The sequence below is a fragment of the Mustela putorius genome, unplaced genomic scaffold (genome assembly GCF_011764305.1).
Source record: "Mustela putorius furo isolate JIRA1106 unplaced genomic scaffold, ASM1176430v1.1 tig00001118_pilon_pilon_pilon, whole genome shotgun sequence".
NCBI classification, from domain to species: Eukaryota; Metazoa; Chordata; class Mammalia; order Carnivora; family Mustelidae; genus Mustela; species Mustela putorius.
The window spans coordinates 39,109-161,139 of record NW_025421577.1 but is presented as its reverse complement, the minus strand read 5'-3'; the positions used below and the strand labels follow the sequence as shown (position 1 = coordinate 161,139).

General features: G+C 41.5%; 1 pseudogene; it reads left to right on the top strand.

Annotated features, from left to right (window-relative positions):
- The first annotated feature begins 20,508 nt into the window (after nucleotides 1-20,508).
- Nucleotides 20,509-118,705, top strand: LOC123393981 (annotated as a pseudogene).
- Nucleotides 118,706-122,031: the final 3,326 nt, after the last annotated feature.

Genomic DNA, 122,031 nt, shown 5'->3' with positions numbered 1-122,031 from the left:
CGCCCGAAGCCGGGAACCAGCTTTTCCAGCACAGGCGTGGGCTGAGATGCCTGCCCATCTATTTAAGCAGTCTCCTCATCTTAAGGCAGGGTCTGCCATTGCCTGATGCCACACGCGAATAACTTCGATCTGGATGGGTTTTTTTGTTTGTTTGTTTTGTTTTTTTTTTTTTTGGTCATTGGTTATTACATGACCTCCAGGGTAGGTGCTCCACAAAGGGAGTGAAAAGAGGACGCCTGATATATACGCATAAGGCCATTCTAGAAAAATAGCTTGGGGTTCTCTCGGAAACGCGGAATTGGTCCTTAAAAGAAAAGCAGCACTAGCAGTTTAATTGAAAAGGGATTATGCACCAAGTTACTTAAGTGAGCATAGGTTGGAATCGTTTACCGAGAATATATATTTAAAATAGTTATATTTTAACTAAATCTATCATCAATCATAAATCTATTACATGAAGGTTACAGGCAATTTAAATGCAATAGCACTCTCTTCAGGGTTTTAAATAATCCGTGTCTGTCTTGGTACATGAGAATGCAAAGATAGGAAGTGGTTTGTAAAAGATCATATAATAGCTTTTACTATACGGTATCAGCAATTTATCATAAAGGAGTGGCCTCCAGCTAAAAACTCAGCTTTGAAAAATGCAGAAAAGCAGCAAACGTCTACATACCCTCTTGGTGACCAGAGGCTTGCTTTGTGCCCCTCTTCATCTCTTTCGTGGTTCTGAGGCCCATGGCGCTCTGTAGTTTAGTGTCTTATTCTTTGGACTAGGCCATTGAAGAAATACCAAGCCCAGAAAAGAAGGTCCTGCTGGGTGTCTGTAGAAAGTACAACCTTTTAGATGAAGCTTCTGGAGAATTTGTTAGTGGGAGGTTAAACTTCCCTTTGGTCTGCTTCTGATAGGAAGGGAAATTTTTTTAAAGAGTATTTTCTCTTTGAATCTATTTTGAGGTTTGGTTTGTGGTTCTTTCTGACTTCACATAAAGATGGAATTATTTCTGAAGTTGGTTGTCAGGAACTGCATATCAAATCGAGCTATCTTGTTAGCAAAAAAAGCTCAAGTGTTGGTATAAAGCTGTTTTGCTTTTCAAAACCCCGAACTATAATTCATGTATCGTGGTCATTCTTTATCATATCAAACAGGAGAGATGTGGGAGAAATGCACTTTCAGGTTAATTTTTTTACAAGGAAGATTGACTTATGGACCTACTTTGTTATTTCCTTTCATTCAATTTCCCTGTACCTCCTTTTCTATGAATTGTAACCGTAACCCATCATTATCTTTATTGTTGCCACGTGCTTTGTGAACTATAAAGTGTATGCTATAAATGGGAGTGCTTTTTTTTTTTTTTTCAGTTTACAAAAAACTAATTTAAAAACATTCATCCACCAGAGTACCCAAAGGGCTCCCATATAAACTATCTGTTGTTACATTATGTCATTCTGCTTTCGTTTCTATTGCTGTCCAGTGTTTTAAAATGCTCTTTAAAATGGGCATTTTTATAAGATTTTTAAAGAAGATTTTATTTATTCATTTGTCAGAGAGATAGCACAAGCAGAGGGAGAGGCAGGCAGAGTGGGAAGCAGGCTCCTGGTAAGCAAGAAGCTTGATCGGGGACTCGATCCCAGGATGCTGGGATCATGAGTTGAGCTGAAGGTAGACAATTAACCAACTGAGCCATCCATGTGTCCCTGAAATGGGCATTTTTGACATTTCCTGATAGCACCTACACACTCATGAATCTCAGACTCATGATATATGGGGCTAGTGGACCTGACAATCATGGAGTCAAGCATGCTGGATTTGACTCATGGGCCTGTCACTGTGAATTTGGGTGGCTTACTAAACTTGCTACATATAAACCCAAGCGTGTAAGAATTGGCAAGATTGTGACAGTTCAGTGGTATAATGTATACATAAAAATACCTAAACCGGTGTCTCTCACAAAGTAGGTACAAATATACCAGCTCCCTTCCTGCCTTCATTCTGTCCTTGGAATTCCGTCCCTTGGGAGAAGTTCCTACTGCCTTTGTTACAAGGAATGAACGATATTTACTACACTGTTGGTGCATAGCATGGATCAATACATTGAGTGATAGTATTAACATACTTCTTGAACTGCCCATTGCCCCCCAAGCACCAAATAAAATGTCATGCTCTGGGGAAACCAAAGTCAGAGGTCCCCAACTTTCAAGAGTTATGGACAGGAGAGAGAGGCAAATACTGTGTCAGTGTAGAACCAGGGTAACTAATGTTTAAACCAGGAAGAGAAGGTGTGTGGAAGAAAGGCACTGATGATGTATAAAGCCATTTGGCTGGGTGGTGACTACCCTCAGACTGACAATTTGCCATGAAAGCTTCCAGGCAAATTTGAGATCTTTATTAGTGACAATATGGCTATAGCCTTAAGGGGAAGAAAAAAGCCAAAAACCAAAAACCAAAACACACATACACACAAACTGTTGGTCTTGTGCCTTTTCACAAATAATGACAGTTATCAGAAATTTTATGTTTAAATGGGGAAAACAGCAACTGAAAATGTATTTCATTTGATTCATCACAGAATATGGTGTTTTTGTTCATTTCACACCATTTTTGTTAAGTTTTATTTAAATTAATGCAATCTGAGATAAAATGTTAATATTCCTGAGGGTATGGACATTGTATACAAATGAACCCAGCTAAGCAGGCTTCTGGTCAGGGTCTGATCTATTTATAAAAGTAGCTGGAGCTAAGTGGTTTGGTCCAGAACAAGACAATGCCTTCCCTCAGTTGCATTTGCTTGCTACAGCTTAAGTGGTTGTTAATACATTTGCTTGTCTCCTTAACTTTTGTCCAGAGTGTGTTAAAGCAGTCATAGGGGACCTGGGTGGTTTTGCCATCTGCCTTCTCATAACAATGCCCCAGTTTTCTCCAGGAGAAACAACGTTCCCGCTTTCAGTCCATGCAGTTAGGCGGCGGCAACTTCACCCTGGCTCCTGACTCTAGCAGTTGGCATGTCACCCACTAATGGCCTTTGAGAACGTCACTGAGTGAGCCGTGAGTTTAGGAGACGCATGAGACGTTTGCTGGGTCAGTGGGGAGGCGGGTCTCTGAATAACTAGCCTGAGATCACTTGTGTGTGGAACAAATAAGCAGAGTAATGTGTTGGCCAGGGTGCCCATCACAGAGAGCCCTGAATGCCAGACAAAAGCATTTGAGACTATTTTTTTTCAGGCAACAGGAAGCCAGGAAGCTAGTTTTGAAAAGCAGCACACGAAAATTGGTGTTTTTGGAGGATTAGTCAGGCAGCTGTGTGTAGGATAGGGTGGTGGGAGGAGATAACGCAATCCCTGAGTGCTTTTAATCTTTATGATGCACTGTAATTTATTATGAAGTTGAATTTGCATCCTTATCCAAACGTGAGGGAAACGCCTGTCTGAAAACTGTAAATGTTTTTTGGTTGCCTTTTTTTTTTTTAAGATTTTATTTGTTTATTTGACACAGTTCAGTTTGGAGGAGAGAGAAAGCTCAACAAATGGAACCCCAACAGCTTTCTTATAGACCAGCAATAACCAAGGGGGGAGGGGAAACAATCCCATTTACAGTAGCAAATAAAGGTGCTCCTGGGTGGCTCAGTGGGTTAGGCCTCTGTCTTCACCTCAGGTCATGGTCTCAGAGTCATGGTCTCAGGATCCTGGGATTGAGCCCTACATCAGGCTCTCTGCTCAGAGGGGAGCCTGCTTGTCCCTCTCCTTCTCTCTCTGCCTACTTGTGATTTCTCCATTAAATAAATTTTCCATTAAATAAATAAATAAGATTTATTTAAAAAATTTATACAGTAGCAAATAAAGCTATAAATTAACTGGAGATAAATTCAGTAACACTGTTTAAAAATTACAAGAACTGAGATGCCTGGGTGGTGCAATTGGTAAGCACCCGACTCTTGGTTTTTGCACCAGTTGCGATCTTGGGGTCATGAGATTGACCCCCACAAGGGGCTCTGTGCTCAGCATGGAGTCTGCTTGGGACTCTTTCTCCCTCTACCTCTGCCTTTAAAATAATAAGTAAATCTTAAAATAAAAAAATTGCAAGAACTACAGAGCTTTCCTGAAAGCCATAAAAAGGAAATCTGACTAAAGAGAAAGCTATACCAGGTTAATAGGCAAGAAGCATCAATATTGGGGCCCCGGGGTGGCTCAGTATATTAAGCATCTGCTTTTGGCTCAGGTCACGATCCCAGTGCCCTGGGATCTAGCCCGGGATCAGGCACCTGGTTCAGTCTGCTTCTCCCTCTCCCTCTTACCCCAACCCCTAGCTCATGGTCTCTCTCTCTCTCTCAAACAAATAAATAAAAATCTAAAAAGAGAGAGAGAGAGAGAGAAAGAGAGAGAGAGGCGTCAATATTATAAAGACACTCATGATTCCCTAATGAATCTATCAAGTTAATAAAGCCCAATCAAGCTAATAAGATTTTCTAAGAACATGAAACTGGTTACAAATGTATATGAGAGGGCAAATAAGAGAATTTTGATAAAGAATAACAAAAAGGGGGGATTTGCCCTACAAGATAGCAAGATATTATAAAGCAACAGTAATTAAAACAGTTGGTGTAAAAAAAAGATTAATGGGAGCAGAAAAAATTTCAAGCACAGACTCTTGTATCTTTTGGGAATTTGCTGTATGACAGATATTTAAATGGTGAGGGGCACCTGGGTGGTTCAGCTGGTTAAGGGACCAACTCTTGGTTTCTCCTCAGGTTATGACCTCATGGGTCTGTGTGGTAAGTCCCACCTCAGGCTCTGTGCTCAGCAAGGATTCTGCCTGGGTTTCTCTCTTTCTGCTCCTTGTCCCACTCACATGCATGCAGGTGCATGCTCTCTCTCTTTCAAATAAATAAATCTTTAAAAATAAAAGTGGTGAGAAGATGGATAGTCCAAAAATAGTATTGGAATATTTGGATTGAGATGAGCAATGCAAATTATATCCCTACCTCACCTTATACACAAAAGTAAGTTTCAAACAGATTAAATATCTAGGTGTAAAGCATTTAATTTTAAAATTACTAAGAAAGACTAAAATTACTAAGGAGGAGGGAATGTCTTAATAACTTCAGTAGCAGGAAGGCTTTCTTTTAAAATTATTTATTTATTTATTTATTTGAGAGAAAGAGAAAGAAGGGTGGGTGGGGAGAGGGAAAGAGAATCTTAACCAGACTCTGTACTGAGTGTTGAGCCCAACATGGGGCTGGATCTCTTTTTTTTTTTTTTTTAAGATTTTATTTATTTATTTGACAGAGAGAAATCCAAGTAGATGGAGAGGCAGGCAGAGAGAGAGAGAGAGGGAAGCAGGCTCTCTGCTCAGCAGACAGCCCGATGCGGGACTCGATCCCAGGACCCTGAGATCATGACCTGAGCCGAAGGCAGCGGCTTAACCCACTGAGCCACCCATGCGCCCCGGGGGCTGGATCTCTTGATCCTGAGACAAAATCAAGAGTCAGTTGATTAACTGACTGAGCCACCCTGGTGCCCCAGAATGGCTTTCTTAAGGCCAAAAAATAAGCAGACATAAAGTCCAACTGAATATAAATTCAAATTATGCACCAGAAAACAATAAAATATTATAAAATGGGGACGTTTCTAGGAAAAAGTTTCTATGGCTGGGGTTGAAGAGGTTGCTGCCTGTTTTCTCTTCAAGGATTTTGATGGATTCCTGTCTCACACTGAGGTCTTTCATCCATTAACTGAGGGGTTTCTGGGGAGCTGGGAGGGGAGAGATAGGGTGGCTGGGTTATGGATACTGGGTAGGGTATGTGCTCTGGTGAGTGATGTGAATCATATAAGACTAATGATTCACAGACCTGTACCCCTGAAACAAATAATACGTTACATGTTAATGAAAACAAAAACAAAAACAAAAAATTAAAAAAAATTTATACAATAAGGGCAAACTTAGAGAAATTAACTATATAATATTCTATTTTATAACTAAGTAAAATATAAAATAAAATTTAAATATAAAATATATTTCTTTTCGAAAAATTTTTAAAAAGATTTTATTTATTTATTTGACACAGAGAGAGAGAGAGTTTGCAAGCAGGCAGACAGGCAAGCAGAGAGAGAGAGAGGGGGAAGCAGGCTCCCTGCTGAGCAGAGAGCCCAATGCGGGGCTGGATCCCAGGAACCTGAGATCATGACCTGGGCCAAAGGCAGAGGCTTAACCCACTGAGCCACCCAGGTGCCCCTAAAATATTTATATTTCTAATTATGAAATAGAATAGTATATAATATATATTTATGCATATAAAATAAAAGGCGAGGATCAAAAGTTTTCAGCATTCATTTAAACAAATTAAAGTATGTTAAAAAATAATATAAGGTTAGATAAAAACTAAGTAGAAAATTCCTAGGAGAAACCAAAATGACCAATAAAAATATGATAAGGTGCTCAACCTTGTAAAAATAAGAGAAATATTGGGGCGCCTGGGTGGCTCAGTGGGTTAAAACCTCTGCCTTTGGCTCAGGTCATGTTCCCAGGGTCCTGGAATTGAGCCCCACATCGGGCTCTCTGCTCAGCGGGGAGCCTGGTTCCCTTCCTCTCTCTCTGCCTGCCTCTCTGCCTACTTGTGATCTCTGTCAAATAAATAAATAAAATCTTAAAAAAATAAGAGAAATACAAATTAAAGTATTAGTGAGCTAGCAGATTGGCAAAACCTTAAAAGCTTGCTGATATCAAATATGGTCAAAATTGCAAAGAAACAGGTCTTCCTACAGTGTGGGAATGTAAAGTGATAATGGTCACATTGGAGAGCATTTAGCCTAAAATTGCTAAATTTGCTAAAATTGACCTAAGGTATCCGTTACATGTGATACAAGGAGGCACGCATAAGAATGTTGTTTGCAACATTGTTTGTAATAGCAAATATTAGAAACAACATAAATGGCAACCAATAGGAGGATGAATAAATATATAATATAATCATGCAATATAATATTTTATAGAAGTTACCAAAAATAAGCTAAACATTTTTTTAGTGAAAAAAAAAAAAGTTGCTCAGTGATATGAGGGGTAGACACAAGCCAATCTATGTTTTCTATAACTGCATGTACGATTTTTAAAAAAATGGATATATGTCAACTTTGCCTTATGACCAAGGTAGAGTAACAGGAAGCAGATTTACCCTTTTACCTGAAATAAGAACAAAAACCCCAAGTAAAATATATGAAACAAGAGTTTTTAAGGCATTACACAACAGATAAAAAATGTCAGTGATTTCTAAGAGCCAGGATATAAGCAAGATGATTCTTTTTTTTTTTTAAATTTTATTTATTTATTTGACAGAGAGAGATTGCAAGTAGACAGAGAGGCAGGCAGAGAGAGAGAGAGAGAGAGAAGCAGACTCCCTGCTGAGCAGAGAGCCCGATGCGGGACTCGATCCCAGGACCCTGAGATCATGACCTGAGCCGAAGGCAGTGGCTTAATCCACCAAGCCACCCAGGCGCCCCAGCAAGATGATTCTTATAATTGTCCCGGGTTACTGTCTTTTTTTTTTTTTTTTTTCCGGCTTACTGTCTTAAGGGAATTTCCCAGTTGCAGTGCAGAGAACAGTAACGCAGACAAATCCCTATGACTCCCTAATGTGAAGAGATGTAGCTAGAAGTCACAGGACAGAATGCTGTAGGGACTTCACAGAAGGTTTCTCAGAGATCCATGGAATGTCCCTCTTGACTATTCAGCATAACATTTACTGATGGAGGCATTCATGTTGGAAATGACCCAGAGTTGGAGAAAGGATGATTAGAGGGACAATGTCAGAGAGTTAGAGGGGACAATGAGTGGTGCTCACTCAGAGCCATGAATAGTGCTTAGTCCTACCAATGGGACTAGAAAAACCTTCTGTTTCATAGGAATTTGGCAGAGTATACACAAGAGTCTTGCCTCAGTAGTGGAGAAGAATTAGGAGAATAATTATCCCTGGACTGATCGAGCGCTGCCCCATTTCCACCTAACAAATCTTAAAAGCAAGACCCAAAAGGATCAAACTCTTTTCAAGTAACTTAGCTGCATCCTGAAAAGCTCAATAAACAAAATATAAAATATAGAAATACAAAAATATCCAATACATGCACAGACTATGACATAAACATAAACGGAATAATTGATTTTTTATCCATTTTACACAATTAAGTGGTGGTTAGCATATTTGAAATGATTTGAGCCTTTCCTATCTGAGATTATATACCAACCATTCCTTTGTGTCACACTGTTTTGATCTCTTTCAAAAGGCAAATAGTTTCATGCTATTGTCAATTATTTTTATCCAATCAGGTTTTCTTTGGGGGAACTGGGGAGCATTAGGAAGAGAGGAAATAAAGAAGAGGAACAAGGAAGTGCACCGAGAGGGAAGGTAGAGGGCACCAAAGGCAAACACAAGTACAGAGGACATGTGCATGAGCCATCTCAAACCAACATCTGTTCCAGCAGTTTCAGGGGAAGAAACGTGTACTTTTTTTTTTTTAATTGAAAAGCCAATTTTATTTCTATGATAGACAAAACATTATACATAACAGGATAGTATAAGGCAAAGCTGCCTTTTGAGAGTTCTGGTGACATTTATGTGTCTGAAACGTGTACTTTTTTATCACTAAGTTACAGTTGACACAATTAGCATGGAGAAAAATTTAATTCAGTTGAAACAGAAGGGGAAGCTTAAGTTGCACATTGTAGAATATAATTTCTCATAGATTAACAGAATTTAATTGACCTTCCTTTTGTGATTATTAAGAACTTGCATTTTAGAAATGCATATCACCAGCATTTCCATACAAACTTTCTCAGTTTCAGGACTCCTTACTTCTTCCTCTTCTTCTTCTTCTTCTTTTTTTTTTTTTTAAAGATTTTATTTATTTATTTGACAGACAGAACACAATTAGGCAGAGAGACAAGCAGAAGGAGAGAGAGAAACAGGCTCACCGCTGAGCAGAGAGTCTGACTTGCAGCTCAATCCCAGGACCCTGGGATCATGGCCTGATCCGAAGGCAGCGGCTTAACAGACTGAGCCGCCCAGGAGCCCCAAGGACTCCTTACTATTCAGTTGAGAGAATGGGGTGTCACTTAACTTGTTTCAACAGGCAACTCCTTATGATACTCAGACATTTTCCACTTCAGTCAGTGCAAAGACTTGGAAGTGTTGAAAGAGGACTACTAATCCTCATGTGTCTCCTCCCCTAACCTCCTTTCCCAACCAAAAGATCCAATCAGTCATGAATATTATAGTCATTTTCTTAATCGATTTTGGGATTAGGGGTTTATAGATGTGACCTTGGATATAAAAAGAAAATAATCCAAAGAAGAATAATTTCAAGTGCATGAAGATAATCATTTCAGCTGAAGTATAACTAAGAAATGAAGAGTAGATGCACCTTCGTGTTCAATAATAGAGTGGCTGAATTATGATACCTTAATGATGATCACAAAAGTATACTGATACAACAATAAAATCATTATTTTGCTTTCAAATACTTAAAGCTTTATAATGGCCAGCATGGAGGCTGAAAGTCATCCACACTCCTCCCTGACAACAAGTAAAAAGCTCAACAAACCGGAAAGTCAACAGCCCTCCTTAGATCCATCAGGGAAGTGGGGTCACAGGGCAAAGCACTGCCTTCAAACATTGGAGAAATCAACAGGCCCGTATAGAAGATTACAATCTACCAGAACAGAAAGTCACACACAGAAACCTTCACTAGAATTCGTAGGAAGGCAGGAAAACCTGGACTGTAATTGTTCAATTGCTGAAGGCTCAGTGTGGATTTCTGAGAAATAAAAACTCCAGGGGGCGGGGGGATGGGGAACCACACATTTTTAGGAATTTTACCTCATGAGTTTAACCAGGTTCTCACAGTGACTATCAGTAGCAAGAAGTGAATTCGAATCATTTTGAAATACTCAGAGCATTCTGTTATTAAAAACGCTTCCCTCTCAGAGGAACTATTCTACCAGAGTCTAAACTACTGGTGTTTTATCACAGCCTAACCAACCCAGAGGAAGGAAATGTCCAACCTCAGCTGGCTCTCACCTTCCACATGGAGGAAAAGAAAGACTCAAGTCCAACCTACTCTAGCAATTTTGTCTCATCTCGGGGCAAAAGTGGACTGAGAAGCATTTGTGAGGTTCACAGTCCAGAGACACAGACTCACCAGAAGACTGAAACCAAATAATAGGACTACAGAATGCTTCCTCACCCCAACACTCACCACCACATTACTAAAGGCTGGCGTATGAGAGGCCTATGTGCCACAGTTCCTTTTACCTGGTACATCATGTCTGGCTACCAAGAAAAAGTTACAAGGCATACTAAAAAGGCAACACAATTTGAAGAAACAGCAATGGCAAGGTTGTTGGAATTGTCAACCAGAGAACTGAAAACTCTGATCAATATGGTATGGGTTCTAATGGATACAGTAGACATCAGGCAAGAGTGGATTGACAACTTAAGTAGGAAGAAGTAAATTCTCAAAAGAAAAATTTTTTAAATGCTAGGGGAAAAAAAATCACTGTAGCAGAAATAAAGAATGCCTCTGATGGGCTCATCAGCATATGGGATATGGATGAGGAGAAAAATTCAGAGCTTCAGGATAACACAGTAGAAAATTCCAAAATGGAAGAAAAAAGGTAAAGAAGATAGAAAAAAGAAACTAGAACAAAATATTCTGGAAGTGAGATGTAGCTACAAAAGTTTTAACATACATGTAATGGGAATATCAGAAGAAGAGGGAAAGAAACAAAAGAAATATTTGAAGTGATAATGATTGAGAATTTTCCTAAATTAGTATCAGAGACCAAACCACAGATCCAGGACTCTCAGAGAACACCAAGCAGGATAAATGACAAAAACCAAAACCAAGCAAGACAAACAAAACTATACTAAAGCATAATATATTCAAACTTCAGAAAAGCAATGATAAAGGAACAATAAGCCAGAGAATAAAAACACCTTACTATAGAGGAATAAAGGTAAGAATTACATCCAACTTCTGCTCAAGAACCAGGCAAACGAGAAGACAGTGAAGTGAAATATTTAGTGTTGAGAGGGGAAAAAAATGCCAACGTAGAATTCTGCACCCTGAAAACTTAACCTCCGAAAGTGAAAGAAAAGTAAATATTTTCTCAATTTAACAAAAATTGAGGGAATTAATTGCCAGTGGACCTGCCTTACAAGAAATGTTAAAAGAAGTTCTTTAGAAGGAAAAAATAGAGGTCAAAAACTCAGACCTCCATAAAGAAAGGAAGACCATCAGGGAAGCAATACATCAAGGTAAAATAAAAGCTTTTATTTTTCTTACTTTTAGTTGATCTAACAATAATTTGTTCAAAATAATAATAGCAACAATGTACTTAATTATGTGTGTTTATATACATATATATGTATAGTATGCTTATTGTATAAGTGAAATGAGCAATGATACAAGGGATATACGGGCAGAATTAGGATTACTTATGTTATTATAAGGTACTTGCACTACTTGCACTATTTGAAAATGGCTTTTATTATTATATTGCACAAGTCTAGGACAGCCACTAAAAAAAAGTTTTTTTAAAAGTAATATAACTGATATGCTACAAAAGAAAATAAAATGGAATCCCATAAAATGCTCAATTGAAACTACAAAAGGTAAAAATAAAAAATAAAAGAATAACACTACAAAAGGTGGGGCACCTGGGTGGCTCAGTTGGTTAAGCATCTGCCTTTGGCTCAGGTCATGATCCCAGGGTCCTGGGATCAAGACCCACATCAGGCTCCTTGCTGAGCAGGGAACCTGCTTCTCCCTTTGCCTGCTCTGCTTGCTGCTGCTCCCCCTGCTTGTGCTCTCTCTCTGACAAATAAATAAATAAAATATTTTTTTTAAAAACTACAAAAGGGAGAGGAAGATAAAAACAGGAACAAAGAACAAAGGCACTAAATGGAAAATAGTAACAACTATGGTAGGTATCAATCCAAAAATATCAATAATCACTTTAAATGTTAATTGTCTAAATACACCAACTAAAAGAGATTATTAGAGTGGATCAAAATACAAGATCTAACTATATTTTATCTATAAGAAACTTTTTTTAGGGGTGCCTAGGTAGCTCAGTCAGTTAAGCATCTGCCTTCAGTTCAGGTCATGATCTTGGGGTAATGGAATTGAGCCCTGCATCAGGCTCCCTGCTCAGTGGGTGGTCTGCTTTTCCTTTTCCCTCAGCTCCTCCCCCCATTCATCTCTCTCTCAAATAAATAAAATCTTAAAAAAAGAAACTTAATTTAAATATAAAGACATATAGAAATTAAAAGTAAAGGGATGGAGAGATATATACCATGTTAATACTAATGAAAAGAAAGCAGGAATAGCTATATTAATTTCTGACAGAGCAGACTCCAGAGCAAAGAAAGTTTTCAGAGATAAAGAGGGGCATTACATAATAATAAAGCAGTCAATTTTCCAAGAAGACTTAACAACTCTTAATATATATGTGTCTAACAACAGATGTCAAAATGCCTGAGGCAAAAACTACTAGAACTACAGGGAGAAATAGATGAATTCATTATTACAGCTGAAGAATTCAATACCCTCTGTCAGAAATGGGCGGATCTGGGTGCCTGGGTGGTTCAGTTGGTTAAGCAACTGTCTTCGGCTCAGGGCATGATCCTGGAGTCCCAGGATCAAGTCCCAGGATGGAGTCCCACATGGGGCTCCCTGCTCAGTAGGGAGTCTGCTTCTCCCTCTGACTTCTCCCTTCTCATTCTTTCTCTCAAATAAATAAATATAAATAAAATCAGAAAAAAAAAAAAGAAATGGGCAGAACCAGTTGAAAACCAGTAAGGACATAGTTGAACACTATTAGTCAAGTGGACCTAGTCAACATTTATCAACTATTTCCATTCAACCACAACAGAATACACATTCTTGATAAAGAACATATACAAAAAAAAATCCCCCATAACTAACATTACACTTAATGGTGAGAAACTATAAGTTTTCTTGCTAGATTAGGAACAAGACAAGAGTGTCCCCTCTCAACACCATATTGGAGGTCTTAGGTAATGCAGTAAGACAAAAAAAAAGGAAATAAAAATTATACTTATTGGGAAGAATGAAATAAAACTGTCTTTGTGAGTGACATGATCATTTATGTAGGGAACAAAACTGTCAAAAAATTCCTGGAAATAATAAGCAATTATTGCAAGGTTCCAGTATACAAGGTTAATATACAAAAGTCAATCACTCTCCTGTATACTAGCAATGAAAAAATGGAATTTGAAATTGAAAACACAATATCATTTACATTAGCACCCCCTAAAATGAAATACTTAGTTATAAATCTAACAAAACATTTATAACATCCATATGAGGAAAATTATAAAACCCAAAGGTAAGATATCAAAACAACTAAATAAATGAAGAGATGTTCCATGTTCATGGATAGGAAGACTCAATATTGTCACAATGTCAGTTATTCTCACCTTGATCTATAGACTCAACAGAATCCCAATAAAAGTTCCAAAAAGTTATTTTGTGGATATCAACAAACTGATTCTATATTTCATGTGGAGATGTCAAAGACTCAGAATAACCAACACAATACTGAAGAAGAGCAAAGTCTTACTGATAAAAATTAACTTCAAGACTTACTACAAAGCTACAGCAATCAAGACAGTATGATGGGCAAAAAATAGATAAGTAGACCAATGAAACAGAATAAATAGCCCATAAATATACCTACATAAATATAGTCATATGGTCAACTGATCTTTGACAAAGAAGCAAAAATATTCTTTTCAACAAATGGTGCTGGAACAACTGGATATCCACATATATTAAAAAAAAAAAAATCTAGGGGCACCTTGGTGGCTCAGTGGGTTAAGCCTCTGCCTTCAGCTCAGGTCATGATCTCAAGGTCCTGGGATCGAGCCCTGCATCAGGCTCTCTGCTTGGCAGGGAGCCTGCTTCCCCCTCTCTCTCTGCCAGCCTCTGCCTACTTGTGATCTCTCTGTCAAATGAATAAATAAATAAAATCTTAAAAAAAATAATCTAGACAGAGCCCTTACGCCCTTCAACATTAACTCAAAATGGATCATAGACCTAAATGTAAATCCAATTATAAAACAGATGACAACATTGGAGAAAACCTAAATGACCTTGGATATGGCAATGATTTTTTTTTAGATATACACCAAAGGCACGCTCCATGAAAGAAAATATCAATAAGCTGGGCTTCCTTAAAACTGAAGGCTTCTGCTTCACAAAAGACATTGTCAAGAAAATAAAAAAATAAGCCACACACTGGGAGAAAAAATATTTGCAAAAGACATATCTGATAGAGGACTGTTATTAAAAATATATGAGATACTAAAACTCAAACATAAGAAAATGAACAACCTGATTGAAAAATTGGCAAAGGGCTGGAACAGACACCTCTCTGAAGAAGATATAGAGATGTCAATAAGGATATGAAGAGATGCTGTGATGATCCACAGCATGTATAACTAAGGAATTGTAAATTGAAACAACGATGATATTATCACTACGCATCTATTAGAATGGCTAAAATCCAAAATAATGACAACATAAAATGCTTTTGATGATGAGGAATAAGAGAAACTCTCATTCATTCTGGTGAGAACACCAAAATGATGTTACCACTTTGGAAGACAGTTGGGCAGTTTCTTACAAAACATATTCTTACCATATGATCCAGCAATCGTGATCCTTGGTACTCACCCAAAAGAGCTGAAAACTTTGTGTACACAAAAACCTGCATACAGATGTTTATAACAACTTTATCCATAACTGCCAAAAGTTGGAAGTAACCAAGATGTCCTTCAGGAGAAGAATGGATAGATAAACTGTGGTCCATTGAGACAATGGGATATGATTCAGCGATAAAGAGAAATGGCTATCAAGCAATGAAAAGACATGGAACAAACTTAAAATTCATCGTAATATGTGAAAGAAGTCAATTTGAAAAAGCTTCATGTTGCAAGGTTCCAACTATATGACCTTCTAGAAAAGGCAGAACTATGCAAATGGTATAACGGTCAGCGGTTTGTAGCAGTTAGGAGAGGAGGAGGATGAATAGCACAGAGCACAGAGGATTTTTAGGGCAGTGAAACTGTTCTTTATGATATGTATGATATTTTATATATATATCGCTACACAGTTGTCAAAATGCATAAGGTACTATACCAAGAGTGAACTCTATGAGAAAAGTTTTTTTTTTTTTTTAAAGATTTCATTTATTTATTTGACAGACAGAGATCACAAGCAGGCAGAGAGGTAGGCGGAGAAAGCAGGGGTTGGGGGGAAAGCAGGCTCCCTGCCAAGCAGAAAGTCTGATCTGAGGCTCGATCCCAGGACCATGAGAGCATGACCTGAGCCAAAGGCAGAGGCCTTAACCCACTGAGCTACCCAGGTGCCCCACCGAGAGTGAACTCTAATGTAAACTCTGGACTTTGGGGTGATAATGATGTTTCAGTGTAGGGTCAGTGAAGGTGACAAATTATCACCGTGGTACAGGATGTTGATAATGGGGAAGGCTGTGTGTATGTGGGAAAAGGGAATTTTACTTTGATCCCCAAACTACTCTAAAAAATGCAGTCTGTTAAAAAAAACTTTATAATGCAATACAATACAAAACAAGAATGCATATCAAGAGGGAAATAATGTTTAAAGGGAATGAAGAGGGCACCTGGGTGGCTCAGTTGGTTAAGCAACTGCCTTTGGATCAGGTCATGATCCTGCAGTCCCAGGATCAAGTCCCACATCAGGCCCTCTGCTCATCAGGGAGCCGGCTTCTCCCTTTGCCCCTTGCCCCTTTCATGCTCTCTCTCTCTCAAATAAATAAAATCTTTAAAAAAAAATAAAATAAAGGGAACAAAGAACTTGAGTAATATGTACCTAGGGATTTTGGTTGCACATTTGTAGGAAGTTCACATTATCGTTAGCAATTGTTTATCTGTGAAGTAGAAGTAACATAAATAGTGATGAAAACTCAAAAACACAATGTTAAAAAAATGCCATCTATGGGCTCTTAAAAAATGGAACAAAATTATTTCCCATCCAATACTTCTTGGCTTTATAAGGGTTGTGGGGAATGAAGGGACAGAATTTAAATTCAGCTTTATTATTTTTAAAAGATTGGATAATATGTTTCTATAAAGAAGGCTCCGCTGAGTAATAAAGAAATGAACTCGGTAGCAGAAAGTGGAAAAAAGGCTAAATCTCTTGTCAGCTCATGTTCTCTGAAGCCCTGTCACATAGTGGAGACAGTAACTATTCGATGAATAGCAAATGGTAGTCTTTCAGATTCCCGAGATTTTCACTAAGGATCATGAATGGATTAAAAAAAAATATGTAAAGAATGTCTACAGTGCAAGTACATGCAAATAACTGACATTTTGGAGAGAATATTTTAATCAGCAGAGAAGGTCAAATGACAAAGTTTCAGGATCGGAATAAACATATGGGATTAAAAAAAAAGATTTTTTTAAAAGGACTTTTTAAAAAAAGGACTTTATAAAAAGTCCTTTTAAGAGACAGTTGGCTGTTTAAACCAAAAGCATAACTCACTGAGAGAATCACCGCATTATTTATTTGGGTAGAAAGGACCTGGGGGCCCATTCTGCAGAGGAAGAAATAGAATCACTAACAGGCCTCATGCTTTGCACAGCCAGTGGCTAGAATCCCTGCCTTGTGAGACCCTGTGCTAGAACGCCGCTAGAAACATCTAGATCTATGTTAGTCTTTCCTGGAAGCCAACAAGTGTTTGACCAGTTAAGAGCACAGTAACAATAAGTCACGTTAAGTTATAATGATTATCAATATCTTTAAAAGCTTTGTATAGTTCCTTTTTGAGTAACCCTGATGCCACCCTTAGAGAAATTTATCTGTGATTCACCTCTTTGAAATACCTCATTGTTGTTAAACATTTACCATAGCCAAAAAAAAAAAAAAAAAAAAAAAAGCATTTTATTAACAAAGTGTTCAGAAGGGGGCGCCACTGAAAACAATGAGAGTTTTTGCTGCGGGACAATTTTGTTGCAGAAACAGCTGAAAGCAATCAGGTCAGACAGCGCCAAGGGCTGGAGGGATTTTTAAAATTACAAAAACCAAACCAAATAAAACCAAAACAAAAATCAAAACCAATGGCCAAGATTTCAAGTTTGCTACTAAAGCTATGACATGCTCCTAAGACATGTGAGTGACTTGATCGATATATTTATATATTTATATTTGAAGAAGAAGGAACTATTTGATGAAGCAAATTCACGCTGATTAAAAATTACTAGGTAGGAAATACATCCAGGGTACGGGAAGGAAAATGCTTTCACCTGATCTGACTAGGAAGTGGTTGAAGCCTGAATTAAAGTGATATAAAAAGAGTAAAGACCTAGGAAATATATGGGGAAAAAAATCCCTAGAAAAACAGCAATAATAACCGGCTGCTATTTATTGATCCAGACCCTGCGGTATGCAAAGAAGAGCTGGTTTTAGTCAGAGGATGATCTCCGTTTGTCTTCATGATCAGTGATTTCCTGCAAGCTAGGCATGGGGCTCTGCACTAGAGCTGCAAATGCTGGGGGGCCCTCACTGTCCCTTTTCTCTTCTCAGGGGGACAACGGGCATGTCCGTGGTGCAGTGTGACAATATTTACCAGAGGGAGATAAAAGACTGCCAAGGGTAGGTTGGAGCTGGGAAAAGCCACTTAGGAACAGATTTTCAGGGGAGGCGATACACAAAGGCAAAGCAGAAGAATGAGGATGAATGTGTCAAGTTTCAAAGTGCCAGGAGGCAGCACAGTGCATTTGGGAAACTACAGCAAGTTCATGACAAGCGACAACTGATCTGGCAGCATCACCTGGGGATGGAAACTGAGCCCCGGGGTTAACATTGAGGGTGAGATGGTTTGTATACTATGCAGAGGAGGTGAGATACTACACTGTGGGGGCACAGGGAGCCACCGGAGGATTTAAAATAGCAGAATCATAACCATAATGGAGTATTTAATTGCATCCTAGCTTTCATCAAGGGTAAGGTGCTCTATAGTTTATGTTTGACTAAGAAAGAGAAATGCGCCAGTTAAACTAGGATATGTCATCAAGTGCAAGGTGAGTGCCACCTTAAGTGATATTACAATTGGGGGGGAGGACAAATCTTAGAACAAGTAAATTGTGGTAGTAGAATAATTAAGAAAGGTTGAACACTTGGATCAACAAAAAAAGTGATTATTGCTTACCATGTGCCCCAAACTATCTTAAGTCTTAGAACAAGAGATGTTCTCATCTTGACGCCCCGCAGCAGTTAGACCCAAGGTACAGAGGGCAGTAGCCAACTACCAGCAGGCCCCAAGTGCCATGTGCAGACTCTAAGAGCAACTGCCTTTGAGAGAGCAAAGGCTTGAGAGTGGGCTTTCTGAGGTAGAGAATTACTAGCTGGGAAAGGAGGAAAATCGACACAGAATCGGAGTTGATGCCACTACATGACAGAGTTGGTGAAACTTCCCTTCTCAGAGATCTTGAGGCTCCTCAGAAATGTATTTTTCATTTTGGACAGAACATTCAGGATAAATATGATTTGTTTGAGTTCCTGGTTCTCTCATCAGGAATGTTTCTTAGGCTTCACTGGCACAAGAAAAGGGTTTTGATAGTTCAGGGTAAGTCCTGACAAAAGCAAAGCACGGTATCTATGTCAAACTAACCACTCAGAAGATAACAACAGATAAAAAGCCAGGCTGACCTGACCCTGCAGGATAGGTAAGGTTGGTCCGGCAACAGGGGCAGATGGGAAGTGCCCATCTCCTGCTAGAAGAGCTAGAGAAGACCCTTTTTGGAGAGACCACCAGGAGAGGAGAGTAGTAGGTGCTGAGAGGCACTAAGGACTTTGCTTGAAGGACCCGTGTCTGAAGCTGGCACCAGGGAGTTGCAAGGGAGCTGAGCAACCTTTAGCTCTTGAGAACTAGGTTGGAGGGAGAAGTCCTTGAAGGAGGAAGATCCAAAACTTATGTAGGGGCTACAAGAAAAGCAGCTGGGACAGTGGTAAAACCTGGCATCTTACAGTAAGGAGTTCCTTCTCTGTTTGAAGCTTGACAGACCAGTGAGGAACCATCGCCAGGCATTCCACCTCCAGAATGACCTCGTTATTGTTCCCCATCAAAGGGAGTGAATCTTCTTTGGGAATGAGGAACCACGATGGATTTTTGGTATCACCTGAGTAGCTGTTAGACTCATTAGCTCACACTCAGTGGGAGACAGCTTCCCACCCACCCTTAACAATATGTGTTTTAGTAATACAAAAGTAACCGGAACTTGTAGTGAAAGATTATTGATGTGAAGGACAGGATTCTAAAAAAAAAAAAAAAAAAAAAAAAAAAAAAAAAAAAAAAAAAAAAAAAAAATCTTAGTGTAATTTTAAAACCATATGGACCATCAATTTTTAAGGGAAGGAGTCTTAACTCTTTTGTTTTCTCCATTTTTCTACCAGAATCAGTAAATGTGTAGTTAGAGTAGTGTCTGAGCAGGCCTCTTCCTATGAATTATTAGATATTAAGCCTAAGAATCGCAATCTAATCGTCCCAGTATGGGGTTTAAAAAATATTGCTACCGTGTGTATGTAAAATTCTGTATAACGCACAAAATTAGATGTTACCAGCCCCAATGCCGAAAATATAGCAAACACTTAAACGGATCATTTCATCAGCAGGCACTAGGTATGAAATCTGGTGCATTGTTTGGAATCCTGATCTGTTGGTTTTATGTTATGTTTAAGATAGTACCCCCAAAAAAGCCACCCTTACTTTCTGCTTCCAGCAAAGTTAAAGTAATACGGACTCGATTCATTGTCTAGCCTGAAATACGCCCCGAAACAGACAAGAGAGATGAAACAATGGTTTTCAAGTAACTCTACACCAAAGAACAATGATCTGAGACAAAAAACAAACAAACAAAAAACCCGAAAACAAAATAAAACAAAAACCCCAAAGCTGGTGAGTCCTAGACTGTTCACCGCACTACCTGGAGAAGTTCTCAGGCCCCTGGAGGCGTGGCTGGTAAGCGCCTGGGAGGTAGGAAGTCAAGGGCGACCGGTAGGAGGACAGCCCTACTCCTGGGCGCTCGGAGCCGAATCCTGGCTCCGCTGTGCAGGTGCGGGGCAGGAGGGCTGAGTTCTAAACCTGAGAGGGGGCTCGCGGGAGTGAGGGAGTGCGAGAGACCGGGAGGGCTGGAAGGATGGCGTGCCTAGGGGAGGGCGCCCCGCCCGCTCTTGCTCTTGTTTTGGAGACTCACGTGGTCCTGCCTAATTCACCGCCCCAGAGCCCGAGTTCCCGGGTTCTTCTTGCTGCCAGCCCCAACTTCCCGCAGGAGGCTCGCCCACACGGGGACCACAACTCCCACAAGGCCCCGCGCTCCAACAGAGCGTGGCCGATAAAGGGGCGGGGTCTGCGTGAAGGGGCGGGACCTTGATGCCGGGGGCTTGGGGCTCAGCGCCTCCATGCAGCTTGCTGGAGCTCAGGAGCTTTCTCAGCACTGGATTGGCATCCTGCCGCTGGACTCATTGAGTCCTGGGGCGTCGCCTCCGACGGGCTCTGGACGGGTAGAGTGGAATGAAGTGTTAGCTTAGGAGGTGCAGTGCTAGGACTGGGTAGCGCTGAAGCTGCTGGTGGTCCTGGGCTTCCTGAGGAGCCTGTCTGAGGAAGTCACAGGTGCTGGTAGGGGAATCCCGGGGGAAAACTGGGGCCCAAACCAGCACTTTGGGACTCCGAGCCGGAAGCCAACAATAACTGGGAAAAAGTCCAGCCACGCTGAGGCGCTTTACTTTTGGCTGAGAAGAGAAGCAGGAAAGATGACAAACCAATGGGATGTCTGTAGACCTCTGCTGGAACTTTTAGGTCTGTCTTCTATAATTCCTTACCTGTCACTCAGAGCTCTTTTATCTTTTTCTTCCTTGGGTTGCCTTCTTAGAGAATTCCTTAGCTTGATATTCCATCTCTCTGGTTTGGTTTTAAGCAGTGCTCATTCTGCTATTCAGCCCATCTCTTTGAAAGGTTTCTTTTTACTGCGGTTTCTATTTGTATTTCCAAGATCTCGGTTAATTATTTTCATAACTACCTGCTCTCATTTCATGATAAGTTATTCTGGCTTATCCCTATGATTAATTTAATTACATTGATATTAATGTCTAGCACTTTTTTTCCCCTTAGGTGCATATTCTCTCTTGAAAGAAAGGATAAAACATATTAAAGCTGTTCTTTTTTTCCGTGGCTTGATTTTTCTGAAACGTTTGTGATTGTTGGTTTATGTCTCACTCGTTTTTTTTTTTTTTTAAGATTTTATTTATTTGGGGCGCCTGGGTGGCTCAGTGGTTAAGCCGCTGCCTTCGGCTCGGGTCGTGATCTCGGGGTCCTGGGATCAAGTCCCGCATCGGGCTCTCTGCTCAGCAGGGAGCCTGCTTCCTCCTCTCTCTCTCTCTGCCTGCCTCTCTGCCTACTTGTGATTTCTCTCTGTCAAATAAATAAAATCTTTAAAAAAAAAAAAAGATTTTATTTATTTGACACAGAGAGAGAAATCACAAGTAGGCAGAGAGGCAGGCAAAGGGGGGGGGAAAGCAGGCTCCCCACTGAGCAGAGAGCCCGATGTGGGGCTGGATCCCAGGACTCTGGGATCATGGCCTGAGCGGAAGACAGAGGCTTTAACCCACTGAGCCACCCAGGCGCCCCTGTCTCACTCATTTTTATGTACCTCGAGAGTCACTGTTTTTTACTCTCTTTGCAGGAGGGAGGGGGATGAAGAGGATGAACTGCAGGTTTTTTTTTTTTTTTTTCTTTTTTTAACAAAAATGGGTAGAATCAGGGTTTGTAACATACTGGTCACCTGGGTACCCCACCCCATTCCTCCAGAGCCTCATAATAATCGGGATTTTGCTTGTTTCTTTTACCCAAGCTCCCATACTCTCCAAGCTGGAAGCAAACATCCCATTTTCTACTTCCTGGAAGGCTATACTTTGGTGAAGCTTCAGTTCTAGTCTCTCAGCCAGTTCCCCTTTCATTTTATTTTCATTTTCTTTCTTTCATTTCTTTCATTTTCATTCTGGCCTCCTCCCTCCAGGTTTGCACCACCTTTCCTTATGTACAAATGGAGGTGGTAGGAAAGAGTGACTGAGGAGCCCTTCCAATTTTAAAAAAGTATTTTATTTATTTATTTGACAGAGAGAGTACAAGTAGGCAGAGCTTCAGGCAAAGGGAGAGGTACAAGTAGGCTCTCTGCTGAGCAGAGAGACTGAAGATGGACTCGATCCCAGGATCCTGGGATCATGACCTGAGCCAAAGGCAGCCACTCAACTGACTGAACAACCCAGTCACCCCCAAATATTTTTTAGTATCTTCTTTTCAGTACTTCAAGGGGAACCAAATATCTTCACCAGGACTCTCAAAGATGAATGAAAAACCAGTAATAATTTGCTACAAAAATGACAAACATCCATTTTTTGTACTGCATCTAAACAAGTAAATTTTAAAAATTAACATTATGGTAAACATAAGAATTTGCTGGAGGTAATCCTTTGAAAGTTGATGCTTGTATACTTTTATATCTTGGTCAAGCAAGGCACCATAGAATCATGGTGACCATCCATATTCTATATAAAAACTCTCAGTTCTGTTAAGAACATGAAACAAGGGGTGCCTGAGTGGTTCAGTTGTTAAGCATATGTCTTAGGCTCAGGTTATGATCCCATGGTCCTGGGATTGAGACCCACATCGGGCTTCCTGCTTGGTGGGAAGCCTGCTTCTCCCTCTCCCACTCTTTCTGCTTCTGTTACATTTCTTGCATTGTCTTCTCTTTCAAATATATAAATAAAATCTTTTAAAAAACAAGGACATGAAAGAAATTCTCCAGGGAGAGGGAAGAGAATAAAGTTCAAAATTAGAATAAGTTCAAATTTAAATTTGTACATCAACAGCTCTTTCTAACTGCCTTTCTTACACATAATTCTACTAAAATAGCAAACCCAATAAGAGGACAAAATTGTTTGTTTCAAAATACATAGCCTTGGACTTTTGTTATGTCTATAGAAAATTACCCAGTTGCCTCCATTAATTGGTTAGAATTTTGAGAGGATGCTTGTGTATAGAAACGGGGATTTTTAGCATCGAGAGGCCAATGAACTGGAGGACGCTAACACTGCCTGCAATCTAGCAGCAAATCTCTGAGGTCACACGCTGATTTTGGATGGTCGTCTTTTCCCTTGGGGAGAGCACGACTGTTCAAAGTGAGTGTATATATTTGAAGAGAGGACCTCAAGACCTCTGGAAGTCTGCATGCCTCATTCACTGGGCAGGGGACTTCCTGCTTCAGGTATTTGGACAATAGACTCTAGTTAAAGTCCACCTTCAGCTACGAGTCAAAGCCATGATTGTTAAGAACACAGAATAGGTTCCTATGTAGCATACACGATGTGACCAATAGGCATTAACGGTCACTCAAGGGTTCTGGTACATTGTTATCCTCCAGTAGATTGTAGAGGTAAAAAACATCTGAAAGGTTCCCAGGAAGCAGTGAGTTCTGTTTTGTTTTGTTTTGTTTTTTGGAAAGAAGAGGAGAATGGGGTCGCTAGACTTTAAGAGGTCATGAATAAAGTGGGAGAGGTAGGAACTAAATCATAAACTTTTGTCATTAGCTTGGCAGGAGTTGAGGTATAAGGTCCTGGGTCTGCATGAAGGTAGGTAGGTCACAGGGAGATAGTGAGGTTAGTACTCCGAAGGGGGGCTGGCATTTGGGCTCAGGTATCAAGAAATCACCAATGTAATTAAGTGTAATACCATGTTTGTAGTGTGTGTGTGTGTGTGTGTCTGTGTCTGTGTGTTAATTCTTCATAGCTGGGGATACTGAGTTAGATGGTTATTGATCTCCTATCCAATTCCAACATTCCTAGTATTTATGACTTCTCTGGCTCAAATATTAGCAATGGCTTTGGAGAGAAGGGTTAGACCCAAAATCATGGAGCACAGTGTATAGAAAGTTTCTCCAAAGCTTGAAATAAGGCTTTATCAGTATATTTTTGTCTACTCAGGCTGCTATACCAAACACAGGCTGGGGGGCTTAAATGACAGAAATGTATTTTCTCACAGATCTGGAGGCCAGAAGTTCCAGATCAAGGTGCCAGCAAGGTTGGTTTCCAGTGAGCATTTTCTTGTTGGCCTGTAGATCGCTATCTTTTCAACTGTGCCCTCAGATGACCTAAGATGACCTCATCTCTGTGGGCCCCCAGAGGGAAGGTAGGGAGAGTGCTTTCATGTGTTTCCCCCTTATGAGGACACCAGTCCTAGCAAATTAGGACTCCTGTGACCTCATCAAACCTTCATTACCTCCTTCTAGGCCCTATCTCCAGATGCAGTCACACTGGAGATTAGGAATTCTGCATATGACTTTTGTGGGGACACAATTCAGTCCATAATAATCAGTACAGGAGAAAAACCATGGAATGAATTCTAGAGGAGTCACACGGTGATGTTATAAGGTAAGTGGGTATAAAAGAGCACCTCTGAAGTCCAATAGGGCATTAGAGCTAGAGGCCAACAGGAAAGTCCTGCACGTGCCACAGTTTTGAGTTTGACACAAGTGCAACTCTGAAGTGAAGATATTTGGGAGGCCTTGGCCAACCACTACTTCCAGCCAGGGGTGATTCTGGAGGGAATATCTCCCAGAGTGCTGCCTAGAATCAAGACTTTGGGGTTGGAAAAGTGCCACTCCCAAAGCTGGAGAAGGATGGTGCTGTAAGTTACTTGAAGAGTACTGTTCTGGGAGATAGGAGATCTGGGGTGTCCTCTTTGTTCTGCTGCTGACCAGATGTGAAAATGCAGATTAACTCCCTAACCATCTCAGTTCTACCACCATGTGCTGCTGTCATGTGTCCCAAGCCCCAGAGTTAGTTTTATCCATAACCAGAAGCCGGTCTTTTAGTTCCCAATCTCTTAATCGGGCCGATTGTCACAATATATAGCGCACATGTGACAGCCACTGGGGAGAAGTAAGGGTTCTCTTCCCCTCAGGGAGAGTGGAAAGGCTCTAAGAGAGGGCAGACCACTAGGCCAAAGGCAGCCAGTGCCTGGGAGAGGAGGCACAGGGAAGAGTGTGCTGATGACAGCCTTGTGGAGGGAGGGCAGAAAGAGCTACCACCATGAGACTTGCATCATAGATCGAGCCTGAGGACAGAGAAGGGGTCAGGGCACAATAGAGCAGCAGCTGGCAAAGTGATTCTGTTGAGCTTAAGCTCATAGTGCCTTAGCAAATTAGAATGGGAAATACCTTGCTGTTGTCTGTATCTCTGTGATTGTGTGTGTATGAGTGACAGAGTGGGGACAGAGAGAGAGGGAGAGAGAATGCATTAAATTTTAAAGAAAGACAATAAGGGATGCCTGGGTGGCTTACTCAGTTAAGCATCTACCTTTGGTTCAGGTCATGATCCCAGGGTCCTGGGATTGGATCCCATACCAGGCTCTAGTGGGGGGCCTGCCTTCCCTCTGCCTGCTGCTCCCCTTGCTTGTGATCTCTCTCTTCCTCTGTAACAAATAATAGTAAAAAATAAACAAGGGTGATAAGTAATGTTTACTTTTGTTTCTGATGCCAGACATAGGTTCAGAAGATTGAAGAGGGAGATCCAAGAAGCTAGCCTCTTAAGAGGAGTGAATACCTAGTGAATACCTAGTCACTGGTAAGACCCCTGGTCCTGCAATACAATATGGCTCCTGTGATCTGGGTCTTGTTAAACGCCTCTCGCCATCTTTAATCCGATAGTTGGATTCTTCATTGCTCTCAGTGTGGGGAACTGGGAGAAGCTATGGCACTTGGCCCTTTGTGGGGGAATTTTAGTAGTATAAATAGCAATAGTTATCAGTTCTGGAGCACTTCCATGACTCTGCTGCAGGCACTGTGCTGTGACCTGGGTTTATAGCAGTGAGATAAACATAGAAATAGATGTGGGCTCTGTTTCCAAGAAGCTGAAACCCACTGTTCTCCTTGTCCCCTTCCCATTCTGTCTTCTCCAGCCTCTGTGCAACCCCACCAAGCAGGGAGCTCTCTCTCTGTGTCAAGTAAATATATAAAATGTTTTAAAATTAAAAAAAAAAAGCAAAACAAATAACCTGGTTCTGTAAAGTGATTTTCTGAATGTAGTTATGGGCAGTGCTGGGTACTGAAGAAGACGCTCTGCTGACCAGAGGAGTGGGGAAATTACAGAACAAATTCCACAGGTCATTGAATGTATCACTTTCATCACGCCACCCATAGCACTCATTAATCTCTAGCCCAGCCAATCTGTTGGTTATAAAAATGAGCTTTCTCCAAACTGACAGACAGCTCTCATTTTAGCAATATAAATCATTCTGATCTTTATCACGAATGCAATCTAATCCTGTCTAGTAAAGAAAGCTGGAGAGTTCTATAGCTCTGTAAACATTTAAGAAAAACAATAGACTCAACTCTAGTTACTTTTTAACTAACTTGGCTTGCCAAGGGAAGGAGAAAGTAAATATCAGAAATCTTATCACTAAGCACAAATTGCAAGTTATACCTGCCAAGATGTGGTTCAAAATATAAATCACCAGTCTCCTTAGAAGCCTTTTACCTTCTTGTATCTGTTATGTTGGGTAAATGAGTAGTTACTAGAACACAGCTGGCTCAGTGATCACAATTCAGCTTACCCTCAGAAGTACAAATAAATTACATGTTTAGCCCAGTAACTGGACACCGATATAGAATTATTCACTGGCTGATTCCTAGATCAGAAACCACAAAAATTTTTTTCTTTTTTATGGAATTATGGCTGTTACAATAGTTTCACCTGTACCTCATGGTGATTGATTTAACTACTCTATAAATTACAGCTCTAGATGTAACATTTTAATAGAACAACAATATCCTTGATGGTATCATGGAAATGTAAGTACCTTGTACACTTTTCTTAATGTGTATAATTACTTAAACATCATAGTAAATGAATCAAGGCCATTGTCAAGCTTCCATCAAGGAGAGTTCTTAACGAGAGGGATTTCCCATTGTTCTCAGGATGATAACCTCTGAGCGACAGGTTCCATTAGTTGGCCGCACACATTTGGAGCCTTGTGGACTTTCTGACAGCTGAGCAGCGTATCTCTGTTTCAAGCATTGTGATCCCTGTTCTTAATGCAAGGGAGACAGTTGTCACTTTTCCTGTTACCCCTGTCTTTAGGAAAGTGTCTGACTCAGAAAGTCAAATCGGTACCCCACAAAGGGATTTTCAGGAGAACCACCTCAAAGATGGTCACCTGAGATATTGTCAAGAAAAAAACCTGAAATTCTAAGCAACATCCATAATAAGTCTTTTCATGTTGATAAGGAAAGATTTTTCCATAAATAACAGATAGGCTCCATGAAAGTGAGATCTTTTGAATGAATCAAATTAATGAATGAACTGTGGCCTTTGGTAGTGAGGTAGTTTATGGTCCTTAGGCAAGAGATGGGATTTGTGTTGGGATTTCAAGAATGGGAGGAGCCAAAGAGAAAATTGAGAAAGTAAATGTGAAAGTATGCAATTTACTGACTGGAGTAGGTCTGAATACATTTCAAACATAATTAAACTATGGCTGTGGGTCTATATGCATATTCATAATTTTCCCTTGAAAATGTGAGGCATACAGATGTCATCTCCAGTGAATTCTCTGTATACAGAATCACCCCCCCCCCAAAAAAAAAGGCATTCTGACTGTCCTCAGCCCATCCACTCCAGGATTGTAACTCCTTCTTCCCCATGTTCTTTCTGACATCATGGACTTTCAGGTTGACCTCTTCCATCTTGGGTCCCACTCTCATTAGCTGTAGAAGTCATGTGATGTTTGCGATGTGAGGGTGGCAATACTCTCTAACCTTTGGTTACAATATGTCTTTGAAAGCCAGTGTTTATTCTGCTTTTAAAGCATTTCTCCATTTTCACTGGCCACCTTTTAAGTGGTCATTAGCCACCTGTGGCTGCTAGCCATCGGACTTGGACAACAGAGGTGTGGAAAGTCTGCACATTCTTCCACTCAAAGGATGTTGTGACTTATGCTACATCTTTTTTTTTAAGTGTCTTTTTTAGGTATTTAAATTCAATTAGCCATTAGGTAGTATATTATTGGTTTCAGACAGACTTTAGTAACTCATCAGTTGTGGATAACGCCTGGTGCTCATCACATCACGTGTCCTCCTTAATGCCCATCACCCAGTTACTCCATGTCTCCCACTCCCTTCCACCCCCCAGCAACCCTCAGTTTGTTTCCTATAGTTAAAGGTAGCTCATGGTTTGTCTCCCTCTCTGATGACTCCCATTCAGTTTTCCCTCCCTTCCCTCTGATCCTCTGCACTACATCTTAATCTCAACAGTGAAGTCAAGCAGTGGTAGTAACTCAGTCATGGAGTCATGTATATTCTAAATCTGATGAGGCGTATTCCTGTACTGCTTTTGTTTCTGCTAGAGCACTTACACTTGTTACTATTATTGCTGCTGTTTTCATGTTTCTTGTTCACTGAATGTCTGATAAAAGAATTAGTGAAGTGTGTGACTGCAGAAAATATAATGAGTCATGGATGATGAAGACTTTCTCCTTGACCAGAGTTGAGTCAGGTTCCTCTGAGTCCTCTTTCTGTCCAGGCCTTGACCTCAGGCTCTGCCCACTTAGCCCAGTTTTAGCAAGAAACCTGTTTAGTCAATTTTTCAGCAATCTCCTATACTACTCTTGATATCTGATCAAATTCCTTATCTCTCACCCCTGGTATCTTACCACTCTTTTTTTTTTTTAAAGATTTATTTTGACAGAGCATGAGCAGGGGGAGAAGCAGAGGGAGAGAGAGAACCAGACTCCCCACTGAGAAGGAAGCCCAATGCCAGGCTTGATCCTGGGATCAGATCATGACCTAAGCCAAAGCCAGAGAGTTAACCAACTGAGCCACCCAGGTGCTTCAGAATCTTACAACGCTTAATATCTGATCAAATCCCTTATTCCCAGGGCACCTGGTTGGTGCAGTTGGTTGAATGTTTGACTCTTGGTATCTGCTCCGGTCATGATCTCACGGTCCTGAGATCAAGCCTCACATCAGTCTCTATGCTCAGTGAAGGGTCTGCTTAAAATTCTCTTTCCCTCTCCTTCTACCCCTACCCCTGCTCCCTCTCTCTAAAATATATTAATAAATCTTTAAAAAAATTCCTTATCCCCTGCTCTCAATATTTTATGACCCTAGCCTTCCTTCAACAATATTACTGTCCAGATGGTTTATCCAGAATCCCTTCATCCTTACCCTTGATGTTCCATCTTAATTTTACATTCAGTGACCCCCACCATGCTCTTTAGCTGTAAATATCCATTGTCTGAGCTGAGCCAGATTTCTCTCCCATACTATAAAATAAAATCCCATTGTAGTAGCATCCCTTGAATAAAATCTTCCTTACTGTCTTTAATGGGTGTCACAAAAATTTTTTTTCTTTAATGGTCAGGAGGGTGCTAATGGAGTACCATGACAAAAGGCCTATATGGACATTTTTTTGGGTTTCCCTGACAAATACTCTTTTCCTCTTCTAAGAAAAATTTCCAGTTCTCAGTATAACTGCCAACTGGCCCAGGGGTGGACAAGTGAGTCAGATGAGACCAAAACGAAAATTCTGTTGAGACACTGGACCTTGAGGATTTAAGCCAAGGACAAAAAAGTGTTGGTACTCCATTATTCTGATGGTCCATTAATTCTTGCTTTTTTAGTTCCTGTGTCTATCACAGTCCCTGCCTTTTTGAAGATAATGACCACTCATCTGAGTACACAGTTCACAGAATCCCTTTGCAGTGGCCCATGTGGGCCAAGGTAGTAGAGCATAATAGATCTCTGTAACTTTTTAAAAATGCCTTTGTCCCTGTTGCCCATGGCCATTAAAAACAAAAGGTTGGGGGTGGGGGGATATTGGAAAAGGTGAAGTTATAGCTACTCACTGATTTTGTGATTGGTAGAGAGAAAGCAACACCTACGTATAGGGCCAGTGGGTGAGTGGAGGAAACATCCTTGGCTCTAGGAGGAATGGAGGAAGGAGAAATATTAATAATTTTTGTCTTTGGAACTGCCCCTGAAGACTTCCCACAGGAAACTGACCTAATGTGACTCTCCTAAACTTTGGCAAGCCCCTTAAATTTAACTGACTTCTAGATCTGATACTCCCTGCTAGATAGCTCTGATCATGATTTGATTGTTACTTATTTTATTTTTAAATTATTTTAAAATAAATTTTTAATTTAAATACAATTAATTAACATATAATACTAGTTTCAGACATACAGGTTAGTGATTCATCAGTCTTTTATAACACCCAGTGCTCATTGTATCACATGCCCTCCTTAATGTCCATCACCCTGTTACCCCATCCACCCATCCCCTTCCCTTCCAAGAGCCCTCAGTTTGTTTCCTATGATTAAGAGTCTCTTCTGAGGGGCACCTGGGTGGTTCAGTGGGTTAAAGCCTCTGCCTTCAGCTCAGGTCACGATCTCAGGGTCCTGGGATCGAGCCCCATATCGGGCTTTATGCTCAGTGGGGAGCCTGCTTCCTCCTCTCTCTCTCTTCCTGCCTCTCTGCCTACATGTGATCCCTGTTTGTCAAATAAGTAAATAAAAATCTTTTTTAAAAAGTCTCTTCTGGTTTGTCTCCCTCTTTGATTTCATCTTGTTTTATTTTTTTCCTTTCTTCCCCTATGATTCTGTTTTGTTTCTTAAGCTCCACATATGAGTGAGATCATATGATAATTGTCTTTCTCTGACTGACTTACTTCCCTTGGCATAATACCCTCTACCTCCATCCAAGTCATTGCAAATAATTGCCATTTATTTTAACTCAACAGAGAAGGCCACTAGAAACAGCAGAGCAGGTGATGGCCCCAGCTCCTGTCCCTCCATGCATAACATCTGTCAACACCTATGGACATCTTTTCTTCCCCATTCCTATGAATGTTGCTCAGTTGTTACATGGTGTGGACAAATGCTGCTGGCTGGTGGCATGGACACACTGGACAAGCTTGGCCTTCAGTAAAACAAAGACTGCATTTAGTTACTCAAACTGAAATGGGAATTCTTGGAGTCCCATTGGAGGTACTCAACCTGTGCCCCTTCCCTCTTTGGAACAAGAGCCTGAACCTGAGAGATGAAGGGCTTATCCTAGGTTATGGCAAGGTTACACAGAGCTGAAGCTAGACACAGGCGTACATGCTGATATTGATTAAGGCTGGCTGTGAAGTCAAACTGCCTCAAATCTTGATTATCTTCACCACTTCTTATTCTCTGACCCTGTTTTTCGTAGTTTAGGATGTAGGGATAATAACAGTATCAACTAATGGGGTATCCTGACTTTTTGATGTTTTAGTTCTTGTCAGACATTTACCATAATGCTTAGCACATGGATGGTGTGTGCACACACATGCCCATGCTTGACACTCAAAAAATTGTTCCCTGATATTAACTTTATCAGTGCACTTTCCATCCATCACCATTTGGCTGTTTTGTCACAAACTGATTAAAGCAGAACTGTCAAGTGAGGAACTTCAAAGCCAAAGCCTTAAGTGCTGTGAGAAACCAGCACTTGGGAGGTTTTGTCTCAGCATCTGTGATTAGAAGGCAGGAAAAAGAGACTTTGGGGACACAGTTCACCCCTTCATGAAGCAGCCATTCAGAACTTTCTCAGAAGGTCTAATGCCTAATCTTCCAAATATCAGCAAGAACAAACTTATGGCCTATTAAAATCAGATTTTTAAAAGATTTTTATTTATTTATTTGAGAGAGAGAGAGAGCATGAGAGGGGAGAAGGTCAGAGGGAGAAGTGGACTCTCCATGAAGCTGGGAGCCCGATGCGGGACTCGGTCCTGGGACTCCAGGGTCAAAATCAGATTTATTGACTCAATACAGTTAGGGAGGACATTCCTCAGGAGTCATAGAATGCTGGTTGCCATGAGGGAGGAGGGAAGCATCTTTTACAAAGTCTGGGCTCTCACAGAAGGAGTCTGAAGCAGGTGTATGGAAAGCAGAGGTCAGTTTTGGATTAGAAGCTCTTTCTGAGGGGAAATGAGTAGAAGCAGGGATTAACCAGGACTTGGGCTCTGCCTTATTCAGGTCAGGCTACTGCAACAAATGATCACAGACTGGGTGGCTGAAACAGCAAAGCATTTACTATTCCTTGCAGTTCTAGAGGCTGAGAAGACCAAAAGCAAGGTCCTGGGAGATCTGATATCTAGCAAGAGCCTGCTTCATTATCTACAGATGCCCATATTCCTGTTGTAGCCTTGCATGGCTGACAGCTGGCAGAACAAGCTCTCAGGTCTTTTCTCAGAAGTGCTTTTATTTCATTCACAAGGGTTCCAATCTCATGACCTCATCACCTCTCAAAGCCCACACGTCCTGATGGCACTCCTTGAGGGTTAGGGCTTCAACATCTGAACTGGGGCAAGACACAAACATTCATTAACAAGTGTTGTCATGAGGACAGTGTAGCTTAGCAACTGGGTATCCCCAGGAATCCATGGGACTAGCAAAGCAGAATCTGGGGGGGTCACTGCTAGGAAAGCAGGAGTTCCCCAAGAGAGAGTCCTCATAGCATTTTACAGAGACAGCATGACCCTTGAGAAACAATAGTTTCCATGACTCATACAGCAGCCTTTATATATGCCTGTTCTCCATGCTGGATTCACAGCAAGCCTGCTTCTTTCTTTTCCAGTTCAAATGGAATTCCACTCTCTGAATGCTGATGAATTTTTGCTCTTTTGCAGTTAGTAGGTTGTCCCTCAGGATTCTGCATGTATGGATTTGCAATCGTGGAAACTGCCAAAGGTCCAGGGTCCTGGGTGGCAGAACCTGGCCTCTGCCACTATTGCCCAAGGTAGGGACTCTGGTCCCTTGATCGTCCTGTGCTGCTGTCAAAGGTTTGTGTGCATCATGCTGTTTTTTTTTAATGTAATTGCTTATACATGTGTTTGATCATGCTCAAGTGGCCTTTCTGTGGAAACAGTGGCCAGGCTACACCTAGAAGTCACTGAAGAAAGTTCTAAGAACTCTTGGTTGGTATGAGGCTAGAGAGAGAGAGAAAGAGAGAAAAGAAATCTGTCTCTCTGCATTTTACAAGTCCCTGGGCAAAATGCGAGGGCTGTGCACTCCCCACACGGAGATTCCAGGCAGGGAGGCCCTCCTGAGCCTCATCTGCCTGGGATCCTCCTCCAGGAGCAATCCCTAGTTTGAGATCAGGGTTAGGGAATAAATAGCAGCAAAGCAGGGTCCAGAAGGAAGGACTGCCACAGTCCACGGGGCACCAGAGGGCCAGGCTGGTACCTGCTCACTTTTGGAGTACAAATGGGCTCAGCTCAGCAGGTGCAGGGGTGCCATTGGCCCCTATGATGGGGTTGCAGTGCCCCAAGCTCAGGAAGAAAAAAGGCTGGCTCAGGTGACTTATTTTTCACTGGGAAGGAGCTGATGGCAGTGGAAATAAACGAGTAGGGAATGATGTTGTAAAGTTGTATGGTTTGTCCTTTATATCTCAGCTTTCTCTCCTATCTTCCCTTGCTCTGTAGTGTGTTCTCAAAGAAGTTTTTGACATGATATTCCTGTTCCCTGATTTACTCCTGAGCTGTGTCTTTTCTGCTGTTCAGCCCCATCTGGTGAATTCTTTTACTATAAAAAGTATCTTGCCTTTGCAAGGTCTTGTCTCGCCCTCCCCTTGGGGAGACTCGAGGAATCCCAGAGAACTCAGCTTGCCACCCAGGAGGAAACCAGGCTATTTGGAACACTGGAAAGGATTCAGAGTAGGGGAAATCTGCTTGGACATCTGAGACTACCCCTACATTCAGGGGTCCCCTGGACACAAACCCAGACTTTGATATTGATCCTGAACCATGCTCTCAACTCAGACACCTGTGATCCTCACCACAGTGCTTTCAGATCAGTGCAGCCATGCCCATAAGCACAAACTCTAAGCCTAGATTCTATCCTGAGAGGTCTGTCCCAAACAGCCTGGCTCCAAAGACCCAGAGATTGGGGACAGTGAGGAACACCATAGGACTCACCCAGCCACCCCCCAAAAACATGCCATTTGGAACTCCAGAAAGGATTCAGAGGAACTGAAATCTGCATTCCCACCTCTGGACACCCCCCATATTCAGCAGGACCCTGGATGCAAACCTGGAGCTTGACACTCACCCTGAACCAATCCCTCGACTCCACCCCTCCCCCCCGGCACCCCCCAAAAGAGGGATAGAGTGCTGGCAGATTAGGCCTGCCATGTGGTGGGCCCTAACCATAACCTTTGGCTTGGATCTCAGGGTTCTGACCCCAGAGGCCTTGCAGTAGAAGCCCTACAATTTGGGGACACTGGGGCAATACCAGAAGACTCAGCCTGCCACCCAGAAGGAAACCATGCCATGTAGAACTCCGGAAAGGATGAACAGCAGAAAATATCTGCATGTGCACCTGAGGCCATGCCCATAGTGAGTGGACCTTCGTCCAAAAAATCCAGAGCCAGACATTCACCCTGACCCACATCCTCAGCTCAGCAGTCCAGGAAGCTCTCCACAGAGCCTTCAGATGGGTCCTCCCATGCCCCTAGACCCCAACCCTAAGCCACGGTTGGGTTCTGATAGGTCCATTCCCAGGAGCCTGTCCTCAGAGCACAAGGGATAGGGGGCACCTGAGCAATCCCAGAGGACTCAGCCTGCCACCCAGAAGGAAACTGTGCCATTTGGAACTCTGGAAAGGATTCAGAGGAGCAGAAATCTGCATGCCCAGCTGAGGACACATCCACACTGAGCTGACTCCTGGACACAAAGCCAGAGTCAGACACTCACCCTCGCCTACACTGTCAACTCAGCCACCCAGACAGCTGTCAATGGGGTCTTCAGGTCAGTCCTGCCATGTCCCTAGTTCCTAATGCTAACCCTTGGATGGCTTCTGTAATGATCTCCTCATTTCAGGTTATGTGGTGGTTCTGCAGGACATTGTCCTGGTGTGGGGTCAAAAACACTGAAGCATCCCATGTGAAATGGCAAACATGGTAAAGAAATGATGGCTGGGCTGCAGCAACATGTTCCTAGGAACATCACCATAGGCAAGGGAAGCAAGGGCAAAATGAACTTTTGGGATTTCATCAAGATCAAAAGCTTTTGCACAGCAAAAAGAAACAGTTAACAAAACCAAAAGACAACTGACAGAATGGGAGAAGATATTTGCAAATGAATTATCAGATAAAGGGCTAGTGTCCAAAATCTATAAAGAACTTAGAAAACTCAACACCCAAAGAACAAATAATCCAATCAAGAAATGGGCAGAAGACATGAATAGACATTTCTGCAAAGAAGACATCCAGACGGCCAACAGACACATGAAAAAGTGCTTCATATTACTCGGCATCAGGGAAATACAAATCAAAACCACAATGAGATACCACCTCACACCAGTCAGAATGGCTAAAATTAATAAATCAGGAAATGACAGATCCTGGTGAGGATGCGGAGAAAGGGGAACTCTCCTACACTGTTGGTGGGAATGCAAGCTGGTGCAGCCACTCTGGAAAACAGCATGGAGGTTCCTCAAAATGTTGAAAATAGAACTGCCCAATGACCCAGCAATTGCACTAGTGGGCATTTACCCTAAATTTAAAAACGTAGTGATCCGAAGGGGCATGTGCACCCGAATGTTTATAGCAACAATGTCTACAATAGCCAAACTATGGAAAGAACCTATGTGTCCATCAACAGATGAATGGATCAAGAAGATGTGGTATATATACACAATGGAATACTATGCAGCCATCAAGAGGAATGAAATCTTGCCATTTGCGATGACATGGATGGAACTAGAGGGTATCATGCTTAGCAAAATAAGTCAATAAAAGAAAGACAACTATCATATGATCTCCCTGATATGAGGAAGTGGAGATGCAACGTGGGGGGTTAAGAGGGTAGGAGAAGAATAAATGAAACAAGATGGGATTGGAAGGGAGACAAACCATAAGTGACTCAATCTCACAAAACAAACTCAGGGTTGCTGGGGGGAGGGTGATTGAGAGAGGGAGTGGGGTTATGGACATTGGGGAGGGTATGTGCTATGGTGAATGCTGTGAAGAGTGTAAACCTGGAGATTCACAGACCTGTACCCCTGGGGATAAAAATTATATTATATGTTTATTAAAAAAAAAAAAAGAAATGACAGTTGGGGAATCTGAGTGTGAAGACAGCACATATTTGTGCTGCTATAACAAGCTGACTGCACTTTGAAATCACTGCAGAGGAAATAACTCTTCCAAACATCCATGTTAGCACGATGGCACAGAAGTAGAGAGGACATCAGACTTTGGGATGGAGGCCAAGCCCTCCCAGATCCAGGTCACCCAACGTGGAGAGGCCACATGTTAGCAAGAGACTCATGGGAGGATTAAATCAGGGGCCCCCATGTCTTGGGTGCAGTAGAAGCAGTGGATTTGGAATTCCAGTTTTCCACAACGTTCCACCACAAGCTGGTTAGAACTGTGCAAAGGCAGGAAGGGAAGCCCCAGTAAAGTGGACAAGGGACGCCCCAGTAAAGTGGACAAGGGACGCTAGAAGGCTGGAAAGGGGTGCCTGGTGCCAAGTACCCATTACAGACCCACGTTGCAATCCCTCACAGGAGAGACTCACCAATTCCAGGCCCCACAGGGGAAGCTGGAGGTTCATCTCCTGACTTTTTGTAGGAGCTTGCAGCTCAGCTGGTGAGAATTCTCCATCACCCCGAACCCTGCCTTTCTCCAGGGGACTTTCCTTCTAAGCACCCCTCCCAACTTCTTCCTCCTCCATGAAATAATGTTCCTCTCCTTTGTTTCTCGCACTTGCCTGTGATGGGACCATAGCTTGCTCAGCCCAGACTGCCATTCTCTGGTCTTCCCAAATAAACCTATGCTGCTGGTCAAATAACTGGCAGTTTGAGTTTAAGGCAAATCCAACTAATAAATTCAAGAAACTTGCAAGGAACAAAATCAATATGTACAAATCAGTGGCATTTCTACGTGCTCAGAAGGAACCATCAGAAAGAGACTACGGAGAACAATCTCATTTACACCTGCATCCAAGAGAGCAAGATACCCAGGAGGCCCCTGAACCAAGGAGGTGACAGACATGTCCTCTGACACCCCTGCAACAATGACGACAGACAGGGAGGGCTGCACACGGAGATGGGGAGGCACTGTGCTCAGGGAAGAACCCACACTGGGAAAATACCTACTCTCCCCAAAACCGCCTACAGTCCTCACTCTGGCTCCCGAACTTCCAGACTCGGCGCCATCCTGGAGTGGGTGTGGACACGGGAAGGACCCCGCAGGGCTGAGGTGGGGGGAGCACAAGCCCCGAAGCAGGCGGACGCTCCCTGACTGCAGACCATCTGAGGAGCCCCAGGAACCAAATCCAAGAGCACACAAACACAGACGGAGGGGGGAGCATCGGAGCCCAGAAAGGGGGGACCCCACAGCCCTGCGTACAGCACAGCAGGAAGCCATGTCATCGCACACAAAAGGACTGAAGCCCCAGCATCTACACAGGGAGCCCTTCCTCTGTGGGGTCCTGAGACCACGTACCCCCTTGACAGTCCACTCCAGCGGCTTCTCCTCACCTCCTCCAGCATCTGGTCCTTAGGATGTTGGACTGCTGTCAGTGTGGGCGCGTCCTCTACAACGGTCCGGTCAGTGTGGATGCAGAGCCACACCCTCCTCAGCATGTCCTGTCAGGGTGGGATCCGCCCCACATTCTCCAGAAGTCTCCACAGTGGGTCCTGAAGAGGCGGGGCTCTGGTCCCAGGTGCGGCTGTGCAGCCTGGGCTCAGGGCCAGAGCTGGGGTCTGGCGCCCTCTTCAGGCGATGGAAGGCAGTGCAGGACTGTGGGAGCTCACCCTTCAGTGGAAGGTCTTGCTCCTTCCCCGGGTCCAGCTGAAGCCATTTCATTCCGGAAATTCAAGCAGCATTGGAGCCCAATATCTCCCAACTTCTCCCAAAATAGCTAAGGAACAACTAATTGGAAACAATGTGGAATTACAACAGTCCTTGACCCAAACAGTGGCACTGAATATGGCCCTGATGCAGACCCACACTCTGACCTCAACTTGGCCTCAAGCCTGGACCTGACCCCAATCCAAGACCCTAACCCTAGCCCCCAATGCAAACAATGTTCACAAGAACCAAAAGGTAGAAACTGCAAATATCCATCAATGGCAAATGCATAAGCAAAGTGTGGTGAAGGGTTTGAATTTGGGTTCAGGTTCAGGTTTTAGTCAGATTTCTAGATCAGGCTTTGGGTTTAGTGTCAGGGTGAGGATTTAGAGTGAAGGGCAAGGGAACAGAGTTGGAGTTTAGGGATTGAAGTTTGTAATTTAGGTTTTGAGACTCAGGATTCAGACACAGATAAAGTTCAAGGTCAATTTTGGGGTTTGGCTTCAAGCTGAGATTTGGGTTTGGAGTTCAAGACTTGGAGGTCTGGTTTAGGGTTTGGGTTCATGGTTCAGGGCTTGGATCCAGGGCTCAGGTCCAGGTTTTGGGTTCCACTTCAGGTTTGGGATTCAGGGTTCTAGTTTGGGCTTTAAGGTCAGCTTAGGTTTCAGTGTTGTTAGGGGTTAAGGTTAGGTTTAGGGATGACACATTTTCTTCAGTTGTCATCATGGACACAAAATTTCTATCTGAAGTTTCTAAGTCAGAAATGTATTTCATCTGGGAGCACCTGGGTGGCTCAGTGTGTTAAGCCTCTGCCTTGGGCTCAGGTCATGATCTCAGGGTCCTGGGATTGAGCCCTTTATCGGGCTCTCTGCTCAGTGGGAAGCCTGCTTCTCTCCCCACCCCCCGCCTGCCTCTCTGCCTATTTGTGATCTCTGTCTGTCAAATAAATAAATAGAATCTTAAAAAAAAATAAAAGAAATGTATTTCATCTGGGTGTCAGGAGCTGGTTTGGAATTTAGGATCCCAGTAACTCCCTACCAACAGCATTCTGATCCTAGTCTCCCAGTCACCCAGAAGTGGCTCTTGTCTTGGCTCTCTGCCCTTGACAGAGAAGGGCAAGTTGGTGCCAAAGTTGGGATTTCACAATGGTAGAGGTGTGAAACCAAATATTGTGGAACTATCATGGAAAATGAGACAGGAGACAAATAACTGGTTGACTCCTCATTCTTCCACAAAAACAAAGACCAAGTTTCCAATAGAATCTGATAATGTTCCCTAGGAAGGCCTATGGTTCTCATTACCAGTACCAAAAGAGGACCCCTCCCCTGGTTTAAACTAAGAATCACAGCAGGATATTTCCTACTTAGTGTCAAAAATAAAATTTTATTTTTTGGCTGTTTCAGTGTACAATTTGTGGAAGCACTGACAACCTTTTCATGCTCAAATCCTCATCAACACAATGCAGGCAACGTTGTAATGCATTGCTCCTTGGAATACCAAGTACAAGAAGGGCTATTAGAAGTACTAAAAAGATACCAAATATGAAATTCAGAAAAAGCATCATTTATGGGCACCTAATGTGGATCCCTAACCATAAGATCTAACATATCATCCTATAGATTTCACTTAAAAAATCATCAATAACAGTAGCCTACTGACCACTGTAACCACCCTACCATTGACTTCTAGGCCTGTAATACACACTCCAAATGCTGGAGACACAATTCTCAGCAGAATGGGACTTACCCAGTCTGGGTGGACCAACTCTTATAGTGAAGCCAAAAAATACCGCTCCTTGGAAATCCCAGCCATTAGGACACAGTCACAGAAACCTACCCAGAGCTCAATAAAGGACAGACATCTCATGGGGCGGATGCTGCAGATCACCCCCATTCCCATGAAGTAGCTCTACAGCGGACTCCAGGTCTGTCCCCTTCCCGGGATCACACGTGGCACCACTCCTTCCTCAGAACAAAACCATGAACTGTCCTCATCAGGCCTGTGTGCAGGCTTACAGAAAGCCAGACACTTTCTTGAGAGCATTCAGCCTCTCATGCCTATCCCAGCAGATGGAGGGTTCTGTATTCTCAACTTCATTCCAACTACAGAAGACTTGGAACAAGTCTTGCCACACTCTTGCCATATTCTCCATCTGCAAAATGATGGATAGTAAAACACCATGGATTCCCTGCACCTTCTCGAACCTAGGTAAGTTAGAGCTACAGCTTGGCCAGAGCTATTATCCCCAATCCCCTAAACACACACACTTCCCTTGTGCGCTCTGGGCCAGTTTCCATCCACTTTGCTCCTCAGCCATTGTCTCTGCAGAGAAGTACAGCAGTACTGAGGTTCTGGGACTGAGGTGCTAGGTGGTAAGCCAGCACCTTGGGCCCACTTACTATCAGAAATTAATATTCATTTTATTAACAGATGCATCCCATAAGATCTTGCTACCACAGCCATTAGAAAAGTCATTACAACAGAGGTCCTAACAACATGTGCCAACCTCCATGGCTCTACTCCCTGGCTCCAGGGATTGGTTCATTCATGGGCATGTGACCTGGTCCCAGCCAATGAGGTGGTAGGAACCTTGGGTCTTAGCCTGCAGGGCCAAGGATGGGGTGAACTGCCCAGGCCAGGGGGGTTTTCCATCATGACTACAGAAGTGACCTCAGCCAGGCATGTGCCAGTGCCACAGAGAGCCCAGGAAGCCAGATGCTCTATAATATTGCTGAGGGCTTGAATCAGACTTGTCCTGAAGCACACACATGCTACATCCTCTGCTAACTCAGGAGAACCCTAAATGTGCTCATGGTCTTGGCCTGAACAAGATGACCATCTGTGTGGTATATAACCTGCAAGATATACCCACCAGGCAATGGGGACTGACTCAGCCAAACAATACCTACATGGAGTTCAACCACAGACAAACGTCTTGTGGCAAACTTGAAGCCTACAGAGAATGGCAGGAGAATTCCTGAGGCCTTCATTGTTGGCCAATCTCACTATCATCTTTTTTTCCTTTCAAGTGGAGGGGCCAGGGTCAGGCAGGATATGTCCCAGTGTATTCCCACTCTGCCACTGGAAAAGAAGAGCCCTCTCCCCATCACCCATCATATTGCAGATCTGGAGTGTGGGAAACTATCACCCATGGGCCAAATGGGACCTCTCCCTGTATTCTTTCAATCAAGTGTGGCTGGAACATGAGTTATGGATGGTCTGTGGCTGCTTTCAAGCCACAGTGCAAGAGTGGAGTCATTGTCAGAGACACCACATGGAAAGCAAACCTGACAGAAAATCTTTACAGAAGGCCTTATGGAAAAGTCTGTGTCACTCCCTGGTCTCAAAGGTCCTAGGATCATGTCACTTCTTTGAATAGAGCATAGCGCCTTCTGGGTAAAATGTAATTTATTCACCCCCAGAGGCAAGGGCTTCCATCCTTTTAGCCAGAACTCCATCTCCATCCTCCTCTATTTAAACCTTAAATGGCACATCTATATGTCTGCTGCCCAACAGGAATTCACTGTAGTTTACATGATAGCGATGCTCAGAAACAGGTGTAAGTGTGAACTTGTGAGGGTGGAGGATATAATACAGTAGCGTGCTTTCCATCCCACAGGAATAGCACGCAATGTGGTCGCATTGTGACCTCAGAAGGAATCCACCTTCATAGAACAAACTGCATCTGGGAGGACTCCCAATTCCCTTGTCCTAGACACTATGTTCCACTGAGGCTGGGGGCACAAAGAGGGACAAAAACTACTCTGCCCATCAGCGTTTTGAATGACACCTGCTCTTCCAGGACAAAAGATCCTGAAACCATTCATCCACCTGTCATCCAGCCAGACGTCTGTGAGAGAGATCTACCTCAAGCAGAAAGGACAGACCGAGAGACAATAAATGGACAGTCTTGTGTGACAAGTGCCATGACAGGGACACTCAGGAGGATTGGGGGTGTTCAGGGTTGGCCAGACCAGGTTCCCAGTATGACAGGGAATGCTCCAGGAGGGTGATCACAGCTGTGTCACTACAGGGAATGCTTGGGAGGACTGGGGGTTACGGAGTTGGCCAGACTAGGGGCAGGGGCCTGGGAGTGCTCCAGGAGGGTGAACGCAGCCTGTCACTATAGGGAATGCCTGGAGGACTGGGGGTGTGCAGGGTTGGTCAGAACGGGGGGCAGAGGGACCAGGAGTGCTCCAGGAGGATGTCGCAGTTGTGCCCTTGTGTGGCTACACATGTCATTGGCCAGACCGGAAATGACAGGGCGGGTAAGGGGCTATGTCCCTAAACTGTCTTCTACGAGGAAAAATTTTAGTAACGAGATTTCTTTCAGTATAATTTCATGTCACATGCGCCCGTGAGTCCCTAAAGCTGACTGTGTAGAATATGAAGTACGTAGTTTGCCATTGCTTTCAAACCTGAGGTGCTGGGGGCAGAGCACACTGGATATTTCATACTCTGCTTTCAGAGTATGATGACTTTTCCTGCCTTCATCTCTGATCCAAGCACAGAGAGCAAAGGCAATTCAGATCTACACTTCAAAATGTCAACAGAAATCTGAAAACCCAAGTTCTCCCAGGATCTAAAGGCTTAGGACCAGGGTGACAGAAAGGGGAGGCAGAGAGCAAGGAACCAAAAGAACACATCATGTGCATGTTAGTTGGCCCACTTCTCCACCTGTCAGAAGCAAGTCATGCCTGACAGGAGGGAGTCCCACCTGCACCCGTGTGTTTGCTGCCCTTGAGCAGAGCAGAGGATGGGCTGAGCTGGGTGTGGGTGTCAGGAGAGGCCAGATGGCCACAGATGCTACATGCCAAGTACCTGTAGGACCAGCTCCTGATCCTCAGCTAAGATGAAACAATCAGTATGTTTAGTTATCTATGTCCTGGGACAGGGCATGTGCTCAGTGCTTTGGTGACTATATCCTCTCCCATTTTATTTTTTTAAAAACACCTTAGGCAGGTTAAGATTGACATACAAAAAACTGTTTGTAGTTAATGTATGCAACTTGACCCTAACCCTAACCCTAATTTCTAGTTAAGATATACTCAATTTAGAATATCGATCAAAAATTAGAGGATGGTTTTTAGAAGCTAAGGAATCCAGTGACCAACCTTCTGTCTTATTCTCTCTTGAATCTGTTAAGTTGGAACACGTTCAGCCACATGCTTTCTGGAGAGTGGCCACATGGGAGCAACAGTGAGTAAACACTGACGCAAACCCCACTATAAAGCCAATTCTTCCTTCACCCTGTCAAAACTTGTTCATTCAATGTTTACACGTTATTGTATACATTATGAAAAGTGTGACTTTGTTAAATTTTTAAAAAGCCAAACTAATTCTTTCAACCTGTTAAGAATAGAATATGTTTTCTAAAATCTGGGAGTTGGCAAACAGATGAAGGCCCAGGGGTCTGGGAAAAGGCTATTACTGTTGAATCTATTCAGGTCTACTAAGGAAATGAGGATGACTTCTATTCCATTTCTTTGCAGGAAGAATTTGTGTCAACTCACAGCACTGAATCCATACAAAGTAGTGTAGCTCAGAGGAAAACAAAAAAACAATCAACAGCCTCCAGGAGCAGAGAAAGAGCCACACCCAGGGACAGAGAAGACAGACCACAGAGGCTCTGCTCAAGCCAATTTATATTTCTGTAGATCGTCTGGAGCTAGAATGCCCCCAGCACCCCTGGGGGTCATGGGTCAGGCAGAGAGCACACCCTGATACTGCACTGTTGGAACCCGTGTCAAGCCTCCTGGTCCCTTCCTTCATGAGACACCCCCTACTCCCGACTACTCCAGCCTGCTTCTTGGAACTCCCATTCCCCTTTATGACACCATTGTTCACTTTTCCCATCACTGCCACCATATAGAGTACATACTATTTTGTCATTTAAATGTTTTTCATCATGTTCGCTGTGAAACTATACTTTGCATCATCTACCCAGGTGTAGATTACCTGCTGCTTTGCATGACATAACTGTGGACTCCAAGTGCCCTCATGGCATCATGGGGGCTAGTGTCCTGGGCAAGGTCCTCACTAAGCTGGCTCAGCTGTCGCAGTGAAGGCCTGACCTGGGCACTGCTAATTTTGTGCAAGTAAGGTAGCACAGCCAAAGCCTTGGTTTGGGTTCAGAATTGCTCATGGCCCCTTGGCCACATCAGATGGCATGGGGGCACACCCTGAAGACCCTTGCTAATCCAGTGTTGCTCTGGGGAATTTCTATGGAACAGCCATTGTGTCCAATAGAAGAACTCAATAGGAGTGGGAAGGATTGGAGTCAGAACTTCTGAGATAGAATCCATCTTGGGGGTTGCCCAGAACTTCCTAGGCATTCATTCCATAGTCTTGAATGAATCCATTAATCTAAAAACATTCCCTCATTTTAGAAATAATGAGCCTAAAGCTCTGATGAAGTGACTTTCCCAGGTCATATTGGAAATCAGCGAAAGAGCCAGAATGATCTGGGAGATGGCCTCTAGCAGGATCCCCCAGAGTGGCTTTTGCTAGAGCCGCAATCACCCATTTATCTTTCCTGGACTCCCCAACTCTCATGGGACTCTTCATGGGACATATCCTGGTCATGTCAGTGCCACAGAAACCTCTGACACTGGCTATAACGAGACTGTGGTGTCAGTGGAGTCCCAAGCCATGGGCCATTTCAGAGTTTGTCTGCAAAAGATACGGTTGGTGGGAAACCCACATGACAGAGGGCAGAAGAAGATGGAAGCAGCTAGGGAAAGGGGGGGGTGCCCACGTCGCATCTGGCCCCAGATGACATGGTGGTGTCCAGAAGAACAAGCCCCCCAAACGCCCCCCAGCGCCTTCCCAGAACTCACCCTATGGTTTGAAGCTGATCTTCCTACATGGGTCAGAAGTGCTCAGCTAGCTCAGGGAAGCACGACACAGGACACAAGAAAACCACAGCCTTGACAGATGTGTTTTCATGGAACAATAGTTTTCTCCAAATATATTCTGATGATAAAAAAATTCAATGATAAAACATGGATATTTTTGATTAAAAAGAAAGCCAAATTTGTTGAATTAATAAATATTTATGGACTATCTACTTAAAGCAAATGTATAGCTCCAGTTCCACCTGGGAGCTTGCAAAGTACAAGGGATAAAATCAATGGATCAATGGTAGGAAGGAATGCAGGCTGAGGGCTAAGAGAGCCATCCTATTCAGAGAGGCCCATTAAGGAAGCCCACTGAGAAGATGCTTTTCAGCCAAGACCAGAAAGACAGGGCCAGTGAGTCCATCTGGGAGAAGAGTGACAGAGCAACTTGATTTTTCATTATTTTGACCCTAAAACACAAATGTCAAGAAATATTGTCTTAAGTGTTGATTTGGAACATTTGGTTCTTCTCTGTAACTATTTGGGTTACATGCTAACCTTACTCACTATAAAACGCTCTAAGAAAATGTCTTATTTAAGCATGGACATCTTGTATTAAAAGGCAAATAAAGGGGTGCCTGGGTGGCTCAGTGGGTTAAGGCCTCTGCCTTCAGCTCAGGTCATGATCCCAGGGTCCTGGGATTGAGCCCCACATCAGGCCCTCTGCTCGGTGGGGAGCCTGCTTCCCTTCCTCTCTCTCTCTCTGCCTGCCTCTCTACCTACTTGTGATCTCTCTCTGTCAAATAAATAAATAAAATCTTTTTTTTAACCAGACTCTATTTTATTTATTTATTTATTTATTAGATTTTTTATTTTTTATAAACATATATTTTTATCCCCAGGGGTACAGGTCTGTGAATCGCCAGGTTTACACACTTCACAGCACTCACCAAAGCACATACCCTCCTTAATGTCCATAACCCCACCCCCCTTCTCCCAATCCCCCTCCCCCCAGCAACCCTCAGTTTGTTTTGTGAGATTAAGAGTCTGGTTTGTCTCCCTCCCAATCCCATCTTGTTTCATTGATCCTTCTCCTACCCACTTAAGCCGCCATGTTACATCACCACTTCCTCATATCAGGGAGATCATATGATAGTTGTCTTTCTCCGCTTGACTTATTTCTCTAAGCATGATACCCTCTAGTTCCATCCATGTTGTCGCAAATGGCAAGATTTCATTTCTTTTGATGGCTGCATAGAATTCCATTGGGTATATATACCACATCTTCTTTATCCATTCATCTGTTGATGACATCTAGGTTCTTTCCATAGTTTGGTTATTGTGGACATTGCTGCTATAAACATTCAGGTGCACGTGCCCCTTCGGATCACTACGTTTGTATCTTTAGGGTAAATACCCAGTAGTGCAATTGCTGGGTCATAGGGCAGTTCTATTTTCAACATTTTGAGGAACCTCCATGCTGTTTTCCAGAGTGGCTGCACCAGCTTGCATTCCCACCAACAGTGTAGGAGTGTTCCCCTTTCTCCGCATCCTCGCCAGCATCTGTCATTTCCAGACTTGTTGATTTTAGCCATTCTGACTGGTGTGAGGTGATATCTCATTGTGGTTTTGATTTGAATTTCCCCAATGCCGAGTGATATGGAGCACTTTTTCATGTGTCTGTTGGCCATCTGGATGTCTTCTTTACAGAAATGTCTGTTCATGTCCTCTACCCATTTATTGATTGGATTATTTGTTCTTTGGGTGTTGAGTTTGCTAAGTTCTTTATAGATTTTGGACACTAACCCTTTATCTGATATGTCGTTTGCAAACATCTTCTCCCATTGTGTCAGTTGTCTTTTGACTTTGTTAACTGTTTCCTTTGCTGTGCAAAAGCTTTGATCTTGATGAAATCCCAATAGTTCATTTTTCCCCTTGCTTCCCTTGCCTTTGGCGATGTTCCTAGGAAGATGTTGCTGCAGCTGAGGACGAAGAGGTTGCTGCCTGTGTTCTCCTGAAGGATTTGGATGGATTCCTTTCGCACATTGAGGTCCTTCATCCATTTTGAGTCTATTTTCGTGTGTGGTGTACGGAAATGGTCCAATTTCATTTTTCTGCATGTGGCTGTCCAATTTCCCCAGCACCATTTATTAAAGAGGCTGTCTTTTTTCCATTGGACATTCATTCCTGCTTTGTGGAAGATTAGTTGACCATAGAGTTGAGGGTCTATTTCTGGGCTCTCTATTCTGTTCCATTGATATATGTGTCTGTTTTTGTGCCAGTACCATGCTGTCTTGATGATGACAGCTTTGTAATAGAGCTAGAAGTCCGGAATTGTGATGCCACCAACTTTGGCTTTTTTTTTTTTTTTTCAATATCCCTTTGGTTATTTGAGGTCTTTTCTGGTTCCATATAAATTTTAGAATTATTTTTTCCATTTCTTTGAAAAAGATGGATGGCACTTTGATAGGAATTGCATTAAATGTGTAGATTGCTTTAGGTAGCATAGACATTTTCACAATATTTATTCTTCCAATCCAGGCGCATGGAACATTTTTCCATTTCTTTGTGTCTTCCTCAATTTCTTTCATGAGTACTTTATAGTTTTCTGAGTATAGATTCTGTGCCTCTTTGGTCAGGTTTATTCCTAGGTATCTTATGGTTTGGGGTGCAATTGTAAATGGGATTGACTCCTTAATTTCTCTTTCTTCTGTCTTGTTGCTGGTGTAGAGAAATGCAACTGATTTCTGTGCATTGAATTTATATCCTGACACTTTACTGAATTCCTGTACAAGTTTTAGCAGTTTTGGAGTGGAGTCTTTTGGGTTTTCCACATATAGTATCATATCATCTGCGAAGAGTGATAATTTGACTTCTTCTTTGCCGATTTGGATGCCTTTAATTTCCTTTTGTAGTCTGATTTATGAGGCTAGGACCTCTAGTACTATGTTGAATAGCAGTGGTGATAATGGACATCCCTGCCGTGTTCCTGACCTAAGAGGAAAAGCTTTCAGTTTTTCTCCATTGAGAATGATATTTGCGGTGGTTTTTTCATAAATGGCTTTGATGATATTGATTTATGTGCCCTCTATCCCTACACTTTGAAGAGTTTTGATCAGGAAGGGATGGTGTACTTTGTCAAATGCTTTTTCAGCATCTATGGAGAGTATCATATGGTTCTTGTTCTTTCTTTTATTGATGTGTTGTATCACATTGACTGATTTGCGGATGTTGAACCAACCTTGCAGCACTGGAATAAATCCCACTTGGTCGTGGTGAATAATCCTTTTAATGTACTGTTTAATCCTATTGGATAGTATTTTGGTGAGAATTTTTGCATCTGTCTTCATCAAGGATATTGGTCTATAGCACTCTTTTTTTATGGGATCCTTGTCTAGTTTTGGGATCAAGGTGATGCTGGCCTCATAAAATGATTTTGGAAGTTTTTCCTTCCATTTCTATTTTTTGGAACAGTTTCAGGAGAATAGGAATTAGTTCTTCTTTAAATGTTTGTAGAATTCCCCCGGGAAGCCGTCTGGCCCTGGGCTTTTGTTTGTTTGGAGATTTTTAATGACTGTTTCAATCTCCTTACTGTTTATGGGTCTGTTCAGGCTTTCTATTTCCTCCTGGTTCAGTTGTGGTAGTTTATATGTTTGTAGGAATGCATCGATTTCTTCCAGATTGTCAAATTTGTTGGCATAGAGTTGCTCATAGTATGTTCTTCTAATAGTTTGTATTTCTTTGGTGTTAGTTGTGATCTCTCCTCTTTCATTCATGATTTTGTTTATTTGGGCCCCTTTTCTTTTCTTTTTGATAAGTCGGGCCAGGGGTTTATCAATTTTATTAATTCTTTCAAAGAACCAGCTCCTAGTTTCGTTGATTTGCTCTATTGTTTTTTTTTTTTTTTTTTTTTTTTTTTTTGGTTTCTATTTCAATGATTTCTGCTCTGATCTTTATGATTTCTCTTCTCCTGTTGGGCTTAGGGTTTCTTTCTTTTTCTTTCTCCAGCTCCTTTAGGTGGAGGGTTAGGTTGTATACCTTAGACTTTTCTTATTTCTTGAGAAAGGCTTGTACCGCTATATATTTTCTTCTCAGGACTGCCTTTGTTGTGTCCCACATATTTTGAACCATTGTATTTTCATTATCATTTGTTTCCATGATTTTTTTCAATTCTTCTTTAATTTCCCAGTTGACCCATTCATTCTTTAGAAGGATGCTGTTTAGTCTCCATGTATTTGGCTTCTTTTCAAACTTCCTCTTGTGGTTGAGTTCTAGCTTCAGAGCATTGTGGTCTGAGAATATGCAGGGAATGATCCCAATCTTTTGAAACCGGCTGAGTCCTGCTTTAGGACCGAGGATGTGATCTATTCTGGGGAATGTTCCATGTGCACTAGAGAAGAATGTGTATTCTGTTGCTTTGGGATGAAATGTTCTGAATATATCTGTGATGTCCATCTGGTCCAGTGTGTTCTTTAAGGCCTTTATTTCCTTGCTAATCTTTTGCTTGGATGATCTGTCCATTTCAGTGAGGGGAGTGTTAAAGTCCCCTACTATTATAGTATTATTGTTAATGTGTTTCTTTGATTTTGTTATTAATTGGTTTATATAATTGGCTGCTCCCATGTTGGGGGCATAGATATTTAAAATTGTTAGATCTTCTTGTTGGACAGATCCTTTGAGTATGATATAGTGATATAGTGTCCTTCCTCATCTCTTATTATAGCCTTTGGCTTAAAATCTAATTGATCTGATATAAGGATTGCCACTCCTGCTTTCTTCTGATGTCCATTAGCATGGTAAATTCTTTTCCACCCCCTCTCTTTAAGTCTGGAGGTGTCTTCGGGCTTAAAATGAGTTTCTTGGAGGCCACTTATAAATGGGTTTTTTTTTTTTATCCATTCTTATACCCTGTGTCTTTTGATTGGGGCATTTAGCCCATTAACATTCAGGGTAACTATTGAGAGATATGAATTTAGTGCTATTGTATTGCCTTTAAGGTGACTGTTTCTGTATATGGTCTCTGTTCCTTTCTGATCTACCACGTGTAGGCTCTCTCTTTGCTTAGAGGACCCTTTCAATATTTCCTGTAGAGCTGGTTTGGTGTTTGCAAATTCTTTCAGGTTTTGTTTGTCCTGGAAGCTTTTAATCTGTCCTTCTATTTTCAATGATAGCCTAGCTGGATATAGTATTCTTGGCTGCATGTTTTTCTCGTTTAGTGCTCTGAAAATATCATGCCAGCTCTTTCTGGCCTGCCAGGTCTCTGTGGATAAGTCAGCTACCAATCTAATATTTTTACCATTGTATGTTTCAGACCTCTTTTCCCGGGCTGCTTTCAGGATTTTCTCTTTGTCACTAAGACTTGTAAATTTTACTATTAGGTGACGGGGTGTGGGCCTATTCTTATTAATCTTGAGGGGCATTCTCCAAACCTCCTGAATTTTGATGCTCATTCCCTTTGCCATATTGGGGAAATTGTCCCCAATAATTATCTCCAGTATACCTTCTGCTCCCCTGTCTCTTTCTTCTTCTTCTGGAATCCCAATTATTCTAATGTTGTTTTATCTTATGGTGTCACTTATCTCTCGAATTCTCCCCTCGTGGTCCAGTAGCTGTTTGTCCCTCTTTTGCTCAGCTTCTTTATTCTCTGACATTTGGTCTTCTATATTGCTAATTCTTTCTTCTGCCTCATTTATCCTAGCAGTGAGAGCCTCCATTTTTGATTGCACCTCATTAATAGCTTTTTTTATTTCAACTTGGTTAGATTTTAGTTCTTTTATTTCTCCAGAAAGGACTTTTATATCTCCCGAGAGGGTTTCTCTAATATCTTCCATGCCTTTTTTGAGCCTGGCTAGAACCTTGAGAATTGTCATTCTGAACTCTAGATCTGACATATTACCAATGTCTGTATTGGTTAGGTCCCTAGCCTTCGGTACTGCCTCTTGTTCTTTTTTTTGTAGTGATTTTTTCCGTCTTGTCATTTTGTCCAGATAAGAGTATATGAAGGAGCAAGTAAAATACTAAAAGGTGTCAAAAACCCCAGGAAAATATGCTTTAACCAAATCAGAAGAGATCCCAAATCGTGAGGGTGGAGAAAGGGGATAAAAAGAGGTTCAAAAAGAAAGAAAGAAAAAAAATAAAAATAAATAAAAGAAAAGAATTAAAAAAGAAAAATAATAAAGAATAATATAAAAAATAAAAAGTATATATATTAGTTAAACTAGTTACAAAACATTAAAAAAGTAATGGGTAAAAGTTAAAAAAAATTTTAGCAGAAGAAGAGAAAAAAAAATGAAAAAAAAATTCAATTAACTGCAAGACTAAAAAAATCACAGGGAGAAAGCCATGAGTTCCATGCTTTGCCTTCTCATCCTCTGGAATTCTGCTGCTCTACTTAGTATTGAAGCTGCACTCCTTGGTGGGTGAACTTGGTCTCGGCTGGAGTTCTTGTTGATCTTCTGGGGGAGGGGCCTGTTGTAGTGATTCTCAAGTGTCTTTGCCCCAGGCGGAATTGCACCACCCTTAACAGGGGCCGGGGTGAGTAATCCGCTCAGGTTTGTTTTCAGGAGCTTTTGTTCCCTGAGTGCTTTCCGTAAGTTCTGGAGGACAGGAATACAAATGGAGGCCTCCTGGTCTCCAGCCAGGAGGAGCCGAGAGCCCGAGCCCCACTCCTCAGTGGGCCCTCAGAGAACAGCGCCCACTTACTCCTGTCTGCCTGACCTCCAGCCGCACTCCGAGCTCACTGAGCCTGCGACCAGTTCAAGGTAACCCCGAGCTGAGAGCTTACTGTCGGCTCTGTCTCTGTAGCTGGTTTTCCCGTTCCAATACCCACAAGCTCTGCGACACTCAGACACCCCCGATCCTTCTGTGACACCGCGTGGGCTTCACCCCCGTTTAGCCTCTGGAGCGATTTCCCTCAGCAGAACAGACTTTTAAAAGTCCTGATTTTGTGCTCCGTTGTTCCACCGCTTGCCGGGAGCCGGCACCTCCCCCTGGGGTCTCTCTCCCCGTCGCTTTGGATTCACTTCTCTGCCAGTCCTACCTTTCAGAAAGTGGTTGTTTTTCTGTTTCCAGAACTGCTGTTCTTCTTCTCTTCGATCTGCCGATGGATTTGCAGGTGTTTGCAATCTTTAGATAAGCTATCTAGCTGATCTCCTGCTAGCTGATGTAGTCTCAGCCTGCTACTTCTCTGCCATCTTGACTCCTCCCCAACAAATAAAATCTTAAAAAAAAGGCAAATTAACCCTAGCACAACTCTAAACCTACTGCTACCCAAACCCCTGACCCTAACCCTACCCCAAACCCCTAACCTTAACCTGTGTCCCTAACCTGTGACCCTAAACCATGACTGTAAACTTGACTCCAACCCTGACCCTAGGTTGGGCTCAGAGGGGTCTGTTCCTAGAGATCTGATGCCAAAGCCCCAGGGACTAGGGACACCTGAGAAAATCCAGAGGATTCCACCTGCCACTCAGAAGGAAACCATGCCATTTGGAACTCTGGAAATGATTCAGAGCAGGAGAAATCTGCATGCCCACATAAGGAAACCCCCACATTCAGTGCCGGCTGGACTCAAACCTGGAGCCTGACACTCACCCTGACCATGCCCTGAACTCAGCCCTTCAGTAGTCTTGCCACACAGCTGGCAAACTAAACCTGCCATGATCCTAGGCCCCAACCCTAACCCTAGATTCGCTTTTTAAAGGATTATGCCCAGAGGTCTGGCTACAGATCCCCAGGAAATGGGGACACCTAAGCGAAGCAGAGGGCTCATCCTACAACAAAGTCATAAATCATGCCTTTTGAACTGCAGAAAGGATTTAGGGAAGAAATCTGAATGAAATCTTGAACGAATCCCTGCTTATTTATAGTTCCATACCATACTGAATGCAAAGCCTGAGCCTGATATTCTCCTTAACTCTAGCCCTCAATTCAGACATCTGGGAAGGTCTCCACATCTAAGCAGATCACACCTTCCATGCTCCTGGGACCACCCCTATCCTAGATTAAGAAATAGGTATAAACATGAACACAACTTTCTACCGAAAGGACATACAAGAGATCAAGAGACCCATGAAAAAGTGCTCCACATCACTTAGCATCAGGGAAATACAAATCAAAACCACAATGATATACCACCTTACAACAGATGACATGGCTAAAATTATCAAGTCAGGGAAAAACAAATGTTGGCGAGGACATGGTGAAAGGGGAACCCTCTTACACTGCTGGTGGAAAAGCAAGCTCGTACAACCACTCTGTCAAATGTTATCAAGTTTCTTCAAGAACTTAAACATAGAGCTACCCTATGACCCCAAAATTGCACTACTAGGTCTTTACCCCAAAGACACAGATTGAATGAAAAGTAGTGGCACCTGCTCCCCAATGTTCATTACAGCATTATCCTCTCTAGCCAAAGTATGGAAAGAGCACAGATGTTCATGGACAGATGAATGGATAAAGAAGATGTGGTTCATATCTACAACAGAATACTATTCAGTCAAGAGAGGATGAAGACTTATCATCACATCCATCTGGATGGAATTGGAGGGTGTTATGCTGAGCAAAATAAGTCTATCAGAGAAAGACAGTTGGTTCATGGGTTCACTCCTATGTGAAATAGAAGAAAAACCACAGATGATCAGAGGGGAAGGGAGGAAAAGCTGAATGGGAAGTCATCAGAAAGGGAGAAAAACCATGAGAGATTCTTCAGTACAGAAACAAACTGTTGGGTTTGTTACAGTAACAAACTGAGGGTTCCTGGAGGGGAGGTAGCTAGGGGATGTGGTAACTAGGTGATGGACCTTAAGGAGGGCAGGGGATGCAATGAGCACTGGGTGTTACACAGACCTGATCTATTATTGAACACTATATCTGAAACTAATGATGCACTCTAAGTTGGCTCATTGAATTTAAATTAAACAAAAAGAACTCAAGCAAACACTCCTAAAAATCTATACGGAATCAGCAAAGATTCTGAACAGCCAACACAATACTAAGAAAGTAAAACAAAGCTGGAGGAGTCACAATTCCAGATTTCAAGTTCTACTACAAAGCTGTAGTCATCCTAACAGGATGGTCCTGGCACAAAAATACACACAGCAACCAAGGGAACAGGACAGAAACTCAGATATAAACTGGCAGTTGTGTGCCCAATTAATCTTCCCCAAAGCAGGCAAGAATATAAAAAAGGAAAAAAGACAGTCTTTACAACAAATGGTTTTGTAAAACTGGACAGCCACGCACAAAAGAATGCAATTACTCTGCTTCCTTACACCATACAGACAAATGAATGCAAAACAGTTTCAAGACCCCAGTGAAAGACCTGGAACCATAAAAACCCTACAAGAGGGCTCAGACAGTAACTTCTTGACATGGACCAAGTAGCATTTTTCTAGACTGTCTCCTGAGGTAAAGGAAAGAAAAGCAAAAATAAACTACTGAGACTATATATATATATATATATATATATATATATATATATATATATAAAAGTTTCCACACAGGAGAACTAGGAAGACCCTACTGAAAGGGAGAAGATATTTGCAAATATCCTATGCAATAGAGGGATAGTGTCCAAAATATATAGAATGGATACAACTCAACACCTGGTCTGAAGACATGAACAGATATTTTTCCAAAGAAGAAATAGAGATGGCCAATGATCCCATGAAAAGCTGTTTCACCATCACCCAAGCTCAGCAAAATGCAAACCAGAAGTATAATGAGATATTGCCACATACTGTCAGAATGCCTCCCATCAACAGCACAAGGAACAGCAGGTGCTGGGAGGGTGTGGTAAAAGGGGACCCTCATGCACAGTTGGTGGAACAACAACCTGCTGCATCCGCTCTGGAAAACAGTATGGAGGGTCCTCAAGGCGTTAAACATAGAGTTGCCCTGGATCCAGCAACAACTCTACTGGGTATTTACCTAAAGCACATGAAAACAAGAACACAAAAGGATACATGCACCCCTTTGTTTCTTGCAGCATTATTTACAAGATCAAAATACAACCCAAGTGTCTGTTGATAAAGTGATAAATGAAATGAGATGTGTATGCACACACACACACACACACACACACACACACGTGAATATTACTCAGGCAAAAAAGTAATAAAATCTTGCCATTTGCAGCCACATGGCTGGAACTAGAGAAGGTTATCCTAAGTGAAATCAGTCAGTCAGATAAAGACAATACCATATGATGTGACTCTTGTGTAGAATTGAAGAAACAAACATGCATACATAAAGGAGAAAAAAGAGACAAACCAAAATACAGATTCTTTTTTTTAATTTCTTTTCAGCATAACAGTATTTATTGTTTTTGCACCACACCCAGTGCTCCATGCAATATATGCCCTCCTTAATACCCACCACCTAGCTCCCCCAACCTTCCTCCCCCTGCCCCTTCAAAACCATCAGATTGTCTTTCAGAGCCCATAGTCTCTCATGGTTCACCTCCTCTTCCAATTTCCCTCAACTCCCTTCTCCTCTCCATCTCCCCATGTCCTCCATGCTTTTTGTTATGCTCCACAAATAAGTGAAACCATATGATAATTGACTCTCTCTGCTTGACCTATTTCACTCAGCATAATCTCTTCCAGTCCCGTCCGTGTTGCTACAAAAGTTGGGTATCCATCCTTTCTGATGGAGGCATAATACTCCATAGAGAATATGAACCACATCTTCCTTATCCATTCGTCTGTTAAAGGGCATCTTGTTTCTATCCACAGTTTGGCAACCGTGGCCTTTGCTGCTATAAACTTTGGGGTACAGATGGCCCTTCTTTTCACTACATCTGTATCTCTGGAATAAATACCCACTAGTGCACTTGCAGGGTCATAGGGAAGCTCTATTTTTAATTTCTTAAGGAATCTCCACACTGTTCTCCAAAGTGGTTTCACCAACTTGCATTCCCACCAACAGTGTAAGAGGGTTCCCCTTTCTCCACATCCTCTCCAACACACGTTGTTTCCTGTCTTGCTAATTTTGGCCATTCTAACTGATGTAAGGTGGTATCTCAATGCGGTTTTAATTTGAATCTCCCTAATGGCTAGTGATGATGAACATTTTTTTCATGTGTCTGATAGCCATTTTTATATCTTCATTGGAGAAGTGTCTATTCATATCTTCTGCCCATTTTTTGATATGATTATCTGTTTTGTATGTGTTGAGTTTGAGAAGTTCTTTATAGATCCTGGATATCAAACTTTTGTCTGCACTGTCATTTGCAAATATCTTCTCCCATTCCGTGGGTTGCCTCTTTGTTTTGTTGACTGTTTCCTTTACTGCGCAGAAGCTTTTGATCTAGATGAAGTCCCCAAAGTTCATTTTTGCTTTTGTTTCCTTTGCCTTTGGAGACATATCTTGAAGGAAGTTACTGTGGCTGATATCAAAGAGGTTACTGTCTATGTTCTCCTCTAGGATTCTGATGGATTCCTCTCTAGAATTGAGGTCTTTTATCCATTTTGAGTTTATCTTTGTGTATGGTGTAAGAGAATGTTCGAGTTTCATTCTTCTACATATAGCTGTCCAATTTTCCCAGCATCATTTATTGAAGAGACTGTGTTTTTTCCACTGAATATTTTTTTTCCTGCTTTGTCGAAGATTATTTGAGCATGGAGTTGTGGGTCCATATCTGGGCTCTCTCTCTGTTCCACTGGTCTGTGTGTCTGTTTTGATGCCAGTAACATGCTGTCTTGGTGATCACAGCTTTGTAGTAAAGCTTGAAATCAGGTAACGTGATGCCAACAGATTTATTTTTGTTTTTTCAACATTTCAACATTTCCTAGCAATTCGGTCTCTTCTGATTCCATACAAACTTTGGGATTATTTTCTCCAGCTCTTTGAAAAATGGCGGTGGAATTTTGATCAGAATGGCATTAAAAGTATAGAGTGCTCTAGGCAGTATAGACATTTTAACAATGTTTATTCTTCTGTTCCAAGAGAATGGAATAGTCTTCCATCTTTTTGTGTCTTCTTCAATTTATTTCAGGAGTATTCTGTAGTTCCTCAAGTACAGATTCTTTACCTCTTTGGTTAGGTTTATTCCCAGGTATCTTATGGTTCTTGGTGCTATAGTAAATGGAATCGATTCTCTAGTTTCCCTTTCTGTATTTTCACTGTTAGTGTATAAGAAAGCCACCGATTTCTGTACATTGACTTTGTATCCTGCCACATTACTGAATTGCTGTATGAGTTCTAGTAGTTTGGGAGTGGAGTCTTTTGGGTTTCTCATATAAGGAATCATGTCATCTGCAAAGAGAGAGAGTTTGACTTCTTCATTGCCAATTTGGATACCTTTTATTTCTCTTTGTTGTTCTCTTTGTTTATTGCTGTTTCTAGGATTTCTAATACTATGTTGAACAAGAGTGGTGAGAGTGGGCATCCTTGTCATGTTCCTGATCTCAACAGGAAGGCTGTGAGCTTTTTCCCATTGAGGATGATATTTGCTGTGGATCTTTCATAGATAGATTTGATGAAGTTCAGGAATGTTCCCTCTATCCCTATACTTTGAAGCGTTTTAATCAGGAATGGATGCTGGATTTTGTCAAATGCTTTTTCTGCATCAATTGAGAGGACCATGTGGTTCTTCTTTCTTCTTTTATTGATTTGTTCTATCACATTGATTGATTTGCGAATGTTGAACCATCCTTGTAACCCAGGGATGAATTGCACCTGGTCATGGTGGATAGTCTTTTTAATGAGCTGTTGGATCTTATTTGCTAGGATATTGTTGAGAATCTTAGCATCCATATTCACCAGTGATATTGGTCTGAAATTCTCCTTTTTGGTGGGGTCTTTGCCTCGTTTGAGGATCAGGGTAATGCTGGCTTCATAAAAAGAGTCTGGAAATTTTCCTTCTGCTTCCATTTTTTGAAACAGCTTCAGGAGAATAGGTGTTATTTCTTCTTTGAAAGTGTGGTAGAATTCCCTAGGGAATCCATTAGGTCCTGGGCTCTTTTTTTTTTTTTTTTGTTGTTGTTTTGTTTTTTGGGAGGTTTTTGATCACTGCTTCAATCTTGTCACTAGATATCGGCCTATTCAGGTTGTCAATTTCTTCTTGGTTCAATTTTGGGAGTTTATAGTTTTCCAGAAATGCATCCATATCATCTAGGTTGCTTAACATATTGGCACATAACCGTTGATAATAACTTCTGATTTTTGTTTCTACTTCCTCAATTAGTTGTGATCTCTCCCTTTTCATTCATAATTTTATGAATTTGGGCTTTCTCTCTTTTCTTTTGGATTGCTGTGGCCAATGGTTTATCCATTTTATTGATTCTTTAAAAAAAACCAGCTTCTAGTTTTATTGATACGTTCTACTGTATCTCTAGTTTCTACCTCATTGATATCTGCTCTAATCTTGATCATTTCCATTCTTATGTGTGGAGTTGGTTTGATTTGTTGTTGATTCTCCACTTATTTAAGGTGTAGAGACAGCTGGTGTATTCTGGATTTTTCAATTTTTTTGAGGGAGGCTTGGATGGCTATGTATTTCCCCCTTAGGACTGCCTTTGCTGTATCCCATAGGTTTGGGACTGAAGTGTCTTCATTCTCATTGGTTTCCATGAATTGTTTCAGTTCTTCTTTGATCTCCTGGTTGATCCAAGCATTCTTAAGCAAGGTGGTCTTTAGCTTCCAGGTATTTGAGTTCCTTCCAAACTTTTCCTTGTGATTGAGCTCCAGTTTCAAAGCATTGTGATCTGAGAATATGCAGGGAAAAATATCAGTCTTTTGGTATCTGTTGAGTCCTGATTTGTGACCCAGCATGTGGTCTATTCTGGAGAAGGTTTCATGTGCACTTTAGAAGAATGAGTATTCTGTTGTTTTAGGGTGGAATGTTCTCTATATATCTATGAGGTCCATCTGGTCCAATGTGTCATTCAATGCTCTTGTTCTTTATTGATTTTCTGCTTGGATGACCTGTCTATTACTGAGAGAGGCATGTTAAGATCTCTTACTATTAATGTATTCACATCAATATGACTCTTTATCTTGATTAATAGTTTTCTTATGTAATTGGCTGCTCCCATATTGGGGCATAGATATTTACAATTGTTAGATCATCTTGGTAGGTAGTCCCTTTAAGAATTATGTAGTGTCCTTCTGTATCTCTGACTACAGTCTTTAGTTTAAAATCTAATTTATCTGATATGAGAATCACTACCCCGGCCTTTTGAGGCCCATTGGCATGAAAGATGCTTCTCCATCCCTTCACTTTCAGTCTGGGTGTATCCTTAGGTTCAAAATGGGTCTCTTGTAGACAACATATGGATGGGTCCTGTCATTTTACCCAATCTGCAACCTTGTGTCATTTTATGGGTGCATTTAGGCCATTCACATTGAGAGTGATTATTGATAGATATGTTTTTATTGGCATTGTGTTACCTTTGAAGTCTTTCTTTCTGTAGATTGTCTTTATATTTCTGTTCAATAATATTCTTAGGATTCTTCCTATTTTATAGAACCCCCCCTTAATATTTCCTGCAGTGTCAGCTTGGTGGTCTCATACGCTTTTAAGCCTTGCCGGTCTTGGAAACTCTTTATCTCTTTATCCTTTTTGAGTGTCAGTCTTGCTGGATAAAGTATTCTTGGCTGCATGTTCTTCTTATTTAGTGCCCTGAATATATCTTGCCAGCCCTTTCTGGCTTTCCAGGTTTCTGTGGACAGGTATGATGTTATTCCGATGGGCTTTCCTCTGTTCATAAGGAGCTTCTTTGTCCTAGCTGCCTTCAAGAGGGCCTGCCTACAATTATAATTCTTCATTCTTACTATTAGGTGTCTGGAGGACTTTCAAGAATCTATAATCTTGGGGGGGGGACCATTCTGCCTCTAGTATATGAACGCTGGTTCCATTTGTGAGATTGGGAAAATTTTCATGGAGAAATTGTTCCACTATTTCTTCTAGACTTCTTTCTTTCTCCTCCCTTTCAGGGATTCCAATAATTCTGACGTTGGAACGTTTCATTGCATCATTTATTTCCCTGATTCTGTTTTCGTGGCTTCTCAGCTGTTTGTTCCAGGCTTCTTCCTGATCCTTTTTCTCTATCTGTTTGTCCTCCAGATCACTAATTCTATCTTCTGTCTCAGTTACCCTAGCTTTTAGAGAATTTAGATTAGATTGGAACTCATTGACAGCATTGTGAACATCATCCCTGTTGGCTTTCGGTTCTGCCCTAATCAATTCCGTTTGGTCATCCATGGCTTTTTCCAACCTAGCTATTGCCTGGATAATTGTTAGCCTGAATTTCCTTTCAGGCATATTGTCTATGCCGATAGCCATTAGTTCTGTTGCAAAAGGCCCATCCTCTGAGTTTTTCTTCTGTTGGGCATTCCTCCTCATCATCATTTTGGTGAGAGATGGCTGAATGGATGTAGCTGGATATATCAACAGTGGTGCAGTCAAGGTGCACCCTGGAATGCTTCTGAGCAATCAGGAGTCCCCACCCAAATGAGAGAAAAAAGAAAAGAGAAAGAGGGGAGAAAAAAAAGGCAATATAAAAGGAAGGCTTAGCCCAAATGGGCCCCAAGGGGTAAGATTTATGAAGTATACAAAAGCAGAAAAACAAAAAGACTGATAAAAGTATATGACAGGAGAAAAAATATATATATAAAAGCAAAAAAAAAAAAAAAAAAAAAGAAAAAGAAAGAAACTCATCAAAAAGAACCCCAAGTATAAGATTTGTATACTATCAGGACAAACAAAAATACACAGAAACACTGGGGGAAGAAAAAAATGGGAGACGGGTTATAAATTCTCAGTGTGGGCAAGGAAGTTTATTTTGATTCTTCTTGGATGTATCTTGATATCTTTGTTAAAGGACTCAGCTTTCCTAAGATAAAGGGGGATTAAAAATTGGTTTACCTATAGGGGTAGCATTGATTGGGGAAAGGGGATTACCTTGAAGTTTAACTCTATATGAATATTTAAAAATAAAAATAAAAAAATAAACTAAACTAAAATTTAAAAAGTTAAAAAATAGGAAAGCAAAAGAAAAACACTGATATATGTATCAAAAACTTCAGGTTAAAATGTTATTATGGAATTTGATGTACTAGATATCTCACTGTGATGGTAAATTGGTTAAAAAATTATCTATATAAAATTTTAAAAAAATGAACCAGAATAGTGGGAATGAATTAAAAATAAAAGTTGTATCTATGAAGTAGTGGTGGTTGTTCTCTTGTTGTAATTTTTTTTTCCTTTTTTTTTTCCTGGTTGGTTTTCTGGGAAGGGGCCTGCCACATGGGTTTTCAGGCAGTGTTCCCTGAGTTAAGTCCTCCCGCCCCCCTCAAGGTGGTGGGCTCTGAGGAAACCAGTTTTTCAGGCTTTTGTTCTCTGGAGGTTTTTATGCTTTTTCATTTGTTTTCTCTCACCTGACAGCTTTTGATGGCTTTTGGAGGTTTAGAGGAATGGAGACTGCACCCCGACCTCCCTCTCAGAGAGAAACCTCAGTCTGTTCCCCCGTGGGTGCTACAAAGCACATAAGTTCCCCCTCAGCCACTGGCAGAGCACGTTCCCAGTCGTGGTCCCTGGGGACACAGGAACTCCTGCTTGTATCCAAAACCAGGACAGTGGTGGCTGTCTGGGCAGCTCCGGACCACCTGAGAGTTTCCAAGCAGTGATCACACACTGAGATTTTCCCACTGGCCTGGGCTGGGAGTGCCTGGTCTTTCCTGGTCTGAGAGTGCTGGGCTGGCGCCTTCACGCACCTCTCTCAGGGGAGGGTATTGGGTGCATGTGTCTCAGGCTCTGATAGCATAGCACAGTGCTCATGTGGAGAGTGCAAAAAGGCTGTGCTTCTGCCAGCTGGCAAGGCTCCCAGCCCCTCATGGGAGCTGGACCCCACACGTTCTCAGGCGCACTGGCGGCTCAGGGACCAAGACCTGGTTTCTCCGCTGCACTCTCTCTGGCTCAGCACCAGGGGTGGCTGTCCAGGGTCCGGGGACTTAAGCCCCTGTCCCTAACCACCCTGATTCCCACAATTTCCCCCCATGATCCTTTGCTCATTTTGAGTGCTTTCAACCAGAGTCCAAGTTAATGCTGGCCCCCAGGTGCAGGGCACTCTCATATTGGGGTATTACTTTCCAATGGGTCGCCTCTGGTGGCTCTCTCCCCCTTTTGTTTATCTTCTGATGTCAGTCCAATGTTCCCACTCCACTTTACCTGCCCACTGGTATCTTCTGCCCCCATAGAGATCCAGACATGTGTAATTCTGATCTCAGGATGATTTCATGGGTAATAGGAGTTCTTTGGTAGGTAATCAGCTCACTTTAGGGTACAGGTTGAAATGGAGCCTCCTCCTACTTCCCCGCCATCTTGTCTCCCCCCAAAATACAGATTCTTAACAACAGAGAACAAACCGATGATCACAAAAGGGTAGGTGGCTGGAGGGATGAGTGAAACAGATGAAGGGGACTGAGAGCACACTTTTCTGGATGAGCAGAGTGATACAGAGAATTACTGACTCATGCTATTGCACACCTGAAACTCATATAGCACTATATGTCAACTCAATTGGAATTAAAATAAACAATAAAAAGATTTTTCTTTTGGGGTGCCCAAGTGGCTCAGTGCATTGGGCCTCTGCCTTTGGCTCAGGTCATGATCTCAGGGTCCTGGGATCAAGCCCCACATCAGGCTCTCTGGTCAGCAGGGAGCCTGCTTCCCCCCTCTGTCTCTCTGCCTACTTGTGATCTCTGTCTGTCAAATAAATGAATAAAGTATTTAAAACAAAAACAAAATAAAAAACAACAACAACAACAACAACAACAACAACAACAAAAAACAAAGAGAGAGCCTAAAAGTAACAGACCAGAAAGGAACACAGACAATATACAGTAAGAGTCACCTTACAGGCAATACAATGGCACTAAATTAATATCTTTCAATGGTTACCCTGAATATAAATAGGCTAAATGCCACAATCAAAAGACACAGGGTATCAGAATGAATAAAAAAAAAAAAAACACAACAAGACACATCAATACGTTATCCACAGGAAAGTCATTTTAGACCTAAAGACACTTCCAGATTTAAAGTAGTGGGGAGGGGGGTTGAAAAAATTTACCATGCTAATGGACATCAAAATAAAGCTGGGGGTGACAACCCTTCTATCAGATAAATTAGACTTTAACCCAAAGACTATAATAAGAGATGATGAAGAACACTATATCATATTTAATGGTTCTATCCAGCAAGAAGATCTAACAATTGTAAATATCTATGAGCCTAAAATGGGAGAAGCCAATTATATAAACCAATTAATAACAACATCAAGGAAACACATTGACAATAATACAATAATAGTAGGAGATTTTATCATCCCCCTCACTGAAATAGATCATCTAAGCAAAAGATCAACAAGGAAATAAAGGATTTTTTAAAAGATTTTATTTATTTATTTGACAGACAGAAATCACAAGTAGGCAGAGAGACAGGCAGAGAGACAGAGGGGGAACTAGGCTCCCTGCTGAGCAGAGATCTGGATGTGGGGCTTGATCCCAGGACCCTGAGATCATGATCTGAGCTAAAGGCAGAGGCTTTAACACACTAAACCACCCAGGCGCCCCAAATAAGGGTTTTAAATGACACACTGGAACAGATGGACATCGCAGATATATTTTGAACATTCCATTCCAAAACAACAGAATACACATTCTTCTCTAGTGCACAGGATACACTTTCCAGAATAGATCATATCCTGGGTCACAAATCAGGTCTCAACTGGTACCAAAAGATTAGGATCATTCCCTGCATATTTTCAGACCACAATGCTTTGAAACTAGAACTCAACCACAGAGGAAAGTTGGAAAGTACTCAAATACATGGAGACTAAAGAGCATCCTACTAAAGAATGAATGGGTCAGCCATGAAATTAAAGAAGAATTTAAAAATTCATGGAAACACCTTACACCAGTTAGAATGGCCAAAATTAGCAAGACAGGAAACAACATGTGTTGGAGAGGATGTGGATAAAGGGGAACCCTCTTACACTGTTGGTGGGAATGCAAGTTGGTGCAGCCTCTTTGGAGAACAGTGTGGAGATTCCTCAAGAAATTAAAAATAGAACTTCCCTATGACCCTGCCATTGCACTCCTGGGTATTTACCCCAAAGATACAGATGTAGTGAAAAGAAGGGCCATCTGTACCCCAATGTTTATAGCAGCAATGGCCACGGTCGCCAAACTGTGGAAAGAACCAGGATGCCCCCCTTCAACAGATGAATGGATAAGGAAGATGTGTTCCATATACACTATGGAGTATTATGCCTCCATCAGAAAGGACGAATACCCAACTTTTGTAGCATCATGGACGGGACTGGAAGAGATTATGCTGAGTGAAATAAGTCAAGCAGAGAGAGTCAATTATCATATGGTTTCACTTATTTGTGGAGCATAACAAAAAGCATGGAGGACATGGGGAGTTAGAGAGAAGGGGTTGAGGTAAATTGGAAGGATAGGTGAATCAAGAGAGACTATGAACTCTGAAAAACAATCTGAGGGGTTTGAAGTGGTGGGGGGGTGGGAGGTCGGGGTACTAGGTGGTGGGTATTATAGAGGGCACGGATTGCATGGAGCACTGGGTGTGGTGAAAAAATAATGATACTGTTATGCTGAAAATAAATAGATGAAAAAAATCATGGAAACAAATGATAAAGAAAACACAGCTGTTCAAAATCTTTGGGACACAGCAAAGGCAGTCCTAAGAGGAAAGTACATACAAGGCTTTCTCAAGAAACAAGAAAGATCTCAGGTACACAACCTAACCCTACACCTAAAGGAGCTGGAGAAAGAACAGCAAAGAAAGCCTAAACCCAGCAGGAGAAGAGAAAGATTGAGCAGAAATCAATGAAATAGAAACCAAACGAACAGTAGAACAGATCAACAAAACTAGGAGCTGGTTCTTTGAAAGAATTAATAAGAATTAATAAGATTGATAAACTCCTGGCCAGACTTATCAAAAAGAAAAGAGATGGGAACAAGCCTTAAAGCAAGAGATCCATTCATTCCCCCACAGAGGCCAGCCCCATCCCTGGGCGCCCCAGCCACCTGAAAAGTTGGTGGCGGACTCCCAGCCAGAACCCCTGCCTCAACTCTGCTCCAGGAACGCTCCCCTGCGCCGGGGTCCCCATTGTGCTGCATCAATTCAGTGCATTTTCTGGGTGGCTGCCACCCTCCCTGAGCAAGAAAGGGCCTTTGGCCACAGCGAACCGGGTGGTCCCCAGGGCTGCCCAATGCCAGCCAATTCTCATGAGCGTTCAGCCCAAATCAATCCTGATCCTGAGTCCTGAGTCCTTCGCCACAATTTCCTCTACCACCCTGGTTAAATGGTGTCTTTCAGAGCTGTATACAAGCCTTGATACATTTCTGCCCCCACTGAGGCCAGGCCCATCCTTGGGCACCCTAGCCACCTGAAAAGTCAGAGACAGACACTCAGTCACCACTCCTCCCTCAACTCTGCTCTGGGAAAGCTTCATCATTGACCTCCCTTGCCCATCCTCAGTGCTCTGTCATCTGTTCTCAATACTGTTGCCAGGATGGCCCAGTGAAATGGGATCCCATAGGGTCTGGCCCTGCAATGGCTTTCTGCCACCCTATTGTCACCTCCCTGAGGTCATGTCTTAAGCCATATCCTATGGCCACAGGGCCTTGTTGCTGCTCCTGGACATACTTGATATGTTCCTGCCCCAAGGGCTTTCCATTTGCTGTCCCTTCCTTTTAGAAGGTTTTTGATATGAGATCACACACCTTCTTTTTAACTTGACTCAAACATCACCATCCTAGCAAAGTCCCACCTGGACCCTATAGGAATAGCAAGCACCACTGTCACCTCCCCTTCAGCACCCCAGCCCTGTCTCCTGCTTTATATTTCCAGAGCAGTTATCACAGTCACCAGCCAATCTCAGCAAGGGGGAAATGGAGGCCTACTCAGATTGTTTCACCACAGACTCCCTCTGATTTCCTAGTCCAGAGCCCTGGTGGAAAAGTTGACCAGAGCTCTTGCACAGCCAGGATGCCCAGGACAATGGGTCGCCTTACAGCACCCTGAATACCATTATGAAAATGAGCCATAAGAGGAATCCATTTGTACATGAAACCTGAAAACAGACACCTCCCTCCATTCCAGGTGAGCACACACACTTCCTTTCCTTTCCTGATGTACTCATCTGAGAAAGCTGAGCAGAGAGCATCCCAGGGTCCAAATCTTCTTCTGACCAAGGTCCTGGGAAACAGACATCTCTCCTCCCTGCACCAGCCACCTGTGATTGACATCTGGCATCCTTCTGTGTTGGGGCAGAATGGTGTACCTGTCCCTTTTTCCTGGGATGTCATCACAAACCAGGCATTGCTGCACAGTTTTCAGGAAGGAACATGAAGCAGCAGCAGCAGCAGCAGCAGCAGCAATAGACCTCCTTGGTTCAGTCTCAGTCTGGCACATGGGGTCCCATGTGGAATGAGAGCTTCAGTGAGACCGGTGTCATGTGGCCTTGAAACCTAATGGCAGGAGCTGAGATTTCAGTTCCAAATGAAAAGTGGTCTCTTCCACACAACACAGGAAAGTGGAGGATTTCTCAGGGGTGTGTCTCTGGAAGAAGTGCTTCTGCTGGCTGAATTCATAGACACCAGGCAGAGGACACCTGTGGTGCCTTATCTGAGGAAGCAAGGGGCACACTGGACAAGAATCCAGAAGGATGCCTATGGGCTGCTTCCCACCAAGCCCACAGGCAACAAATCCAACAGGAAACAAATTTCCAATCCAACAGGAAACAAATTTCCTATCCCATCTGCAGCAGGAGGGCTGGCTGGGGAGCAAAGCCCTGTCCCTGGAGCAAGCTGGCTTGTGCATCAAGAACGATGGCCCACTGCCACAGCCTCACAGTCTCCCAGATATGATCTGACTCCACTGCCAGGCTCACACCTGCTGACACAGTGACTCCTAAGACCCAGAGACTGCTTTCCACCCCTGCTCGATGCTTCTCACAGAGAAGCCAACTCCAGTCTCAGAAACATGTTCATCATTAGCTCTGAAATTTCCTGGGTTTGTCTACACTGGCCCACCCAGGTGTTCCTTCCAGATAATTCCTCTCATCCCCTAGGGTTTCAAGCCACATTAAAGCTGCTCTTCAAAAGGTGGGAACTGGTCCAATGAGGCAGACCAGCCGGGTGACTCTGTGTGCGGGAAACTCAGACCACATCCTCCCTGAACAACAATGCTTCCAACTCCAGGTTTCAAACACCTCACTCACTTGGCATGGAAAACCATGTCAGCATGAACACTGCTCTTTCAAATCTCTTGTCTTCCATTCCTTCAAATCAGAAACCAAGCTTCAGTCATCACTCCATTTTCCCTTCAAAGAAGTAAAGAAAAGGATAGAATAAAGCACTCCGTGTGCACAGCACACTTCTATCCAAATAGAATTCCTTGTTCTTTCTCATAAGGGCAATCCTACATTACCCATACTAATGAGAGGCACCACAAGTTCAGCATATATATATATATATATATATATATATATATATATATATATATATATATGACCTTGTGTTTTTCCTTTTGATATTTGGATCTCGAGGTCAATGTCTATATTACTTTCTTAAAATAACAAGAATAATAATGACATGGATCTGGATCTGGATCTCCTTAACCAGAAAACATGGCTTTGATTCAGATAAGGATGAAGACGCAACCTCTTGCCAGGAAGCAAGGCCCACACCCTCAGGGATCCTGACATGCCTCATGGGTGATGGATTCCTTGCTCCATGGAGTTGTCTGAGTGCAAAGGATGCAGGTGCCCTCTAGGATTCATTCTGTTTTCTTCATAAATTCCCCAATTAAAGTCACAAGGGACTCACAGGGTCAGGTTTCAGAGCCCAGGATGTGCCACCAAGTAAGCAGCCACACACACACACACACACACACACACACACACACACACACACACTGTCTCTCAGTTCCCACCAGGGAAGGCTAACAGAGGCTTTCGTTCCATTGGGAGCACAATGAGCCACTCCCCGTGCTCCTAACAACCTACACTCCTCCTCCATTTCTCCCCCTCATAAAGGGCACTGTACCCCATTACAGCTCTGAGGCTGTGCTTTACTTTAAAAAACAATTCTTTTTAAAAAGATTTTTATTTATTTATTTGGCAGAGAAAGACACATCAATGGAGGGAACACAAGCAGGGGAAGTGAGAGAGGGAGAAGTAGGATTCCTGCTGAGCAGGGAGCCCAATGCATGGCTTGATCCCAGGACCCTGGGACCATGACCTGAGGTGAAGGCAGAGGCTGAATGACTGAGCCACCCAGGTGCCCCTCAAACATAATTTCTAGTATCAGAAAGTGATTCACAGGAGAGAAAAACATAAACCCTCACAAAGGATTCTTTGACTATTGCAGAAGGCTGTTTTCCCATTGTTTAATGAAATCAGGAAAGAAAAACACATAGACTGTCCTTCCATTAACAGGTCTGATTCACTTCAGTGATTGAAAGAAGAACAAGAAGATAAAAAGGAACATATGTTCTGAAGACCCATCATTCCAACCATCAAACTTTTGAAACTTCACACTCACTCAAAGAACGAAGCCCAAACCAATGTCTCAGCCTGGCAACGTGGAGAAGCCTGAACTGGAATGACAGGGACAGACTAGGAGATTGTGTGTGTTGGCTGAGGCTGGTGGCACAAAAGGCGCTCTGCCTACTCTCCACTGGGCCTCACCTGTCCTCAGCCAGGAACCTCCTCACAGCCCTGACCTGTCACAACTGTCACATGTGAGACACACAGCCACCACTGGAGCCAACCTGGCCATATCCTCCTGCAGAATGCACTCTGGTCTCCTCGAGGACCCCTGAATTCTACGCAGACCTGGAACTCCCCTGTCTGCCACAAGGCTATAGGATCCCCCCTCCTTCTTCCAAAATTACACTGGCCCAAGTATTTCATAAGAAAGGGAAAATACTCCTTCCTGAATGCTTAACACCTCTTTTCCTCTTCTGCCATATTTATGTCCACTCACCTTTGTACCTAGGCAAACTGGAAGGAACATATCAATGGAACACAGATATGCTCTGGTATCTGAATCTTTCATTGCAGCTTTCTGCAACCGGAAACTAGTGTATCCTACCGCAGTGTGTTTGAAAATAATCATCTACATAATAAGACAGTGAAAATCACTCCATTTTTACCTCACTCCTCATGAAGCAGAACGTGGTCTTCTTTTCTTCATTGACTTCAATTCCAATTTATTTCCATGCAGTGTTAATTCCTTGCTTCAAGGGTAGGATTTTGTGATTCCCCACCTGCATAGAACACCCAGAGCTCATCACAAGTGTTCTCCCTAATAGCCATCGCCCATTTAACCCTTTCCTCCACATCCCTGCCCTCAACAACCTTTGGTTTGTGCTCTAAGGTTGAGTCTGTTTCCTTATTTGCCTATCGTTCTCCCCTCAATATGTTCACCTGTTTTCTTTTTGAAATTCCATAGGAGTCAAGTCAAGGATATTTGTCTTTTCTTACTGATTTTGCTTAGCTAAATCCACTCTAGATCCATCCACTTCCTTTCAGATGGTAAGGTTTCATTCATTCTGAAGCTGGGTCCTATTCCATTGTGTTGATAGATCAAAAGATAGATAGATTTATATCTAACTATAATCTCTATCTCTATCTATCTATCTATCTATCTATCTATATGTATTGTAAAGACCTATTTAGCCAGAGCGACTCCATCTTGATTAAAAGCCATTTTGTTGTTTGTTCAGTGAAACTTAAACTGACTCTGCTGCCCCCACCCCCAGAGAAACTTACTTAAAGACAAGTCTGGGAAACCAGCAGAATATGGTCAGCTAGTTCCTGATAACAGAGCCCAGAATACAAGGATGAGTCAGGCCAGGTGGAGACATCAAATCAGTAAAACACACATACTTTTTCCCTAACCACCAAAGAATGTAAACCCCACCATTAGGGCACCAATCTTGAGCACCAATTCTGACCAGAGTAATAGGTTAGTTCAAACAGCTACTATAGGGTAAATTGTAATTCAATTGGCCACCTGCATGTGACCTGACCTGACATGACTACAATCTCATTGGCCACCTATGTGTGGCCAGACTTTTGCTCTATAAAAGGTAGTCTGTAAGATGGGGAAGGGTCACCCTCTTCGGAGGTGGCCCTGACCGGTCAGTCAGTCAATTCTTGAGCCTGTAAGCTGGGGGTAGTTGCTCTCTTCAGAGACAGCCCTGGCTGGTCAGTCTGACTTCTAATGCTTAACATAAAATAGAACTTTGCATAACTTTCACCATGTCTCAGTATTGTTCCCCTGGCCAGTCAGTCTAACTTCTAATACTTATCATAAAATAAAGCTCTACATAACTTTCACTTTGTCTCTGTCTCGTTTCATTTAATAATGGACCTAACATGGGGGAACCTGGGTGGCTTAGTGGGTTAAGCCTCTGACTTCGGTTCAGGTCATGATCTCAGGGTTCTTGGATCAAGCCCCACATCAGGCTGTCTGCTCAGTGGGGAGCCTGCTTCCTCTCTCTCTGTTTGCCTGCCTACTTGATCTCTCTCTCTCTCTCTCTCAAATAAATACATAAAATCTTTAAAAAAAATGGACCTAACATGTATGTGTGTGTGTGTGTGTGTGTGTGTGTGTGTGTGTCCCACATCTTCTTTTTCCATTCATCAGTGAATGGACATTGGGACTACCTCTATAGTTTCACTATTGTTGATAATGTTTCTATAAACATCATGGTGCTTGTACCCCATTGAATGTGCATTTTTGTGCATTTTGGGGAAATACATAGGAGTGCAGTGGCTGGATCCTAGGGTTCTTCAGTTTTTAGCTTTTGGAGGAACCACCATACTCTTTTTCAGAGTGGCTGCAACAGCCCGCATGCCCACCGACAGTACAGGAGGGTTCCACTTTAAACAGAACATTCCCTGATACCCATTTCCTAAGGAGTAAATGGAAAACCTGTGGGATAACATGACTCACCCAGGATCAGGCAAGCAGCTACAGAATTTCACCCCAGGGTTCCTGACGCCAAGCCCCATGAAGCCACCAGAATGCCTCTACCCAGGAGAATTCCCAAAGACTCTCCTTATAACTTCACCACCAATGAAACTGCAGAGAAAATATGGCATGTCCAACTATCTAGATGGTCCACTGAGTGAAACTGGAAAGTCAAGTTTCCCTTCTCAATCATCCAAGGTTCCTTGTAATCCTTTTGAAATTTCCCTCTGCCCTCATTGAAACTCTGGATGAAAAGACAAATCCATTTGGATACATAATCTTGGACAAAGGAGAAGCCATCATCCATGTCTCTATCTGACCACAAACAGCCACCTAACTCTAGATGCTGGCCATTCTACCACAGCCTAGGCCCAACAGAATAAACACTATTAGATGAAGGAAAAATTCTATGTTCAAAACACACACTGAGCCCATCTCATCTTCCCCTTTTAATCCAAGGATTGCCTAGGAAAGAGCTTTTCTAAATACCTTCAAAAGCCAGAAATTAACAGATTAAATGGGATCCCCTGCCATGAGCACCCTGCAGGGAAACTCAGGAACTCTGGCACCCACTCTACATTACTGACAGCTGCTTCAGTGTGACTTTGTGGCTCCACTGGAAACAAGAGAAAAGCCCAGGATGTTTGGGGTGAAAGAGAAGTTTTACCTCTCATCCTGGCATGGATGTGACCTTGCACCCAATGGGCCTGCTATAGTCTTTGAACACTGATGTCCTGGGACAAGCTGCATAACAGACTCAGATGCTGATTTCCAAACTTCAGGTCTCGTGGAGCCAGCGTGAAGAAGGGTTGTCAGGTGGGGATAGGCAGGCACATCCCACCTGAAGCCTGCACACCTGCTCCAAGTCCTGGGAGAAGGAGAGATACAGGCTTGTTTCTTTAGTGGTCATTCACTTCAAAAGTCGGCCAATGCCCTTGTCCTTTTTGGAGAAGCAAATAGACTCTTCCAAACAAACACTCAACTCCTTGGTTCAAAAGACACCATGTGTCACGTTTGGTTCCCCCTGGCTCCAGAGCCCCCACTGGGAGACACCTGCTGCACCATCCTGACAGCCTATTACCACCAAACCTGGGGACACAGGGCACAATGATGAGTGGGGGCTTGGCTCCAGGGGTTGTTACCTCTACTCTTGAGCCTGGGAAAACAGAGACTATACAGCTTACCATACCATCCTGTAGAAAGAAGCTTCAGTGCCTCACCTTTCGGGGTCTGTCACCCAGCACCTCACCACTGCCCTCAGTGCTGACAGGCTTCACTGACTCCTCTTCCAGCACTTTTCCCATGGCAGCTTGCCGCTTCCTCCAGTGGTGGCAAGCAGCATTGCTATGTCTTCTAGTGCCTCTAGCACCACAGCTCACCATTCCTTCCAGTGGTGTGATCTTGCACTGCTAGGCCTTCCAGTGTCTGGCAATGCAGCTCACAACACCTCCACTGGTCTCAAGCCACACTGGCACATCTTCCACCATCCCTCAGACTGCAACTCAGCACTGCCTCCAGTGGAGGGAATCCACACTGCTTCAACTTCCCATGCCTTGCACTGTGCCTGCCCACTGCATCCATTGTCAGGAAGTTCCAGCAGCACATCTTCCAGTGTCTCGCCCACTGCAGCTTATCACACCCTCCCTTGGTGGCAAACTGAAGTGCCCTGTCTTTCAGCATCTGTTGCACTGGAGCTCAGCACTGCCTCCAGTGGTGGGAAGCTGAATAATGAGAGTTGTTTGGTGGCATGGCAGTGAAGAATTCTGTCACTGGAAGCAATGCTTAGCTGTATTGTGAGAGCAGCTGGGAGATGTGCCAGTCAACTTGCAACCACTTCGGGCAGTTGTGAGCTGCATTGTGAGACCCTGGAAGAAATGGGAAAGTCATTTCCCACCACTGTAGGCAGTGGTCAGCTAGAGTGTGAGTGATGCCAGAAGGTTTTGCAGTGTTCATTAATGCCATGAGAGGTGGTGATGATCTGCAGTGTGAGACAGTTAATGGTGTGGCTTTGCAAAATGTGGCCACTAGAGGCAGTGTGGAGGTGCAGCGTGAAACCTTGGTAGAAGTGCAGTGACAGTCCCATCACTGGAGGGGATGGTCAGTTGCAGTGTGAGGGATGCCTGATGGCTTTGCAGTGCTGCTTACAGCCACTAGTGGCAGTGCAAGGCCATGGATGGCATGGCTATGCACCTTGTCTCCACTGGAGGCAATGCTGAGCTGCAGTTCAAGGCACTAAAAGGAGTGCCAGTGAAGTGTCCCACCACTGAAGCTAGTGGTCAGTTGCCGTTTGGGGCATACCAGAAGGCTTTGCCGTGCTCTTTACTGTCATTAGAGGCAGTGGTGAGAAAGAGTGGGAGACCATAGGTAGCATGGCTTTGCAACTTGTTGCTACTGGAGGCAAAACCCTGCAAGAGTGGCCACTCAGGTTCCTACCACTCGAGGCAGTGGTGAACTGCAGTGAGAATTCCTGGAAGAAGTTGCCATGTCAGTTCCTGCCACTGGAGACAACAGTGAACTGCAATTCAAGATGCTGCAAGGAGTGGCAATCTAGTTACCTAGCACTGGAAGCAGTGGTGGGCTGCACAGTGAGATGCTGGAAAAGGAAGTTGTGCTGATTTTTGCTACTGGAGGCAGAGGTCAGCTGCCTGTTGCTAGGGATGCCAGGATGCTTTGCAGTATCATTTATGGCCAAAGATGCAGTGTTGATATGCAGTGCGAGTCCGTGCCTGGCATTGCTGTACACATTGTCTCCACTGGAGGCAGTGGCTAAGCTGCAGGGTGAGATGCTGCAAGGAGTGGCAGTGCAGTTTCCTGCAATTAGAGGCAGTGGTGAGCTCCAGTGGGAGACACTGGAAGAAGTGGTAGTGTTGGTTCCTGCTACTGGAGGCAGAGGTCAGCTGTAGTGGGAGGGACACCTGAAGATTTTGCAGTGCTTCTTATGGCCACTAGAGTCAATGTTGACATGCAGTGTGTCGCCTTGAGGCATTGTTGAGCTACAGTGTGAGACCCTAAAAGAGTGGCAATGCAGTTTCCTATCATTAGAAGCAGTAGTGAGCTGCAGTTTAAGGTGCTGCAAGGCCTGGTAGTGAAGTTTTTTTTTTTTTTTTTTTTTTTTTTTTTTTTTTTTTTTTTTAACCACTGATGGCAGTGGTGGGCTGCAGGGCAAGACCCTAGGAGAGGCAGTGTCCATTCCCACCACTGGAGACAGTGGTCAGCAGCAGTGTGAGGGATGTCTGAAGGCTTTGCAGTGCTGCATACAGTCACTAGAGGCAGTGTTGAGATGCAGTTTGAGACCATGAATGGCTCGGCTGAGCAGCTTGTTGCTACTGGAGACAAGGTTGAGTTGCACTTTGAGGCATTGGAAGGAGTGGCAGTCTAGTTACCTAGCACTGGAAGCAGTGGTGAGCTTCAGGAAGAAGAAGAAACTATGTCTTTTTTTCCTGGAAGAAGAAACTATGTCTTTCTTTCCACTGGAGGCAGTGGTCAGCTGCAGTGTGAGGGATGCCAGAATGCTTTGCAGTGATGATTACTGCCACTGGAGGCAGTAGACAGTTGCAGTGCCAGCCACTGGAAGGAGTGGCAGTGTTGGTTCCTGCCACTGGAAGTATGAGATCTTAGTCCAAATCTCATGAGAACTCAGGCAGTTCTCGTGAGATTTTTACCCAAATACCATGAGAACTCCTTCCAAATACCATGAGATGAGGACTTATTCCAAATTTCGAGAGATCTCAGTACAAATCCTGAAAGATTTCAGTACAAATCTCATGCGATCTCCATCTGAATCAGGAGTCAAATGTATACATAAGGTCTTATATTTAAGAACAAAATGTGTTAACTTAAATAAGATAAACACTTGAAGATAAGGAGTTAAAAAGAACAGAGCTAACCAAAGCATATAAATGGTAGGCCCTGATATAATTTGAATAAGCAATTTTAAAGGATAAAACGAAACAAAAATATCAAAGAGTGTTTGCCAATAAAATTGAGTAAGAGTGTGTTTTATAAGACTAGGAAAAGTAGAAAAAGAACAAACAATATTAATAACACACAGAGATAAAATTTTATGATCAGTACAGATTCAAAACTAGTAACAGGATAATGTAGAAAATTATATGCCAAGAAATTGAAAAGTACATACAAATGGACATTTTTTTGATGAACATGTTTTAAAATAAAAAATATGATTTTGGATTCTATTCCCCACATTATGACAGAATTTATGTGTTCAGAAACATTCTCCAAATGGAGAACACATTAAAAATTTGGATAAAATAAAATTAACTCCTAAATTTATGTGTAAACTAGCAGTAAATTAATTGAAATTCTGACATTATAAAGAATGAGTATAGGAATATTAATAAGCTTTGAAGTCACTTTCACCACTTAGAGAATTTGCACATGTCTGGTGTACTAGACTTTGAAGTTTATGGGGTGAATATTTGAGGAAGACAGAGACAAAGCCTGGTGGTTCTCCAAAATGGTGAGCTATTCAATGTGAGATTCTTCATAAATTCAATACCTCTCTTAAAGAAAATAGCTTTAGAAGTTAAGAAATGGAAAACTATTTTATCCTACATAGTACAAACATAGATATTCCAGCCTAATTTTTCTCAACAGCATTCCAAACCACAAACCTACAATTACATGTATATATCAGTATAATTCACACAACATGCATGGTTCCAAACAACAAACCCCAAATCTGCTCACCAGATTGGCAAAAATGAATGAAGCTTCTTTGCACAATAATTTAATTTAAAAGCAAAACTGAAAGAATTGTCATAGATAAAATAATAAGGAATCTGTTTTAACAGTCAATTTCTACAAAACATACCACAAAACAAAACTTTGTGATGAAAATTACAAGATGAAAATAAGAATAGAATCAGAGCAGATATTACATTATTGAAACTGTAGATAATAGGAATACCATATAGAAAAAAAATCTTTAATATGTCTAAATAAATATGTTAAAGCCAGACTCATAGTCTGAATAATCTTATTAACATAAAAATAACTCTATTACTGAAAAAAATGTAACATATTAGGGGTGCCTGCATGGCTCATTTGGTTGAGTGACTTTTGGTTTTGGCTTGGGTCATGATTGCAGTCATGGGATTGAGCCCAAAGTCAGGCTCCTAGCACAGTGGGGAGTCTGCTGGAGAGTCTCTCTCCATCTCCCTCTGCCCTCTGTCCCTCTCTCTGCTCATGCTCTCTCTCTCTCAAATAAATAAATAAATAAATAAATCTTTATAAAAAATGTGACATTTAAAAGATTATATTCCTCAGGTTGTGGAAGTGCAGAGACCTAAGATGAGAGAAGGTGAGATCTCTGAGATATATGCAAGTAGTAAACATGGACTTCTTCCCAATGGCTCTGTTGAACCAATGCAAGCACAGATGTGGGGAGTCTAAAATATTACCTCCATATGAAAAAGGAAACAAATGTGAACAATAATTAAATTTACTGCACAGAAGGAGACAGAATGGAACATATATATCTTCAAGTTGGTGTTAAATAGGAAGAAAACCAATTTCCATTAAGAATTCATAACCAGGGGTACCTGAGTGGCTCAGGTGGTTAAGGATCTGACTCTTGGTTTCTGCTTCAGTTGTAATCTGAGGGTCATGAGATTGACCCCCATGTTGGGTTCCACGCTCAGAGTGCAGTCTGCTTAAGGTTCTCTCTCCCTCTGGTCGTTTTCTATCTCCCTCTCCCTCTATCTCTGTCATAAATAAATAAATAAATAAATAAATAAGAAGAAAAGGAATTCATGCAGAAGAGTGATGTCACCAGGATGGTGACATAGGTAATTTCTGACTTCACTTCCTCTCAAAAGAATGACTCACAACTATTCATGAACGAGATGCCACTGACAGAATTCTAGAACATAGGAGTGAGGCTGAAGCATCCCCTGAACCACAGAGAACAAGACAGACTTTTAGAGGGGTAAGGGAAAGAGATACATACTGATTGTATTGCCCCTCCCCCAGGCTGGCATGGCACCAAGCACAGGGATTTCTTCTGAGCCTACATCTCCAGTGGGAAAAGAGAGCCCAGGGGTGGAATCCGGCCCCTCAGTGTTGCAGGCACTTTGTGAGGGCCTCTTTTCTGGTCTGGTCTCACAGGAATGGCAGGGGAATCTTCAGGTCAAAACTGGGACTCTGTGACAGAGAAGGGAGAGGGGCTTCCAACAACTTGCACTCAGGTATTGGCAGACTGAGTTCATGCCTGCAGAGCCTAAATAGTAGTTCCAATCAGTAGCTTTGCTGCCCTGCAGAACCAGTCAGTAGTGCAGTGTGACCAGGGGTGCAGGTCTGCCTGATTCAGGTCCTTGAATGAGCAGTTTGCTGGTCTGGAACCTAGTCTGCCCATGCCCAGGTAGGGGACCTGAGTCATAGAGCCATCTGGTCTGGGGCATGGCTCCCAGTCCCTGGTAAATATGAGAGCTGAAAGCTGTTGAAATACCTGAAAGCTGTGTAACTCAGCCAGTCTGGAGCCAAGAGGTGGAAGGGCAGAGTTGATCACCCTCAGAGCAAACTCTATGGCCCTTTTTGACCAGGGAAAGTGGGGCACAGTTCAGCTTGAGCTAAGACCACAAGCAAAGAACCTTAGCAGCCTTGGAGTTGCTTCTCTTGCTGCACATGTGCAGAAAAACTAATCTGTAGACCAACTCATTGCTGAATATAGCCTTCAGCTTGCCTGCCTAGGGAACCTAACCAGAGTATATATGAGAAGCTGTATAGCCCAGCCATCAGCCCTGCTTACAGTGACACTTAACAGAGAGCACAGCCTGTGGCTTTCTCTTTCAGCAGAGCAAAACTCGTGGCCTCATCTGACCAGGGAACTCAGGGCACACTCCTGCCTGATTCAGGTCCCTAAACAACAAGTAGTGTAGGTCCTGTTTTATCCTGCTACCTTGCCAGACCCAGGAAGTTAAGTTATAGCTCCACCTATTGCTAAATACAGTACCCAGTCCTGATCTACAAATGCAGACAACTTTGGAGGCCATCCTATAGCCATAGGTGGGCAGGCAAGCAAGCCAGCAGTCCAATCCAGCTATTATAAATCAATGGCACAATCACACCCAAACTGAGCTTGCCCCAAAATAGACCTTAATAGCAGGCCCCACCTGTTCAAGAATATTACCAGCAGACATGTCCAAACACCCAAACTGAGCTGCAAAAGTAAAGGACTATCTCTGCAGAAGCAAACCTGTAAATTCTGGAAGAGGAGCCCACTTTCTCAAATGCCCAGATGCCAACATAAGGAATCAAGGATCACAAAAAAACAGGGAAACAGGACACCACCAGTGGAACTAATAAAGCTCTAATAACTGACCCCACAGAAATAGAGATCTATGATCTGTCAGACAAAAAGTTCAGAGTAAGTTTAGTGAACTACAAGAACACAGAGAGACAACTAAATGAAATGAAGGAAATAATACATGAACAAAACAAAAAGTTCAACAAAGAAATAGAAACCATTAAAAAATCCCAGAAATTCTAAAGTTGAAAAATACAATAACTGAGCTGAAGAATTCAACAGAGAGCTTCAAAAGCAGACTGAAACCATGTCCTGGAAGAGAAGACATTTGAAAGTATCCAGACAGGGAAAAAGAATGAAAAGAATGAAAAAGAGTGAAGAAAGCCTATGGGATTTATAAGACACGATAAAAACAAACAAAACAAAACAAAACCCCAACAATATCTGCATTATGGAAACTCTAGAAAGATAAGAGAAGGATAACAGGATAGAAAATATATTTAAAGCAATTGAACTTCCCAAGTCTTGGGAGAGAAACAGACATCAAAATCCATGAGGCCCAAATAGGCTGAACCTGAATATGGCTACCCAGAAACACATTAGAACTAGATTTTCAAAAGCCAAATATAAGGAATTTTGAAGGAAAAGGAAAAAGGAGAGAAATTACATTTAAGGAAATCCCCAGGATATGATAGATGAATATTTCCAACAGAAACTTTTCAAACTAGGAGAGAAAGGGATGACATATTCAAAATGTGGAAACAAAAAACCTGTCAGTCAAAAACTCTACACTCAGTGAAGTAGTCCTTCAGAAATGAAAAGGGATAAAAACTTTCTCAAACAAACCAAAGTGAGGGAATTCAACACCGTGAGACCTGTCTTACAAGAAATGCTAAGGGAGTTCTTTGAGTGGAAGAAAATGATGTTAATTAACTTCTTAAAAACATCAGGAGATAGTGTAGAACTCCTTGGTAATGGTAAACATGTAGTCAAAGTTAAAATCTACAACATGAAAATGATGTTGTATAATTCACTTATAACTCCAGTTTAAAACTTAAAAAAAAAATAGCAAAAAAAAAGCCATAACAACAATAATCTGTTATTAGCTATACAACATAAGAGATACATAAATTGTAGCATCAATAATCTAAAATTTGAGGGGAAAGAGAAGTAGAAGTGTAAAGCTTAGGGATTCTATTAAAATTTAGTCATTATTAGTTTATTATTTTATTTTATTTTATTGAAACTTTATTTAGTTTTTAATGTTAAGCAGCAATTGTCCATTTTATTAATTTTAATATATTTAACAAATGTTTTCAGAGTGTCATAACACACTATTCCAGACACCATTTATCTACTGAATTAGGAGTAGATGACCCATGTTTCAGTGACATTTCAGTCTGATAAATCCTGAATAATAAATCATTTATTCGTATGTGTAAGCTTAAATATTTCTTCTCATAAAAGAATGGCAATATCATCTGGTTGGATGGGCCTAATGAGCTAATATATGTGAAGGGGTAATGTTGTGCCGCCCTCAAGAGAAGTAAGTTGTAACTGACAGGTTGTTGAGTGAGTACTACTTCTCTGGCTTCCCTACTCCAAGAACAAGTATTCTGATGTAATCAATATATCTGATATTCACTCCTTAACTTGCAACATTTTGAAGAGAACAAAGGACATGAAAATAAATGCTTCCCAGAATGAGAAGTTGTTATTAGTTTAAAATAGGGTGCATAATTTCAGGATACCTTATGTAAGACTCAGGGTAAGCACAAAATAATTACCTGTAGTAATTATACACACACACACACACACCATGATAAAGATGTCAAGTGCAGTGATACCTAAAGACATCAAAACAAAACAAAACAGAACACAAAAAGATAGTAGGTTAAGAAACAAAGAACAATGGATCTACAAAACAACCAGAAAATAAATTAATAAAATAGCAATAATAAGTCCTTACCTATTAATTATCTTAAATATAAACAAATAATTCTCCATTCAAATACATAGAACAGCTGACGTTTAAAAGAAAGATCTAAGGACATGCCGCCTAAAAGAGACTCATTTTAGTTTTAAAGGCACACACAGGGGGGTGCCTGGGTGGCTCAGTAAGTTAAAACTCTGCCTTCGGCTCAGGTCATGGTCTCAGGGTCCTGGGATCGAGCGCGACATCGGGCTCTCTGCTCAGCGGGGAGCCTGCTTTCTGCCTACTTATGCTCTCTCTCTCTCTCTCTCTAAAAAAAGAAAAAATAAATAAAAACACACACGGACTGAGAGTGAAGGGATGGAAAAAATGTATTTCTAGCAAATGGCAACAACCAAAAAAAATAAGAAAAAAAGAAAGTATAGGTAGCTCTACTTATATAAGACAAAATAGACTTTAAAATAAAATAATAAAGAGGTACAGAAGGCTACTATATAATGATAAAAGGATCAACACATCAAGAAGATGTGACAATTGTAAATATTTATGTACCCCAAATTGGAGCATCTAAATATATAAAGCAAACCATAACAGAACTAAAAAGGAAAAATAAACAGCAATACAATAATAGTTGGGGACTTTAATACTCCACTCAACAATGGATACATCATCCAGACAGAATCAATAAAGAAACAGCAGATTTGAACAACACTGTAGAATAAACAGACCCAACAGATGTACAAAATACTCTGAGAACAGTACAATACACATTCTTCTCAAGTACACATGAAACATTTCCTAGGATAGACCTTAGGTTCGATCATGAAACAAGTTTTAACAAATCCAAGAAAATTAAGATCTAGCAATTAACCTTTGTGACCACAGTGGCATTACACTAGAAGTCCATTACAAGAGGAAAACTAAAATTCACAAGTGCATGGAAATGGAAGAGTTTTCTGAATGACCAATGAATCGGAGAACCAAGAGAGTTAGTTCTTTGAAAAGATTACCAAAATTGATAAACCTTTATCTAAAATAACCTAGGGAAAAAAAAGAGGAATCAAATCAATAAAATTGTAAATGAGAAACTGACATGCAATAGATATCACAGAAATACAAAGGGTCTATAAGAGTCTGCTAGGAAGAACTGTACATCAACACAGTGGAAAATCTAGGAATAGAAAAATTCTTAGAAACATACAACCTACCAAGATGAATCAGGAAGCAATAGAAAATCTGACTGAACAATTGATAGAAAGGAGATTGAATTGGTAATCAATAATCTCTCCAAAAAGAAAAACTCAGGACCAAATGGCCTCACTGGTGAATTTTACCAAATATTTAAACAAGATTTAATATTAATCTTTCTCATATTCTCAAAAAAATAATTAAGGGTAGGGAAAACTCTCACACTCATTTTCTGAGACAAGAATTACTTTGATAACAAAGCCAGAAAAGGATATCACCAGAAAACAAACCATACATCAACATCCCTCATGAATACAGATACAAAAGTCCTGCCTGAAATACTAGCAAACCAAATTCAGCAGCATGTGAAAGGATCATTCACCATGACCAAGTGGGATTTAAACCTGGAATGCAAGGATGATTCAACACACACAAATCGATCAATATCCTATACCACATGAATAGAAAGAAAGGAAAAAAATCACAAGATATTTCCAACACAAAAAATATTTATTTGACAAAATTAAACAGTCATTCATGATAAAAACTCTCAATAATTTGGGTATAGAGGGCATATACCTTGACATAATGAAGGCCATATTTGACAAGCCCATAGTTAAGAGTACACCTGACACCAAAATTTTAAGGCTTTTCCTCTAAGATTAGGAACAAGACAAGGGTTCCCATGCACACCACTCCTATTAAACATAGTACTAGAAGACATAGCCAGAGCAATCAGAAAAGAAAAAGAAAGAAAATATAGCCAATTATGGAAAGGAAGAGTAAAATTCTATTTGCAGATGACATGATTTTATGTACAGAAAATCCTGAAGACTCTACCAAAATATTACTAAATATAATGAATAAATTCAGTAAAGTTGTAGGATACAGAACATAAAAAATTAGTAACATTTCTATACACTAACAACAAATTATCTGAAAAAGAAATTTTTAAAAAGATCTCCTTTATAATAGCATCCAAACCAATGAAATACTCAGGAATAAGTTTAGTTAAGGAGGTGAAATTTCTCTACCCTTCAAACTATAAGATGTTGGTGAAAAAAAAAAAGAGAGAGAGAGGATACAAATAAAGGGAAAGTTATTCTGTGTTCATAGATTGGAGGAATTAATATTGTTAAAACATCAGTACTACCAAAATCCATCTATGGATTCAACATAATCACTATCAAGACTCCAATAGCATTTCTTACAGAAGTAAAAAAACAAAAAAACAAATCTTAAAATATATATGGAACCATGAACTGACCCTGAATAAACAGCAATCCTGAGAAAAGAGTGGGAGGCATTATACTTTCTGATTTCAAGCTATATTACAAAGCTTTATCAATCAAAAGAATATGATATTGGCATCAAAACAGACAACAAAATGAAAAGAAAACCTATGGAATGGGAAAAATGGGCATATTATATATCTGATAAGGGATTAATATCCAAAATATATAAAGAACTCATACAATGCACAGTAAAAAATACCAAGTAATCAAACTAAAAAATTGGCAAAGGACCTGAATAGACATTTTCCCCAAAAATTATCAATGAATCACCAACAGGTACGTGAAAAGTTGAAAAGTTGCTGGGCATCACTAGTTATTAGGGAAATGCAAGTCAGAACTGTAATGAGATTCACTTGACACCTACGGGAGTGCCATCACCCATTGACAAGAACAATAAGACTGCTTATAAGGAGGCTGTTAATGACAGTGTCGTGTTGGCATTACCACATCCCCACTGGACTTCTGATGTCTGCAACATCTGCCAAAATCAGAAGAGCCGAAGTTTAGTACCAGCCTCCTCCTTACCCTGTTAACAAGACTTGCTTTTCCCAAATAATATTTAAGCCAAACTTTTATTTTTTTTTTATTTTTTAACCTCTTTTTAAAAAAAATAATTTTTTTTTATTTTTTATAAACAAATAATATATTTTTATCCCCAGGTGTACAGGTCTGTGAATCGCCCGGTTCACACACTTCACAGCATGCACCAAAGCACATACCATCCCCAAACCCCACCCCCCTTCTCTCAACCCCCCTCCCCCCAGCAACCCTCAGTGTGTTTTGTGAGATTAAGTCACTTATGGTTTGTCTCCCTCCCAATCCCATCTTGTTTCATTTATTCTTCTCCTACCCGCTTAAGCCCCCATGTTGCACCACCACTTCCTCATATCAGGGAGATCATATAATAAGCCAAACTTTTAATCTAAGAGTTTGGTGGTGAACAATTTTAATTATGCAGGAGATGTCCTGTGTTTGCCTATGTTGCTTCAGCTCGTTCCTCCTGATGAACCCAGTCCCTGGGAGCCATGTGGAAAAGGGACAGATGTTTGATACAGCCCAGCATTTTAGACAGAGGAGTGTGTTTTATCTCAGTCATCTGCCTGAGCAGCCTGTGAACAGCAGGAGCCAATGGCAGCCAAAGGTACTTCTCTTGACCGGTTCTCTTAGGTTACATGTGAAGCGCAGATCCACCAGGGCCTAGCACCCTCTTGGTGGCAGACTCTGAAAGGGAATCAAGCCCTCCTGCCTGGGGACCAGAGCTCTAACGGCAATACCCAGGGTGCCCCTACCCCCCAAACAACTCTCCAAAGCCCATTACCCTGGCATTTCAGAAAAGATGCCTGCCTTCGTTTGGGCTTACTGAGAAGCCCCTGTGTGGTTGTAGAATAACTGGGTATGTGTGTAAGGGCTCCAGACAGTCCCAAGTGCTCTGAATTTGGATCTCACCAGCCTGTTTACATCACCAGACCTCACATCCCTCAGGAGCAGCTGCGTTGGATACACTGCCTGAGGGCCCCATTGCCCCCTCTCGGTGTTACTCAGAGCGGGATGCTTAGCTGCAGAGCCTGGAGCTGATGGTTCTCAGGTCTGGGCCGAAGGGGTGTCCTGTAATTTCAGATGCTCTTGTTGCTAAAGCCCACAAACCCTTCTTTGACTCCTGTGGGAACTCAGCAAACAACTTACCTCGGGTTTTAGAATTAAGATTATCCCAAACTGTCAGAAATTATGTTTTGATTTCATTTTGCCCAGAACACTCCATCATCTACGTGCTCTGCTTTTAGGGAAACAAACTGGCGATGTGAAACAGGTTGTCCGGAAGAGGGAGCCCAAACCTCAAAAGATGCAAAAAGATCACTGAACAGTGTAACAGTGTAGGGAGCGCGGAAGCCCAGAGCGAAGCCTCCCACCGGCCCTTCTGTGCGGGTACTAAGTGCTGGAAGACAGGGTCCTTGCCTGGAGGAGGCTGAAGGGCCTCCTGGCCTAGGAAAGAGAGCGGCCCGTTCTGGAAAGAGAGATCTGACCTCCAAACAAGCCGGAATGCAGGCGAATCTATTAGAGAGGGCACGGATTGCATGGAACACTGGGTGCGGTGCAAAAACAATGAATACTGTTACACTGAAAAGAAATGAAAAATTAAAAAAATATAAATAAAAGCAATACAAATGCAATTTTATACAACTTACGCTTAAGTGGGTTTTTCTTGTAGGTGGGGTATGTTCACTGACAGGTAATAGCTTACTGAGTATCTTCTAATATTCTGATTTTGTGTTGTTGTGTTATTATTTTTGTTCCAGGATCCCAAGCGAGGAGTTTATATCTGGGCCCACATAAACAGGCAGGCACATAAAGCACCATTTAAAAGATAAATTATGATGACTAAATTGTCCAAAAAAGAAGAATTCATTTTTGGAGAAAATAATCTCATAATCTAATTTTTAGTTTTGATATATCCCTTCTTTGTATTACCAAATTACAGCACGTTATCTTTCTTATAAAATCAATTTGTTCATTTTCTACTATTTGTGACTAGAAAGTACACTTGTACAAAACTCAAACAGAGATAATGTGAAAGCCTGACGATTCACAGAGCTGTACCGCTAGGGCAAATAATGCATTATATGTTAATAAAAATAATTAATAAAAAGAAATAATAATAAATGATAGATAATACATAATCAGTAAATGCACGTTCATTTTCAGCACCCCCCCCCATGGCGATGAACTGTATGTCACATTTACCTTGCTTTCCAAACACATATGTACACACTGTATCGGACTACTTGCAGCCTACTTTCGGTACTTAACACCACATGCCTGTTTTATGGATTAACATAATTCAGCTATTTTACCGATGCATACAAGATATTCTGTGGTCTGGGTATATCATATTTATTTAATCAATTCCCACTTTACAGACATGAGGTCAGCTGCTCTAGGAAGCAGGCATGTGTGTAATGAACAGAGCTTTCTCTACATTCTCTGGGGGCTGAATTTTGCCTGGGGTGTGTGCAGGGTTTTGAGAGGATGCAGTGAATGAAGAAGGCAATCAGCAGTGGAGAGATCTAGGGAGATTGAGCAGGGGTTATCCTGGAGACTGTTGTGGGAAGGGAAGAAGGAGGTGGGAGGATTTCGAAAAATCACAGAAAATATGTTGCTCCCCAGCAAAGTTGTGTTCGGCCACCGACAAGGTGGAAATTCTACTTGGGAGGTGTGGCCACTATGAAACTGGGATGCCATCTACGTCTGTGTAGCTCCTTTTTGGAAAGTTTCAATGATTCTGCAAAATGGGACATAATACTTGGGGTTCTCCTTACCTTGTAAAAGCAAACTTGAGAACCTTATTTTTATAGATTTTGCCTTATTTTACAGGTTTTTTTAAAAAAAATTTGTTTTAATTAGCCCATTTCAGACCAGAGATAGCTAGCTAGAAGGCACTGTAATTAAGAGAATATTCTCCACAGTAAGACTTACAAATATTTACTTAGAGTTGTTTTATTCTAGACACTAACTGGTGTTCTCTAATCTCTAGGTAAAGACCAAGGCCACCTCATCAGCCTACTAACTTCATTTTACCCACACACCCAGTTTGTACGTATGTCCTGACCATAAAGTCCTGCCTGATCCCAGAGTCCCTGCTCTGTGACCATCATGTCCATGTTTAAAGTTACAGGGAGAGATCATTTAAAATATCTTCCAGTATTTGAAAATAATCCAATTATACTTGAACATTCTTCTGTTGATTTGTTTTTCAGTTGTTCTGAAATCCCAGAGAGGGAGGATGTTGGCATGCTCCCATTTCACAGTGGACGGCAGCCCATGGCACAGAGCAGATGAGTCAGAGAAACTGACACTGTGCCTGGCCAACAGTAGAGGTGCGAGGCTATGCCATGTGCCCTCACGTGCATTGGGCTCTGAACATCACACAGATGGTTGTGCGCACTGCTACTGTCTGAACAAGCCATCCCCAAGTCACTGGAGTAAACTCTTCAACACAACCAAAGTGTGTTTTTTGCCTATATGTCAGACTGTAACCAGTTAGATGACCAAGTGACCTGATCTTCCTGGAACCTCTTTTCCAAGGGGCCACTCATGGAATCTGTTTCTTTATGTGAAGAAAAAAATTTTATATATCTAAGTTTTCCTCGCTCCTCGTTGCTGTCTCACACTCTCAACTAACTTGTTCTGAGTGAAAATCCAGTGAGCGCAATAGCTGCCTGCTCCTGAGCCCTTCATGTCTGCCCCGAATGTGGACAAAGTGTCCTGCGATGTGTGACATCTACTCCACAGAGACCTCTCTTTTCATAATGTTTATGTTCCAAAGAATGGCTTCCACCTAGAAGGCTGACAGAGGATGGTACTGGACCTGTCGCTTTTAGGGAATCCAATAGAGTCTAAAGCTCCATGGAAGTTTAGGGACTGGTTCCTGGGGGGACCAGCCAACCTGTTTTGTATTTGGAGCTGGAAGACACCAGGAGTGGAGACATGGCATGATTCCAGAGGACCCGAAGTTTGGAGAAGCCATCCTCAACATCCTCATGGGAGCCATGCTCTAACAGCAGCACTGAGCAGGAGTTACCTTGTGTCACCAGACGCGACATTGTGTGCTAAAGGTAGTTGGCTGTGTCTATTTTGTGCATCAGGCACAACCTTAGTTTTGGTAAAATATGACAGTGAGTGATCATTACCCATGTTATCTGGTTCTATAAAGTCATCTGTCCTGTCACCGGAGCGAACGAAAATGCACCGATTAGGGGCTCACAAAGACAGTCTTAGGACAGCCTTTTCTTTTGTCTGGTGTGTCTTCTTCAGGCTGTACAACGAGTGTATTTGTTGGGTGTCGATGGCCACTGTTCTTCAATGGGGAGAGTGGTGACAAGAAATATCATCAACACAACACGGGCCCAGACCTGGGGTTCTGTCACAGAAGATCCCATTGGTCATTTGACAATAGTTCTGAGAGTTAATTTTTAATTTTTTCTTATTATTTTTATTATGTTAGTATTTAAAAATATTTATGAAATCACAGGAGGACAGCTGTTATCAGACATACTGTCACTGGTTGATCTGCTTGTCCGATGCTTGCGAGTCATCTCAGAGGATGATTGCCTGCCCCTCCAGATTTAATCACTGCGTGGTTTCAGATTTGACTGTGCTTGAGGGTGTGTGGCGGCATGTGTGCTGCCTGATAGCAATGAGTGGTGCTCACTGTGGCTACTGTGCCCTTGAGCCCAGCTGATTTAGGGCAGAGCCAGGGCAGCTGGGGGGCAGTCAGGAAGAAGGGATCCAACGTGGCATATGCATGGTTTTCTGGTCAATAGTTGCAGAGAATCACAGGAATTATTTTTCTCTGGTGTCTCTGTCTGAAAGCGAATTTTGCAATTTTGCTTTTGTTATTATATTTGTTTTCATTTTTATGTCTATTATTTAAATTGAAGTATAATTAACATGTAGTTTATATCCATTTCAAGTGTACAATATGATTCAATAATTCTATACATTTCTTAGTGCCCATCAGGGTAAGTGTGCCTTTTTTATTTTTAAAGATTATTTATTTATTTATTTGGCAGACAGAGATCACAAGTAGGCAGAGAGAGGGGGGAAGCAGGCTCCCTGCTGAGCAGAGAGCCAGATGCAGACCCACTGAACCACCCAGGTGCCCGAGGATAAGTGTGCTCTTAATTCCCTTTATATTACTCATTCCCCATGAACTTCCTCTCTGACAACCACCAGTTTGTTTTTCTGTATTTGAGTCTTTTTGTTTGTTTGTTTCATTTTTTCTTTATTCATTTATTTTGTTTCTTAAATAATGAATGAATGAAATCATATGTATTTTTGTCTTTCTCTAACTGACTTATTTCCCTTAGCATTATACCTCTATATCTATCCATGTTGTTGCAAATGGCAAGATTCCATTCTTCTTTATGGCTGAGTAATATTGATTTTATATATATCTATACATCTAGATACATATCTCACATCTTTTTCACTTGGGTTGCTTTCTCATCTAAGCAAAGATACTGAGCCCTAACTCTTCTTTGGGTCTTAATTTCCTTATGAAATATTCTGTGCCATGCAAAACTTTTTATTAAATAAATTTGCATGCTCTTCTCTTAATCTGTCCTTGATAGTTTAATTTTTAGACCTACCTGGAGACCCTAAGAGGGTTGGCAGAAACTTTCTTCCTATATATCAGCTACTGTTCTATTATTATTAATTATATTATCAGCTGAGAATGTACTTTTGTGATTTAAATTTTATTACTTCAGACTTGTTATGATTTGTAGTCCAGAATATGGTCTTTCATGTGCATTTGAGATAACTTGTGTTCTATTCTTAGAGGGAATGTTCTGTGAGCATCCATTGCTCAAGCTGGTTCTAAGTGCTGTTCAGTTCACCCATAACATATTTGATTTTCTGACTTTTTTTTTCTATCAATTAGTGAGTGAGGAATACTTAAATCTCTACCTAAAACTATGTTTTTACACCTTTTCTTGAGATTTATGAGTTTTGCTTATGTGTTTTTAATGGATAAAAATTAAATCATAAAATGTAAAGTGATTTTAAAGCAAAAAATTCAGAGGAATATAGTCCATTCACAGTGTTGTACAACTAATATCTCTGTCTAGTTCAAAAATATTTCTATCACTCAAAAAAGCAATCTCATACCTATTAAGCATTCTCCTATCTCCCTGCTCCTCAGCGCTTAAAGACCATAATTATGTTTTCTGTGTCTGTCTTTACTTATTCTGGATATTTTGCATAAATGGAAGTACACAAAATGTAACTTTTGTGACTCATTTCTTTCACTTAGCTTGATTTCAGTGTTCATTGACATTGCAGAATGGATCAGCACTTGATTACTGATCAATCTCTGCTTGTTACATATTTATTCTGATTTTCTATTTCTTCTTTAGTCAGTCTTGGTAGTGTGTGTTTCTAGCAATTTTTCTATTTCATCTAAGTTATCCAGTGTGTTAGTGTACAGTTGTTCACATTATTCTCTTATAATCATATTTTATTTTTGTAAGTTCAGATGTAATGACCCCATTTTAATTTCCTATTTCAGTTACTTGATGTTTATCTCTTTTTCTTAGTCTAGCTAAAAGGTTTGTCAATTTTGTTGATCCTTTCAAAAGTCAAGTTCTGGTTTCATTAGTCCTTTCTGTTTTCCATCCTGTATTTCATTAATTCCTGCTTATGGTGACTATTTGCATGAAGTATATTTTCCATACTTTCACTTTCAATATATTTGTATCTTTTAATATCAAGTGAATCTATTGTAAGAAGTGCATATTTAATAATTAAAAAATACACTGAGCCAATCCTTAAATTTGATTAATGAATTTAATCTATTTATATTTATATTAATAAAGGACTTAACTCCTGTCATTTTGTTATTTACTTTCTCTATGTCTTTTTCCTTTTCTATACCTCATTTTCTATGATGGCTGTTTTTGGGGGATTTAATTGATTTTTCTTTTTGTAGTGTATCATATTGATTTCCTTCTCATTTCAACTTCTATACATTTTTAGGTAATTTTTAGTGGTTACCACTGGAATTACAATTAACACTATAGACATGAAATGCTCTAATTTGAATTGATGCCAGTTTAGTTTCAACAGATTAAAAAATCTCTGATCCTGTGCTGTCTTCTCCTTTATGTTGTTGTTGTCTAAAATTACATTTTTATACATTGTACACTGATTTAGATATATTTATAATCATTGTTTTATGCATTTGTCTTTTAAATATGTAGGAATTAAAATGAACAATTATAAACTGAAATTGTAAACTAAAAATACAATACTGCTAACTTTTATATTGGCCTACATATTTACCATTACCAGAGCTATTTGTATGGCCTTGACTTACCATTCAGTGTCTTCTCACTTCAGCTTGAAATTGATGGTTGTTGTTCTTATTCACACCAAGAAAAATGCCTTGAATGACCTTGTTTTTGTCTCTGTGCTTGACTGTGGGTCCTTCCTGTGTTATACTTCCTGGAGAGGTGGTCTTTTTGCATCTCTTGCTGCTTTAGTCCTCAGTCCTTGGCAGTAGTCCCAGTCTTCACAAATATTCTTTGTCCTTCCACATGGGTAGAGTATCTTTTACTTTCCCCACTTTGTTCCTTCGTTTCCAGTGTGTACCTACTAACATCTGAGACTTATGATTTTGAGGCCTTTCCTCTGGATTATATGGAGCTCTGCATTATATGTCTCAGAGAAGACTAAGTGAGTCCTGTTTCTACTTCAGGCATTTGTCTTTTCCAGTTTTTGAGTTGTTTGCTTACCATGAAAATACCATTTCTGATGTGGTCAAGAAAGTCACTGATATGGAGTTTGTTCAGGTTTCGTCTTTTAAGAATTGAACAATAGCTTTCTAACTCTATGTCTCTGAGGTGAATGTTCTTTTCTTTTCTTTCTTTCTTTCTTTTTTTTTGTCTTTTTTTTCTCTTTTATTTATTTTCAGCATAGCAGTATTCATTATTTTTGCACCACACCCAGTGCTCCTTGCAATCCATGCCCTCTCTAATACCTACCACCTGGTTCCCCCAACCTCCCACCCCCTGCCCCTTCAAAACCCTCAGATTGTTTTTCAGAGTCCATAGTCTCTCATGGTTCACCTCCCCTTCCAATTTCCCTCAACTCCCTTCTCCTCTCTAACTCCCCATGTCCTTCATGCTATTTGTTATGCTCCACAAATAAGTGAAACCATATGATAATTGACTCTCTCTGCTTGGCTTATTTCACTCAGCATAATCTCTCCCAGTCCCGTCCATGTTGCTACAAAAGTTGGTTATTCATCCTTTCTGATGGAGGCATAATACTCCATAGTGTATATGGACCATATCTTCCTTATCCATTCGTCCATTGAAGGGCATCTTGGTTCTTTCCACAGTTTGGCGACCATGGCCATGGCTGCTATGAACATTGGGTTACAGATGGTGAATGTTCTTTTCATTCTCTTGTTTGATTTTCACCATGTGTGGTAGCTAATCCTCATGTTTTGTGCTTCAGTTGAGATGGTTCTATTTTTTGAAGATAGATATATATTTCTGCTTCTTATTCCCTTTCTAAAAATTGTAGTATAGTTGAGACACAACAGTACATTAGTGTCAAATGCACAACATAGAGATTCAACATATAATGTTATGTTATGCTTACACTGTATTATGCTTATTGCAAGTGTAGCTACCACTTGTCACCATATGACGCTATTACAATATCATTGATTATATTACTGATGCTTTACTTTTCATTCTCATGATGTATTCATTCCATAACTGGAAACCTTCACCCATTTTGCTCATCCTCCTACCCCCTTCCATGTGGCAACCATCGGTTTGTTCTCTGTATTTATAGGATTGATTCTGCTTTCATTCATTTGTTAATTTTTTGGGGATCCCACATATAGTGAACTCATATTTGTCTTCCTATTTGTCTACTATTTGTTTTTATCTATCTTACTTATTTCATCTAGTATATATCTTTTATGTCCTATTCTCTCTTATATGGAATGCATTTGTGGGAGAAGAGGCAGTATCATCTTACTCTATCACTTTATGTATTTATTTATTTAAAATTTCCTCCTTTTTATTCATCAGAGAAAAAAGTTACCACAATTGAAACTAAGCCTGTCTCAATAACATTAGCATGTACAAACATATACCCAACAATGCTGCTAACTTATTATGGCAAATTCAGTAATCAAAAGATCCAGGAAAAAGAGAAAACTCAAACATTTTCTTTGTTATCATTTCCTTAATGATAGCTCAAGAACCTATGATTTCTCTCGTAAAACTCGAAGAGCACATCAGGTAGGTCCAGGAAATATTTTAGCCCAAGGAAGCTTTTTTTTTTGTTTTTTTTAAGATTTTATTTATTTATCGGGGGTGGGGAGAGCGAGCACAGGCAGACAGAATGGCAGACAGAATGGCAGGCAGAGGCAGAGGGAGAAGCAGGCTCCCCGCTGAGCAAGGAGCCCGATGTGGGACTCGATCCCAGGACGCCGGGATCATGACCTGAGCCGAAGGCAGCTGCTTAACCAACTGAGCCACCCAGGCGTCCCCAAGGAAGCTTTTAATGTAGAATATTATTACTTTAGATATTAGAAGATATTCAGATATATTATTAATCTGAAAATTCATTATTTGCAACAAGCCTCTATGCCTTACAGAATTATTTTTTATAAACAACTATTACTTAGATTAAAATTTTTACATTTGAAAATGCAGACTTTTTATTCTTTCTTTTTTTCTTTCTTTAAATTTCTTTTAAGTGTTCCAGAATTCATTGTTTATGCACCACGCCCAGTGCTCCATGCAATATGTGCACTTCGTAATACCCACCACCCCTCCAAAGTCCTCAGATTGTTTTTCAGAGTCCACAGTCTCTCGTGGTTCATCTCCCCCTCCAATTTCCCCCAAACTCCTTTCTCTCTCCATCTCCCCATGTCCTCTGTGTTATTCCTTATGCTCCACATATTTGTGGAGTGAAACCATATGGTAATTGACTCTCTCTGCTTGACTTATTTCCCTCAGCATAATCTCCTCCAGTCCTGTCGATGTTGATACAAAAGTTGGGTATTCATCATTTCTAATGGAGGCATAATACTCCATTGTATATATGGACCACATCTTCCTTATCCATTTGTCTGTTGAAGGGCATCTTTGTTCTTTATACTGTTTGGTGACTGTGACCAATGCTGCTATGAACATTGGGGTACAGATGGCCCTTCTGTTCACTACATCTTCATCTTTGGGGTAAATACCCAATAGTGCAATTGCAGGGTTATAGGGTAGCTCTAGTTTTAATTTTTTGAGGAACATCCACACTGTTTTCCAAAGTGGCTGCACCAACTTGCATTCCCACCAACAGTGTAAGAGGGTTCCCCTTTCTCCACATCCTCTTCAACACATGTTGTTAACTGTCTTGTTAATTCTGGCCAATCTAACTGTGTAAGGTGATCTCTTGATGTGGTTTTGACTTGAATGTCTCTGATGGCCAGTGATGATGAACATTTTTTCATTTATCTGATAGCCATTTGTATGTCTTCATTGGAGAAGTGTCTCTTCATGTCTTCTGTCCATTTTTTGACACGATTATCTATTTTGTGTGTGTTGAGTTTGAGAAGTTCATTATGGATCCTTGATATCAGCCCTTTGTCTGTAGTATCATTTGCAAATATCTTCTTCCATTCTATGGGGTGCCTCTTTGTTTTGTTGACTCTTTCCTTTGCTGTGGAGAATCTTTTGATCTTGATGAAGTCCCCAAAATTCATTTTCACTTTTGTTTCCTTTGCCTTTGGAGCAAATCTGGAAAGAGTTTCTGTGGCCAATGTTGAGGAGGTTACTCCCTATGTTCTCCTCTAGGAATCCAATGGATTCCTGCCTCATGTTGGGTCTTTTGTCCATTTCGAGTTTATCCTTGTGTGTGGTGTAAGAGAATGGTCGAGTTTCATTCTTCTACACATAGCTGTCTATTTTTCTCAGCACCATTTATTGAAGAGACTGTCTTTTTTCCACTGTATCTTTTTTCCTGCTTTATCAAAGATTATTTGACTATAGAGTTGAGGGTCCATATCTGAGCTCTCTACTCTGTTCCACTGGTCTATGTGCCTGTTTTAAAAAATAAAAATTAAAAAAAATACAGACTATTGAGAATTTTTTTCTATTACTCCACCACTTTAAAACCAGATTTTAGCATTGTTTTGATGCAAATTTACTTAATCCATTTTGTAGGAACATTAATATATTCTTATTATTAGAAAAGAGAGAGCCTGGTAACAAGACTTAATTTGCTGCCAGAATAAGTTACTACAAATCCTTTGTTTTCTGTTATTAAATAAATTATTAAAAAAATAAGTCTTACCTCTGACAAAAGCTTTTACTTTTTACATTCACTCAGAAAATTTGGAAGAAAGTTAGTCGAAGATAATATGGTGGCTTAAGAGGAAAGAAGAAAGGATGAACAATTTACTATTAAACATTAAAGTTTTGGGTAAAGTGGGGAGTTGCTAATAATTATTTTAAAAAAGATTTTTATTTATTTGTGAAAGAGAAAATGAATGAGAGAGAGAGAGAAAGCACAAGCAGGGAGCCCAATGTGGGGCTCTATCCCAGGACACTGATCATAACCTGAGCTGAAGGCAGATGCTTAACTGACTGAGTGACCCAGGTGTCCCTCACTAGTAAATTTTTTTTTAATTTTTTATTTTTTATAAACATATATTTTTATCCCAAGGGGTACAGGTCTGTGAATCACCAGGTTTACACACTTCACAGCACTCACCAAAGCACATACCCTCCCCAATGTCCATAATCCCACCCCCTTCTCCCAAAACCCCTCCCCCAGCAAACCTCAGCTTCTTTTGTGAGATTTTTTTTTTAAAGATTTTTTATTTATTTATTTGACAGAGAGAGATCACAAGCAGGCAGAGAGGCAGGCAGAGAGAGAGGAGGAAGCAGGCTCCCTGCTGAGCAGAGAGCCCGATGCGGGCCTCGATACCAGGACCCTGAGATCATGACCTGAGCCGAAGGCAGCAGCTTAACCCACTGAGCCACCCAGGCGCCCTCTTTTGTGAGATTAAGAGTCACTTATGGTTTGTCTCCCTCCCAATTCCATCTTGTTTCATTTATTCTTCTCCTACCCACTTAAGCTCCCATGTTGCATCACCACTTCCTCATATCAGGGAGATCATATGATAGTTGTCTTTCTCTGCTTGACTTATTTCGCTAAGCATGATACGCTCTAGTTCCATCCATGTTGTTGCAAATGGCAAGATTTCATTTCTTTTGATGGCTGCATAGTATTCCATTGTGTAAATATACCACATCTTCTTCATCCATTCATCTCTTGATGGACATCTAGGTTTTTTCCATAGTTTGGCTACTGTGGACATTACTGCTATAAACATTCGGGTGCATGTGCACCTTCGGATCACTACGTTTGTATCTTTAGGGTAAATACCCAGTAGTGCAATTGCTGGGTCATTGGGCAGTTCTATTTTCAACATTTTGAGGAACCTCCATGCTGTTTTCCAGAGTGGCTGCACCAGCTTGCATTCCCACCAACAGTGTAAGAGGGTTCCCCTTTCTCCGCATCCTCACCAGCATCTGTCATTTCCTGACTTGTTGATTTTAGCCATTCTGACTGGTGTGAGGTGATATCTCATTGTGGTTTTGATTTGAATTTCCCCGATGCCGAGTGATATGGAGCACTTTTTCATGTGTCTGTTGGCCATCTGGATGTCTTCTTTGCAGAAATGTCTGTTCATGTCCTTTGCCCATTTATTGATTGGATTATTTGTTCTTTGGGTGTTGAGTTTGCTAAGTTCTTTATAGATTCTGGACACTAGTCCTTTATCTGATATGTCATTTGCAAATATCTTCTCCCATTCTGTCAGTTGTCTTTTGACTTTGTTAACTGTTTCCTTTGCTGTGCAAAAGCTTTTGATCTTGATGAAATCCCAATAGTTCATTTTGCCCTTGCTTCCCTTGCCTTTGGCGTTGTTCCTAGGTAGATGTTGCTGCGGCTGAGGTCAAAGAGGTTGCTGCCTGTGTTCTCCTCAAGGATTTTGATGGATTCCTTTCGCACATTGAGGTCCTTCATCCATTTTGAGTCTATTTTTGTGTGTGGTGTAAGGAAATGGTCCAGTTTCATTTTTCTTCATGTGGCTGTCCAATTTTCCCAGCACCATTTATTGAAGAGGCTGTCTTTTTTCCATTGGACATTCTTTCCTGCTTTGTCGAAAATTAGTTGACTGTAGAGTTGAGGGTCTATTTCTGGGCTCTCTATTCTGTTCCATTGATCTATGTGTCTGTTTTTGTGCCAGTACCATGCTGTCTTGATGATGACAGCTTTGTAATAGAGCTTGAAGTCTGGAATTGTGATGCTGCCAACGTTGGCTTTCTTTTTCAATATCCCTTTGGCTATTCGAGGTCTTTTCTGGTTCCATATAAATTTTAGAATTATTTGTTCCATTTCTTTGAAAAAGATGGATGGTACTTTGATAGGAATTGCATTAAATGTGTAGATTGCTTTATGTAGCATACACATTTTCACAATATTTATTCTTCCAATCCAGGAGCATGGACCATTTTTCAATTTCTTTGTGTCTTCCTCAATTTCTTTCATGAGTACTTTATAGTTTTCTGAGTATAGATTCTGTGCCTCTTTGGTTAGGTTTATTCCTAGGTATCTTATGGTTCTGGGTGCAATTGTAAATGGGATTGACTCCTTAATTTCTCTTTCTTCTGTCTTGCTGTTGGTGTAGAGAAATGCAACTGATTTCTGTGCATTGATTTTATATCCTGACACTTTACTGAATTCCTTTATAAGTTCTAGCAGTTTTGGAGTGGAGTCTTTTGGGTTTTCCACATATAGTATCATATCATCTGCGAAGAGTGATAATTTGACTTCTTTGCCGATTTGGATGCCTTTAATTTCCTTTTGTTGTCTGATTGCTGAGGCTAGGACCTCTAGTACTATGTTGAATAGCAGTGGTGATAATGGACATCCCTGCTGTGTTCCTGATCTTAGAGGAAAAGCTTTCAGTTTTTCTCCATTGAGAATGATATTTGCGGTGGGTTTTTTATAAATGGCTTTGATGATATTGAGGTATGTGTCCTCTATCCCTACACTTTGAAGAGTTTTGATCAGGAAGGGATGTTGTACTTTGTCAAATGCTTTTTTAGCATCTATGGAGAGTATCATATGGTTCTTGTTCTTACTTTTATTGATGTGTTGTATCACATTGACTGATGCGGATGTTGAACCAACCTTGCAGCCCTGGAATAAATCCCACTTGGTCGTGGTGAATAATCCTTTTAATGTACTGTTGAATCCTATTGGCTAGTATTTTGGTGAGAATTTTTGCATCTGTGTTCATCAAGGATATTAGTCTATAGCTCCCTTTTTTTATGGGATCCTTGTCTAGTTTTGGGATCAAGGTGATGCTGGCCTCATAAAATGATTTTGGAAGTTTTCCTTCCATTTCTATTTTTTGGAACAGTTTCAGGAGAATAGGAATTAGTTCTTTAAATGTTTGTAGAATTCCCCCGGGAAGCCGTCTGGCCCTGGGCTTTTGTTTGTTTGGAGATTTTTAATGACTGTTTCAATCTCCTTACTGGTTTTGGGTCTGTTCAGGCTTTCTACTTCTTCCTGGTTCAGTTGTGGTAGTTTATATGTTTCTAGGAATGCATCCATTTCTTCCAGATTGTCAAATTTGTTGGCGTAGAGTTGCTCATAGTATGTTCTTCTAATAGTTTGTATTTCTTTGGTGTTAGTTGTGATCTCTCCTCTTTCATTCATGATTTTATTTATTTGGGTCCTTTCTCATTTCTTTTTGATAAGTCGGGCCAGGGGTTTATCAATTTTATTAATTCTTTCAAAGAACCAGCACCTAGTTTCGTTGATTTGCTCTATTGTCTTTTTGGTTTCTTTTTCATTGATTTCTGCTCTGATCATTATGATTTCTCTTCTCCTGCTTGGCTTAGGGTTTCTTTCTTGTTCTTTCTCCAGCTCCTTTAGGTGGAGGGTTAGGTTGAGTGCCTGAGACCTTTCTTGTTTCTTGAGAAAGGCTTGTACCGCTATATATTTTCCTCTCAGGACTGCCTTTGTTGTGTCCCACAGATTTTGAACCATTGTATTTTCATTGTCATTTGTTTCCATGATTTTTTTCAATTCTTCTTTAATTTCCCGGTTGACCCATTCATTCTTTAGAAGGATGCTGTTTAGTCTCCATGTATTTGGGTTCTTTTCAAACTTCCTTTTGTGGTTGAGTTTTAGCTTTAGAGCATTGTGGTCTGAAAATATGCAGGGAATGATCCCAATCTTTTGATACTGGTTGAGTCCTGATTTAGGACCGAAGATGTGATCTATTCTGGAGAATGTTCCATGTGCACTAGAGAAGAATGTGTATTCTGTTGCTTTGGGATGAAATGTTCTGAATATATCTGTGATGTCCATCTGGTCCAGTGTGTCGTTTAAGGCTTTTATTTCCTTGCTGATTTGCTTGGATGATCTGTCCATTTCAGTGAGGGGAGTGTTAAAGTCCCCTACTATTATTGTATTATTGTTGATGTGTTTCTTTGATTTTGTTATTAATTGGTTTATATAGTTGGCTGCTCCCACGTTGGGGGCATAGATATTTAAAATTGTTAAATCTTCTTGTTGGACAGACCCTTTGAGTATGATATAGTGTCCTTCCTCCTCTCTTATTATAGTCTTTGGCTTAAAATATAATTGATGTGATATAAGGATTGCCACTCCTGCTTTCTTCTGATGTCCATTAGCATGGTAAATCCTTTTCCACCCCCTCACTTTAAATCTGGAGGTGTCTTCGGGCTTAAAATGAGTTTCTTGGAGGCAACATATAGATGGGTTTTGTTTTTTTATCCATTCTGATACCCTGTGTCTTTTGACAGGGGCATTTAGCCCATTAACATTCAGGGTAACTATTGAGAGATATGAATTTAGTGCCATTGTATTGCCTGTAAGGTGACTGTTACTGTATTTGTTCTCTGTTCCTTTCTGATCTACCACGTGTAGGCTCTCTCTTTGCTTAGAGGACCCTTTCAATATTTCCTGTATAGCTGGTTTGGTGTTTGCAAATTCTTTCAGTTTTTGTTTGTCCTGGAAGCTTTTAATCTGTCCTTCTATTTTCAATGATAGCCTAGCTGGATATAGTATTCTTGGCTGCATGGTTTTCTCATTTAGTGCTCTGAAAATACCATGCCAGCTCTTTCTGGCCTGCCAGGTCTCTGGATAAGTCCGCTGCCAATCTAATATTTTTACCATTGTATGTTACAGACTTCTTTTCCCGGGCTGCTTTCAGGATTTTCTCTTTGTCACTGAGACTTGTTAATTTTACTATTAGGTGACAGGTTGTGGGCCTATTCTTATTTATTTTGAGGGGTGTTCTCTGAACCTCCTGAATTTTGATGCTCGTTCCCTTTGCCATATTGGGGAAATTCACCCCAATAATTCTCTCCAGTATACCTTCTGCTCCTCTCTCTCTTTCTTCTTCTTCTGGAATCCCAATTATTCTAATGTTGTTTTGTCTTATGGTGTCACTTATCTCTTGAATTCTCCCCTCGTGGTCCAGTAGCTGTTTGTCCCTCTTTTGCTCAGCTTCTTTATTCTCTGACATTTGGTCTTCTATATCACTAATTCTTTCTTTGCTTCATTTATCCTAGCAGTGAGAGCCTCCATTTTTTATTACACCTCATTAATAGCTTTTTTTTTTTTTTTTTTTTTCAACTTGGTTAGATTTTAGTTCTTTTATTTCTCCAGAAAGGGCATTTATATCTCCCGAGAGGGTTTCTCTAATATCTTCCATGCCTTTTTTGAGCCTGGCTAGAACCTTGAGAATTGTCATTCTGAACTCTAGATCTGACATATTACCAATGTCTGTATTGATTAGGTCCCTAGCCTTCAGTTACTGCCTCTTGTTCTTTTTTTTGTGGTAAATTTTCCATCTTGTCATTTTGTCCAGATAAGAGTATATGAAGGAGCAAGTAAAATACTAAAAGTGTGGCAACAACCCCAGGAAAATATGCTTTAACCAAATCAGAGAGATCCTAAATGGTGAGCGGGGAGAAAGGGTATAAAAAGAGGTTCAAAAAGGAAGAAAAAAAAATAAAAGAAAAGAATTAAAAGAAAAGAAAATTAATAAAGAAAAATATATAAAAAATATATATATTAGATAAACTAGTTAAAAAACGTTAAAAAAGAAAAGGCTAAAAGTTACAAAAAAACTTTACCAGAAGACTAGAAAAAAAAATGAAAAAGAAAAAAATTAAATTAACTGCAAGACTAAAAAAATCACAGGGAAAAAGCCATGAGTTCCATGCTTTGCTTTCTCTTCCTCTGGAATTTTGCTGCTCTCCTTGGTATTGAAACCACAATCCTTGGTATGTGAACTTGGTCTCGGCTGGATTTCCTGTTGATCTTCTGGGGGAGGTGCCTGTTGTAGTGATTCTCAAGTGTCTTTGCCCCAGGCAGTATTGCACCGCCCTTACCAGGGGCCGGGGTGAGTAATCCGCTTGGGTTTGCTTTCAGGAGCTTTTGTTCCCTGAGCGCTTTCCATAGAGTTCCGGAGGACGGGAATACAAATGGCGGCCTCCTGGTCCCCGGCCCGGAGGAGCCGAGAGCCCAGGGCCTCACTCCTCAGTGCGCCCTCAGAGAACAGCGCCCAGTTACTCCCGTCTGCCTGACCTCCGGCCGCACTCCGAGCTCACCGAGCCTGCGACCGGTTCAAGGTAACACCAAGCTTTGAGCTTACTGTCAGCTCTGTCTCTGTAGCCGGCTTTCCCGTTCCAATACCCGCAAGCTCTGCAACACTCAGACACCCCCGATCCTTCTATGACCCTGCGGGACCTGAGGCCACGCTGACCCCGCGTGGGCTTCGCCCCGGTTTAGCCTCTGGAGCGATGTCCCTCAGCAGAACAGACTTTTAAAAGTCCTGATTTTGTGCGCCGTTGCTCCGCTGCTTGCTGGGAGCCGGCCCCTCCCCCTGGGGTCTATCTTCCCGTCGCACTTCTCCGCCGGTCCTACCTTTCAGAAAGTGGTTGTTTTTCTGTTTCCAGAATTGCTGTTCTTCTTCTCTTCGATCTGCCGATGGATTTTCAGGTGTTTGCAATCTTTTGATAAGCTATCTAGCTGGTCTCCGGCTAGCTGATGTAGTCTCAGCCTGCTACTTCTCCACCATCTTGACTCCCTTCCCCCTCACTAGTAAATTTAAAAAATAATTTATGATTGAATGTCTTCCAGGAATTGTCCAAGAACTTATCTGATTGTATTATTACCTGTTTGATAACAAAGCCTTCAGATTTGTCATATTTACGCTTATGCATTCATGACAAATATCTTAGGGAACACTTTTTTTGGTTGTTGCTTAAGATTTTATTTACTTATTTGACAGAGAGAGAGAGAAAGAGAGAGAGGGAACACAAGGAGGGAAGAGGGAGGGGGGAAGCAGGCTTCCTGCTGAGCAGGGAGCTCCACGCAGGGCTCCATCCATGGACTCTTTGATCATGACCTGAAGGCAGATGCATAATGACTGAGCCACCCGGGTGCTCCAACACTTTTGTTTTTTATGACTTATATTTTTCTTTTTCTTTTCTTTTATTTTTTTTAAAGATTTTATTTATTTTACAGAGATCACAAACAGGCAGAGAGGCAGGCAGAGAGAGAGCAGAGAGAGAGGAGGAAGCAGGCTCCCTGCTGAGCAGAGAGCCCGATGCGGGGCTTGATCCCAGGACCCTGAGGTCATGACCTGAGCCGAAGACAGCAGCTTACCCCACTGAGCCACCCAGGCGCCCCATGACTTATATTTTTCTTAACACATAGGTCTAATATGATTAAAATATTTCCAAATTACTTGGATGTAATTTTGTGTTAAAATATTGGTAGAGATTAGAGAAAGCAAAATAGAATGGAACTATGGTAAACATCTGGTATATACCTCTGTGCTGGAAGGTAAATATAAACTAAAAATCCCATATTTAAAAACTTAAGAATTTAAATCCATAGGATCCATATTCATTTCCAGCTTCTAAGTATTAGCACATCTGTTGGATGATTCATGCAGTAAACATAGTTTATCAAGAGAATTCTGAAATTACACAGAAGGTAGCTTCATCACCCCAAAAGAGTAAATTTTCAGGAAGGAGAATCTTTATGGACTTTTCTTAAGCACCACAAAAGAAAATCAGGTCATAAAACTTATCTCTCCCAATGCACAGAGAGTTCATAATGCTCTGAATCCCATTAAGTAATGTGAAATTCACTGTTTTTCTTGTCTATGATGCAAACATTTAGTGTTTTTGTGAAGTGTACATATGATATTAAATTTTACACATATAGGTTGCTTGCTATGTGTCTAAATGTCATTTACAAAATAGGTCTCCTTGTAGTTATGTTTATTACAGAAAACTCTGAAAAATAAAGGTCAGGCAATGAATGAATGAATAAGATCCCTTATATTTTTGCATTATATAGCATTTGTTATATATCACTATAATATATATTATCTTTCTATTTTATTAAATAACTTGGGCAAGGTCATTCATATTTTTAAGAATGTCAATAAACACACACTTTAGTACTCTTTGAGAGAAATTTCAGTATCAGTTAAACCTTCCAGTTGCATAGTACTTTCTTTGTTAGGAACATACCTAAGGAAACAACCATAGAGAGATCCAAATTTTAAGCATTATTTATGAGTGAAATATGGTAAGTGGCCCCAAGTGTCCAACAGTTATAGGCTGATTTATGGCATGTTTGGCAGGCAGTCAAGGTCTGATCCCTCAGGGGCAGAGCAGGGCACAGGGCAGGGGGAGTGTGGAGAAGATAGTTAAGAAACACCACAAAACCTTTCAGCATTTAATCTCAGAAAGCCAGCACAGATTAAAGGAGAAAGGAAAGTGTAGGTGAATACCATGGACTTCAAAGAAGATGATTTTGAGAGGTAGGGATGGAGCCAGAGCTATGAGAGGGAAGAGGGTTCTCTCTGGAGAGAGGTGTGTGGGTGAGGTTAAAAAAACACACACACTATTGATACTGAAGAATGTGTTTGGCTCCTCATGGAAGATGATAGGAGCAGCATGCCAGGATATAATAAGCTATTTTTCTCTATAAAGGGTATTACATGGGACCCAGTTAATGGGCACTGGTTCTGCTTGCTGAGGAAATTGACTTGTCATGGCTTCTGCAGTCCCCAGAGTGATGGTCCAGGTTGCGGATGTTGTCACCATAATCAATCAGCAGAGGTGGGGAGGCTCTGCACTGTGGTGCCAGCTGTGTAAGAGAGATCACTTCACTGAGTACAAGCAGGGCTGGATCCAGAGCCATGGGAGCTCTGAGCTCTTTCAGCTGCAGTAACCACTGGGTGCTCTTACTGGAAAATTGGAGAGTGAGAAAAAAGAGATAAATCCTTCTTTTCCCGCCTGCAGCCCCGTACTGTCCCAAGAACTGGTGGTATGACTAGCATCTCTGAAATGACCCTCTATGATTGAGCACTGGCTGCACTTGCTGCCGCGGGTTGGTGTGATGATCAGTGCTCCCTTCCCTACATGAACTCTCTCCTTCCCTGCTTTCCCTCTCTTCTGCTTCCTTGAGATTTCAATCCCTAATACCATGTCAGTATGTCAGCTGATCCTCAGGGAACCAGAGATTTATGGTTTGTAAAGACAAGTCTTCAGAACAGAGAACAGAATAAAAATAAAAAGCAAAGCACATAAATCACATGATGGGCTTATGAGGCACTTGAATATTTAACTGAACAGAAATAAAGGAGAATGAGATAGTGGGGAATAAAGCTCCATGTACTAGATTGTTGAGAAGGAAAGTACTCAAAGTAATTAGAGGGAAAAGAATTGAAGTAGAAACAATTCTAGGTTAGATGTCAAGATTAATTTTCTGTTACTAAGGTTGCTCTTAAAGAATCAGTGAGCCAGTCAACAATCACTTACTGAACTCCTGCAGACTTAGGAAGCATGTTGGGCAGGATGGACTCTCCTTCGGATAGTTCTAAATTGGGGGAAAAAAAAACCTCAAAGAAACACGAGAAAAGGTAATCCTTAAAAAAAGAAAACAAGCACAGAGTTTCACAGACCTCTTTCTAGATTCTCATTCTATGACTGTACAGTTTAGAAACACACACACACACACACACACACACACACACACCAACACAAAAACAACAACCAAGAGCCTCTTCCAGCCTTCGGACAGAACAAAAGAGAAGATGCCTAAAGTCTCTTGAGAATAACAGATCTCATGATCAAGGCAGGAGACACACTGATTAGGGAAATGAGACTTGGAAATGAGAAAAGGAAGAATCACAGGTGGCAGATGTACAAAGAGAAAAATAGAATGGCCTACATTCAGGACAAATGATCAGAGAAAAGAGAGAAATAAGACATCTATAAAGACCAAAAATCAAATTCATAATGAGCAAATTAAGAGAGGAAATGTCATAAAACACAATGACAATCATTTACTCCCTGCAAAGTACCAGTTCTGAACTATATGGGGAAGATGTTAAAGTATTCATGTGACTATAGATCATGGAGTTGTGCTTCTGAAGATTTGGTCTTAGTTACCACCAAGGAACTAAGACTACACCTACAGCCTTCTGTTGCTCTCAAGGTAGAAAATTTTTTATTACCTGAGTGCTCTCAGGTCCTTAAAGTGTCTGTGGAAAAAGCTTTATGCTTAGTATTGGAACACCCAGCAAAGAAAATTGGATTCCTTCCATAAAACTACAAAGATAGTCAAACTGTTTTCTAAGACTCTTAACTTTTTTATTTTTATTTTTAAAAGATTATTTATTTATTTATTTATTTGACAGAGAGAGAGAAATCACAAGTAGGCAGAAGTAGGCAGAGAGGCAGGCAAAGAGAGAGAGAGGGAAGCAGGTTCCCTGCTGAGCAGAGAATCTGACATGGGGCTCGAGCCCAGAACCCTGGGATCATGACCTGAGACGAAGGCAGAGGCTTATATCACTGAGCCACTGGGGCACCCCTCTAAGACTCTTTTAAATAAGAAATTCAACCATTCTCTCTTTCTAAATAACTTGATGTGTTTATAAATAGAAGGGTTTATTATAGAGTTCATTATAGAGCTACAATTCTTGGTCTTTCCAGGTTATGAAACTTTTTGAGATCAGATGAAAGTCACAGAATGTAGCACATAAAAGTGAACTTCACTTATCCGCACACAATCACCTACAATTGCACACAAAATTCATCAGGTTTTCCAATCTCTTGAATCTGGTCTACAAGCTTGTGTTGGAATCCCTAAAAAGGACCACATGTCTTGGGAGGCAGACTCAGAGCAAAAAAAATTACTGATGTTTGTGTGTCTGCCTGATTTTCTCTTATGCTCTTAAGATTATACTCTCTGTTTCCAATGGAAACATTGGAACATATGCAACAATACTTGAGATTTATGTCAACACTTAGAAGAGACTGCAAGAATAATACCTGAAACTATTTCATGAGGCAACCATCTGTGTAATAAAGGCAGTAACAACAACACCCAGTGAGACCTGCAGAGCCTAAACACAAGGACTCATGGAGGTGCCAATTGGGGCACCTCAAACCGAAAGCTTCCATGGAAAAATGGAGTGAAGCTGCAGCACTGAAGCATGGGATGAGCCTTACAGAGACTGTGGACAGAAATCACAGGTGGATGGGCTGCCTGGGTGACACCTTCAGTTGAGAGTCTGACTCTGGTTTTAGCTCAGGCCATGTTGGCATACTTAATGGTGTCCCAAGTTTCTCTGAGGTGCTGCTCATTTTTCTGCATTCAATTTCTGATCTATTTCTCAGATTATAGAATCTCTATTATCTATCTATCTATCCTCAAGATTTCTGATTATTTCTTCTACCAGTTCAAATCTACTGCTGAGCCCAACCAATGAATTTATAATTTTATTTATGGTACTTTCAACACCAGAATTTTCATTTTTTTTCTAAATAATTTTTGCCTCTGGATTGGCATTCTCTATTGGTGAGTTGAGGTCTTCATACTGTGATTTCCTTCTTTAAGTATGATTTACATCCGATTTTTGAATGTATTTTTTCATGGCTATTTTGAAAATTTTGTGTATTAAATCTGGCGTTACCCTACTCAAAGGCAATTTCTGTTGCCTGTTTTTTTTTTTTTTTTTTTTTTTTTTTGCCCAAATATGTGTTCCTATCCCTATTTCTTCGCACTTATATTTGTTGTTACTGTCAAAAACTGGACATTTTGGATAATATATTGTAGCAACTGTGGGTACTGAGTCCCCTCCATGTTTCCAGGCTTGTTGTTATTAACTTGTCTTATTTGTTGTGTGACTTGGTTGGCTGTTCTGAAGTCTTTTTCTTCCACAGTGTGAAGCAGCAGGTTTCCTCAGATGGTGCAGCTGGACATGTAGACAGTCACCCTGGGATGGTGTAGTTTTGTCTCTCCATCATCACTGTTAAGCTGTCTGCTGCATTTTCGTGTTACTCATCTGCCCAATCATACCCATACCCACCATACCCATGGTCCCGTTAGTTACCTTGTGATTTCTCTACTTTTTTCCCCAGTGTGCTGGGCATCACCTCTTCAACTGTCTGATCCAATTACATTTGGGCAGAGGTAGATTTTTAGGCTAGTCTTTAGCATCTGTTTGAACCCTAGGAGGGCTCTCAGTGGCCTCTTTTCCTGGGTCTTTGGTGAACGAGCTGGTCAATGGCTCAGCTTGTCAATATGAACTAAGAGAGACTACTGTCTTGAGCTCCTTTCACTTGAATTGCCCACACCCTTTGTGGAGAATTCTGGAGCTCGCTTTTCTTATGGACTTCTGCTCACCCTAGACAAACTCTCTGAACCACACTGGGCACCAGGTGAGACAGTAGACTCTGGTCATTTCAGCTTGCCTCTCAGAAGCATGGAAGCTGGTCCCCAGGTGAGCTGTAGTGAGGGTGGCTAGGGCCCCAGGATTCCCAGTCTGCCATGCTTTCACTGGAGCCACCATTTTGTGGGGAGAGGCTGTGTCAGAGAAGGGAGGTCATGGCCTCTTGGCTACACTTAGCAGGAATATAACCCTTTTAACTTGGGGTTGAAGGAAATGAGGAATGTGGGTTGCCTATCCCTCTTGATGAGATACCCTAAGCCTTGATTGAGAGCAGAGGGAGAAGGGACCCTATCTTCTTGGCTATGCCCATCTGCAGAAGACCTTCTGCTAAGCCCATCTGGCGATTCTGGTAATGAGGGAAAGAATAGTTTGTGGCTCAAATGCCATAATATTCATACACCATTTTAAAAAGTTTTCTTGAATCAAAGTTTCTTCATTTGCTACCGCCCTGAGGACAATTTCTAGATATCTTTACTTTTAAAATCCTTTTTCCACCAGCTTTGCTGGCTTCACTGGGGAGTGGGTCCTTGGAGCTTCTCACAGTCATCCTGGAAGTGGAACTCTATATGGTGTATTTATTACTAACCTCTTTATTATGTTTATCCTGAGTAATTAAAAAAATAAAATTGGAAACATCTAATAGAGCTCAGTATTCTGCTTTTTTCTTTTAATATTGTGTACATGTTCTTTTCCCAAGTCACATTACATTTTTTTGAAGATCATGATTTTTAATGACTGCCTTGACATTTCCACTCTATGGAGGTATCAAAACTTCCCTGGGGGCCCCCGAACTGTTAATGCTGCTACAGTTTTCTGTGCTCCACCATGCTATGCTTTGTTCAGGGGGTTGTCCTTCTAAAGCACATATCTAATCACATTATTTTTTCCTCCGAGACCCGTTGCTTGGGTGCTGTTTATACGGGCAAGATATCAGATGTGGTGATGCACTACTCAAGCTGCCAGCCTCCAAGGTGTTTGTCCGTGATGCCAGAGGCAGTTGCTGTCCTGAGCGTGACATTTGAGAACCCTCACATCCTACCCAACCAACCGCTCAGCCTCTATCACCAGCGAATCCCCCATTTCTTGCTGATGCAGGCACTTGCCCACCCCTGTACTACCCGGCACATTCTTACCTCAGTGTTGGGTGTTGGGCTCACCTTTAATTCTATCTCCCTTCTGTCTGAGAATTACTGCTACAGACCTTTCATTGTGGCTTCAAGCCAGAACTCCTTTTCTGCCCCCATGCAAGCTCTTTGTGATAGGCATTTTCCTGGGAGATGTGTCCTGTCATAATGATCACTTTAGATGACTTTTTTTCCTTTTGACAGTGCTTTAAACATCTGGTCATTCTATCTTATTCCCTCCTCCTTCTCTTGGTTACAGACCTCCGCAGGGCTCAGCACCTCACTAAGGAAGTGCTGTCATGCCTTTCACTGATAAAATGAATGATGGGGAGAAACAGTCATGTGGCTATATTTTCTTTCCTGCACACTGGGGAAAGCCTTGATCACCTCCCTCTAAAAATCCACTTCCTGTCACCTGGAGATAGGTGGCAGACAGCAATCTGAGTCTCTCTCTCTCTTACTTTTTTTCTTTTTTTTTTTGAGATATAATTCACACGTCATACAATTAATCCATTTCAGGTGTACAATTCAGTGGCAGAATCCCTTTGCAAGTTTTGTGGGAAGGCTACTCTTAAATGAAACAGAACTGTGATGAAAGAGAATATGTGGTAATCTTTCACACATAATGGGAGTTGATTAGTGGTTGTGACCCCACTAGCTCAAACACAGGAACTCTTACTCCGTGAGCTAGATGTCCAGGTTATTTGGCAGGAAACACTTCATAGATAATTCTGAATGAGTGTTGGCCATTGTTCCTCACTGGCTTGAATACAGGTCTTGCCCTTTTCCATCCTTCTATTGTTTGGGTGGTTTCTTGTCTTCAGCTCATTTCCAAGTGGGGTTATTTGCAATGGAACAAAGAGGGGGATAATTTTACTCAAGCATTTGGTAGAAGAAAGGTGAGAGAGAGGTTATAAAAGAAAGGGAGGAGTGTGGGGAAAAAAGAGTGGAGGCTTGGTTGGGTCAGCACTAAGTTGCTAACAGCAGAGCTGCTGTGCTTACTTTGGAGTCTTTGTGACAGAATCTAAATGCCCTGTCCATCTTGTTGAGGATTTTGTGTGGGGATGGGGGCTAGGTTTCTCCCTGCACTCAGTGTGTTCTTGCTACCTGTTGCCAGGATCCACAGACAGACAGCTGTGTTAATGGCATATGATAGATTGGGTGTGAGCTCATGGCAGGAGCTGCAAATTATTCAAGACTTTCACCCAAGAGTTTGGACTTAGACTACCCTTTTATCCGGGTAATGCTGCAATCACTCATAGAATAGAAAAACTGCCTCAGTCTGCCAAGGGCAATCAGGGAGGGCTGTCTCAGAACCCTGTCCATTGACCTTGTGTTGGGCAGAATGGCAAAGGGGTCTGTCTGTTCATAGCCATTATGGGGTGATAGGATACTATTCAGGCTGGGTCTCCTAATGGATGGTTTGAGTGTGTCATCTGAACTTTCCCTCTTTTCCAGCAAAGAGCATTTGAAGGTCGTTTGTCGGTTTGTTTTAGTATAACCATCTTTTGTTCAATAGTAAGGGTATGCATTATGCTTGAAATACTATAGCCAGTTTAAGTTATAAAGAAAAGCAAAACAGATTTTCTTCAATCAGGAAATTTTTTTTAAAAATTTTAAGAGTTAAAAAATTTATTATTATTTTTTAAATTTTTTAATTTTTTAAATAAACATATAATGTATATTTATCCCCAGGGGTACAGGTCCGTGAATCGCTAGGTTTACACACTTCACAGCACTCACCATAGCACATACCTTCCCCAGTGTCCATAATCCACCACCCTTTCCCAACCCCTTACTCCCTGCCCCCCTCAGTTTGTTTTGTGACATTAAGAGTCTCTTATGGTTTGTCTCCCTCCCGATCCTATCTTGTTTCATTTATTCTTTTCCTACCCCTCAAACCCCCCACATTGCATCTCCACTTCCTCATATCAGGGAGATCATTTGATAGTTGTCTTTCTCCATTCAATCAGGATATTAAAAAAAAAAAAAAACACTTCATTCCAATGACTTTCCCCCCATCTCCCCTGTTGAGGGAACCCAAATGCACATTCTGTTGCGCAAATCAAAACGACTGATTTTCCCATTGGTCACATACCTTCAAGTATCTGATGAGGGTCTCCACATAGTCTCTCTCATGTGTTTCAGGGAGTTGATCAAACTTGATTACATATGACTCATAATTTTAGCTGATGCCTTTGAAATTGTTATCAAATATAAGAAGTGTTACATTCTGGGGCACCTGGATGGCTCAGTGGGTTAAGCTGCTGCCTTCGGCTCAGGTCATGATCTCAGGGTCCTGGGATCGAGTCCCGCATCAGGCTCTCTGTTCAGCAGGGAGCCTGCTTCCCTCCTTCTCTCTGCCTGCCTCTCTGTCTACTTGTGATCTCTCTCTGTCAAATAAATAAATAAAATCTTTTAAAAAAAAGTGTTACATTCCTCAGAAGTCTTCAAAAGCTGGTCCTTGGAGCAGGTAGTAATTTGGGAATGAGGAATACGCTTCTCATTATCATTGTCATTATGTATTTTAATAATCCACATGTGAAGAGTTTTGTACTGAGCCTGTGAGGTGAAAAGGTTAAGTTATTAATAATATTAATGAGTTCTGTGGAGTTACAATGCTATTATAAACACATTTATTGATAAAACTAGCATGTTCAGAGTTGGGAGATCTCTGTAGGAAGTCAGGAATATTTGGATCATGTCAAGTAGAGGAAAGCTATATAAAAAAATAAATGATTTTACTTTTGTGGGTGCCAAGAAAGTGCTGTGTGAATCTATCACCCTCAATGAGTTCCTAGCTCAGACCACTGCCTGGGAGACACTAAAGAGACTATAAGTACCTCACGCCTTCATCATCATTTCAGAGATAGGGAAATGGAAGACGCCCTTAAAACCCTCAACTCCTGCATATATTTGAAAGGGATTCCCATGTAATAAGTGGGCTTCTTCTTACGAAGGCAAGTGTTTCCTGCTCTGTGCTAAATAGACATGTTGCCCTTAGGACTCATCAGTGTCCTTTCTGTCTTTATCAGAACAGGGTACTTCAGGAAGCTGAACCCCACACCCCCGCTGTGACAGTAGCATGGAACAGAAGAACTGCAGGGGAGATGTGGGGACACGTTGCCTGAGTTCAGCTCTGAGAGCGAGCAGAGGCACAGCCAAGCAGCAGGGGAGAGTCAGCAGGGCTCTTGGGTTCTAGACACTGTCTTATTGTGCTCAACAAAATCCCATCAGTCCTTCTTGGATTCACTATTACGTTTTTTAAAGTGACAAAACAGACCTCTGATTTGAAGAAAGGAGGACCGTGAGTGACATGTAAGGTAGAGATTGCCCACATGCCCTTTAGGTGTCATACACTTTATGTGGTTTAACCATTGGGGTTGAAGTAAAGGTGTCAGTGGTGGAGATTTAGGAAGGATCGAGAAGCAGATGCTCTCTCTAGCAGTTTGCATGTACTGGGGACCCCCTAAGAAGCTAATGTATGCACATGATGCATCAGCATCAGGCCAGTGGAGGACGAGGTTGGAGAAGATACCTGGGAAAATGGAAAAGCATCCCTTTTATGAGATCAGTATAACTGGAAGCCTAAAATATGTTGTCAGACTCTCTTAGGTTGTGAGATTTAGATGTTTGAAATAGGAAAATTACAAATTCATCTGATGTCCTAATTTCACTATGTGCTGAGGGGATAAGCATCATATGCACAGATTTTTGTTGTGTATGCAGGAGAGTACAGTTTGCTGACCCCAGAATACTGGGAGTAAACCAGAATTCCAAATCTCACAGGTGTTTGCTTTTGACTGATATTAAGAATAGTACTTCCAACCTCTTTTGGGGAGCTGTTCCTGCCTTTTGATTATTGTAAATAGCGTTGCCATTATCTCCATATGAAAGCTTTTATTTACATGCCTGTGTTCAGCCATTTAGGGTATGTGCCTTAGGAATAGAACTGCAGTAATTCTACATGCAAATTTTTGACGAACCACCAAACTGTTTTCCACACCGACTGAACATTTTCACATTCCCACTAGCAGTGGGTGATGGTGTTGATTTCTTGGCATCTTTGCCAACAGTTGTGACTTTCCATTGTTTTGATTATAGCCATCCTAGTAGGTGTGTAGTGGTATCTCATTGTGGTTTTGATTTGTATTTCCCTAATGAATAATAATGATGTGGAACCTCTTTCTGTGTGCTTTTTGCCATCTGTAAGTCTTCTTTGGAACAGTATCTGTGCAAGTTCTTGGCTCCTCCTATGATTGTCCTTTTGTCCTTGAGCAGTGTATAGCTTGCTTTTCCATTCTTGTCCTTTAAAAGTGGCATTGTGAAGCATGTCCTCGTTTGTCATGGACTTTTTTCACACAATGTTATGTCTGCGGTTTCTTCATGCATGCTAACTGCTGCCTTGTTGCTCACTTTGCATTCACAGTTTATTTTCCTTTATGCTTCTGATGGGCATTTCATAGTTTCCAATTTTTGCCTATTCCAAAACAGGCTGCAGTGAAAATTCTAATGTGTCTCATGGTGAGCATTTCTATTTGTGTCTGTTGGTGCTGGTGGCTATTGAAGGATTCACTGATAACAGTTTATACCATGAACAATTGGTCTGAGTGATCTGGAGCCTTGGACACAGCTGGGATCCATGGGTTATCATTTCTAACATAGAATCTCCTTAAATGAGAAGTTCTTGACCCTCCTTAGCAAGCAACCACCTCTTGTTACATTGGAAAGTACATTGACAAGTGGCCTCTCCAGGGGAGAGGGGTTTCTAAGGACAGAAAATATGTCTTGCTTTCATTGTTTTTTCTGTCCCAGATGGGATTTTGCCTCCTCTGGAGTTAATAGATGCAGTGGAGACTTAATGGACCAGGTGGTTATGGAATACCAATAAAATGAAAGATCTCCCTTGGTAAATATCATAAGATTTGCCAAGACATGGTGTTTTCTTTCCTTTTTGCTTGTCCCTAGAACTGTTTGCTCTGCACTTTCTTAGATTACTGCATGGAGTGCTCTTACTGGTAACAGATCAGGATCTTCAACTCCAGCTGCACCCGGAGGTCCAGAGCAAAGCTGCTCTGTACTGGCCCTTTAGTGAGTGTCTTTCTGCCAGTGCCAGACATGTATTTCTAAAGTTCTTTAAAGATGCGTTAGATTATTTTATGAGTTATTTCATCAACTCTAAAGTAGATAAAGCTCTAGAGCTAATTAATGGACTTGCCTTCACTTCCTTCGGTGTAATTAAGAATGTCAATATTATTCACTTTGCTTATTACAGTAGAAAATAAAAACACTTCTGGATTTAAAGTTTGAAGGGACAGGATGTATGATGTCTTTATGATGATCTTTTATCTTGTTTGCCACTAATTAAAAGACCGAATGAGATTTCTTCAGAAAAAGAAAAAAAAAAAAAAAAACTTCAGGGGCGCCTGGGTGGCTCAGTGGGTTAAGCCTCTGCCTTCGGCTCAGGTCATGGTCCCAGGGGCCTGGGATCGAGTCCCGAATGGGGCTCTCTGCTCAGCAGGGAGCCTGCTTCTCCTCATCTCTCTCTCTGTCTGTCTCTCTGCCTATTTGTGATCTCTCTCTCTGTCAAATAAATAAAATCTTAAAAAAAAAAAACTTCAAATAACAATGTACATTGGCTAGGAAAACTTTCCTTAAAATTCTCACCTGGCTTTATGAGTTTGTTATTTTTGGAAGTTCTATTCCTGTGACTTTAAAAACCCTTTTTCTACCAATTATGACTCTTCAATATAGATGAGATATTTATTTAGTCCATTTATAAGCCCTTTTCGGTCCTGGCTTAGTTGTGTTTGTTCTAGATCATTTAGTAGATTAATGCCTGTGCTGCCTGTGTAGTGAAAGATTGAGGGTTTTCAGAACTGGAAAGACCTGGTTCTCTTCTTTATCACTGGAGTATCCAGAGACAACTCCCTTAATCTCCCAAGTCTTAGCCTCTGCATATTTAAAACAGAAATAATAGTATTTGCCTTGGAAGGTTGGTATGAGTTAAACCCCATTGACAGAAGAAGTACAAAGATTTACTATATGGTAATCAAGAAAGAATTGTCTTTCCTTGCAAAAGTGGGCCATGCACACAGCGATAAAACGAGGTGCCTGATAAGAGGAAACACTAGGGACGCCTGGCTGGTTCAATCAGAAAAGCATGCAACTATTGACCCCGGGGTGTGGATTTGAACCCCCCATGTTAGGTGTAGAGATTACTAAAACAATAAAAGTAACTTAAAAAATAATAAAAAAAAAACTTAGAAAAACATTTTTCAGGTTTGAAGGGAATCCTGGCTTTCATCAGGATTCATGTGAACATGGCTGGGTGATCAGTTTCTTCATGCACGAAGGCATAATCTGGGTCCGACCTGCAGCACTGTGGACACAGGGGGGTTGGCTCCCCTCACTTCTGTTTCTGGAACATGTGCACCTGGGGGTGGACACCCGAGCATGGAAGAGAATGTGGGGAGAGAGCAGAAGGGAACTTAGAAGGGTAAATGTCTTTCAAATATTTCTATAAAAATAGAAGGCACTTTACTTCTCTTTTTAAAAATATTTTATTTATTTACTTGTCAGAGAGAGAGAAAGAGAGAGAGAGTGCAGGCAGACAGAGCGGCAGGCAGAGGCAGAGGGGGAAGCAGGCTCCCTGTTGAGCAAGGAGGCTCAATGTGAGATTTGATCCCAGGACACTGGGATCATGACATGAGTTGAAAGCAGTCACATAATGGACTGAGCCACTGTGGAGTATTATGCCTCCATCAGAAAGGATGAATACCCAACTTTTGTTGCTACTTTTGTAGCAACATGGACAGGACTGGAAGAGATTATGCTGAGTGAAATAAGCCAAGCAGAGAGAGTCAGTTATCATAGGGTTTCACTTCTTTGTGGAGCATAACAAATAACATGGAGGACATGGGGAAATGGAGAGGAGAAAGGAGTTGAGGGAAATTGGAAGGGGAGGTGAACCATGAAAGACTATGGACTCTGAAAAACAGCCCGAGGGTTTTGAAAGGGCGGGAGGTGGGAGCTTGGGGGAACCAGGTGGTGGGTATTAAGGAGGGCATGTATTGCATGGAGAACCTGGTGTGGTGCAAAAACAATGAATACTATTATGCTGAAAAGAAATTTTAAAAAAATTTTGAATCACACAAAAAAGAAAAGAAATAAAAAAGAAATAATAATAATAATAATAAAAAAAAATGGACTGAGCCAGCCAGGCATCCCCGAAAGCACTTTACTTTGCAAGGTGCCCCAGTGACTGGGTTCTCTCATCTTTGGGGGATAAAGGCAGGCACCAGGAATAGCAGTTTTTCAGGAGACAGAGGCTCCTGTTTTTGTTTTTGTTTTTCCCTTTTATCTCACTTGTGCAGAGAGTCTGGGTCCCTCAGAGGTATATAGAGTAAAAAGACCTCCTAAAAATCAACCAGGCCAGAGCTGCTCCAAGTTTTGGAGTAAGAGAAGTGCTTGGCAATGTGTCACCTGTAGGCAGAACTTCTCCTGGGAGCCAGGAGACTTACCATCATCCTGTAACACTCAGTGCAGCTCCCCAGGCTTTGTTCTGGGAACAAGGGTGAGGGTGAATCTGCTCTCCAGTGAGATACAGGCAGAGTCTTCATGCCTCACCAGGTTGCCTTTATTTGTACTAACAGAGAGATCCTGGGAATCATTTCCAAAGCCCCAAACAAGGGAAAGCAGGCCCCTTTTGTTAGGGTCAGGGATGACTATTCAGGAGCGGATTTTAACATTATAATGAGGCTGAGGGAACTATTGGTCACTTCTGGCACTTTCTGATTCATCTGGGTGATGAGTCTTCCTCAAATGCATTTGTTTTAACAGGCAACATTGATATCTAGGCAGAACTTTCTACTAGAAATTTCCTAGTTCAGGGGTTCAGGCCGGTGACAGAACTGGGGTTCTTGGTCTATTGATTTGGTCTACTCATCATATCTTTTCATTGATCCTTATCCCAATGTTTTACAAATAGAATGCCCGCAAAACAACATGTATAGAAGAATATGCACCATCAAAAGCTGATTCCAAGCTGTCATCCTGCTGCATTTCAGGAAGGCATTTTAGACTTTTCAAGGTGCTGGTACCTGCTGCCTTGTTCTTTGGTGAGGGGTTGGGGCCATGATTTCTGTTGATTCCTGAGTCCACTGCACATTCTGAACCACTACTCTCTGTATGAGCTAGAGAACTGACAGAAGTTTCAAGAAGCGGTAAGATGCTGGACAAAACTCATTCAAGGGGCGCCATGTTTCTACCTATAAACTCCTAGACCCAGCGAGACCCACCTCATGGCTTCATTCTTTTTTGTTTGTTTGTTTCTCCTGAGGATGTCTCTGTGCTCTCTTCTTTCCATCTTTATAAGTAATTCTACCCTGAAATTGGGAAGACATTTCAGTTATGGTTTTGGCCACACGTTGGGTGATTTGGACATTGCTTCAAGCCCTGTGTCCTGACCGCTTTACTAGAATGGGCTTGGGGATCATTCCCTGAGGAGTGGCTCTCGGTTATTTGACAACTGGAAAAGATGATGTGAACAGTACTTACTTCCTCGGGATAGATTTTCATGTGGGCTATGTGATCCCAGGGTCTTGGTTCCCTGGAAGTCATTCCCTCCAAATTCTCCAGTGGCGGAAGCACAATTTACTTCACTCTCTTCCGGGTAAAAAATTTTTCTGAATAATGGAGAGTTAAATACTATTGCTGACCAACTAGCCTAGTATAATAAATCATACAAAGGTGGTCATATTATTATGGTTGCTGTTTGTTCTATACATTCAACTATTATTGATTTAGTGCCTACCATACATCAGGCACAATTCTTGACACCAGTCATATGGTAGTGAACAAAATGGCCCAAGTTACCTGCCCTCATAGAGCTTTATAATAGGCAGTATCATATTATTCTGTGGAAGAATAAACACAACTCAGAGAGTTTCTGTGGCTTATGTCGCTACCATTAGGTGGTCATCAGTGTTTGGATTTAAACCCAAGACTTTTCTTAAAGCTAAGATTCCATTTATTCGTTTTGAAATGTGTAAATGATCCAGATTATGGGCAGAAACAATCACCTTCCATGGGAGAATATTTGTATAAATATCATTTGAATTAAAAAAAGAAAGGAAGTCCCGGAACACGCTAGTGGAGCCGAAGATGGCGGCGGCAGCGGTGGCTGCAGCCGGGACCCCACCTGGGCTGAGGTGGAGGAGCCGCGGGCTCTGACCTCGCTCTGGCTCCGGTGCGCGCGGTGGAGCGTGTGCGAGGCCCCGCGCGTTGGGCAAGGGCGGCGGCGGCGACTCTGCGCCGCCCAGAGGAGCGCCCCGGCGGCGGCGCTGCTGCTGCTGCTGAGGAGCGAGCCGGCTCCCGGCCTCCGCGTCCTCCTGCTCCCCGGGCCCCCCGCCTCCTGGGGGGGGGGGGGCGGCAGCGGCGGCGGCGATGTTCTAGGTCCTCTCTCGTATGGGCGGCTGGTGGCCCGCGCCGTGCTCGGCGGCCTCTCGCAGACCGACCCCAGGGCCGGTGGCGGCGGTGGCGGTGACTACGAGCTGGTGACGGCCGGCTGCGGCTTCAGCAAAGACTTCCGCAAGGGCCTTCTCAAGAATGGCGCGTGCTACGGGGACGACGCGTGCTTCGTGGCCCGGCACCGCTCGGCAGACGTGCTCGGGGTTGCAGATGGTGAAGGAGGGTGGAGACACTATGGAGTTGATCCATCCCAGTTCTCAGGGACTTAATACGGACGGTTCGTCCCAAGTAATCCCATCGGAATCCTCACCACAAGCTACTGTGAGTTGCTGCAAAATAAAGTACCTTTGCTTGGTAGCAGTACTGCCTGCATCGTGGTGCTGGACAGAACTAGTCACCGCTTACACACAGCAAACCTGGGTGATTCAGGCTTTCTGGTTGTGAGGGGTGGTGAGGTTGTGCACCGATCAGATGAGCAGCAGCATTACTTCAACACTCCATTCCAGCTCTCAATTGCACCACCTGAAGCCAAAGGAGTCGTCCTGAGTGACAGCTCGGATGCTGCTGATAGCACATCTTTTGATGTCCAGTTAGGAGACATTATTCTGACGGCAACAGATGGACTTTTTGACAACATGCCTGATTATATGATTCTTCAGGAGCTAAAAAAAAAAAAGAAAGAATTCAAATTATGAAAGTATACAGTAGACGGCAAGAAGCATTGCTGAGCAAGCCCATGAGCTGGCCTATGACCCAAATTATATGTCACCTTTTGCACAGTTTGTATGTGACAACAGATTGAATGTGAGAGGTGGAAAGCCTGATGACATCACCGTCCTTCTTTCAGTAGTGGCTGAGTATACAGACTGACTCGCCTAGGTGTCAACTCTGGCCTTTCCTTTCATCTTCCCAAATTCTCCCCTGCCATGTGTGCTGATCCTGCTGGCAGGACTGTTTCTTTGCCACTGATCTTGATGGCCAATGATGTAAGCCTTTGCCTGTCTTTTTGAGACCTGGTTGAGATCTTTGTGGAGAACCACTACTGTCATTCACTAGCTCGTATCTGCCAGCAACTTTGAAGAGAATCAAGATTTGAAGATTGACCTTCACTTCTTACTGTCCTTTCTATGATGGAATGAAGGTTTTCAATGCCAGAATGGCTATTATGTTTTAAAAATGGTGTAAGTATTGAAAATGAGTGAATTCAAAATTACAGTGTGTAAAGGGGATTTTAAAAGTCTAACACAAAAATGTATGTTATGGTACATCTACTAGAAACATACATTATCATCAAAAGAAATGTTACACATGTACTATATAGTCTTTGTTATGATGATTGGTGTGGCTTTATGTTTTCATTATAAACTCCTATTTTTCAGGGGCTTATAATTCTGCTCTAAAACATTGCTCTGGATTATGAAATCATCATCCCAGGAGCTTTTTCGTTAAAAATTGGAAGAAAAATTTAGTTTAGTTCTATGGATGCAAATATTTTTCTGGTTTTTAAAAGATGCTTAATTGTACTCCTATGAGGAAAGTTCCGGCAGTTTATTGATAAGTCCAAATTATAGGCTTGTGGCCCCAAGGCTGCCTCCTCTGCAGGAGGCCTTGGGGAGCCTCCCTACCAGATTTTTTCAATGGAAATATTACCCAAGATTATAAAACTCCTCAAATCCTAGGAATTTTAATGTTATGGCTGAAATTCCTCCCAGATTTCTGATAGGAGATCCCTATGTGGGAGCTCTAGGCCCACAGGCCTAATAGGTTGAGAGTGGACAGCTGTAACTTTGAATCTGGTTGGGTTTTGATGTTCATGCTACTCATAGTCTCCCTCTCAGACCTTTCATTACTAGCCTTGCTTTCCGTAGAGCAGGCACCAAATTCAGGGAGTCCGTGTGAAAAGAGTACTGTGGACAGTGGCAGCAGCACAAGAGCCCACGAGGAAAACTCCTGGTGATGATCTGACATTTGCATTTGCCCTACACAGAAATTTAGGGGTCCGAATCAAGCTTAATGTTTACAGTTTCCGAATAGCCATCTTGCAGTGTATAGTTTCCTTATAAAACTACCCTGCATTCAGTTTTCCCTTTATCTGCAAGCTCAAACTTATTTTTAAGGTTTATGTACAAGTCAACTGCTGTAAAGATATATATATTTTTGGGTCAGTTTTTTTCCTTCATTAACTTGGTGGTAGAAAAGTATATATACTTAGAAATCCTTAAATTAAAGCCATGTTTTATATATAAGTTAGGTAACATTGGTGTATAGATGAGAATGCAATTAAACCTGATGAGGATCTACTGGAGGAGAATACGGAAAGTGTCTTTCTCTAAAGGAGATACTTATTCATTGGTTTATTGCATTAAAACTTATGTTTGAGGTTACCTCAACTTGTTTTAAAAGATTTTTGTTTTGTGAATTTGTACTGTATATTTGAGTAACTGTCAAGCTTTTGTTTTATTTAAAATTGTTTAACATGTACCATGTACATGTCATTACTATATTTCAATGCATCATGCTTGTAACAGGCATTTCATTTATAATAAGAATGAGTTATTCATTTGTAAGCCGTTCAGTAATTTATCTACTATTCCTAAATTGGCATAATGTTAGATATCTATTTTGAATCACCTTTAATTACATGTCAGAATGCCTTAACTACCCTAACTTGACAAAACAGAATTCTTTGGTAGAAGAGATAGGGGACTGGGCAGGGAGGGCTGGGTGGAGTTACATTCTGTTTAAATAAAGAGTACCCATCGTGCTCCTATAAAACATGGAAGCGTGAGTGGCAAGTGGCGGGGTATTTATTTTGCACAAACTGTTTGCAGTCTCTGTGTATTTAAAAAGTAAAGAAAGTTGCATCCAGAAGGGTTTTGTTAGAAGGAATACATTTATATTTGGGCTGACAATTTCAGTTCTTTTGTTTGGGTTTTTAATTATTTCTGGTCAGAGGTATGTAGCCTTATGATCTGGATATATTTTGCATTAATTTTCCAATGCCTACATTTAATTCCTTGTAAGAGCAGTGCTGGTCAAGTCACTGGCTTTTCTCTGCTCTCATTTAACCCATCAAACACAATCTTTATAAAGCTAGATTGGTGATGTTTTACATGACTCATTTAATCAACTTCGTCTTTTTTGAGAAATGACCATTAGAAATCGACAATGTTGGTGTCAGTGATACAAAAATAGTTGGAAAAGAATTTGAGTTTCACAATGGAGCTGACTTTGGACCTGGACTATAGATTAGTGACACAGAATATTTTCTCGCTTTTCTTTTTGCCCTGTCCTTTGTGTGTGACACAATTAATTTTATGACTGCCAGGGAGTGATGGGGGGGTGGTCAGTTGGAGTGCTGCTTAACAAGTAACACTCCTTCCACTCCCAGTAGTTAGAGGCTATGCTGGACCCATACTGGAATTTTCCAGGTCACAGAACCTAAGTCTCTGTGGGGTGTGACTGCGATATACCACTTGGTGGGTCTGATTCTGAACTTGATGTGTGTTAATTGCATTTTAAATCAAGCAGAATAAAACACACACATTTGCCTCATGTAATGGACTTTTATAACAAAAAGAATTTGGATTTCTAATTTACAAATGGCAAATTATCCCTCTCTGGATGCACCAAAGACCAGTAAAGTTTATAGCTTTTCCATCTATATTTATAAAGCAATACTGTATTATAAAAATCAATATTTTTATCACATGCTTGAAATTTTTATTTTATTCTGTTTTAAAATGTGCACTCTAAACATATCAGAACCTTATTTCTTCCTGTGAACTTAAGCTGCCTGCGCACAAAAAAAATTCACTGATTGGATAATGCAGTAGAGTCCATTGGGCTCTTAAAAACTGAAAGAAGAAATGGGGGTAGGGGAGACAAGTTATTTGTCCTGAATTACTGTACTGGCTTGACATGGTTGATAGGTACTAAATCACAAAAGAATCCATTCCAGGTATGCATGTCTGGGGGGGTGGGCTGTGTCTAGAGTAGAAACCAGATTTCAAGCTTTGCATGATAGGAGAGTGTCCTCTTCTAGCAGCTGCATTTGTTCCAGATAGAACAGTCGCCTTCAGGACCACCTTTAGTACCACCAACCTACCACATCGAGTAACAAGGCAGAATTGTGGGAATTCACGGAGTCAGTTTTGATCATTTTGGAGATTGTAAACAAGATTGGCTAGAACTGTAAATGTTTGTACTTTTGAATAAGTTCATGGTTCCTTGTCACCTTATACCAGCTATCTTTGTTAGAAGCTATAGCATCCAATTTCCCTAGAAACTATCACATTTTTGCAGTTAACAAATTTCACAAGATCAAAAAAATCCCCCAAATCTGCTTATAAAATTGAAACTATGAAGCAGAAAAGCATTTGGATTCTATTCATTTAAAAAAATTCTTTGCAAAATTGAATTTCTCAACTAAAAAATGACAGTGTCCATGTCAAAATTTTAACTGTTAGCAGGTAGTTTGTGGCAAAGATGGCTAAATACTGAAACAAATTTTAATTTGTGC